The following is a 144,179-nucleotide window of genomic DNA, read 5'->3' as shown; positions in this document are numbered from 1 at the left end:
AAAGTGATCTGTACATTCAATAATAACTGAAAGAAGACTCTTTGTTTTGAATGCGGCCATCGCGAACTGACGGGGCTGAACGATCACTGGAGCGAGCTGTCGAGGAAGGCGCTGCGGAGCGGGGCTCAGCCAGACACCAGCGGTACCACCTGACAGATCTGGTGGTCACTTTAATTACTCGTTTACACTTAGCAGGTGCACCCACAGTGACTCGTAACCACGGACGTATAGGCCAGAAAAGTTAACGAAGAACTTAAATTTTGCACTGAAGTACAGCGATGGTGATATGTCATATGTAAAAATGGGTGGTCAATAATTGACTTGCCGGTTTTTTAAATCTAAATGACCAATATACTAAAAAAAACATGGATGTAGCTGTGTCGGGACACACGGCCGTTGGTTTAACGTGAAACGTTTATGTCATTGAGTCGCTTTTAAATTGATTGAAATGAAAACAAGACCTTGACTGTGTAACTAAAACTTTTAATACATAACTGACAATTAACAGTACATAATTTTATTTCGATTAATATTGGACGACTTTTATTTAAGTATTGGACTGTGATGTGAAAAATAAGATACATAAGGAACAAGTAGGGAATGCAATCTCAAGACGATATCGCTAAGTTGAGATCTCAAGGGATCAGAAATTTGATCTCAGTGAGATCTTGGCATTTTCGAGATCTCGAATAGATTTCGAAAAGTATTGTATTAATTAGATAACTGAAATATGATTGAAACTGCTTAGTAGTTGTGGTTATGATGCGAGTAAGATACAACATGTGTTATTGAAAAAAAAGTCTTTATTTTTATAATTTTTTACTTATGTTATGTTAATGAACACAAAAAATAAGACCCGTAAAATCTCTTATAAAGAAAGTACTTACTTATTTTAACAAAGATAATGATAGTGAAAACAAAAATTTACAAAAATTTCTATTTCCAAAATTACTCCTAAACTAGGAGTGATTACGAGTGATAACTCCTAACTAAATTAAGAGTGATTTTGGAAATAGCTTCTAAAAAACAAATAGTGCTTAGAGTGCTGTTGGATAAACGGCATCTTATGTCAGTCGCTATGTAGCCAGTGGCTGAAAAGGCCCTCTCAGATTCAACGCTAGTTGGTATCAGCATGAGCAAGCTGTTGTATGCAAATTGCAAAAACGTACCCCTCGATCCTCCACACTCATAGAGATCCATCTATTTTTTAATCACGGACTCTAGCCTGTCTGTAATAGTAGCAACCCGCGGGAAAGGACATTTACAGGCTTTCAAAGTATCTTCTAGTTCCTCTTGAAGACTTCTATTTGATCTTACAGCAGCATGTAAATTCATATCCTCTGCAATAATTGAAAGAAGCAAGTCATCCTTGTTAGCCAAGTTTGCTGCAGTACCGGTGTTTATTTCATTACCTCAAAGTATCCTTAAAATATTTTCGTGAACAGACACCACTCGGCTACTTTGAGAAGTCTTCAAATGGCGTGATTTATTTTTCTGAAGCCCTGCACACCGCATGTGTGCCTGGTGGGTGGGGCCTTAAACACAGCACATAGTATATAACACTGTTTCATATTTCATTCGACAGCCTCTGTTCTGGAAGGAAACTCCGAAGGAACTTTTGTTGGAAGCAGGACGTCAAAGACGCAAGAAGTGGATCCGAAAGTTTCTTTGAAACCCGTAGGGTTGAGAAAGAGTATCTGTTTGTGTAGTGCTGCGATGTAATCGTCTGATTATATTCTTATTTTCCTTTCTTATAATATACTTGCTAGGTAATTGAAAAGTTTCGTCGCCCTTCAATAGTTATAAATAATCTTGATAACTAGTTGGATTTTTTAAATACAACAGCAGATGCATTTATACGACGCTCGGAGATCCGCTTTTTCATCGATTCGGCTAGTTTTTCTGACAGTGGAGTCTTCTGTTCCTCTATCTTGCGAAGCATGAACCGCAAAGTATGTTCTGCACTTACTAAATCTGTATCGTGGCGGCACAATACCTCGACGGCCAGTTTTATCGGCTGGAATGTATTTTCGAAGTCGCTAAGGACTGCATGTTTTTCATCCGTGAAAGAGTAATCGGAATTATAACTGAGAGAGAGATCGATTAAAGCCTTGGTCACACACTGCTGTATGTTATTGTATGTGCTTATCATATTGCAAAGGCTAGACCAACGAGTTTTACAATCAAGAACCAGTTGAATTGTCTTGCCACCAAACTCCTGCTGAATGTAATTCTGAAGGATATTATTCTTGGTGGAGAGTTCTTAAAAGCTTGACATATTTTCTTAGTTTTGCTACTATCGAATGGTATTCCGAAGTCAGATCAGCTTGTCTTACAGACAAAGAAAATTATAAACCATCGTAACTATCTGGGTTATCTTACAATTCTTCCTCCTCTTCTGTGCTGTGATTCGTGAATGTTCAGGATTAGGTTCTAGATTTTTTTTTATAAATGATGTCTGTTATACCCAACTGTATCCCGTGCGCGTAGCAAAGCTGTTGAAGCGGTTCAATCAGACGTCTGATTTTCTTCATGGCACTGGCTCCGTCTGTGGTTATACTAACTATGTCATTGTCTAGGGATAGATCATAATCTTATTGTTTTTTCTTTTAAAAGCTGAACACAAGACTCTGAGGACATACTTCCAAATATGCGCGCCAGTCCAATTTTCCAGAAAGTAGGCTTGTTGTTGATAGTTGTATGAACAGCAATATTCAGAAAGCGCCTACTCATTCCAGACCTCCATTCATCAAAAGAGAGTGCAAATCTATAGTCTTCGCTCTTTAGCTTTTAAAGATCTTATTCCACTTTCATTTTGAGTGTCATACCATAATTCATCACAATTAATTTAATAGTGTTTGGCGAAGAAGGTAATTTATAATTGTTACCTTTTGAAACAAAAAGATTCTTTATGTCCTCGGATGTGCAGAAAACTCGAAAAGGCAGTCCATCTTTCGCTACTATTCCAGAAATTATTTTTTCTTTAGTCACGTCACAGTCGGATTGAAAGTGATCACTGATTTTCTTCTTTTTAGGGGGCGTTTGGCATTCGCTATTTTCTTGAGCCTCTTTGTCTATAGGTGATGGTGGCACTGACGACATTGTAGTAGACGCTGACGACGGCGACGGCAGAGACGACGACGACGACGCAGCATCAAGTTGCAGAGTGGTTGATGTCCTTCGAATTCCCGCATTCAATGTTTTTGTGTCAATTTTGTGGATTGACTTCATATGGACATGTAATCCTTTTGTGGAACTGGCTGTAGTTTTCAGAATAGCTTTACATATTTTGCATTGGGCTGTCCAATTATTCACCGCTTTCTTAAAATATCTCCATACCAGCAATGAACTATTAAACTATATGTAATTTTCATTTTGAATGTTTGTCGACATTTTAAAAGTATTAACTTAACAGTCTAGCACTTGTGTAACAAAATAATACAAATTTTCATTCAATTAACTCACAACAACATGTAATTTAAGCACACCATGGCAGTAACTGCACAACCAAAACAATTGTAAACAAACAAGTGCCTGCACGCACTCGAATATCATTCGCTCACTTACTCAGGTCAGAACTATATCACTTGTTCTTTTCTATTCCGCTCGCCCAACATCGTGAATACTCGGGAATAGTCGGGATAGTTTGCTTATGCAGTCCGACACCTTCCTTCTCCAGTCAGCGACTCGCTCGTGCACAGATAACACGCGTCATGCGTAGCTGACTACTGCCGCTCGATCTCGTCAATCTCGGCTGAGATCTCGTCATTTTATGCTTCGGGATTTTCTCGCAAAAATGAGGGGAGATCTCGGATGATCGGGATCTTGCGAGATCGAGATTGCATCCCCTAGGAAAAATGCATTAATGTTCATATCTCTCAGTTCGGAGACGTGTTCGACATGTGTGTGGGGCTGCCATCTTCACTCGATATGTCCACTGGTGCAGGTTCAACAGAGTTGTAGGTGTTCGCAAAGTCGGCGTCGTTCAGTGAGCGCGCCGTGGCAGCTTTGCGACGCTCCCGATCAGTCCCTCTCGCTCGGCTGCGGACACTGGGTACCTGTGCGTGGCCCATAGCGATAGGCGTGATTTATATTTTCAGCTGGCTCTGGCATTGACTGAGGCTGACACATTGTATTTCAATACCTTTTATATATGCTTGCTTTACATTTGTACATTTCAATATTGTACAAATTACACTATTTTAAGCCGAAATCGATCGAATTAAATAATCTCTTTATACGAACACATAAATCATCGCGCTATCACGTCTGAGTCGTGAGCTGCACTGAGTAGAAAGGAGCGAAAGCGCCGGTTTTGACCAATCGGCACGGTTCCCCTTCCCCGCCAACACGCCCGCCTACGACGCAAACTCAGGATCGAATCAACGAGCTGACCATAAACTTTAAATAATAACACTGCACTTACGTCTTTAAGACTAATAGTTATGGAATTATAAAGGCAATTCGGTATAGACCTTTTCGTGGCGATAACAATTTCTGTTCTGGTATTCGTATGTTTCGGTGTGATTTGGAGGGTTAAGTTTTTTTTGTGATATTTTCATTTATCAATGGAAATCAATTTTTATTTCTGCTCATTTCAATCACAACAAAGTTTTCAAAGAGAACCGATAGTAATCTAAATATTCTATATTGGTTTCAATTGCTATAATGCGGAAACAATTTTTATCTTTTAATATTGAAAATTTTTCTTCGAAGAAGTAGAGATTTTACATTAAGAGATTAGGATCAATTGAATCATCACTATAATAACATAATTTCGTAAAATTGAATGATATACTAAAGACCAATGGCTTAAAGGGTAAACATTTTGTGGCAACGAGTCACTATTTAAATCAGGTATTTTAGTAAGATATATATCATGCGTTTTTCAAAGACAAATTCGGAAAATTAAACCACAGAATATAATTATGGCAACCAACCTGTTGAAAACAAGATGAAATATATCAGTTTCTATCTCTGGGTTGCTGAAGAAGTCACTGGCATATATATTAAGGAGATAGTTTTTAAACGATATGCGACAGTTCAATATTATAGTCACTAATCCACAATCGTTTTGTTTTCGTTGGGCAAGAGTCGCGTCACGTTCTCTTACGCCCTTTGTGTACTGAACACGGCATCTCCCTAGTCTCGCCGGAAGCACGTACCGGCAATTTTTCCCCATCAGGCGGGGCTAGACAGAAGCCTTAGATAGAATTCTCCCAAAGTTCTCTTTGATCCTTTTAAACACGTTCTGCTAAAAGGGTTGGAGATTAGGTGCGAGAATCCCAGAGCGCTGTTGCGCCTCCCTCCCCACCTCCCCCCATGACCCCACCAACAGCTCGGGAGCCACAGCCATCACAGCGGCGCAGGGATGCCCAAGCCACGCCCGAGCTCTCCATCGTGGCCCGGCCATCTAACCACACTTACATAAACTAACTAGCATTTACATTTCCTGTTACTACAGTCAAAGTTTTAGGTCAATGATTACAGGTCTGTTTGGAATCTTATGTTAAAACTTCAATGCAAATAAAGATCAGACCGTATACTACTACGAATGAACTGCGTTTAGTCATTAATAAGCTTACATAATCATACTAAAATAAAATTCAGGTTTTTTTTTAGCAATTCGTAAAACGGTAAAGGACAATAAGGTTCATTAAAAAAATTCCTATATTATTTTAGCTGTACTAAATATTTTAATAATTATGTACTGGATTATTAAAATGTATTTAACTTCTTATGTTTTTATTACCAAGCAAAGTTTTCTTTGGTAATACGCTAATGTAAGAAAGAAAAAAAAAGTTTAAAAAGTGGTTTAGGAAGGAAAAGAGGAGAATAGGTAAAATGTGGAAGGGTGTTTGCCCTGATAGCTTACCAAAATGTATTGAGTATAGAAGAGAAAGCTAGGAAATCGTACTGTGTATCTACTGTTTCTTGTAGCAACAACATGGCACTGTTTTTTACGGGTTTAGTACTTAGAAGTACTCCGTGGTGATAAAAAATGACACTAGTTTGGCCGCGTTTCATTTTATATTGAGAGTTTACTGACAAGTTACAAACAATTTGTGAGTGCCTATTCTCAATAACATAGACGGAACTCTTTTCTCCGGTCCAAAGCCACATATTCTGCCTCCTTCTGAGATATTCTGACTCCTCGTACTCTAAAGGGCATTCAATATTTAGGTTTCTGTGTGAACGTAAAGGTCATTACTTTTTCTGCCAATAGCGCTGTCCTTGGTTTGTTTTGCACTGTGGCCAGATATACACCTTGGAATAGAAATGTTTTGGACATAACTTTGTAATGTAACTAATGTTTTTAAAAGGAATTTAAAACATTGTATTTTGAAAAATAAAATTTGGAATAGGAGTTTGGAAATATATTTTCCTTTTGTATTTCAAGAATATTATCATCTGATAATGTCAATTTATATGTTTATTTTTAAGAAGTTGTAATTTATAGACACCATCTTGGTTTCAATAGTTTTTGTCAATAATTTTTTACTCTTTTTAACATAGAACCTAATTTTTGGAATGCCTTCTTGTTCGTACTTGGTACCAAACAGCTATTAAATAGTTTCTCAAAGGAATTAATAATTTGTGTGTAGCAATAAAAATTATTGACATAACTGTGTCAATAATTTGAATAGACTCTAATTTGTGGTCTCAGAAAAAAATAATGAGCGCTTGTAACTCAGTACATGTGATACAAGTGAATCTTATTTGGCAATCGTACCTTGACTCATGAGTTTATCTTAAGGGGTAAAACGACAAAGAGAGAGAGAAAGAGAGAAATAAGACAATTTTTTTTTTTTTTTTAAATAAACGTGGATTATCCTACTTATTACTCATTAAAAATAACTGCTCAGGATATCAATAATGATTGATTTAACAATAATGATTAATTAACAAAAAAAATTGTTCACTTTTGAAATAATCACACCATAAAGTGTTATATTAAGATTTAGAGGACCCCAACTATAGCATGGAAACAATTTTAACTGAAATTTATACACTTTTTGAAATATCTTAGTCTTAGTCTTCACAGACACAATAACCTTACTAATAACTAATATGGCTTTATACCGACTTCATACCACATGTAATTTACTTATATAAAATTTACTTTAAGATTTGCATGTCGATTTTAATGCATTTTCTTTCAAAATTATCTATAAAATGTTCTTAAAAGCCTTCAGTGGAACAACTTACTATTGTTAGGGAATTACTCTACTTGCAGGAAACTTGAACTGAAAGAAATATACCCTGAAAGATAGTTAAGTTTATTTGTTTTCTGAAATCATTATTAATTCAACATTAAAAAAAACAACTAAACTGACCTTTATTCCTTGGATTAATTTTAAATTATTTACGCTGAAAATAACATTATGCATTTCATTTCCAGAGGTTCAAATAAACTTGTATTATTTTAAAAAGAGGTGTCCTTTAACAATAATTGTTAAACTCGCCAAACAAATAAATTTGAGATTTTGTGTACCTTTAAAGCTAATAAAGCAATGGAGATTTATCTGTTTTTTAAGAACGTTTATCACAATAAAAAGGTTTCTCTCCTTATATGTATTTGGAAAATCTGCAGGCCAGTTTGAAGCACGATCTGACGGCTGATGTCAAAACTGAAAGATAGAAGTGGTACAGATGGGTCCTAAAGTCAGTTTGGGGAAGCTGACACCTACTGCACAATAACCCAAGAAGAGTTGAAGTCACACAAAAAAAAAGTTACGCAGGCAAATTGTTAGGCAAATAGAAAAATTGTCGGGGATGACCAATACTGTGGGTAGGTCACTCGTAACACCACGATGGCGGAGATGCCAATTTTGGTGAAAAAGTAATCCAGGGAATGAAAGAAAGATGCACTACCCTACATGTATGGAAAATAGCAAAGTCTGGGAGTACTCTCCCATTCGTCTGAGAACTACATCCCAAAGTTATTGATTGTTTATGAAAAACTTATATCAACTCGTACACAGACAAAGTAGAGCGGAGACCAGCCTGACAAAAAATGTGCCTGCCTTGTTCGGGAACATACCGTTGATAAACTTACCCGGAAGGGTACAAGAGGGAGGCCTTATGTCCTAGCCCTAGCCACTAGAGGGCATACGGGGCTCCACCAACGGGAGCCTAGAGGCTCAAGACCTGAGATTTGGTTTAAAAAAAAAGGTGGTTGGCTGACGAAAAATGAGGGTGACATTATGGCTCAGGTAGAGGAGAGGAAAATCATGCCGACGTCGTGGCGAGAAAAGATAAGTTTTGTGAGGAGGGGGTGAAAATGCAAGAGTGGCCGCTTGCACAGGTCGGATGCACGGGGCCTTGCGTGTCTGGCGCGACGGGAACGGGAGTTCGGATGATTCGGACGATGCAGCGCTTGCGCCGGACGCTGGAGGTCGTTCGTAATGGCAGGCGATGAAAATCTGACCTGCTGCCATCATGGCGTGGGATGGCATGACGCGTCCGACCTACGGTCTGACCGACTGGTTCAAGTTTGAATTGTTAAGAGAGATCCTTTAAGTACTCAATTAAAGATAATTAAAGATGAGCCCCTTGACGCTCATCAAAAACATTAATAAATTAAAGCAGTAAAACTGTGCCACAAAAGTCCTATTTTTTGGCACACTTTTAAATAGTGAATCAAATTCGATAATAGTAGTATGTAATAGGACATACTGGCACAGGATTCAGGATGTGGATTGTGATTGTCGGTCCACCATCTAGGATTCTGACGTTACGGCGGCCATCTTGGACTCAAAAATTCCTCCAATTGATACGCTGACTATGAGGCTAGCCAGGATAAGTTTCTAGGCTCCAGGATCGGAATGGCACATCGAAGGTCTTGCCATTTTCTATGTTCTTCAACATCTTTACTCGTTCAACGGTGCTCACTTGGATGTGGGGCAGCATCCACATGATAGACTGTAGTGTTCGCGAGACATCTTGAGGGTTTTCTGCGGCGGCGACAATTGAATTAATGTGCGCGTTGGCTAGAAGCAGTAACGAGCTCTTGTTTCGAATTAATGATTATATGCTTGTAGTCCTCGGCGAATCCAAGAAGCATGGACAGAGGAACACAAACTTCGAACTTTCCTTCGGCATAAACCGGAAGCTTATATTCATCCTCGAGAGCACAACCAGCCATATTTGCAGCAGACAATTCATTTGGTGTGAGCGAAAGGTAATTTTTCATAGCAGATGTAATGCCTACATCTCTCGTCTGGTCTACCTCGACACCATTGAGTACATATGTAATGCGCCAGATTAGGTGAAGAATACCATTGCAGGATATTGATGTCGTCGGGTGCGTACCATCCGCTTTTGTCAGCGTGCCTCTTATACGTAGAAATGACTGCGAAGGTAAAGTACAAATATCTTGGTGCTGTACTGCAATGCGTACTTCCGATGGTAGTGCGTATGGTCCGAGCAGGAAAGGTTGGTACTCGTGCAATTCCATTTTCGTAATGCTGTCATTAAAAATTACCGGATCTTCCACGTTGAGGATTTCGTCTTCCATATTTATTCGGCTCTTATCCAATACTGAGAAGATACTTTATGCTGTCAGGTGTTAATGCACTAATGTCTGGTAGAGAACTGTTTTTATTCACGCCAATACGATTTTTTTATAACTGTTCGGTGTTACGAACTTTATGCCCATCGCTTCAAGTGCATACGTATTGTAATTTCTTCGTCTTGAAAATTCACCAATCGTTCTCGCTGGTCAACGATTCTGACGACGACTTCGTGTGCGCACTTCACGACGACTGGAACGTAAATGATAGTTTGCGGTACTTCGACGAGTTTATATCCTGGCGGGACCATCAGCGAAAACTCGTGCAGCATGTTGCTTAGTCTTCCGTTGAGATACGTTCCACTTGCCAAATTACAGTTTATTCTTATGACATTCACAGGAAAAATGTTTACTGCGCGCGTAGATTCGTTCGTTCTTCCTGTATCATACACCTTTGATTCGAATCCGAGCATCGTACCTATGGTTCCAGGTTTCATAAAGTCGAAATTTTCACTGCATGTTAGAATGCTTTTTTGAGTGTTTGGATTTCCACGCAGATGAAAGTCTACATCCTGTGGTAACATATCCCTGATGTACTTTGCAATGTCGTCAATTTCGTTAGAGCCAACAGGTAACAGTATTTCATGAGCGGTCCCATTGCTTTCCAGGAAACGGATCTTGCAGTTTTCTTCGTCGATATTAGGTATGGCATTATACGTTTGAAAATCTACGAGTCCAATACACGATTCTCCGTCTAAATCCAGAGGCGGTAAAATGAACCGCCCGCAGCTCAGATGCGTGACCTGTCAAGGTAAGTGTTGTCAACATGACTAATAAATTATCATCACTGCACAACCTTTAAGTAGCAATTTTTATTTGTCAGCTAATTTTTGTTTGTTAAAAAGCGAAGACACAAGTGTCCGCAGTTTGTTTGATTAGGCTTCTGTTCGGTTTCGTAATTGTAGAAAAATGTATTGGTTCGACCCAGGAACTGTCGCAGTTCTGGCGGAGGCCGTAAATTTACAAAACTATCGTAGTACTCGGCCATTTTTCCAGACCTAACATAGGCCACCCAGTGCGTGCCGCAACCCGCCGACGTGTCTAAATTAATGACGGCACGTTCGTGCATTTTTGGTTTGCTGGGCAAATTGTCTCGCATAAACAATCCTCAGAAATTAGGTATTTTCAGTTTTCGAGCGTACCTGATCAAATCTATATTGGTGAGCGGACATTTCGGCAAAGAACTTAGGATTTTTTCATTCGTTTCTTCCTCAGGGCTCGACCTGATTTGTGAGGTTGCAAGTACAGTCCTGCGCCGTTTTTTTTACCCATGGCAATGGCTTCCATGCTGGCATTGTGTCACTGTGCTTCTTTTAAATGCTTGCGCTCATTCTTCGAAGTGTTGACTGCCCGCACTATACCGCTCGTTGTACCGATGAGGCCGCCGAGAGCACCCAATGTAGGCAAAAGCAAAGTAAGAAATCCTCCTATAATCTTCTTGTCGAGAGTCTGTAATTTTTGCTTGGCTTTTTGCACGCCTGCACCAGTCTTGCATTTGGTCTTGTGTGAGTTAGTCTTTGACTTTATGGAGCTGGCTCGACGAGCACCAATTTCGGAAACGCCCCAGATTGCGATTTTCTCTCCTAGTCCCGCGTTCGACGATTTACTTATTTCTAGGGCTTTCTGTGCCAATATCTCGTCGGCCCGGTGTCTGGATTCCAGATCCTTGCTTAATGAATATGCGATATAGTGCTGCTTGCACCTTTCGTTGAGAGAATTAATGCCCACGTCACCGCGAGCTAACCTTTTCGCTAGTTTAGTGCCGGGGCCGCAGAATCTGTAGCCGGGAATGTGTATCTGGAATGGCAGATTGTTTATCAGCTTGTTCACGAGTCCTGCACCGATGTGTTTTTTGTTCTTACCTCTTCAAGTCATTACGCACAACTGACCAGAAAGTATAAATGTGTTTGATTTTATACAATATCGTTAGTAGAATGCAAGTCGTCAAGCAAGAAGTGTGTTTGCCCGTGCACATTACGCAAGACGATGTATTTAGTGCGCGAGAATCACGACATGGCTTACTGTTGCCTTCTGCCGTACGTTGCATAATGGCGGGTCCGTCCAACTGCGGCATTACGTACATTCTGCTGAGTTTACTGGAGGAACCAAACGGACTTAGGTTCGAAAACGTTTACTTGTATTCCAAGTCGTTGCAACAGCCAAAGTACCAGCGCCTAGCTACGGTTCTACAATCGGTGGATGGTCTGGAGTATTTTCCATTTAATGATAATGCGGAAGTGGTACCTCCAAATAAAACAAAAGGCAATTCCGTGTTTGTTTTCGACGATGTAATGTGCGAGAAGCAAGGCATAATACAAGCGTAATTTTCCATGGGCAGATACGCCAAGATAGACTGCGTTTACCTGTGTCAGACGTACAGTCGTATTCCAAAACATCTCCTACGAGACAACGCGAATGTCATAGTGCTTTTTCACATGGACGCGCTTTATTTATGTCACGCTTATGACGATCACGTAAACACCGACATGACATTCTAGGAATTCAAAGACATGTGCCTTTTGTGTTGGAAAGACGAACACGGATTCCTAGTTATAGTCAAAGACTGGCCTCTATATAAGGGTAGGTACAGACGAGGTTTCGATCAGTTTATTGTCAAACATGAGTCATAGCATTTCAAAATTCGGTCGTGCAAGCAGACAAACTGTATGTCACGACTCCGATATCCGCAAATACATTATACTACTGGCTCAAAAAGTAGAAAGTGTGAAAAAGGAATTACTAGAGTATCACGTTGCCATCGACCAGCGTGTAGAAGCCTCGGATTCTCGAATTCGCGACATGATCGAAGTATCAAATCCACATAGACGTGACGATTTGAGAACTTTTCAAAGTAGTCTGAAAGCATCACTATCTCACTTGTCAACAAATTCGGATTTGGCCAAACACAAGAAAGAAGTTTCTGTGAACGAATAAAAAAATATAAAAGGAGGTCTTGCAATAAGTTTTCAGCCAGTACAATGTCGGACCTGGCCAGACCTTCATCGAGCTATACAGTCTGTTAGTGAAAAAATATTTACTTGCTAGACGAACCAGACTTGCACGACAGATGGCAAATGAGGAGATATTTAAACCAATCACTAGTCGCCTCGACGAACTTAAAAACAAGGAAGAACCAGCCATCATTGTGAAGACAAGATGAAGATGAAATGCCAACTGTAAAGAAGAGAAAGTATGAACCAGATCAAGAAGAAGAGGACTTAACGAGTACAGTGTCCATGCACAAGAAAAAATTACCGAAAAAGGGACATCAAGTTAATACAATGGTCCGACCATACCTGATATCGTTTACGAGCCGGAATAATGACACGACCTACGTAGTGTACAGAAAACATAATAAGTGGTTCCTCGGTGCTAAAGAAATAGACTTTCTACCAGGAAATATCGTGCGCATAGAAGAGATCAAAATCACGGGACTCCAGGTCTGTACGAATTGCTGTTTCGCAGGGAGCCTAAAGGATATTCTCACAAAGACTTACAAGAGTACAAAAAACTACTAGAGCTAACCAATGCACATTTTCGCGATAACGATCCAGATAGTGGTGTATATAAAGACGAAGATTATGAAAAAACCGACATTCTCGCTTATCTCTTCAGTGAACAAACGATACATGGTGAAGGTTTAAAAAAGCTAGACAGTGATCAGATATTTGAATATGTTTGATCGTCTTAGAATTCTACATGCTTCACTTAGTGTAGGAAACTATTCGCTTATCAACGAAATAGTCTCCATACTTGAAGAACTGAGGGAAGCCGGTTACATACAATGAGTCGAACCGGAATAGCTCGCGAACTTCATGCTCCTGCTAGACGGAAATACCTTCGTCGCAAAGTCATAGTTCGTGCAATTGATGATTTATTCCAGGCGGACCTTGTTGAGATGATACTGTATTCCAGATTAAATTAAGGTTTCAAGTACATGTTGACAGTCATCGATGTTTATAGCAAGTTCGCTTGGGCTAGACCCGTAAAATCAAAGACTGCAACTGACGTAGCCGAGGCCATGAACAATATTTTGCGGGATGGACGTGTACCGTCGCACCTGCAAACGGACCTCGGGAAAGAATTCTTTAATGCAACCTTCAAGGCCTTGATGAAGAAGTATGGCATCAAACACTAATCTACATTTAGTAACGTCATAGCCTCCATTGTCGAAAGGTTTAACAGAACTTTGCGTTCCAAGATGTGGCGGCAGTTCACGGCTAACGGAAATTACAAGTGGCTTGACATCTTGCCGAAACTAATAAGCGAGTATAATTCCATGGTGCATTATACCACGAAAATTAAGCAAAAGGACATAAAGGACAATCGCCTTCTTCAAACGGTGTTATCCAACACGAAGGAGAAAGATCCACGAAAGCTTAAAGCTACCGTCGGTGACATTGTGCGAATCTCCAAGCAGAAGGGAATCTTCGAGAAAGGATTCACTTCGAACTGGAGTCCTGAACTTTTCCGTGTGACACATGTTCGTGAATCAGAGCCTAGGACCTACTACCTCAAAGATTTGGACCACAAACCTATCCATGGCGGTTTCTATGCAGAAGAGATTCAGCCTACGTTGTATCTCGATACGTACTTGGTGGAGAAGATTATAAAACGAAGAAACGGACGGTCCTATATCAAGTGGTGGGGCTTTTCACCTCGCTTTAATTCATGGGTGGCTGATGCAGAAATCGAGAGATCCACAAGACTTTAGTAATTTGTCTGTGTATTTTTCTGTACTTGTAGTAGTGTAGTATTAGTGCAATAAAAGTTTTTTTAAAAGAACTTGTGGTGTTTTTATTTTCTCAAACCTGCCACTTTAGTGGTACTTTTTAAAAATATTAAAGTTGTTTTTATCGGTCAGGGATCGAACCAAGGACAGGAATCAATAATTTACTCAATGCGCGAAATTTTTTATGAATTTTGAACTTTTTCCCGAACTCTGGCATTAAATTTACGGATTTCAAGATGGCGTCGAAATGACAAGATGGCGGGTGTCACAGCAATAATAATAAATGATTACTGCACTCTGGCGGATAAGAATTAAACTAACATGGCGTCAGCGCACTCTAGCCGTCGATACAATGATGATGGCTTCTAGCAACGAAGACAAGATGGCGGATGTGACGTCATGTTACCTGACGATATATATGCTATTAACAAAGTGGTGGGGGCCAGTCTGCTAGCACCCACCATGGGGGAAGGATCAGTCGCCATTTTTATTTTTTTGCACTCGTCGGGTTCGAACCGAAGACTCCGAGCTCCGTGTCATATAAGTAATTTCTTTTAATAATTATATCAAAAATTTTATTAATTGTTTTTTTATAAATTTTAATTTTTTTTCTTTACAATCGGATAATAAATAAAAATTTTAAAGATGGCGGCCGTAACGGAAATTGCAACGGTGACGACATAATTTAAGATGGCGGTCATGGTATCCTTATTCCTATAAATGGCTTACCGGAGGCTTTAGACATGGATGCTTAAGCCGTTTTTAGGAATTTGTGTTCTTTCTAGGGCAAAACGACTTTTGAGGATTTTCGAAATCCTAATTTTTGAATTGTGGAGTTTTTTGAGATTTTTTGGCGGAAATTATTTCATAGAAATGGAAATTTTGGCGAATTTTGAGGAATTTTGGGCAATTTTTGCCCAATTTTGGCAAATTTTGGCAAATTTTGAGGGTCGAAGGTCAAGGTCAAAGGTCAAGGTCACAACCATCCAATATGGCCGCCGTGACGTCACAATCCAAGATGGCTTTGACAATCTTCAATCCACCCCCTGGACACTGTTTCCGGATTCCCATTTGTATACTACTAAGAGTCTATTTTGTAAAGCTTTTTAAACCAGCAACAAAAATTATTTTTTAATTATTTTAAGCTATTAGTAGTCACAAAATAAATTCGCGTTGTTTTATGATTCGTAGACGAGAACATGACTGAGGGTGCCTTTAATGCACATTAACAATAACTGTAAAAACATGTATTATATATTTTGATTGCATGGTTTTTTATTTACATTGTAATATTAAGGCTTCTACTTTATTAATACCCAACACACAAGGCTTATTACTATCGTACTCAAAAACGTAAAAAAATATATAGATATATATTATTTCATGGCATGAATAAATTGTTAGATGATTGCAGACATTCATGAAAAGAGATTAAGAAATAGTGTTTAGAGAAACAAACCTCTAAGTGCTTCTCAGCCGTTGAAGCAAAAGGTATGAACTTCTAGCGAGTGGCCACAACCCTACTTGTCAGGCAAGAAGTTAATAATAAATCTCAGCTTGACTGCCAACATAAAGCAGTTAACGTAAGAAAATATTTTGTGACAAAATTTACGGCAGGACACAAAGGTCAACAGTGAAAAATTACAACAAAATTTTCTCAGAGTTAAAAATATCGTATAAAAATGCATTAACCGAGCCTTAGCCATATAAGCTGTTTTATTATCCTATTTCTGTTAAATAAGGGATTTGCCTTTAAATTAACACACAATGTCTCAGACATATTAATTTTAGTCTCAAATATTCTCAAGTAATATATATTTTTTTAAGATTATGTACAACCGATAAAAATCCATTCATGTTAATAATTATTATCAAATGCATGAATTTTCACATTTAGAATATAAAGTTCAGTAAATAATCGTTGACTAAAATATGTGACCAACGAGCATTTGCAAGAGAGAAATTGGAATAAGTTCCCATTAAAATGGCTTAATTAATAGCAAGGAAAAGAAAACAAAATATGCAACCGAGCCTTAGTTGTTTTGATCATCGTAGGTTTATTGTCGATACTTGGCAAGTGGCGAGTGAGTGCGACAGAAGGATTGTGCACCCCTGGCGCTACTGAGTGGTGTGGAAGGGGTGTGGGGTGTGAAGCCGCAAGACTCCGCGGAGAGCAGTTCGCACCACCTCAGCCGGGAGCATTGATTACCAATTAAGCGGTCCCGAGGCCTCGTGGCCGCCGGCCTCAGAGCAGGACCACGGCTGCCTGCTGATTGCAGTCTGTTAGCTTCCACTGCCCTGCCTCCCGCCCCGGGCCTCCTGCAAGGCAGGCGCTGATTTCACTCGCCCAGTAGTTCCCAGACTTGAACAGCTGAAGCGCCCTCTTTGCAATGTGACAAGTCACCACGCCCCCCATAACACATCGACCACACCAAGGGGGCGAAGGAAACCTTACTAATTTAATTTAACAAAAAAACATGTCTTTTACATGAAAATGTAAAATTTACAAGTTAAGTCCCATATTTCATTTATTACCTTCATTTTAAATAAAAATATTTAAATAAAAGGCAAATAATTTTAAAGCCAAAAAAATAAAACAAACAAATTAGCAACTAAATAACACTCCTTTCAGATATGAGTAACATTGTGCAACAACAAGTCTAAATGTCAAGAAAGGTAACAAAGGATTAGAAAGTCCAATAAATTTTTCGATATGCACACCTAATATCACAGATTCTTGAAATCTTTCACGACACTTACACCTGAAAGCACAACACATTCCTGTGCGCCTCGCGTGACCGACTGCTGATAGTTTTCGGGTCGCACTGTGTTTCAAGCAGCGTGTGCTGCGCCCACCTGTCGCTGGCGAGATGGTGCCCACACAGATAGCCCGAGGCCTGGATTCGAAATTTGGGCAAGGCGGGGGTGAAACATTCTGGAAAGTTTGGCGGAGGGTTGATCGTAACAGTGGTCGGATACCCGTGAGCCGCGCTGGGGCACGGTGAGTAGAGGGAGCAGGGTGGTTCTGGGCCAGCGCCGAGCTGCGGTCGCGGACCTCCCCCTCCAGACCCCTCACCGTCGCGCGACGTTTTCCAATCTCCTGTCGCGACGGCACGCGCCACTGACCCGAGCAGCGGACGCCGGCCCTCGCCGCGAAAACCCATCGCCCCTCCCCCTCCCTCCCGCCAAGCCCTGCCGTTCCGGCGCGCGGCCGGTGCCGCCGCCCGCGGATTTACGACTTCCACGCCACGCGCAGCGCTTTTAAAACTTTTTAACTTTCAACTTTCAGATAGTGTCGATGCAAATCTGAAATGTGATTCGCTTTGCGCATTCGGTGAAATGAAGAGTTCGCAACATCCAACAGATACATTCGTGTGAGGGATTTTCAGAGACCCACAGGGCTGCAATTTTTCCTATTTGAATGTTTATTTGAAATTCACAGAGAAAACATTAAAATATCATTTAATGTATGAACCTGTCAAAAACACACAAAAAAAATTCCCACTTAATATATAGCTACATTCTTCAAACTATTTTAACATATAGAAATAACTTTGGGTTTTTGGGCGAAGCCTTCAGCGAGCGCAAGCGAAACTCTCTTATCACACTGACTGTTTTAACAGGAAAAATGACGATAGTTATATATGCGTACTTCAATATTATAAACAATAGTTTTTATAGCTAAATGACTTTCGTTTAATTCCGAATATTATTTTTATGTGATACTATAAATTAAAATATTGGCTTATATGGATGCATTTGAGTTCCATATATTACAAATTCAGGTAAATATTTACACCTACCATTTCTAAAGCAAGTAAAACAATTGTTGAAAATTTTAATCTTATAAATTTCCGTATTTACAACTGCATTCAAGTGTTTTCGCCAGGTCAAACGTGGATAAAATTTGTGAAAGTAGTTAGTTACTTGACGTAAATTTATAGTCCTTGTAATCTATTAGTAATTATAATAGAAAAAGAAATATAATAGTATGAAAATTAAAATGAGTTATAACGTGTAAAATGTTTCCTTGATATAGTCAAGTTAGTAGTTATTTTATCATTGACAATATGTTATGCGGTATGAAACCAAAGAGTGAGCCTACACCGTGAGAGAAACTGTGCAATATTTAAAACAATTTTTAATCAGTCGCATTGAGCAGCAGTCACTTGGTATTTAATTTAGCTTTAGATAACCAGGTCTTCGTCTAACATCTCTCGTGTATTATTTTTCAATCAAATGGTATTTTTTATTCAGCAATGACTTTTTAATAAAAAATGGTTTGTGCGATGAGATGACAATAATGCTGTGGGCGTAAAAATGTGGTAGAAATTATTAATTTTTTATCATGAAGGTAAGCACAATTTAAATAATTTTAAATGGTAAAGAGAAAAAAAATATTATAAACTATATAAGACATTCCTGAGAGAGGTCTCGCCGAGTGTTTGGTTGTTGAAGCACACGCCGGCCGCCTGCCGGAAAGCGCTGACGGCCGGCGCTTGTGTACGCCGGGATCACCAGCAGGTCGCTGCACAGCCTCGCGGTAAAAGTTTGATCGCGACGACAATTATTAATCACGCGGCGTATGACAGACGAGCCGCACTTAGGTCCGCCGGCCATTAGGCGGCGTAATAACTCTGCGTGTAAACTAATGCTGCGGCCATGAATAATGGCTTGGTTGCGCGCGATTCAAGCCTCGTGCGATAATTACGTGCTCCGCTCGGTGGGGAAACTGGGTGTCGCGCAGGGTGTGTTCCAGAGGGAGGGTGTTTGGAGGCGCGATCGCGCAACCAGCAAGCACTAGATTCCACCCCTCACTCCACTCAACCTTTGCCCTGCTCGCAATTACTTTTAAAAATTCAAAGTGATTGCAGTGCAGGACAGCGGAGCCGTGATTGCGCGCAGGTATTTGGGTTGCGCCCGGAGAGCTTGTGGTCCCGCCTGTTCTCATCGCGACTGAATATTTCCAGCTTTTTATCTGACAAGCCTGCTACCCTATCTACCAACTCGTTAACTCAGTCTGGTGACGTACGGGGGTTTATCACTTTCAGTCACGACAATTGATTGCAATTTTTTAAGTTAGACTCTTTCAAAATTCAGGCGAGGTACGACTCGTACCAGGAAAAGAGAGTTTTTCTCTTAATTGTTACTGCTTTATCTATAAATTGATCAGCTAAAGTAAAATCATCTATATGACACTGTATGCAACGCCTATTTACCTGTTCCATCCATATAATACTCCTAATTATATTTACACAATCATACACAAAATAATTAACAGCTGCAAAAAAACTGAAAGTCAGTAACACGTAGGTTGGAATGTTCTTTTTAATGCGTTACTTGGTACATTTTATAGCTAATATAAAGAGAATACTTTTAAGTTTTAACGTTGGGGCATTAGAGTCCACCAGATTTTTCACTCGAGCTTCTTATAGCCTAGGAGTGTTAAAAAAAATTTATTCTGTAGTTAAGTTGCAGAACCAACAAAATTTAATGTTGCTTATAAATATATATGTACATTTTACATGTTTTTTAAACAGACTGAAGTTATTTTAATATTACTCAGTATACACTATCTGCAGAGGTGCTTTTCGACTTGATGTACGCATTACTTGAAAATATTATGTATTTTTTGTGGCCTTGACTGCTCAACATACATAAAATGTTGGCCCTATTTAATTTAATTTTATAGTTCCGTGCTTTAAAATATAAATTTCTAATAAAATAATTCATATCAATTATATTTTTAAAGGAGAAAAATGTAGTAATATGTCCAAATAATAAAATAATTAAATAATATACCTAAACATTAATTTCTTCACTTAAAGTTTAAATGTTTAGATAGCATGTTAACTTTAAAGAAAAACATGCAATTGGAGTTTTTATAGTTTTTCGCTTACACGTAACAAAAATTGAAGGCACAAAAAAATAAACAAAATTTTCCTTTCGGCACAGCCTACAGGCGTAGGTTGATTTCGAAGTACATATATATCCTGGAAATATTTTGGACTCTTCTATAAAAATCTGGAATATTTAATGAACTTTATGTACATAACATTTATGTTCTCCAATATTACAACAAGATTAAATATTTGCTAATTTTCTATTAATCAAAAATATCAAAAATATTTTTAACTCAATTCATTAAGCATTGAATAGATTAGAACGAATAACTTATGATGCCAACTAAGGTAATTATTCCATTTTTGACCTGCAAAAATATTTTTTTATCTCTTTCACTATTAACGTGGTCGTATAAAAATTTACTATGCACGAAGGTTTAATATGATAATAAGATGGTTTAAAATAAATTCGAACATATTTGATACTTGATTTTTTTAAATTCAACCCCCTTTTTTACAGTAATATTTCTTTTCATCAATAATTGCTTAAACAAAAGTTTTTTTAAGGTTTAGGATCCATAAAAAAATTAATAACGGATTTGATTTTTTAAATTCAACCCCCTTTTTTACAGTAATATTTCTTTTTATCAATAATTGCTAAAAACTAAAGTTTTTTTTAAGATTTAGGATCCATAAAATATATAATAACGGATTTGATAGTACACTTTCAAACCCTGTTATTTATAACACCTGCAATAATGGTTGGTTATATAAATAATTTTTTTGACAAAAATTTAAGACAATATTTATGATGTTAAACCAAAATAAGAACGGATCCGATAGCGTACAAGAAAATGAAGTTTATTTATTTTCTATTTTTAAAACCCCAGGTTTTTCAAACCCCTTGCAATAATTAATTTTTATTATCAAAAATGGTTTTAGACAAACGTTTTAGATATAAATATAAGATTTAATAACAATTTAAACAAATTTGATGGTGTGCATAGTTTGGAAGTTATGAATTCATTTTCGTATTTTAACCCCTCTTTGTCCACCCTTTTCAGTTGTTGTTGTATTAGAAATTAATCCCGATAAATGTTTTAGGCAATACTTCTAAGGTTTGCAAACATTTTGAACGGATTTAATAGTGTGCTTACTAACGGAGCTATAATTCTTATTTTTTATTCAACCCCTGTTTATTCCACTCCTTGCAGGAACAGTAGATCGTATAATAACTATTTTAGACCAAAAATGTAGATAATTATTTATGGTTTTGCAATAAATTAGAACTAATTTTAGATGGTACAGAAATGATAATTGATTTTCAATTCAACCCTTGTTATTTTCAACACAATGCAGCAATGGCATATCTTATCCAAAAATTTTTCAAAAAAAGTTTTAGGTATAAATAAGATGATTTACAAACAATTTGAACGGATTTTATAGTGTACCTACCAATGGAGATATGATTTTTTTAAATTCTACCCCTCATTTAATCAATTACTTGTAGCAATGGTTTGTCTAATAAGAAATTATTTGAGAAAAAAATTTAAGATAAATATTATAATATTTACAAAATATTCGAACGAATTCAAAGTTGTGCCTAAGAAGGTCGGTATGATTTTTTTTTGTCCTCCAACCCTTGTTTCGTCTACCCCTTGCAGTAATGGTAGGTCGTATAAAAAATTGTTTCAGTCGACGTTGTAAATAATAATTAACGTTTCCACAAGAAAACAAAACGGATTGAACAGTGTGCAAGATACGTAAATAATGAGTTTTTTTATATTCAACCACTTAATTTTATCAACCCCCTGCAACAATTGTTCGTCTTCGATACACATCTGGATAAATTTAAGAACTTAATGTATAACATATTTATGTTTTCTAATATTGCAAAGGATTTATTTAATATTTGCTCATTTTCCAAGCAGCAAATTTATTTAGAATATTTTTACTCAATGTATTCTCCATTGAATAGTTTAGAACGTAGCAAGGATTAGCTAAGAGCAAATTTCATATTTAATGCCAACAAAGGTAATTATTTAATTTTTTAACCTTGAAACATTATTTTACATCCCTTGCACTTATAACATGATCGTATAAAAATTGCATTGCACCAAGTTTTAAGAACATATAAGATGGTTTTAAATAATTGCAAATGAATTTTATATTAAGAAAATTTTAAATTATGTTAAATTTCAACTCTTGTGTTTTCGGTGAAAAATTTGTTTCATAATAAATTGTTTCAAAAAAGTTCTAAAAGATGTTTAAGATTCATACAATAAATTATAATGGATATGATAGAATGTATCTAAAAAAAATTAAAGATCATTTTTTTAATTTTTAAACATTATTATTACCAACCCTTACAGTAATGGTTGGTTAAACAAAAATTGATTTAAAAATAGTTTTTATCAATATTTAGGCAGTTAAACAAAAATATGAATGATTTCAATAGTTTACTAGGTAGGGAAGTTATATTTATTTTCTCATTCCAAACCCAGGATTTTTCAACATCTTATCAAAAATTGTTTTAGATAAAATTTGTATAGAATTTATAAAATTAATACACAGTCTGTAAGAATTCGATGTTTTTCCTATGAAGGCACAACAACTTATTTGTATCGAATACCTATTCCGACAATATATTTTGGTGTTACTCCTACGTGTTATATAATACGTTGAAACGGAAGTGATACTTTGGCGACAGTTTACGGCTAACGGAAATTACAAGTGGCTTGATATCTTGCCGAAACCAATACGCGAATACAATTCTACGGTGCATTCTACCACGAAAATGAGCCTAAAGACGTGAAGGGTGATCACTTGATTCAAAAATTTTGTTCCAACACAAAGAAGAAAGAATCAAAAAAGCGTAAAGCTAACTTCGGTGACATTGTTCGAATCTCCAAGCAGAAAGGCATCTTCGAGAAAGGTTACACTGCGAATTGGTATCCCAAACGGTTCCATGTGACACATGTTCGTGAATCGGAGCCTAGTACATACTTCCTCGAAGATTTGGACAACAAGCCTATTCGTGGTAGCTTCTATGCCGAAGAGATGAAGCCTACGTTGTATCCTGATACGGACTTGGTTGAGAAGATTCTTAAACGAAGAAATGGTTGATCCTACATTTAGTGGTGGGACTTTCCATCTTGCTTTAATTCGTGGGTAGCAGATGTAGAATCGAGAAACGCCAGTGATTTGTTTGTACTTGCTCTTGTAGTAGTGTAGAATATTTATGTAAATAATTTTTTATTTGTAATTTTGTTATTATATTTCTTGAACTTGTCTTTTTTGTGGTTTTAAATTAATTACCTCTTTTGTTTTGATCGAACCAAGCACTTTATGTGATCAAATCAATCTGCAAATTAACAGGTAATTTTTTGGATGTATTTTGAAATTATTTCCGAGTTTCTAGCTTAAAATTTACAAGATTTCAATTTCAAGATGACGGCCAAGACGGCTGACATGATGGTGGACGTCACAGTAATAAATGATTCCTGCACTCTAGCGAACATAAATCAAACTAATGTGGCGGCAATGCACTCTGGCATATGTGTTCGCTAGTGCTCCTGCTATAGATGACTGAAAACAAGATAGCGGCAACGCCTTCTAGCTGGCGATTTGTGTTAACTAACGATCCTGGTAGCATGTATTGAAAAACAATAAATGGTGGCTCGGTTTCGAACAGGTAATGCAAGTCTCGATGACCGTGCAGTCAAATGCGTATGTTTTCTAACCCTGATGTTATAGTTCGTTTCGCAGCGCTTGCAATGTATTTTGTAAAAAAAAAAAAAAAATTTATTGTGCCGATAAGGTCAACAACAATATTAGCTGGTAATGGAACATCCAACTTATGTACATGATACAAAGTTATGCTAGCGCTCTCTAGGAACAAACAGCAGAAACAAAGATGACGGAATCCAAGATGGCGGCTTCCAGTGGAACAGAAAAAAACCAAGATGGCGGTGTAGTCGTCATCAAATATGGCGGCTTCCAGCAGACAAAAACTATATGGTGGACATGACAGTATTCAAAATGGTGACCGTAACGAAAATTGCAACATTCAGGGGTTAGGGCGCTCCATGTCAAGATGCTGAATTGCAAGGTCAATGATCAGGGTCAAGGTCAAAGTTAATGTTCAAAGGTCAAGGTTATCCAAGTAGTCCACCGTGACGTCAGAGGTCGGTTGGTCATTGAACCAACCACCACCACCACTCTCCGACACAATGTGCCAAGACATACATTCCTATACTACTCAAATGTAAGTTAAACGTTTATATGTTTATTTAATTTTTATGTTAGAGAGATTTATGTTTTATTTTGTTAAATATATACAGTATTTTAATACAAAATAAACATATAATTTTCCTTTAAAGCTTAATATCAAGACATTTTAAAGATTATTTAATTTAGTTCATAATAGTTAGATTATTGTAATGATTCGTGTTAAGTACATTTTTATATGTCTTTAATTTCATTTTAAACGCATGTTTTATATTGGATATTTATTCCCACATTAAATTTATTTGTTTTACTACTTTCTGATAACATTATTCCACGGTAATAACACATCAAATACACACACACATAATGCAAACATAATTGTGTAATCTTACATTCTACTTATTTCATATTCTTTATACATATTCTTAACTTTACACAATGTGATCCCATAATCATTTTAAAAATGTGAGGTAGCTTGAAAATTTAAAGTATAACTTTTATTGTTCCTAAGAGTGTTCCTAATGTGCTATTTTAATGTTCGTGTCTAAAGGGATTTTACTGACCTTGTAAACATTTCTTAGAATTTTCAACACATTTTGAAAATCTTTACGAATAATTTAATTAATTAATCACTCGTTTCTTGTCTGAAATATTCCGAACATTTCTTTACGCGTGTTTTTCACACATTTCTACAAAAGACTTTTAAAACAGTTCTAGTGCTGTTAAAATATTCTTGGCGTTCACTGCAGTAAGGCATATAGCTTCACTTACAACATAATATTTGCGCTTCATTCGATTGATTTGAATGTTAAGTCAGGCGGTACACCACGCCATAAGGGAAGATAGCTGTTGTTGTCCCAATGAAGCATGTACCTGCTGAAAGGAAAGGTCCTGGCAGGCGTGATGGCTCACGTCACAAGCAAGCTGCGCTGTGACTGCGGACGATCAGAGCCTTCGGGCGTGACTCCGCTTGCAAGCATCGAGTACAAGCTCAGTGGGTTCTGATGCACGTTAACTCTCGGATATCATGGCTTTGTAATGTTACACCTTCACTTTAATTTCCAAGAAGGATTTTAGACAATATTAAATAAAACACTTTTCAATTAAGAGAGATTAAAAAAAACACCATTTGGTTACCTAAGTAATAATATTCCCAAATGTGTATAATATATTTTGCTGTTAGCGATTTTGTACCCAGTACATTTGAAAACAAACTGCTGTATTTTATTCGTTATTAAACGGTATAAATTATTACATACCTTTCTATGAAGCTTTTTATTATAACTGAATTCTGATATCCACTTGTAATCCACTTCATATATCTTAAATATATAAATAACAAATATGCCAGGAAGATGTAACAATAGAATATATTGATTTGAGACTGTTACTCTCGATTAGTGGAGGAAAATATTCACACATCAACGAAGTAGCCTTCATACTAAAAAAACTAAGGGAATCTGGCTACGTAAAAATATGAATTGTTTTACCTACATATGTATGAAAATAAAAAATAAATTTGTTATTTTTTCGAAATAAGATTTTTATAACATCTCATAATACAGCTTTCTTTTTTGAATGTTCATACAAAAATGCTTCATTTTTGTCGATTGTAATCCCATTTTGTTTAATGTGGTTACTTATTTAAATGTGCTTTCAAAAGTAATTCCTTTTTGTCGAAAGGTCTTCTAAATATGCTTCAGTTATGTGAATGTGCTTCCAAATGTTCTTCGTTTTTGTCGAAAGTGCTTATAAATATGCTTTCATTTTGTGAATGTGCTTCCAAAAGTACTTTATGTTTTTCACTATGCTTTATTTTTGATAGATGTGCTTACAAAAGAGCTTTATTTTTTTAATGTGCTCCCGCAATTGTTTTCTTTTCATCGAATGTGCTACCAAATGTGATTTCTGTTTTATCATTTGTGCTTCTTTTTTGTCGAATTTGCTTCCAAAATTGATTTATTTTGACGTGACAACGTCTAATAAATCGATGAACGCCGGCTGCATGCACGAAAAAATGTCCTGTCACGCACATTGTTCCACTAAGATGTTTCCCGTTACGCTCATTCTACGCTTGCGCCGCATCTATCTCTTTTCCACTCGATTGGAACAACCATCAATTAGACTTTTCAATCATGTTTTATCGTTTGAATTATTAATATTATATAATTTAACGATCGTCCACCGATTTTCAGCACAATCGGTACGGTTATTTAAAAGTAATGTTGAATTTTTAAATACGTTTTGTGCGAACAATGGTGTTTTACAGTTACACATAATAATTCAAATTACACCCGATATAATTTTCACAATGTTTTAAAATATATTGTAACACATTATAAATATGTTTGGTGTATTTGGGAGGCGTATTTGTTATAAAATCGTATTATAAAAACGAAAAAATATTATTCCCCTATGGTGCTGCCATCTACGGTGACGGACGCGAACCGAACGAATCGCACTATCCATCCGCTTTCCGCGGCAACCAGGCACTCGTTAATACATATTTTCCTTTGTTTATCGCGAGGGGCGTTATTATTAATTAATTATAAATAAAATTTCGTGCCCAGGGCCTCAATTGCATATCATTTTGAGCACTGGAAGACATAAAAACGTAAAATATTCTCGACGAATTAATTTTAGTCTCGGCCCCAATGCACCACACGTGTCTGGGTTGGAGATTATAGCCGAAATTCTTTCTTAAACTTACTAATACTTATTTTATTAAAGGCAAGGTCATTTTTTTTTATAAATTCTACGTTTAATTTCACGACGAACAAACTTCGTCGTTAAATGTGTAATTGCGGAAAAGCGTAAAACATTATCGACGATCTTGAAGTTAAATAGTAAACATGTATAAAAGTTATAGTTAAAATAATCTCTTCGTTAAAGAAATAAACATATTTGTATTATTGTGTGCAAATAAAAGCAAATTTATCAATTTAATTGTAGATTTAATTTCACTCCTTCCTTGTATCCATACATAATAGTGATAATCAATAAAAATGATTCAATTTTATTCATAAAAGTATGCAATCATTTAATCAATGTTTTGTTATGACGTTGTCACGTTAAACTATAGTCCGTAAACCGACTTTACAGACAATCAATTTTTTAATGTGCTTCCTAATGTGCTTTCTTATTGTAAAATATGCTTTTAAATATTCTTCCTTTTTGTAAATCTGCTTCTAAATGTGCTTCCTTAGTAGTATAGGAATGTATTTCCTGCGCCATGCGTCCGGGGCGAGGAGCGAGGAGCTGACCGAGCTGTGAGGTCACGTCCATCTCTGACGTCACGGCGGACAACTTGGATGAGTGTAACGGGACACAGCGTAACGGGACAAGTAGGACATTGACCTTTGACCCTCAAAACTTGCCAAAAATGGGCAAAAATTGCCCAAAATTCCTCAAAATTCGCCAAATTTCCATTTATGTGGAAAAAAATTCCGCAATTCAAAAATTAGGATTTCGAAAATCCTCAAAAGTCGTTTTGCCCTAGAAAGTACCCAAATTCCTAAAAACGGCTTAAGCATCCATGTCTACAGCCTCCGGTAAGCCATTTCTAGGAATAAGGATACCATGACCGCCATATTGGATTATGACGTCACCGCTGCAATTTCCGTTACGGTCGCCATCTTTAAAATCTTTATTTATTATCCGATTTTAACGAAAAAAATTTAAAAATTTATAAAAAAATTCAAATAATAAAATTTAATAAAGTTTTTATAAAAAAAATGTACTTTTACGACACGGAGCTCGGAGTCCGCGGTTCGAACCCGACGAGTGCAAAAAAATAAAAATGGCGACCGATCCTTCCCCCGCGGTGGCTGCTGGCATACTGACTCCCACCACTTTTTTTCAAAGCACATATATATCGCCAGTGAGCATGACGTCATGTCCGCCATCTTGCCTTAGATACTGGAAGCCATCATCATTGTATCGTCGGTTAGAGTGCACTGATGACATGTTAGTTTAATTCTTATCCGCTAGAGTGCAGTAATCAATTATTATTACTGTGACACACGCCATATTGAAATTTGACAGCCATCTTGAAAATCCGTAATTATTTAGCTAGAAATTCGGGAAAAGTTCCAAAATTCATTAAAAAAATCACTCATTAATTTACATATTGATTCAATCCGCTCCTGTCCTCGGTTCGATACCCGATCGATGCAATAATGTTTAATTTTATGTAAAAAATAATGATTTCAATAAACCATGTTCAACATTCTTAAAGAGACTCTAAATCCTCTACTACCGTCATCCTATCAGACGTCAAGACCACCATATTGGAAATTCATAATATTAATGCTAGAGATTCGGGAAAAAGTTCAAAATTCATTAAATAAATTTGTAATCCATATAATGAATGATTGGATCGACTAAGGTCCTTGGTTCGATCCCTGGCCGATACAAAACAAATTTAATTAAAATATACTAAAAAAGTGTTAGGTTTGAGAAAATGAAAACACCACAAGTTCTATTAAAAAAAAATTATACATAAATTCAATACACTACTACAAGTACATAAAAAAAAACAATGACAAATTACTAAAGCCTTTTGGATTCCTCGATTCAAACAGTCTTCTTATTGTACGGACTAAGCCTTTTACATGACTTTAAATGTCTATCCGATCCGGTCATCACCGCAGCCAGAGACAGGCTGAAGTTCATATCACTTATATAGTCTCATTAGCCGGTTCAACACATGAGTCAAATCAATAGTCATGTTCATTATACGTCTCGGAGCATTTTTTATAATGACGATGTAAGCTATCGAGACGTGAAATTAGTTTATAGCACTTATTGCACTGAAAGTGTATTCTTTGAACATTATTAGAACAACTGCTTCTTTCATGTCTGCGAGCATTTGAGGTGATAGTGTCGCGGGTTGAAATTTTGCAGGGTTGTTGAAATCAAATTTAGGGACTTTACTGACGGGACTCTGGGCTGGCTGCTCTGTTCACTCGTCAGCGCAAGTGGCGTGACCATGTAATTGGGGCACGGGGCCGGCGCGGCGCGCTGCGGGCTTGCAGAATTTTGTTTGTTTGTTTGGCCGCGCGCTGGCGCAGCCACGGGCCGCAGTTACTGGGGCGCGCTGTCGTAACAAGCCGCGCGGTGTGGCCGGCACATCGGGGTAGAGGGGGGGTAGTCTTCCCAGATGTTCTAGTTAGTTGTTTAGTAAATTTGACTTCAATAACGAGCTTTTGTTATGCTAGGCGCGGCAGGGCGCGCGAATTTAAGCGCAAGTGATTGGTGACTCGGGGCTCACTCAGGCGGAGGCTATGCGTCTCACCTGTGGTCACGAGTTGTTAGTTCGTTCGTGATGTAGGAATTCAAGCTTTCGGGCAGAAGCTATGGCCGACGCCAGAGGCCACGAGTCGTTTAATTTAAGTTAGGTCATAATGTAGTCATCTTCAAGCTTTCGGGCGGAGGCAATGGCCTTCGTCACTAGTCGTTTAGTTATAATTTTTAAAATGTAATGTTCGTTCGGATTTTAAGGGCAGGAGAGGCCCCTACGTTAGTTTTAAGTAATCGATCAAGAAAGGCTTTTCGGAAAATGTGAGTATGGACTTATCTTTGTTTTAATTTTAAGTATTAATTATGATTTGAGGTATTCGGAAGGACTAGGGAAGTGTTTAGTGAAGTTCTCTCATTCTCTCTCTTGTAAGGTCGTTCAATCGTTAAGGAAGTAAAGAGATTATTGTTTTAAATTGTAATCCCGCTATTTAAATGTTCTTTAAAATGATGTTGAGTATTTTACTTTAAGAATAAAATAATTTTAATTAAGTATTATGTTATTTTGCAAAATCTCCTTAGTTCAGCTCTCACCAGACATCCTGTACGGGATGACGAACCTATGATCCTAGGTACAGTAAAGTATTTTATGAAGTTAAGACTAGTTGATGCCAAGCGAGTTGTTTCTATGTAAAGAGCTACGATTCTCACCCCCCCTCTGAAAGTGAGACGTGACAGAAATGGTAGAGTTCGCCGGATAGGTTCTATTTCTGGAGAGAGAGAGGTAGATTTTTATGTTTATTATTAAGTTAGTTTCAGCTTCTGATAGCAGGTTATTAAGAGTTTACTTGAGGAGAGGATTACGGAATTTTAGTCTATAGTGGAGGAAGTCTTTGAGATTTTTTTTTGACGTAACAGATGTTTATTTGAGGATACTTGTAAGGATAAAGTTTATAGTGATAAGTTGTTTTAAGTCGTTGAATTTATTGTAGATTTATATCGGGGATTATTACGTGAGGAGAATACGTTATAAGTTAAATGCTTATTAGAGATAATGCAAGTGGTTTAGTTTTATTAAAGTTAATTTAAGATTGTAGGTTAAGAGAATTATAATTTAAAATAAAAATTTTTTGTCGTAAATAGGAATTATTTTCAAGTGAAGTTTGTTTTGTTGTCGTGCGCGTAGGAGACGAGACGTACGAATTAAATCAGTCGAGGGAAGGATAAACGTTAGAAAGGAATTAAAAAGAAAACGAGAGTTTATGTAAAAGAGAGTTATAGAATTTATAGTGATGTTTTGTTTTAATTAGAAAAATGTTGAGAGTTGTTTCAGAACGACACGTCAGTGGACGTGGCAGAGTGAACACGTGACGGGGAGGTGCTGAGACCTAGCGGAGAACGGAGGAACCGCAAGCGAGGGTTGGCGCACCTGATGGAATTCGGTGACGTCACGAGCACGTACAGAGACGTGGACGGCCGTGACCTTGTTTTGATCAGCTGTACGGTAACTTAGCGATAAGAAAATAGACTATTGGTTAAATAAATTTAAATTTAAGTGTGTTTTAGAAGAAGAGGAACTTTCAGTATGTAAGTAATTTAATTTAAGAAGTGTATGATGTATAGGCTAGAAGTGTTTCGTTGTAAGTTGTTTATGTTTTTGTTAGTTAAATTCTACCTCGGTTTTAAAAATATTTTTTTGGGATTTGTAAACATTATTAAGGAGGTACACTATAAAATCGATAAGCATTGAGAAAACTGGGAAGGCTAGATTTTGTGTGTAGAGGGAATTTACTCCAAAAGAACAGAGAGACAAAATTAATGTTTTCATTAGGGCGAGGGACCCTAAGGTGAGGCGTTGTGTCCCTGGGAAGAAAGGGAATTGTAGCGCAGACCATAGGAGATGGGCTGGCTACGTGAATTAAGGGTTAGGAGAATCCTGAGAGTTGTGAGTAGTTTGGGGCAGGAGTTCCCCATGGTAGTACCGAAGTGGCTATCCCGTATGGGATAGGGTACCATTTCAATGAATTTTGTTGGTGGGGTTAGAGTCCCCTGTTGTGTAGTGGGCCTATAGCAGATAGGCACTACAGTGAAATTTTTGGTTATTTTGTGAGGTAAATTCCCTGGAGGTTAAGTAAGATTGGATTCAGTTAGGAAGGAGGGAAATGAGAAACATTGCTGTAGAGAGTTAGTGTACTTGCCTAATGTGAAATTGAATTTTAATAAATTAATTAATGAGAAAGTTTTTTCTGGTCAAATAATAATGGAAGGGAATTAATAAATTTTTTTGAGTAAGGTGTTTTAAGTAATGAAATAAAATAATGTGAAGAAGTTTGAATAATTGGGGAGGAATTTCTTTAAGAGTTTAGATAATTGTTTTTGAATTTATTGAGATATTCAGCCAGTGGAGTTTGAGTATGAGAGATACAGTGAGATTTCAAGGAAATTGGTTGTTTATTAATTAGGACGAATGAGATTTTATGATTTAGAGTCAGTAAGCATAGTTAAATTTACGACATAATATTTGTTGACAGTTTACAGTTATTAAGGAGAAAACAGAGTAATCTATTTATTTTTATTTTAATGGTTTGAAGATAAGATTTTGAAGTGTTGGAATAATTTTTTTTTGATTTTAAGAATTTACAGAGAAAATTTAATTGATTTACATTAGTTTGGAGGTTTAATGTTCGATTAGCCCTAACTTGATGGTCGGATCTCAAAAGAATGCCGTAAAACCGATAGCCAATTGAGAGGAATGCGGTAGGCGCTTGTGTAGAGAGGGGTTGTGGGAAAACTCCTTGGGACTGATGGCAGATCAGGGGCCCTAAATAGTGTGTGATGCTGTAAAACCAGTGCAGGGAAAGCCTGGTATGCTTAAATTTTTGGGCACAGGTTAGGTAAACCTGGGGTTCCATGGGATTTAGTCATGTTAGCTGCTGTGAGACATTAAGATTTCCAGGCTCCATAGTAAATTCAATGTAAATTTTTGTTTTCTTAAAATAATAAATTTGTTTTTAATTTATTTGAGATATTTGATTTGGAACAGTGAATACAGACCCCGAGGAATAAGAGTTATGCTGTGAGAGGAGAAGGTGGTAGGCCTAAAGGGTACAGGCACCACAGAGGTTATTTGTATTGCATAATTTAAATATAAAGAAACTTGAGAATTTGAAATTTTGTTGTTGGGTTGGACACCCATAAGAAGAGTATAGGCAGAATTTTTATTGTTATGAGATGTCTAATTTAATTGAAAAGAAGAAAGTTTAAAGATGCAAGGTAACATTATTATTGTAATAATTGAAAGAGATTAAGAGGTAGAGAGAAATAGGCAGTTTTTGTTTGTAAGTACTAAAGTTTACAAATAGAAATTTAGTAACTAAGAATGAATAATAAGTTAAGTCTAGTGTAAAAGTTTTTTTTAAGTTTGTTAAGTTAAGAGTCACAAGTAAATTTTTTTTAGAGAGAATGTCTTTGATAGGAAGTATTAGAAACTTATGGGAATTTTAGGGTAACATAAATAATGTAGGTAATGAATAATAAATAGATGGTAGGTCTTAAGTTAGGATTAACATTTGAAGCAGAATTTAATTAAGAAGAAGGAAAATAAATAGGCCTAATGAAAAGAACAAAAAAGGATTTTATGGTAAAGCATTTTTTTTAAGTAATAAACAATGAATAATAATGTTGTTTCAGGGTAATGTGTACTAATAATACAATTTTTTTTAGGACCAAAGAACAGGAATTATGTAATTTAAATTAACATGTATTTGAAACTGTTACAGATACCATAAGATGAGCTGAGCAGCAATACAGTATACAAGATGACAAGAGTTCGAGAGACAAGATACAAGATCACTGAAACAAGAGCCAAGACTGAAGATTCAAGAGAAGAGAAAGCTGGCAGCCATGGACTTACAAGTGGAGATTAATAAGGTCATGTAAAGTTTTATTTTTTTATGGAAGACAGTAACTGGAGTTTTTTTGTTATAAACATTATTTACAGAACTTTTTAGGTTATAGTAATGTAATGGAACTAGTGAGTTGTGGTAGCTGTCAAAAAGAACTAATACCTTAAGTTTAATTTTTAAAGTTAATTTTCTTAATTTACAGAGGGATTAGTAGTTTTTTTTTAAATCTTATTTAGGTTGGAATTTAAAGATAATAGTTTATTATAAATGTGTACGAACAGTTCAAGTTCACAGTACTGATAGGTAGGTCAGATGATCTTATTGATTTTGATGATTTGTTGTTTTGAGTTGATTTTTAAGTGTTGTGAATTAGACAATGAAATAGTTCTGAAAACTTAAATTATTTCAAGCTAAGAAATAGTAAATTTAATTGTAACTCGAAGGACACCAGAATTTACTTTTTTATGAATTAGTAATGTTTGAAAATTTTATACTTTACAAGAAAGGTTATAAACAAACAGATCGGATGGAACAAGGATGCAGTAAATCACAATTTCATTTAGAATTATTGATTAGCTTTTGAGGTTATGAAGTAAAAGTAATTATAGTTTAAAAGTTTGAATAAAAAAATGGTTTTTTTTTAATTTGTTTGAAATAGAAAGTTTAAAAGTTAATTAGTCATGATCTAGGTGGGTGATGGGGTGGGAATTGGCCACTCTTTTTCCCTATAACCTCCCTAACATGGCCTTCTATTACATCTAACAGAAAAAAAAAGAAGAAAAAGAAGACTTATTAAGTATTAGTTAGAATGTTTTTTCATGAAGATACCTGATGAACTTTTTTTTTTATTGTTGGGAAGAATAGTAGCAAGATTAATCAGATGTTTTACTCAGAAGAAGAAGAAGAAGAAGATAAAGCAGTTTTATGACTCGACAAGCCAGAGATTGGTGTTTCCCCTCTGCGCTCCTATTGACTACGTTGTTTACTCTCATGGGATAGCTGGTTCGGCACCATGGAGAGAGATTGGTGGGCATTGTGGTTGCCCCCAGAAGAAAAGAAGAGTAGAAAGGTTATGGGTGGGTCATGTGAAGTGACCTTCAACCCAGTTACTTCGTGGGGACTATTTGCTGTATAGAGAAGATCAAGACTCAAGAGGTAGGGAAAATCATTGGAGGTCATGTTTCCCTTCCTTAAGTTTTTCCTATCAAATTATTTGCCTGATTAGATTATGCTAAGGGTGGGATACTTTATGTTAGCAGTTGAATTAATTAATTTTATTTTTTTGTGTGTTTGCATCCTTGCCCATCGATTGCAGTTTAGTAGTTAGTTTTGTATTTGTCAGGCGTGATGGTAATGCCTGTTGATGATGTTTCAGAATTGTAATCTGTTCGTGATGAGGATGGCACAACTCCGAAGCAGATGTGGGGAGAAGTTGTGAGCTGCCCTGGAAGCCAGTCCAGTAGCTGTTGGAGTTGAGTGGTGTTTGCTGATGGCCAGCCCAGGGAGCTACTCTTCTCGACAACACTGACTTCGAGGAGTTGCACCAACCTTCACGAGATAAGAGTTTAATTAATTGAAACACTGTAAGGACACTTAATTTTTTTTGAAGAACGAAAGAAGTATGGTAATAAACGGAAACTGAAAAAAAAAAATAATAATTATCAAGAACTTGCACATTGTTTAACGAATACTGAGAAACTAAGAACAGTAATTTAATTTGTAAAGAGAGCTTCACTAACAGAACAATTTTTTTTGAATTGAGAACTCGAGCCTCTGAAGGTTCCTGTGAGAACAAACCAGATAAAAGTTTTACATTTAATTTTATGAATACTTGTTGTTTTAAAATAAATCTTATGCAGAATCTAGATGTATGTTCAGACAGCAAGGAACTAAGAAAATTATTATTTTTGTGAAATGAGGAATTTATAGTTATGGTTTAATGGAAAAAGACAATTTGTAATTTTGAGGTAGCTCGATGGGGCTCGAGCTCTGTGAGGGGAGGGTTATGTCGCGGGTTGAAATTTTGCAGGGTTGTTGAAATCAAATTTAGGGACTTTACTGACGGGACTCTGGGCTGGCTGCTCTGTTCACTCGTCAGCGCAAGTGGCGTGACCATGTAATTGGGGCACGGGGCCGGCGCGGCGCGCTGCGGGCTTGCAGAATTTTGTTTGTTTGTTTGGCCGCGCGCTGGCGCAGCCACGGGCCGCAGTTACTGGGGCGCGCTGTCGTAACAAGCCGCGCGGTGTGGCCGGCACATCGGGGTAGAGGGGGGGTAGTCTTCCCAGATGTTCTAGTTAGTTGTTTAGTAAATTTGACTTCAATAACGAGCTTTTGTTATGCTAGGCGCGGCAGGGCGCGCGAATTTAAGCGCAAGTGATTGGTGACTCGGGGCTCACTCAGGCGGAGGCTATGCGTCTCACCTGTGGTCACGAGTTGTTAGTTCGTTCGTGATGTAGGAATTCAAGCTTTCGGGCAGAAGCTATGGCCGACGCCAGAGGCCACGAGTCGTTTAATTTAAGTTAGGTCATAATGTAGTCATCTTCAAGCTTTCGGGCGGAGGCAATGGCCTTCGTCACTAGTCGTTTAGTTATAATTTTTAAAATGTAATGTTCGTTCGGATTTTAAGGGCAGGAGAGGCCCCTACGTTAGTTTTAAGTAATCGATCAAGAAAGGCTTTTCGGAAAATGTGAGTATGGACTTATCTTTGTTTTAATTTTAAGTATTAATTATGATTTGAGGTATTCGGAAGGACTAGGGAAGTGTTTAGTGAAGTTCTCTCATTCTCTCTCTTGTAAGGTCGTTCAATCGTTAAGGAAGTAAAGAGATTATTGTTTTAAATTGTAATCCCGCTATTTAAATGTTCTTTAAAATGATGTTGAGTATTTGACTTTAAGAATAAAATAATTTTAATTAAGTATTATGTTATTTTGCAAAATCTCCTTAGTTCAGCTCTCACCAGACATCCTGTACGGGATGACGAACCTATGATCCTAGGTACAGTAAAGTATTTTATGAAGTTAAGACTAGTTGATGCCAAGCGAGTTGTTTCTATGTAAAGAGCTACGATTCTCACCCCCCCTCTGAAAGTGAGACGTGACAATAGTAAATGATGCGCCACAGTATTTGCACTGATGCGAAGTACGCTCTTCATTAATTGAAGTATTCAATGCTGATAAAACTTCAGCTGATGGTGGAACAGCACATATCGAAGTCTCCTCCAGTGTTGTCAGAGGCGTTGCCAACGGGATCTGCTCTAACATCGTCGGCGCTGACGTCATGGTTCCCGTAGTCGATGGTACATCCTCCTTCGAGTTCGACGTTAAAGTCGGTAAAGACGCCATCGAAGTCTCAAGAACAGGCAATTACACGACTTATGCACCAGAAGAAACAAACTAGGTAATCCGTACACCGTCGACGACAGTAACAAACTGAGCGTCCTGCTGTCTAGGACTCGTTTATAAACATTGACCGGTTTGAATAATACACTAGTCAAATCAAGAACAATTTACTAAAATACTAGAGTCAAAACAACATTAAAAATATAGAAGCACCATCAACAAAAAAGGAAGCACATTTGGATGCACCATCAAAAAAGGAAAAACAATAGGAAGCACAGTCAACGAAATGGCAGCACATTTGGAAGCACCGACTACGAAAAGGCAGCACATTTGGAAGCACCGACTACGAAAAGGCAGCACATTTGGAAGAACCGACAACGAAAAGGCAGCACATTTGGAAGCACCATCATCGAAAAGGCAGCACATTTGGAAGCACCGACAACGAAAAGACAGCACATTTGGAAGCACCGACAACGAAAAGGCAGCAGCACCATCGAATAAGGAAGCACATTTTGGAAGCACCATCGAATAAAGAAGCACAATTGGAAGCTCCATCAACAAAAAAGGCAAAAAGGAAGCACAAGTTGCGAGATCTAAGTCTTAATTAGAAATCAGAATACAAGAAATAAAAACATTAAATTTTTATAATTTAAATTATTTATTTTATTTCTTTACATTATACAAAAGCAAGTAAAACAAGCCATTATTGTATATAGCCAGCTTTCCTCAGTTCCTTGAGTATGAAGGATATTTCTTTGATGCACGAATAGTTTCCTGCACAAAGCGAACCATGTAGAAGTCTTAGCCGGTCAACCAATATGTTTGGATCTTTTCATGATGTGTAATCAATCACTTCTACCACCATCTTCCTTGCACGTTTATAATAAATATTATGATCTCTGGTGTCTTCCGTTTTACCACCAACCTCAGGGTAACTTTCATTTTTGAGACGGTGATCATCACAAGCTTGATCAGATTTATTTAATATATCACGTCGTTTCCATCGTTTCGGTCTCAGGACACCACCACATTCTTCGATCTTGTCAGCTTTAGGTGCTTCATCATAGTCTATGTCTTTGTCAACAGCCTCAGAGTCACTGTAACAATCACCGTAGAAGGAATCGTCTTCACCCAATTTACCGTAATAATTCGATGTTGATGATGTTGAAGTGTCTTCATCGTCTTCATGCTTCCTTTTTAGGAGTTCATCATTTCTACAAAGTAGGAAAGATCTACTTGAATTCGGCTGGAATATATTCTCACTTTTCACGTTAAGGATTCTTCCACTGTCTTCATTCTTCCATAAATCATCAACCTCCTTCAATTTAAGTTCTTTGTCGAGATCGGAAGAGCCAGGAAAATTATTGTCGTAATGTAGATCACTCTTCCTTAGTCTAGTAGATTCATCGTTGTCCTCTAGCTTGTACGCAGGCTTGGCGTTACAAGTTCTGCCATGTCTTTTTAAGCTCTCTCCCCGCGTAAACGACTTGCTACATCGAACACATCTTATCATATTGCATAGTGGATTTTTAACACAGTCATTCTTCTCGTGTTGTCTTTTATTCTTTCTCAAGATTAACTCTTTGCTGCAAAACTCACACCTATGTTCTTTCGATACAGCGTCAGATCCTAAATCGGAATTCATATTAGTTACCGAGACTAATGCCAGATGCAAACTAAGAGTTTTAATTTAATAACCATTACTTAAATACAATTTTTTAAATATTTCGTCAGCGAGAGTTAATTTATCTTATGGAAAGGTACTTGCTGCAACTAGTTCCGCTTTTTAACATCAGATGACATCATGTATTGCTTGCAGGTAAATAATATTAATTTTTTTAATGCAGGATGCGGGATGCTCACTATCGATCGCAAAAGAAGGATAGCTACGATAGTCTCCAAGGAGAAGGAAGTTCGTCCTTCCTGCTAGTGCTTCTTAGATTTCTCACGGTCCGCCATCTTGGATTGCGACGTCACGGTGGCCATAATGGTTGAGTGTGACCTTGTACTTTGACCGAAACAGCAGGAATGATCGCAAGCACACGAATTAACCATCAAAATATTAACAAGAATAATCGGGAGCACACGGAGAAAACCACCATAATATTGACAAAAATAATCAGAAGCACACGGAAAAAAACGGCACAAGTTTTCTTACATATCATAAAATATCAGGGAAAAAAATATTTAAAAATAAAAATAAATTAATAAAAAATAAAATAAAAAAATACATAAATATATTCTGCTACCTTGTGAACTTCTCATTGTTGAACAAAGATAGAGTCATAGTCAGCGTATCAATTGGATAGCAAAGCCCAGCTTCGCTACGGAAAAACCAAAATACATCATCGTCGGGCTTTAGACCGGAAGACAGCTCAATGCAGGAGTAAGTCGCTCCGTATTCGATAACTGTCAAATACGCGGAAGCCTCGGATTCTCGCATTCGCGACATGATCGAAGTAACGAATGCACAAAGACGTGACGATCTGAGGACTTTTCAAAGTAGTCTGAAAGCATCACTATCTCACTTGTCAACAAATTCAGATTTGACCAAACACAAGAAAGAAGTTTCTGCGAACGAATAAAAAAATATAAAAGAAGGTCTTGCAATAAGTTTTCAGCCAGTACAATGTCGGACCTGGCCAGTGACCTTCATCGAGCTATACAGTCTATTCGTGAAAAATATTTACTTGCTAGACGAACCAGACTTGCACGTGAGATGGAAAATGAGGAGATATTTAAACCAATCACTAGTCGCCTCGACGAACTTAAAAGCAAGGAAGAACCAGCCATCATTGTGAAGACAGATGTTGAAGAGGGAATGCCGACTGTAAAGAAGAGAAAGTATGAACCAGATCGAGAAGAAGAGGACTTAACAAGTACAGAGTCCATGCACAAGAAGAAAATACCGAAAAAGGGACATCAAGTTAATGCAATGGTCCGACCATACCTGATATCGTTTACAAGCCGGAATAATGACACGACCTACGGAGTGTACAGAAAACATAATAAGTGGTTCCTCGGTGCTAAAGAAATAGACTTTCTACCAGGAAATATCGTGCGCGTAGCAGAGTTCAAAACGCGCGGGACTCCCGGTCTGTACGAATTGCTGTTTTGCAGGGAGCCTAAAGGATATTCTCATAAAGACTTTCAAGAGTACAAAAAACTGCTAGAGCTAACCAGTGCACATTTTAGCGATAACGATCCAGATAGTGGTGTATATAAAGATGTAGATCATGAAAAAATCGACATTCTCGCTATTCTCTTCAGTGAACTAACATTACATGGCGAAGGTTTAAAAAAGCAAAAAAGTGGTCAGATATTTGACTATGTATATTGGGACGACCTCAATGAACTAGTTGTTCGTCTTAGAATTCTACATGCTTTCTCAGTGTAGGAATCTATTCGCACATCGACGAAATAGTCTCCATACTTGAAGAACTGAGGGAAGCCGGCTACATACAATGAGTCGAACCGGAATCGCTCACGAACTTCATGCTCCTGCTAGACGGAAATACCTTCGTCGCAAAGTCGTAGTTCGTGGAATTGACGATTTATTCCAGGCGGACCTTGTTGAGATGATACCGTATTCCCGATTGAATAAAGGTTTCAAGTACATGTTGACAGTCATCGATGTTTATAGCAAGTTCGCTTGGGCGAGACCTGTCAAATCAAAGACTGCAACTGACGTAGCCAAGGCCATGAACAATATTTTGCGTAATAGACGTGTACCGTCGCACCTGCAAACGGACCTCGGGAAAGAATTCTACAATGCAACCTTCAAGGCTTTGATGAAGAGGTATGGCATCAAACACTACTCTACATTTAGTAACGTCAAAGCCTCCGTTGTCGAAAGGTTTAACAGAACTTTGCGTTACAAGATGTGGCGGCAGTTCACGGCTAACGGAAATTACAAGTGGCTTGACATCTTACCGAAACTAATAAGCGAGTATAATTCCACGGTGCATAATACCACGAAAATGAAGCAAAAGAACATAAAGGACAATCGCCTGCTTCAAACAGTGTTATCCAACACGAAGAAGAAAGATCCACGAAAGCTTATAGCTACCGTCGGTGACATTGTGCGAATCTGCAAGCAGAAAGGTATCTTCGAGAAAGGTTTCACTGCAAACTGGAGTTTCGAACATTTCCGTGTGACACATGTTCATGAATCAGAGCCTAGGACCTACTACCTCGAAGATTGGGACCACAAACCTATCCATGACGGCATCTATGCCGAAGAGATTCAGCCTACGTTGTATCCCGATACGTACTTGGTGGAGATGATTATAAAACGAAGAAATGGACTGTCCTACGTCATGTGGTGGGGCTTTCCACCTCGCTTTAATTCGTGGGTGGCAGATACAGACGTCGAGAAATCCACAAAAATTTAGTAATTTGTCTGTGTATTTTTTTTGTACTTGTAGTTGTAGTAGTGTAGTACTTATGTAATAAAAGTTTATTTTGTGAAAGAACTTGCGGTGGTTTAATTTTCTCAAACCTGTCACTTTAGTGGTACTTTAGTGGTACTTTTTTAAAATATTAAAGTTGTTTTTTATCGGCCAGGGATCGAACCAAGGACCTTAGTCGATCTAATCAATCATTATATTTATTGTCAATTTATTTAATGAATTTTGAACTTTTTCCCGAATCTCTAGCATTAAAATTACGAATTTCCAATATGGTGGTCTTGATGTCTGGTAGGGTGATGGTAGTAGAGGATTTAAAGTCTCTTTAAGAATGTTGAACATGGTTTATTGGAATTATTTTTTTTAACATAAAATTAAACATTATTGAATCGATTGGGTATCGAACCGAGGACAGGAGCGGATTGAATCAATATGTAAATTAATGAGTGATTTATTTAATGAATTTTGGAACTTTTCCCGAATTTCTAGCATAAAAATTACGGATTTTCAAGATGGCGCCCACATTTCAAGATGGCAGGTGTCACAGTAATAATAAATTATTACTGCACTCTAGTGGGTAAGAATTAAACTAACATGGCGTCGGCGCTCTCTAGCCGTCGATACAATGATGATGGCTTCCAGCAATGAAGACAAGATGGTGGATATGACGTCATACTAGATGATGTTATATATGCTTTGAAAAAAAAAGTGGTGGGGGTCAGTCTGCCTGCGTCCACTGTGAGGGAAGGATCTGTCGCCATTTTTATTTTTTTGTCCTCGTTTGGTTCGGACCGAGGACTCCGAACTCCGTGTCGTAAATGTATGTTTTTATAAATATTTTATTAAAATTTTATTAAGTGAATTATTTTATAATTTAAAAAAAAAATTCATAAAAATTGGATAATAAATAAAAAAGTGAAAAATGGCGACCGTAACGAAAATTGCAACGGTGACGTCATCATTCAATATGGCGGAAAACACATCGCCGGAATGTTCGAGAACACAATGACGTCATCCAAAATCGCGGATCCGAGATGGCTGCCATGATCTACTTGTCCCGTTACGCTGTGTCCCGTTACGCTCGTCCAAGATGGCCGCCGTGACGCCAGAGATGGACGTGACGTCAGAGATGTGGCTCGGCACCCGGCACCACCGCCTGGCGCCTGATATCGGAGGAACATTCATATACTACTATCACACCCAGAACTCAGGCGCAGGAATTCCATTATATATATATATATATATATATATATATATATATATATACTGTTTCAATTAAATCGTAAAAAACATAAACTCCAAATATAACTTTTAAGGAAATTACTAATGTTAAACAAAATGTACATTATTGTAAAATTTGTCAAATATTCTAGTGATAAATTCTGCTACTACCAATCCATTTATGAGATTCCTAAATTGTTGCATAGAAAACAAAACGCTAACCAAAGAAGTAAAAATAGTAATCATATAAATTAAAAAGATTGGTTGGCCTAAGAATAGCATGTAAAATGAAATTGCACAATAAAGTTAAGTTACTTATATTTTCCTTACAATAAATTCATTAATACATATTTAGGTGTCTGCGCCTGACAAAACAGTCTAAAAGAAAATACATCCCATGTCCTCAAAATATTACGCCACGCAAAAAGGGCAAACGTCTGTGTTTAAAATATAATTTAAAGCAGACAAACTTCTTAACTTTGGAGTTGATACTTCCACGCTTTACAGCTGACCATTAAAATGAAAACGCACGAAAGTTAAACATCACCAATATCAGCCAGATGGTAGGGCCTCCCTTAAAATAAGGTTACTAGAATTGCAAAATTAAGGCCAACCAACTCTTTGCATAACTAAAACTGGGTTAGGTTAAATTTATGCGGTATTCAATAGTCTGCAACTTAAAAGCATCTACGTAAAATTGTTAAACAAAACCAAAAACAGTATAACAAGCCTACAAGAAATATTTTATTCAATTTGGAGATTTATGCGGTCAGAATACAAATAAGTCAGATATTTATGAAAATCTTCTGGGATGTTTTACTTCATCAGCAGATCTAAAAGTCTGCAAAAAGCCAATAACTATATAAGGATACCATAAACTTAATAGTGTCAGCCAAGCTGGCTCTACCACAATTATCGGCTTCTTGCACACTATGGTCGGGAAAAAAATGCTACTCGTTCAGTTCTCGTCGAAACGACACTTGCAGCGCCTTGTTTTTTTCACGGCCTACACTGTAGCTGTACCACAACGAGGCACGGCCCTCGACCTATCAATTCCCAGAGCTGCTCGTGGTGCTGCAAGAGTCCAGCACAGCATTTTCGATTAATGGCTCCAAAATAAAAGTTATAAATTTATACTTATTCCACTCAAATAGCACCACTCAATGCTCACTCAAGAGCAAATTAAAGCTCAAATCACGCAAATCGGTCTATTACTGATGGAGTAAGAGCTCTGAATGACTTATATTCGACGCTCCCCACCTACGCTCTTTACGTCATCACTGCAACTGTTAACCGGGTGAGTCATACATAACGACGACGAGTGATGGATGCTCTACTAAGATGTGTTTACTTAAACTCTGTAGCTTTCATAGTTTATGACTTTTAAGCGATGTTGAATCCATAGCCGAAGTGACACTCAACCCGAGATTAAATACATTCATAATCCTGTCCGAAATTCATATAAAAAATATGTGAGCGAGTCTCCTAATACTCGCCAGGGATGTGTATGATCCAACGTTTGTAACGAGCAAATTCATGATGATGTTACACATTTAATTGTTTAAAATAAAATGGACTTTACCAAATATTTAATAGTTACATACTTCCAGTACCGATTTTTTTTTACATATAAGCTGTTACTTCAGAACACACATACATTCCGAACCGTCACTAAAACAGCGTGTGTTAATAGCGTAAAACAAGTTTGCAATTTGTTACACTGGAAAATTGAGCAGATAAATGAACAATAAAATTTGTAAAATAGGTTCACGAGTTAGCATTTGCCAAAACTCAGTGCCATCACGGATTCATTTGTATAATGTAAGACGCATTACTATGTGTAAGGAAATCTGTTGTAAGATACCGATAACGTTTCAAATATATGTCCGTATACGTTAGTTTATAGTTCCACCATGCGTAAGTTGGGATATTGAAGTATGAAAAAAAAATTAGTTGTCTGTAAAGTCGGTTTACGGACGATAGTTTAACGTGACAACATTAATCCAAAACATTTATGATATGATTGCATACTTTTATGAATAAAATTGAATCATTTTTATTGAATTATCACAATTTTTATGGATTCAAAGATGGAGTGAAATGAAATCTATAATTTAATTGATAAATTTACTTTTATTTGCACTCATTAATTCAAATATGTTTATTACTTTAACGAAGAGATTATTATTTTAACTATAACTTTTATACATGTTTTCTTATTTAACTTCTTTCAATCTGTGTTATTCTGTTAAGGATAGGAGGATGATAGGAAATGTAGGAAACGAATGGGAGTGTTTCAAGTAGTGCCTCGAAAAAGTCAAATCGATGGTTGTTCCAATTGAGTGGAAGAGAGATAGATGCGGCGCAAGAGTACAATGAGCGTAACGGGACAAAACGTAACGGGACAAAACGTAACGGGACAAAGTACGTTACGGGACACTTTTTCGTGCGTGCAGCCGGCGTTCATCGATTTATTAGACGTTGTCACGTCAAAAAAATTCACTTCTTCCACCAACCCCATTACCCGTGCACCAGAGTGTTTCACACAAAAGTAGCCCCTACCGCGAGAGACACGTGCACCATTTTCGCGCCCCACGACTGTTGCGGTCCATTTTCCAGAGGAAGCGAGTTCCCTCCCGCGCCGTGACGCCGCGGGTTTGAATAAATAAATGAATCTCATCATCATGCAATCGTGATGGTGAATTTCGTTCAACACTTCCATCTCCATTACGAAGTGGGGGAGGGGTCGGAGGGGTGTGGCGTGGCGTGTCGACCGGAACCGCGCGAAACTGGCGCAAGTACATACATCCCCAGCTGCCGCGCATCAGGTTCCCCCAGCTGTAGCTGCATTTACAACCCCGACTCTATGCTCCACGGGCTTGCTTACGCAGCGCTTTTTAAGTGAACATGTTTAGATAGCCGTTTATGTGGTTGTCAGGTTAATATTGTGTACAGCTCGAATGATCGCAACGTTTTTCTTAAACAAGGATATTATTTTTGTCACAAAAACAAAATAATGTTCTAAAATTACAATTTTTTGTAGAATTAAAAGAATAATTTGGAAATTTTACAGTATAATAATTGTGGGGGGGGGGGGGGGGAATTCAAAGAAAATGCGGCATTGATAAAAAAGGTGTTTTTATTATTTCAGTAACCTGATATTCTCAGGAACTGCAACAGTGGTACGTTAAATATTAAACCCGGCTTTGGTTTGAAAGATGTGCGGACAGTGTTTTGCAATGTCACACGAATGGGTTCACGTCACAAGATGGTCGCTACTAGGAGGTAGGCTACACTCTCTCTCACGGTAGCAACCCGCTTGCAATTTTAACTATGTATTTGCCATCTATATGCATTGGGCGAAACTTCTTGAGTCGATTAACCATGGTATGAGCACTTACAGAATATTTGTATAAATCCACATACTGTTTTTGTAATACAATTGTTTCTTTTTTTACTGTAAATATGACTCAGATTTACAAAAACAAATATTTTTGTAATTTTACAAACATTTGTATTATAACAAAATATAATTATTCAATTTTAATATATTTTTCTGTTTACCACGCCATTTCTTATAGAATATTTCCTTTCACTTACACAAAACAAATCATTTTAGACTCTTCATGATATTTCTCTGATGAACGAATCGCTTTCGGATATTTTTTTAGCAATGGTTCGTTGACGAAAAATTACAAGCAAGTTAAAGATATGTCGTTATGAAGAACGATCAAAACTTGTTTAGTTTCATTGAGAAATAACTCCTGTCAACATGTAACAAGTTTCTGAGTTAAAGATTATTTCAATGCGAGGTTATGGTTCCCGTGTGACAAATATATGATTTACTAAAATTTTTTTGCAGTGTCTTTTTTATAACTTCATTTCAAACATTTAAAATATACTTACAAATAAATATAAATATTAATAATTAAATGAAATTCTGACTAAATATTTTTTATGGTTTTTTATATTCAATTTAAGATTTTAAAAATAACTTAAATTACTTTCATTTGCACAAGTTTACAAAATTTAAAAATTACCTCTTTGTCTCTGAATCACTCAGCTAAAAAATAATTAAGAGCTTTTAATTTGTTGTGTTGTAAGCATAGTCTTTCTTTCTAAAAATTCAAACTATTAGAATCAATGTTAATATTTAGAATTTACTGTTTCATAATATAGATATCTATTATTTTATTTATTTTTATTACCAATGGTGAAATGTGTAGTTAGTCATAATTTTGCCAATTTGCCTTCTTTAATTTATATGACATTGCTCTATGTTAAAACTTAAATTACGCCTCAGTTAATATTTAAAACTCAACTGAAAATGTGAAACAAATAAGTTTAATAGAATAAAATTACTTGCTGCATTTCCCCATATAGCATGGATTAACATCTATGATAAATTGTAATCAATAGAATAACCTGATTTCTTCGTCATTAATAAACATTAGGTTGTAAAAGACTGAATAAATATACAAAATTTCTTTAGTTATAAACGAATACGGCAATAAATATAGTCATATCTTAGGAGGCGAACTTAAAAACTGTAGGTCATAAGCTAAGCGTATGTTGTTAACCAAACTTGTTATCACGAATTTACTCTGTGTTAGTTCGTGAAAATACGTGAGGTTATGTTAATAGGAAAGCCGATTACAAGAAATGTGGGATGATATTTCTTAGAAGAAGTATTATTTAATAAAAGTGTGTGTGTGTTAGGGGGGGGGGGGAGTTGGTGCAAGTGGTTAATATAATTTATTTACAAAAGTGATATTTGATACCTTAAGTTTTTCTTTTTTATTAATATGAAATTTGACCGCGAGGACGAACATACATTTAACATATTATAAATCTTATTTGATGAAGAATACATTTAATTATATGCATATTAAAACATTTCTTTACTACATAAATTTATATATGACACTGAATATTTGCCTAGTGTTTCATAAAACATTGTCTAATTTTAGAAGCATAAGAGTTTGGTTTATATATTTTAGGATGATCTGAGTAGGAGAGTTAGTTCTTTCTCGCTCTACAGGGACTGTTAACTGTGGTCGAATCAATAATGATTCACTCCAAATTGCGGCATTTTTAGTAATTTAGTGATCCCGAATCGAAGGTGCTGATGAGAAAGAGGTTCTTAGAGGTTCAAGGTTTTAAGTGTAAAGCTGAATCCGGTTTTACCACTTCATGCCATCTCCCAACAAACTCCATCGCGCCGCTAACGTAGGGCCTTTATGTCAATAATATTAAGGACGATAAATTGCTTTGCTTTAATTTCGATAAAAAAAATGCATGGCATCACATTTCGTTAACCATAATTTAAGTTTAATCACAATTTACGTAAGTTTAAATAACGCATGTTTTACATTATGGTATTCTTACATTTAATATAATATTGCTATAAAACATTTTGTTCTGTTATATAATTTTTACCAATAATTGAAAACAAGGCGTATTATTGTCTCTTAAGAGATTGTAAACGATTAAAAAATCAGCGAAGCAGAGTTAACGAAAATAAGATTACAAATTATTGAAGTTCAATCAGAAATAGTCTTTGAAATATTTTGGAGTGTTATTGAAAAAGTGGTTTGTATAGAAATTTACTGCGCCCACCAATTGAGATACCAAAGATGAGTAATGCGGTATTTGTTGTGAGCCATTAGAAAGTGTTAATGCTCAGTTATCTGTTGAGAAAATTTGACCACAGAATATACAATAATTTTCGAGAATTTAAAAATGAAATAAATTTGTAATTTATTAATATTTTAACTATTTATGTCTTACCTAGCCAGCCGTATTTTAAATCTTTCGAGTATAATATTTTTTTTAACTCTTTATGAAATTTCTTCAAAAATATCTAAAATACAGTTTTTATATATTATCTAAAGAATATTTGATTTCAGAATATTGCTGAGTAAAAAACCCATATGTATTTTTACAATTAACCTGAAAATAGTATCCATATATTTAATTATTTGAGGTAGCATCGCAAGTTACTGGATATAAGTCAATTTTATTACCAAAAAAAAGGAAAAATTAGACACAATCCTGTCAATATCATACATAAAAATTAATACATTGTGAACGAATATTGTCAGGGGCGGGATGTTAGCCATCACTGTGGGTTCCCAAACTTACCTTTTTACGATATTGGGAGGTGGAAAGCTTAGTTCTTAGGCATTTTTCTGGGTGACTCAACAAGAAATACCAAATGTAAATTTCGTAGGAATTAAACCAATTCACTTTTTGTAAAAAAAATTAATTTGAATAAATCAGTGACATATTTAAATAATAAGAAAGGTCTAATTTACGCCCTTCCCAGCGACAGGAAAATGCAGTGCACGACCACTCAGCTCAGATGTCCCCAGGGAGCAAGGGGGAATTTATCATGTTATCATTAAATACATAGGTTCCAACAGGTATTTTAACTATCAGAGATTTGATACTCATTTTCCCACTGCTTTAAAAATTTAACAAAAACATTAATTCCTTATATTTTTTCGTTTTTTTTAATAAAAGCCAAAACTGCATTACTTATATATTAATAATTTGGTTTTTGTCAATTTCAGATGCCTGTGTCAACCATAGGATTTTTTTAAATTGAAAATTCACTTTATATTATTTAATGACTTGATGTAAGTTTTTGGACATACGCCATTGCTAAGAACTTTTTCTGTTGAAGAAAACTAATAAATAAAATAAATAAAAATACACAAGAAAGACAAAAAATACACAAAATTAAGCAAACAATTGCTGTTGTCAACAAGAATATAAACACCACAAAATATTCCGAAACAGAAATATGGTCAACAAACAAAGAAAAAACAAAGAAAAAAGTACTAAGTGAACAAAAAAACACACAAATGATGACAACACAAAAATATTGAAACCAAAATAATTCAGCACAACAGTTGAAACGAGACAAAAACACGACAAAACGAAAAGACAAAAAAAATACAATAGTTTTACCAAAACAGAAACAAGCGAAGTTTCGGGAACTGCTATCTATTATTTAATATTATTTTTTCATCAGGCAAAAAACTTTTTCTTTCATAAAGATGTTACATGCTGAAGCTTCACTTAAAATATATCTACGTGTTGCAATGCTGATTAATTAAAATAAATATTTTAAAATACCATTGCAAAAACTATAAATACGTACGATAATCCAGTAAAAAAAAGCTAGTATAGCATGATCTTGGCCCGAAAGTGCTGGAAGAAAGTCCTTTAACTGTATTGTATTACCGGTTATTCTAAGCGTTTCAATAATTTACATGAGTTCGCAATGCAACCAACATAAATATTTTTTGTTGTGTTTGCAGAGTTGGAGTAGAACCAGTTCTGCGTGTGTCCGAACTGACAGGGCGGCAGGGCGGTAGAGGTAGGCAGTTAGATCGTTGTTCCGCGATGCTGGCGGCGGAGGTGAACACGTAATAAACAGCACCAGTCCTCGTTATTTTGCACGATCAAGCGTGGCGAGAATGCTAATTAGCGCTGGGACAGGCGGGAACCGCTAACCCCTCCCTTCCTCCCCTCCCCCCTGGCACAGTGGGCTGTCTGTCCGCCTCTGCAGTCTCTAAATCTGCACTGTACACTCCCGTCAACGCGCGCCAGGGTGTAAACCGGCCTACTGACGCAGCTGTCACCGGGTCTCCTGTCCGCCACTACTCACGTTCCGAGCTGGTCCTGTGGGAGGGGCAATAGGAACAATTTATCCCTTCCCCCTAACTCTTCCTAAATAAAAAAAAAAAACTTTTCTACTCCAGGCTGCATCTGACATTTGAAGCTAGTTTATTTTTCTTTCATTAACATATTTTATTTCGCATGTTTTCGTGTGACTTACTGTAAGAAATTTAATTAATAATTTAATAGTATTAAATTCAGATAAAACATTGGTGTTTATAATTATATGCCATCATAAATTAGTTAAAAATCTTCACAGAAAGCTATTATAATTATTTGTAAAAACATTTGGTCACTCCATTTAACTGGGACGTATCCACTTTCCATACCACTCAAATCTCTCCAGTCATCTTCCCTCCTTGAACCTCAAAGTGGTGTTCTCTTCTTCTTAGGTTTTAATAAATGCACATATAATTTTTGTGGATTTATTTATCTAGAATTCAGTATATATCTAATTATACAGCATACCAGTGCAAATGATTGCATTGGTAAGCTCCATACCTATACGTAGGTTAACTTATATAATATATATATATTTTAATTATTCTAGACATTCAATAGCTTTCATTTATATGAATAGCACTCCCGGGTTTTTATTATCAATGTATTACTTGATAACTAATATTAATTCGTTTTATAAATATATATGTGTGTGTTTGTGAATGTGTATGTATGTGTTTTTATCACAAAAAAAAATCCAAAGCGAATGTTCCTTTATGCAAACAAATACCTGTGGTCATAAATTTACTAGAAATACCAACATGTGGCCATACGTTTTATTATTTTAAAGCTTAAAGGATGCAAATATTAAAGTATTATTCTAAAAAAGTTTCGGTAGTTATAGGAAAGAAACAGGAAACCGGAAATTTTTGTAGTATGAAATGTTATGTGTAAGAAATAAATTTTGTTATTGTAGTGTGAAATGACAAAGTGGAACAATAATATTTGTCTTAATGGAGCCCTAGTGTAATTACCAACAAACATTTGTGTGATTTAACTAGGTAAAGGTACTAGATGAAATAACAAATAGCGTTTTCCCAATGATATTAAGAAACTTTTTCTTTTGACTTAAAAAAAAACATACTCCACCGCTGATTGAAAAATTATTTATTTTCAATAAATTTCCATACTTTTTCAAACAATAAACTGTAGCTACCTCAGCATTGATTAAGTCTTGTAATAAAATATATATTTTTACCTAAATTTCAATATTCTAGCCATTACCATGGTGTGATATCAGGAAATTTTTTATATGGTTTTTCGTTTCATGGTCCATAACCCCAAAACCATGGTCAACTCAAAAATTTTATGTATATAACCATTCTTTGGACAGGAAAACTGCCGCAATTTTTCCAAAATCACTTCCAAACTGATACATAAAATCACATTGTGGAAAATCTCGGTCCAATACGTTAATGGGCAATATACGACCAAAGGGGTAGAAACGGGAAAGTTTTTTTTTGACAAACAGAAAAATCGCTATAACTCCCATAATATGGAAAATACCACATTCGTTTCAAAGTATTTTAACTCGTAGGAGTAATACCAAAATCTTTTGTCTGAATAAGTTTTTGATACGACCAGCCACGACTACAAGTGGTTGAAAAAAACCGGATTGAAGTACTAAAACATCATAACTCCCTTCGTAGACACAACATCTAATTCTTACAAATTGTGCATTAATCATATACATTTTATCTAAAACTTTCGTGTTAAAAATATTTTTTATATGACGAACCATTGGTGCAAGGTGTTGAAAAAAATGAAGGGTAGAATTAAATAAAGAATTAATAACTATCTAAGTAGTAACACTATCAAATCCGTTAAAATTGTGTTAAATCATATAGTTTTAACCTAAAACTTTCGTCTAAAATATTTTTTTAATACATAAAATTACTGCGAGGGGTTGAAAAATCCTGGGTATGAAAAATTAAAATAAATAAATATTCTCTACCATGCAGTCTATCAAATTATTTTTTTTTGTTTTTCTTTAACTTTTTAAATATTATTAAAAACTTTTACCTAAAGTAAATTTTATATCAAAAACAATACTTTAAGGGGTTGAAATAAAAAGGGTAAAAAGAAAAATATCATTACTTTTTAATACATATAATCAAATAATTTATACATTTTTGTATAACTCCTAAACTTTATTAAAACCCTTTGGCTAAACAAGTTTTTATGAAACTAACTATTACTGTAAAACAGGGGTTAATATTAAAAAAATAATATAATAAAAATTTCTTACTATAAAATTCAATGGAACTTATTTATACACATCTTAATATTACCATAAACATTTGTTAAAATATTATACTACCACGTATTATTGCAAGAATGAAAATATAGTTTTAAGAAGTCAAACATAATTGCATAACTATCATTGTAGGTTTAAAATTAAATTTGTTCAGACATTCAATGCTTGATGCATTCAGTTAAAATCATTCTACCTATTTTTACTGCATGGAATATGAGAAGATGTAAAATCGACTTTCTATAAATATTTGCGAATATAGGATGTTACGTGGCCTACATTAAATTCCGGAAATGTTCCAGGTATTCAAAAAAGTTTCAAAAATTTTCCAGCAGAAATAAGTAATTCGAAACCTACCTACGCCTCTAAGCTGTGCCGAAAGGGAATTTTTTAATAGTTGTGTTGAAAGTCTAACTATTACAACCAGTTAGGTACTGAGCAAGTTTGCAACATGAAATCTCTTAAAATACACTTTTTACACAAGTATTATCACTGATATTTAAATAAAACTGACATTTACATATAACTGATATTTTCATATAACTGATATATTACTAGCATCCGTTTAATTGCTACTATGATTAATGAATAATTATGTAGCGTAAGAAAAATGTGCACGTTTCAAAGGAAGGTCCACATGAAAATTTCTTCAGTTAATTTAGTTTTTCCTCGTGATATTAAATCAAAATTGGCTTTTTATGAGATTTGTAAGAGAAAATAACAATTAAAGACCTTTAAACCACTGTTTTACCTGTTTCCAATATAAGTTTTTAAAAACATATAAATGTTTAGAAATTTTTAATGTAGATTAAAAACATAGTTTCTGTTAAGAAAAGTTATAATTTCAAACCTTAATTTCCACATGGTTATATTTTTCTATACATCCTTAAAAAACTGTTTTTAAACTCACTTCTTATATTTGTGTTCTATAGCAAGTAAATAAGTTAAAATAGGTCTAAGAGTGTTTGCATCACTTTCCAGTAGACTCAATAGAAAATTAACATTCGGAAATCGCTCTTCTTCGATCTTATCCAAGTTTGAAACTGCTACTTATTAAATACAAATAAAATTTTATGCAATTAGTCAAACATTCCTGAATTATTATGAATGCACTTGTTTGATAACTAAATGTTTTAATTGGATTGATTAAAAAATTAATATTAATGCTAATTTAATACACTATATTTTAGTAGTTGCAGCATCAAATCAGACACATAAAAATAAATAAGTCTGAGCCATTAACCATAAAGTATTGCATAAGCCTGACATCTCAGGCTTAGCCCAGACAACAAATTTTGTGATATTGTTTACAAAGCAAAAAAGAAAAGCTTTTTTGGGTAAAAATTTAAGTTTCCTGGGATAATCCACCAAAAAATGTTGTATACCATGTATCTTACACTGCATAAAAAACAAACAGGTTTGACACCTGAAGTAGGCGAAGTAAGTGAAGCAAGTGATTCGACCTCTGCATATCCTTAGCTTAGTTAAAAAAAAACGATATTATTATTCAGTCTAGAAGCTAAACTATTAAAATGTCCATACATCATTAGGAAGTTAGTATGTACTGTAATTGGTACAAATAGAATTGTCTATTGTCAAAAAATTGGTTGTCTGTAAAGTCGATTTACGGACGATAGTTTAACGTGACAACGTCATAACAAAACATTGATGAAATGATTGCATACATTTATTAATAAAATTGAATCATTTTTATTTTAATAATAAAAGAATAAAAACTTGAAATTATACTAGTAATCAGATATTTAAAATGCAAGAATAATTAACCTTTATTGCCGAAATTGTTGTTGTAATAAGCAATGAAAACCACATTAACTTTTCACTTCACTTTATAAAGAGTTTACGAAACAGTTCACGTCTAGATGACTTGTAATTAATTATAAAAACTAATGTTTAGCTATAAAGTTTAAATATAATTATGAACAAGTTTTCATATAAATGAACTGTAATCAAATATCTATCATAAATTATATGAATCACCATTATTCTTTAGTCAATTGTAACATAACCTATTATTACTGCACTCACCGTGCCTGGTTCCCGCGATAGCGGATAGATATTGCGTTTCATTCAGTTCGCGTCCGTCACCGTAGATAGCAGCACGGTAGAGGAATAATATTAATAATTTTTTATAACACGATTTAATATCATATACGCATGCCAAATACACCAAACTAATTTATAATGTGTTACAATATTTTTTAAATATTGTGCAAAAGATCCCGGGTGTAATTTGAATTGAAAAGTCAAATCGATGGTTGTTCCAATTGAGTGGATGAAAGATGCCACGCATGCGTACTATGAGCATGAAGAGAGATGTCATGCATGCGTACTATGAGCATGAAGAGAGATGTCATGCATGCGTACAATGAGCAAACAGGACACATCCGCAGTGCGTTACGGGACACTTTTTCGTGCGTGCAGCCGGCGTTCATCGATTTATTAGACGTTGTCACGTCAAAAACGATTCCACGTGTGAGTTTAAATGTGGGAAAGGGGAGAGATACACCACTATAAATTTAAAAACTTTTATAGTATAAAGATACATTTTGCCTTAAATATTTGTTCATGAAAATAAAAGGTTTTGACAAAAATTATTTTTTCAAGGAAAGTGTAAATAATGATTTGTCTCCTTACAGCATTCAAGTGTTTATCTTGAATGTATTCAAAATTATATTCGTCTTAACATAGTAATTTTAAAATTAAGTAAAACAATTTTTTTACATGCTTTCGACTCCTATTTAAATTTAAATTTATTAATTAAATGAAAATTAAATATTACTTATGTTTAGGTTTTTAATTTCAATAATATTTGTCCTTTTTTAGAAAAAAATGTCTATTTGGTCAGCATTGATAAAATTTTCATTAAGGTATTTTTATGGGTTTTAAATGAGTATTTTTACCTCTAATTGTTTATATATACAGGTAAAATATTAATCATACCAGCAAAAACATTACACAATAATTACATGGAACGATTTCGGGTACTGCAAGAGTCGGTGTCAAATCCGGGCCACTGTGACACTGCAGCGCGACACAGCGATGGTAATTAGCAGTTATCAATCAAGGCGAGGACAGCATTGGTAAAGTAGGGTAGAGGGTTTGTATGGGCCCCGGGTGGGGAGGGGGGAGGTGAAGATCTGTCACCCCGTCGACACGAGGCCTACGCGATTTGCTGGGGAGCATGATATAGGAAGGGCAGAAAAGGAGAGGGGGGTTTGTTGGCTGGCAGATCGTGAATCAGGGAGAGTGATTAGGACAGGCAACACGCATGTTCGGCCCTGCATGGCCTGCCCGACCCCCGCGGCGGTGTATTGATTATGTTTTCATAGCGGCCCAGCAGCGCGCTGCTCCCCCTGCTAACAACCAGAGCTCGCCCACCGCGGCGCAGCTTGCGGGCGCCACGGGGGACACACGAGGGGGTGACTGAGTGGCGTCCGACCGCGGGTTCATTAACTGCCCGCTGCAATCCGTCACTGTCCGTCCGCGCGGCGGTCATTGCAATATCCATCGCCTTCTCGGCCAACACCCCGGCCAGGAGGCAGCTTCTAGACAAGAGGGTGGGAATATATGGATATATCATCTAAAATGAGTAATTTTTATTTAACTTCAACATCCAATAATACAATTTTCCACCATTTATTCAAAGCTACTAGTTCTCTTTGAAACCTCAAAAATAAAAAATAAAGTGAGACACATCTCTCTTGGCGTAGTCACATTAAAGGATGGAATAGAGGACTATGTGTTCAAAAAACAGCGATAACATTCAACTGCGTTTGCGCTCATTAATCTCTGCGCAAATACTATTAAAAATATAAAAATTCCGAGCTTGTCTGATTTTCGGAGAGCAAGCTTACATATCTGCTTAATTTTCTTACCAGTTTAAATAGTTCAGAGATGGTATTGGCTGGATTACAATCTGCCATCGCTCTGCTAGAGCTCAAGATGGCAGTCGCGTCTATTAAAGTATTATAACCAGCCCTTATATTAAATTACGATAATACTTTTATAATCTCTTACCGAAAATATTCTTACAAGTGGGGAACACAGGTCCGGACTTAAGAGCGCAAATGAATAATTATTTTTTTAATTATTAGCACGTCCCCCTTATGCCAGAACCACGAATGTGCAATAATCACTTTTTTTGATATGTTCATAGGTAGAAAGTATTTTTAAATATCTATGTTTTGTCATAAACACGAATGTTGTATCTCTATTCCTGTAGCAATAATGGCAAGTTCTTTTTACACGAAAGTGGAATATTTGCATTTTTTGTTATGCCAAAGTAGTGAATGTGTTACATTCGTGAAATTATCTTGAAATATAAAATTATCCTTTAGCTAAATCACGAATGTGGCACATTCGCGATTTTGGCATTTCGAAGGAAATGCAATATGTAAACATACCCCTCATAATAAGTTTTCGGAAGAAGACGAGAACCGTATCCGAAAGCATATTTTGTGTTATCCTTGTGTTGAATCCCATTACTGCAGACAGAAGAGCACAAAAAAGCATTTAGATTCCAGTTTGAATATTTCCATAATGCACCCTGAATTCCAGGCAGAATGCAGAGATAATAAGTTACCTTCTATGTCCCTTGCTAAGTATAGAGCAATTTTTAATGAGTATAATTTGTTTTTTTTTTTCCCCAAAGAAAGACCAATGCCAAAATGCCTGGCTTATGATTCACTTACAGAAGGAGATAAGCAAAAGGAAACAGAAGAGCATGATAGACATAAAAGCAAAGCAGAAATGGCCCGCCAAGAACGCAACACAGACAAATTAGCTGCAAAAGATTATCAACATATTTAGGCCTTTAACTTTGATTAGGAGGCTGTTTTAAATGCCTCCAAAGGACTGTGTGGGCAAATATTTTACTTACGAAAGTTAGCAGTGTATAACCTTAAATTTTACAACTTGGAAAATCAAGACGGAACATGTTATTTTTTGAATGAACTTGAAGGCAAGCGAGGAGTTATTGAAATAACAAGTTACGTTTATGATTTGATTATATAATGAGTCAACAGAACATCAAAGAAGTTCAAATGATGTCGGATAGTTGTGGTGGACAGCAAAAGAATGTAATTTTTATATCAATGTGCATGACACTTTGTCAGACTCATCCAGGGCTCAAAACCATTGATCATAAATTCTTCGAAACAGGACATACTGAAATGGAGTGTGATTCAATACATTCGAAGATAGAAAAGAATTCCAAGAATTTTCCTGTTTTTGTTCCTGAAGGGTGGGCGCAGATAATTCGAACAAACAGGAATAATCCTCGCCCACTTGTAGTAAGAACAATGTTGCACGACGATTTTCTTGACTTTAAAACAGACTCAAAAAGAGTTCCGAAAATTCCCACCAGATCCATATGTTGGCTACATTACTAGAAAGAGTAACCTCAATCACTCTTCTTTAAAACTGATTTCAACGAACCTTTTCAGGCAATACAAATATAGAGGACAGCAGGACGGCCCTCAAAAACAAAAGGAGTCACAAAGGCACACAACGAGACATTCTCAATCTCTGCGCCCAAGTACAAAGATCTATGTACAATGTGTGACAAGTTGATAATTCCAAGAGAACATTATGCATATTACCGAGCATAGAAAACTAGTGAAGGTGTACGTGATGCACTTCCAGAACCAGACAATGATGAGCCTGATGAAGAGTTGATGTGATTTACTACCGGCACTAAATGTTGTGTTTTTTTCATTTTCAGTTTGTAATGTTAAGTAGTATTGAAATTTATATTTCATAATTTTCTAGAACTCTATGGTTTTTCTTTTTTAGATTGTATTGTTAAGTTTTACTGAAATGATTTTTTTAGAGTGCTTTGAAGAATATCGACAGAATTTATACCTGAACCCATTGTTTTCCATTCTAAATTTATTTTATTTCAAGTGTTTTCATACTGTGTGCTGAATAAACACTTTTAAACAGCTGATTATGATAACCAACCAATAAAGTTAATGAATATGTATATTTATGTTTAAAATTAAAATTGTGTCTTTTAATTGGATTTTATATGCCAAAAGCACGAATGTGTCATACTTAATTTTTAAAAATTTTAAATGTCAGGGTAGAGGACATTATTAACATTCAACGAAATACTTATTCAATTTGTTTAGTTTTTCACTGTATCACGTGAATAAACACATTACATCAGATTTATATTTCCTCATTTTAAAGTGGGTTTAAAGTTTCAAATCTAAATATCTCAAAACTTGTAAAAAGCATATTCGTGGTTCTGGCATATGGGGGACGTTAATATAATCACAAATAATTAAATTACAATTTAAATGTCATTACACAAATTAATCACAAATTCTAATGTCCACTTTATACTCTCCCCATAGAGCAGTGTTGGACAATGGCTTTATAAACTGTTAGTCTCTTACCATACACCTCGGTACCAACACATAGATTCACACTGCTCACTCATTCCCCATGCTGCAACACCATCTCATGATTCTCTCAACCTCAGTGATCCGATCTTCGCACACGAGGACTGTCGATGACGAAGGATATCGCTCGCCAAGTGGTCACAAACCGTCTTCACTTCACTGCACTTGCAGTTCATCCTCCTTATTTATAAACCTTTTAACACCAATCTGGAAAGGTCCCGTTGCCCTTTGAAGTGCTGCATGAACAGAATCCCAGACTTAATGCTCGAGACTGCATGAACAGTGGGTTATAGTTAAGCAACTTCACAAAGACTGAGCTATGGTAACGGGCCGAAACCTCAAGGTAGGTAGAGAGGCAATTCTGCTAATCTGATATCCGGGTAGAGATAGTAGAGATATAAGCGCTACCTGCCACGCGCCCCTCTCGCAGGTTCGTTTTCCGGCTGGCTGGTCAACCTTGTTGCCAGAATCTTCGTAAGACTGTCCCCTCCTTAAACATGTTCGTCCTGAAGAAGGTAACAACTCTTCTGACATATTATCTCAATCGGTTTAAATTTAAAACTGACATAGGTCCCCTATTTTGTATCTGAATTCGTTTAACCATATAATTTAGTTGTTTCAACACTTCATACAGGCCTTCCTAGACCACTTGAAGTTTATGGAACCTGCCTTTCTTTCGTTGTAGCTGAATAGACACACCAAATCATCTTTCTGAAATCCGATCGAGTTAGCTGTTATATTGCACCATGCCTTGATCTAGTTCGTCTCTAATTGAAGGCTTGTACAGGCCTCATAATGTATGGGTGTCATTAGCTTTTCTCGATAATTGGCATAGTCTGTGTGCTAGTTGGCTCTTGGTGAGGATGGTAGAACTTGATGTCACAGGATAGCCTCAACTTCTGTCCAAACACAATACATGCAAGAGTGCCATCAGAAATAATTGGATGTGTTAATCCCAATCTTGTTGGTGGTCAGTCACAAACTTGGAAACATGCATGTCTATGGTTATGTTGAATGTTTCCACCATGCCATCAGACAGAGGATGTAATACTACTTTAATTCTTGATTTGTTTATTCCCAGAAACCTAAACACCTGGAATATAGTCGATACAAAAATTCTTCCTTGGTTGGCGCGCAGCTCCATTAGTACCCTGAAACTGCAGATGAGTTTGTTGACCAGTGCATCAGATAAAGTGGCGGATACCTGGTTAGGAAAAGCCTTAGCCTCTAGTCACTCACTGATATAACACTCACCAGAATATAACAGTTAACAACTTTAGTATTTCGAAATGGCTAACCTCTCAAATGAGACTCCAACATTGTAGGAAATCTATTTCCACGACTACATTAAAATAGCTCTTTTGTACCTGAACATGAGTCATTTTGTTTACACTAAAATTTTACATCCCGATGGCACTTCAACCAGTAGTAGTGTTAATAAATCTTGCCTAGATTTTTATTTACACAGAAATGGCCACATGAGGTCTCATCATGCATTTATTTTAGCATTTCTAGTACTATTTCTGCAGGAGGAGTAGCTGCATAGTAATCACTTTCCTATTTGGATTCTCCCATTCCCTCTTCAATAACTCCTCAACCACTCTTAAAGGAATCCCATTGTCACACAATAAGCTTTCACAACCCTTTAGTCACTGGATATCTCATGCCATGATGGGAAACCTGTACCTCTATATAATCATTAAATTAATGGGCCCTAGGTTCGAATATTTTCGCTGTGCCACGTTTCTGCTGGTATGGTCCCATGTATCCTTGCTGTTAATGATAGTTATACATTGTATGCCATCAGTACCTTTAATATTTTCTCCCCTTTTACAATATTGGCAGTCTAAATTACATGGCCAATGAAAGAGGAAGTCAATATTGCTGTGAGTTCAGGCTTCCCTGAGTTTGCATTGGCCATCATACTTCTATATCTGCTCAATCCATATAGCGAGTTACCTCACTGGGTTTCTGATTTGCAACAGAAACTTAAGTGCAGAAGTGGAAAGTGCATACAAGCAAGTTCTTTTCTTGTGATTCAATAGTAGCGTTCAGACTCAGATAAAGCTTTAGTACTTGATGACTCACTTGTTTCCATCCTTAACCTGGGAAATTTAGCACCCAGCCCATCTCATCTTGCATATGTGTAAAGGATATAGTCGCTATACTGTTGGGGTAAGCGATTATGGGGCTAGGACAAAGTGCCTCTTTAAGGTACTGAAGGGCAGAATCATACCTGAAGCCTGCAATAACTATTTTGTTTCCTCAGTCAGCTGATGCAGTGGTCTGGCAATAGCAGCGATCCAGGCACAAAGCACTTATAGTTGGTACAATTTCCTAAGAAACTCCTTACTTCATGTTTATTTTTTAGGGAGGCACCAATTTTTCCCCTAAACACTGGCTTTATAATTTAATAGAAATCTGGAATTTTTTATTTTATTTACACAGTTTGCAATTAAAATTTATTTGGTTTCTGTACTTTAAGTAGTGTGAAATCTGTTGCGACTATACCGGTATGTATCATAACTAGAGCAAGCGGATTCATTTGTTTCCTGTCTGCCATGCGGCACTGTCGTTGCTGAGAACCTTCAGCTTTTGTGAGCAAGTAAGCGATCGCAAGGAGATACAAACTACGAGGCCTGCCGAGAGGATGACCTTCCGATCATCAGGGCAGAACTTAACTGCCATCTGAAAAACTTCAACAGTGCGAGGGAATATTTCCCAGGAAATATTTTTTTTTTGCAAGTAAGGCCGTTGATACGAGATATGGTTGCCAGTAATCGGGCAAGCTAAAGTTTACGAAATTTACATTGTGTTATGCGAATGCTTCAGTTTGGTTGTTGGGGCATTTATGCAAAAGATGCTTAAAGTTTAAATTTACGCTTAAATTGAATTTAATCTAATCTGCATTAAAACTATATTTTCTCGTACAAACTTTTGGTGATCATTTAGTGCTCGCTCTTTTAGGCCCCGACTGAATCTGTTCAGTGTAAAAGCTGCAAAGGCAATTTGACGGCTAACTTCTTTGTTTTCTGACCTGCCCACAGGTGTTTGGCAGTTTAGTGTTGTTTAGGACTTTGATTTTTTATACACTTCACCACTACTTAGCTCATTCTACGAACATTTAATTGACAATGTCATGCATATTAGTGCTTTCTTGTTATACCGAGACCCCAGACTTAAGTAGTAATGTAATTTCGACATTAAATCAAAATAAGGTGGGTTTTAGTGGGAATATTTTGTTTAGTGTACTTTTTTTTATGTCACAACTGTCCTAAGGAGGACCACACTGTACATGTTGCGATATAAGGTGCTCTGGTAAATTGTTCACTGAGGCGTATGATAGTTTGCTGCGAACTGTGCCATATATTTTTCTTTCTTCCAAAGTCTGATTTACCTGCTATACAATTACTGATTTTCGTCTTGGCAACTAAGTAATGCTACAAGAATAATTTGGACATTTGTGAGACAGTAGAAGTCGACAGCCCACATTTCTGATATATACATTTTCTCTCTTTCAGTTTGTAAACTATTTTCGCAAAACACATAATGTTTTGTAGTTTATATGACACCGGAAAATAGCATATTTTTTAATATTTATATCCATGAACATTCAACTATATTCATATTTATATAAATTTCGCCATATGGATTACACAAATAATTTATTTTTTAATACCATTTATAGGATTTGTAATTTAACTAATGGCAATAATATTTCTTATTTTACTTAGAATTTTTTTAGTAGCTTACACAGAGTAATCTTGTTATGTGAATATTATGCTATTTATTTTACCATGTCAATATTTTTATCACTTTTTAATGATTTGTGATGAATCACATATAATAGTTTTGATGTTCTTAAAGCAGTGTCTATCCTAAACAAAGTCACAATAAATGTTCTGTTAAAAGATATAGTAAACAACATAGACAATTGAAATTTGTGTTTTTTTTTTTTGCTTACGGTATTTCAGTTTCAGCTATGCTTAATTTGATGTTGATCCACAGGCATCACCTGAACCTTTTTAATCCAACATGAGGTGAAGCCTCATTAGATAAAGCCACTCCTTGACAGAATGTATCTTCTCAGGGTATGTTCATAATCTATCCTGTGATACAATATGACCTGGAAGTGTTACGTTATATTGGAATAAGAATCACACTTAGGTCCAAACTTGAATTGTGCATGGCGAAGCCTATTAAAACAAGCTTTGAAATATTGTAGATGCTTCCTTACATTATTTACATTACAATAATGTAATTAAGGTTTACTGAGCATGTTTTATATGTCAAGCCATGCAACTCAAGTTCCACCAGTCTTTCAGATGTCGCAGTAGCATTATATGATCTAAATGGTAGCCCAGTGAACTGGAAGAATCCAATTCCTGTTGAGAAAGCATTCTTCTTACTTGTCCTTTGGATGATGCTACACTTGCCAGTAACCACTCTTTAATTCCATTGTCGAGATCCACCTGATGTCAGTGTGTCCCAAGTGTCATATATATATATATAAAAGGAAGTAGCTGTCCTTTTTATTGATGCTATTCAGCTTTTGCTAATCTACACAAAACCTTAGTTTGCCAAACTTCTTTGCTACCAGAATAGCTAGCGATGCTCAGGGACTCGCTGATGGCTCTATTACTTCATCATTTTTCATATATGTAATAATTTTTTATGCCTCCTCTTGACTTGCTAAAGGCAGCCTTTTAGTGCCTTTCATGTTGATTTTTGATTGACTATGTTTATGCGATGGCCGACTAATTTATTTCTCCCATAGTTGGTATTCCCCTAGTTGTTTTGTAGAATAACAGTAACTTATTCTACTTATTGTAGGGAAATGTTCTTCTGAGATTAATTTAAAGTGCTCTAGTACAGGGCTCATTAATGGTAGAGTGAGTTAATGAAGTGGAGAAACTTCATACTGGTCTACCTAAAGTATTAGGACACACCTATATTTTCCTTCATCCTTTTTAAAAACCAATTTTTTTGAGTCGAGGTTGGCAACCCCTACTGGAACGACTTCACCAACCTTAGCAATGCTTCAAGAAACATAGTTTTGCACACATTGTAGTAATTAATAACTGGTTTACTTATGCAGCTCATGTAGCTACTAGAATTTTCCTTTGTCCTGGCTCTTATTATCTGTATCGTTTCGCTCAAATTGAAGCTTTCAGTAACTACAACTTGCATTTAAGTTACTTACAATTGATTGGGAGTAAACACCTTTTCCCTTTAATTCGTAATATTTTTCCTTTCGTGTCGGAATAAAAACATATTGATTCATGATACTTATTCTTAAAATTATCTTATCAGTAATGTTGGCAACAGAAAAGTCAGTGATAATGCCCGTATTCAGATTCTTAACTCTATGTCTGGTTGTTCATGGATGGTTGATGTATCTCCAGTGGCTGTATTGTCTGTATGGTAGTGGTATCGTTCTTAGTGGTTTGCTACTATCATATTATCTAAGCGAACTATGGATTCCCCTGTTTCAATGGTAAGTAGACCCGAACTTGAGAGATCACATCTCTTAACTAGGTTGCGGCTGCTGAATATGTAAAAGGCGCTGACGATGAAGCTCCGGTGGAGATGCTATCGTGGTGACCGCCGACGGAAGAATCTCTCGCTCTTCCAGGTGACATGTGGTTAAGTACGAGCGAGAGGCCCGGAGTCTTAGGGAGTGGGAGAAATGGCATCTGATTGGCTAGAATAAGCCCGGTGGAGTACTTGCTCCGCACTCAAAAAAAAAAAAAATATGAAGAGGGCTAATTGCCTAACTTAAAGGAGCCTCAGAGGTGCAAAGCAGAGTGCTCTGTTGGGGAACACAGGAACTGACTCTGTGTTGGTACGCAAGAGTCCTGTGGAGGCGGGGAGGGGGGAAACTAGCGAAAGCTTGTACCCTATGGAGCCCACTGGTGCGAGTTCTGTCGGGGAGGAAAGGAACTTAGATTCAGTAGGGTCGCGGCCGCCAGAGCGCTCACTCCGACGCCTAAAAGAAAGTAATTTAGTTCGCAGTGCCACCCGGAGATGGCGCAAGCTGTCCGTTCGCCGGCCTGGGGTCGGTTATAGAGACCGGGTGGTAGTTTATCCAGATAGAAGTATCTGGAATGGATAGAGGGGAAAAAGGAAGGGGGGGGGGGTGAAATTCTGTGTAGTGGGAAAGGCTGCCTACAGGACTCCCGAGGAGTTTCGGGACCGACCATAACCTGTGCCGGCGAACCTGACCAAAGTTGCTTCGGCCAACTGTAGCTTGAGCTACGGGTGTGCCTAAGAGAGCTGATGGAAGCTAAGGTAGTGTGTGGCAGGACGTGCACGGGGCACTGAAGGGGCGCGAAATTTCACTCGTGTATGTGCAGAGGAGCGAGGAGACATCAGGCGCCTGCTTAATCAGGACCTGAGTAATGTGGGAGCCTATGGATGAAACGGCTAGAGACAAAATTAAGTAGGAGAGTACAATCCTGGGATAAAATTTTTATAGGCTGTAACAGGCTAAATAAAAAAATACTTAAAATATTTATTTAAATTATGCAAAGTCTTGTGCCGTCTCAGTGCTACATTCAGGCACAAATGTACGATTTACTGAATTTTACGAAATTTTTTAATTTTTTAATTTTATCTTCCATATGATGTCCCACTGCTATTTTCCTCGTCGAGATTTGTTCAGTCGAGTGTACCGACATGTTAGTTTGTTTAGCAGTCTAGTGCTCCCAATGCTGTTCCCAGCGATAAAGGCTGAGGTTTTCTGGAGACATGCTGGGACAGCGATCGTCTCGTCTGGACCCCGCTAGGCGTCATGCGTCGAGATGTTCTCCCTAGATGGTAGCATGACTAGATAAGCTGTTCTCTGCTTCCAAAAATGCTAACTCCTATTCTTGGAGTTGTGCTGAAGTTAGCTGTCCCTCTCACGAAATGGTGTTCCGATCATCAGCCCAACAACACGTATCGTCGTGTCGGACTAGCCTGTTCCCAGGCCGGGTCAGTCACCGGTCGTAACACCCCCCCCCCTTTTTCTTCTGGTCCCCGGAGGTCATAACCCATCAGCCGCGCCAACGTCCGGGATGAAGGCCACAGCCCCTCGCGTCCCAGAAGGCCACCGTCCTGCATCCTCACGACATCTCGCGGGAATTTCACCAACTACCGGGCATGCTCCCTCGCCTCTCCGCCAGAGGATAGCATAGTCCCCTCCTATCCAAGGCAGGCCTTAAGGATCCACTTGCATCCAAGTCAAGAGGTCGTTAAGGGCTTGTATTTCTGTGCGCACTCGCCAGGACGCGCTAGAGTGCGGCTACTCCAATCGGAACCTTTCGGGATCCCTTCAGGTTTTCCGAAGCCCCTCCCCTGGACAGGCGACCAAAGGCAGTTTTAATTAGGCGAGCCAGCAACTTTTTTGACGATTCGGCGGGCAGCATGCGAGAAGGGCGCATCTCTCCTCGCAACACGAGACGACGCGCTTCTGAAAAGTCGTGAACGGCTTTCTCTAAAGCATGTAGTCGGTTATCGACAAGGCCATGTGTTTAGCACTACATTTTTTTTTTGCCCAAAATAGTTTAGTATTTGAAATGTTTTTTTTTTGTTTTAACATATAATTCTTCTTGGCTACCGCGAACTTCCGCGTCGCATGTCACCTGGCCATCACCAGGGACCGACCTGATCTACTTCACCCCGCAGCTTAGACAGGGCTCAAGAATTAGGGCGAAAATTTCCGCTCCAAATTCAACTCCCAAATGCGCAGTTAATGGGTTAGTTCACTGAAATTCTTCGCATCCTGCAATCGGAGAATTTCTCAAGAGTTCCAGCTTTCAATGTCTTTTCCCCTGAGTGGAAAAACCACGAAATAATTTATAATTCTAAACATCCAGTTTCAGGATTCTTTTTAATTTTTTTTAATGAGTAAATGCGATTGTTTATAATTTGTTTTATGAGGAGCCTGCGCGCTTAATATTCAATGGCCTGTAAAGTTAAGGGACCAAATGACCTAAGATTCAGTCAAGTATAACCATTGTTACTTATGTATAATAACTCACCCCGGGGCCTCCCCATTTAGTTTTTTGTTTAACAATATTTAATGTATTAAGTATAGCAAATAAGGTCAACAATTTCTTGGTATTTTGTTTCGGCTGTAATGCCATGGGTCATCTTCAGTTGGATAATGTTTGTAAAGACAAAAACAACAGCAACAAAATCATTAATTAAGATTTAGTAAATGCCTATACAAACCAAACCAGATATTATTATTTTCTTACCCTGTGATAACGATCCACATAACATCCCCAAGTTTTAAGGAGGTTAATCATAAATTTTGTTGTGCGTGTGCTGTGCGCCTATGGGTAATGTTTTTAGTACTGTTTTCTGCCTGGAGCTTCCACGGCCAATCTATATTTGTTCTTTAGACGAAATGTCACTTTTAGCACATACGTACGTTACAAGTTGGTAGCAGAGCATGGTTTCTTACAAGTTGGTAGCATAGAGCATGGTTCTGCAAAAAGTTGGAAGTTAATAGTAGTTAACGTGGCTTGGTTTATATGCATACCCAAATTTTATAAGCATAAATAAATACACAAAAATTTTAATTTTCAATTTAAAATTAAAATTAAAAAACTATTTAAACATTTAATTAAAGGTTATTAGGATTTATTTAGATTCTCATTGTATGAATCATTGTAAGTCCTAAAACTGCCACCCCCTTCTTTATTCTTTAATTCATTTAAGTTAAAATTCTGTTTTCCCTTTGACCAACATCCGCATATTTTTCTCCACGTGGCCCAAGGCGGGCACCCGGCCTCTACACCCAACTGATGGTCTTATCTCTAGGACGTGCCTACCCGGTGCAACCATTACCCTCCCCCCTCCGCACCTTATCACTCATGGCGCGCGTAGTCGCGTCGGGTGTAGTTCAGCGCTTTGGGCGACCTTCACAGGACGACTGTACTCCCTTAGCGGCCTGCTGGGCACGCAACTAGACGAACGTCGTTCGTTCCCCAAGCCAAGCAGTAATAATTAGTTTGAATGTAGTGATTAGCTGTGAACGAGCGTTCTTGCAAAATAGACCAAATCTGATAGTTTTGGCCACATAATCAACGCAGTAAAATATACAATTTGTATATCGTATATGTGTAGTGCACCAAATTAATATTTATTATAATTACCTTCGGTTGCACTCGGTTACGTACGGGTTTCTAACTGAAATGTACCAAAAATAGTAATATTTATTCTCTTGCGCTTTGTTGAGGATCGAGTAGTCTTGGGTGGGTGTGTGGAAAAGGGACAGAGAGGCAAAGGGATTGAAAATCTTATACTCGACGAGGAAGAGTAGGAGGCGCGGAAAAGTACCATAATGGAAAACTACCATAATGGTCGTTTTCCCCTTGGCATTTTCGAAACAAGGGGGAAAAGTACCATATTGGAAAACTACCATAAGTTAAAAGGACGAGGGGGAAAACTGTCATATTTTCGTATACACTCCATGGAATGAGTACCACGGCTTTGCTATCAGAGTAGTGTATAGAATACGTCACGAGGTAGCGCTGGCAACACCAGCAGTTTATTTGGTTCACTTAAAAGTCTACAAATAGCACTTCTGACGGCGAGTTTAAGTAACCCGACGTGTAAAATAAATATGGTAGTTTTCCATTATGGCATTTTTTCCCCCCTGTTCCGCGGAGGCCGAGGGGAATTCTGCCATTATGGTAGTTTTCCATCATGACATTTTTCCCCTTGCTTCAAAGGTGGCCAGGGGGAAAACTCCCATTATGGTAGTTTTCCATTATGGTACTTTTCCCCTGCTCCCGTGGATGGCAAGGGGAAAACTACGATAAGGGAAAAGTACCATAAAGGATAACTAAAAAATTTCTTATTAACTACAGTATTCATCTGTTAATTCAATATATATAATTTTTAATACAGTTATATGTACAATTCTATACATAATTATTTATAATTATGTATATTTAAAATTATATAGTCAAATTTCTAATTCTCTAGCTAACTCGATTTTTTATTATAGTAAAACCAGAAATATTATTTTATTAGTAAGTGTTTTGTGTGAAATTTATAAAAAAGCTAAATGCTTAAACCAGAAGTCTACCTATGTAATTGGCTTCCATTTTCTTTCCTTTTTTAATCTAAGTGTTGGTATTTAATTGTAATAAAATTAAAAATATCGCTGTTGGCAATCAAAGTTTCGTAGTAAACTGGGCTTACAACCCACCAATTGTAACTATATCCGTAGGTAGGCTGGCTTTTACAAGAAAATATTTGCAGGCAGAGTAAGCTATAAAATTTAAGATTTTTATAGAAATGTTTCTGAGGGGAATTGTGGTCACACACGAAATTTTTTTTTTTTTTTTTTCACAAATATTGGGTCAAAACCATTTTTTACGTCTATCCGTGGACAGTTATTATTATGTTATTTTACGTGTTTTAGGTTAAAATTGCCATGTATGAAAGTTAACCCTTTCTCTAACACGGTTTATAATTGTCTTAATATGTGTTTAAAAAAGTGGCTACTCTATAATAATGCATATTATGTGGTCGTTTTTATTTATATTATTAATAAGGTTAATATTTATTTAATAATAAACAATGAAATAATTTATTTCTGTTAAAATATTTAAAATAGATAGGAAACTATAGATGTACGAAAATTCTGGGGTATGGGGAATGACCCTTCTCCCTTCGACTAAACCCTACATTTCCTGTATGGCACTTATTAATAAAAACTGCCTTGATATTTTAGTTCTCGTCATTCATATGGCGAGCTTCATGATTTCTGTACGAGCCCCCCGCATTACTAAAATATAGAGCACAGAGTCGGTACCAAATAGTTTGGGACCCACTATCATTATGTCTTAAAAATCGGCGCACAATGGTGTGGCCTAAAAGTTTATCTTTACTTTTGCTTCCGAAAACCACGGGAAGGTTAAAATTCAAGAGAATAGTTTACGTTAATTTTGCCCATTATCTTTCGGTTGGCTTTAAAAATCAAACTCAATACTTTAATAAAATTGTAATTCTACTGACTTGGTTTCACTTTTGTGGTAAATGGAACGAATTTTAAATGGAGATGTCATGACACAAAGTTGAAGCACAATTTTGATTATAGAATTCGGCATTTTGTGTTTTCAGTGATAAGTGTTGGAAGTAATGTATTTCTGAGCACTAAAATTATTATTTTTGTTAATACATATTAAATAAAATAAAAAATACCTATTGCAATACTTTCATTATACTCCAATTTCCAAAATAATCCAGTTTATTCACCTTTAGAATAAATGTGGTTGTAAATGTTTTCCATAAATTTTTGTTACAAAAGGAACATTTTTTTAAGCAGAAATGTTTTATTTATTTTTATTTTTTCAAAGTTATAAGTACACAAGCCGCTAAAACAACATTATAACATGTAGCCTGCATTTCTTAGTTCTTTGAGTATAGTAGCTACTTCGTTGATGTGCAAGTAGTTTCCTTCACTAACTTTAGGCAATAACAGTCTCAATCGGTCGACCAATATGTTAGGATCTCCTCATGATGTATAATCAATCTCTTAGACTGCTGTCAACTTCCTCATTTGATTATTAGACATAGTTTTAAGAGCTCCGCAATCTTAGTTTCAACATCAGTCTCAAAGTCACCATTATCCTATCGATCTTCGTAAGCTGGATAAGAATGATTTCTTTTATCGTACTGATTCTGACGTTTCGGTCTCAAGACTGCATCACCGTCTTCAATCTTGCATGCTTCAGGTAGGGAACCACACATAACTTAGAAACACACAACTTAGAACAGTCATAATTTAGGAAAAAGCACATAACTTAAAACTGTCATAAGTTAGAACTATCATAACTTAGAAACACGTAACTAAGAAACACGCCAAGTATAACTACTTAACTTAGAAACATCATAACTTAGAAAGTCGCAACTTAGAACTGGCATAACTTAGAAAATTCTATCTTGTGTGTTTCTAAGTTATGTGTTTCTAAGTTATGACAGCAACCCTATCAGGTAAACCATAGCAGTTTTTGATCATGCCACTAGCTTTAGAGCCACTGAGATCATTATCGTAGACGTAATCATCTTCAGCAGTATTACTGTAAGAATTCGAAGTTTTTTCACTGTCTTCAAGCTTTTTTTTAAAGTGTCCATCATGTGAACAAAGTACGGACGGACAATCTACCTGAATTCGGCTTAAGTGAATTCTCAATTCTCATGCTACATCCAGTAGTATATAATAGCCGGTCCTAAAACAGGCGCAGGCGCGTGGTGTGTTGTGTCGGTGTCCGCCATCTTGGATTGTGACGTCACGGCGGCCATCTTGAACGAGTGTAACGTGACAATGTGCATAACGTGACACTTTTTCGTGCGTGCAGCAGGCGTAACGGGACACAGCGTATCGGGACACACCGTAACGGGACATAACGTAACGGGACAAGTAGATCACGGCGGCCATTTCGGATCCGCCATCTTGGATCCGCCATTTTGGATGACGTCATTGTGTTCTAGAAAATTCCGGTGATGTGTTTTCCGCCATTTTGAATGATGGCGTCACCGTTGCAATTTTCGTTACGGTCGCCATCTTTAACTTTTTTATTTATTATCCGATTTTAACGAATTTTTTTTCTGTTCCACTGGAGGCCGCCATCTTGGATACCGTCGACTTTGTTTCTGTTGTTTGTTCCTAGATAGCACCAGCGTCGCTCTTGACTTTTTTCTGTTCCACTGAGGGCCGCCATCTTGGATACCGTCGACTTTGTTTCTGTTGTTTGTTCCTAGATAGCGCCAGCGTCGCTCTGTCTCATCACATAAGGTCGATGTTCCATTACCTACCATAGCTATTATGAACCTTATCGACATTTTAAATTTTATTTTTAATGAAAAATATATTGGAAACGCTGTGATTCGAACCATCGCAGCTCTGATCTCTAGGTTGGAAAACATACGCCTTTAACCGCTCGGCCATCGAGACATTTACCAGACCGAAGATTAAATAAGTTATATATAAAAATAACATGCATATTTGGACTTGTAATTTTTTCTAATTTAAAGTAATAATAGCACCACCTGTTCGAGACAGACCTACCATCATGTCATTTGGCCGCCATCTTGAAAATCCATAATTTTTATGCTAGAGATGCGGGAAAAAGTTCAAAATTCATTAAATAAATTGACAATAAATATAATGATTGATTATATCGATTCCCGTTCTTGGTTCGAAGACGATGAGAGTAAAAAATAAAAAAAACATCATATCCTTCCTCCACAGAAGCCACCTACAGACCGATCTACCGTCACCAATACCAAGGTTCATACATCGTCAGCTGATATAACGTCATGTCCGCCATCTTGTCTTCATATGCTGGAGACCACCATCTTGTTTTCGTCGGCTAGAGTGTGCCGATACCATGTTAGTATAATTATCTGGTCACCACACCATTGACCTTGACCTTTGACCTTGACTTGATATTTGACCTAGACCTTGAAATTTGACCTTGAACTTGAAATTTTACCCTGACCTTGAAATTTGACCTTGACCTTGAAATTTGACCTTGACCTTGACCTTGAACTTTGACCTTAACCTTGAAATTTGCCCTTGACCTTGAAATTGGTCATTGACCTTGAAATTTGACCTTGACCTTGAAATTTGACCTTGACCTTGAAATTTGACCTTGACCTTGAAATTTGACCTTGACCTTGAAATTTGACCTTGACTTTGAAATTTGACCTTGACTTTGAAATTTGACCTTCACCTTGAAATTTGACCTTGACTTTGAAATTTGACCTTGACTTTGAAATTTAACCTTCACCTTGAAATTTGACCTTGACTTTGAAGTTTGACTTTGTCCTTGTCGACCATCATGGACCCGACATTAAATGTTCTGTAGATGCTACCAGGAGCTACCACCTGCTGGAGTACATCATCTTGTGTGTGTACTCATATTATAGAGTACATTTCCATCTGGATAATTTCATTCTAACCTGCTACAGTGCAGTAAACATTTATTACCGAGGTGCCCCCCGACATCTTGAAATTCGGACGCCATCTTGAAATCATGTAATAATGCAGCTATAAAAGCGGGGAAAAAAATCCAAAATTCATCAAAAAAAACCACTCATTAATTTACATATCAATTCGATCCGCTCCAGTCCTTGGTTCGATCCTCGATCGTTGCAATAATGTTTAATTTTATGAAAAAATAATAACTTCAATAAGCCACGTTCAACATTCTTAAAGAGACTTTAAAACCTCTACTACCATCATCCTATAAGCCATCAAGACCACCATATTGAAAATTCGTAATAATTAAACTAAAAATTCAGGAAAAAGTTAAAAATTCATTAAATAATTTTGCAAACAATATACTGATTAATTAGGTCGTCTAAGGTCCTTGGCACGATCCTGGACGAAGCTAAAATAAATTTAATTTAAATACCAGAAAAGCGTAAGGTTCGAGAAATAAAACACCACAAAGTCGTTTACAAACATAATATTTATTACACAATTTCTATCCTACTACAGAATCACTTGCGAAAGCCAGCAAACTTATAAACATTTAGCTTTGCATAGACGTTCAACGACTACTTCTTAGCTCCAAATCCTCCAGCAGCTCCAAATGCTCCAACAGCCTCCAAATGCTCCAACAGCCTCCAAATGGCTCGAACAGCTCCAAATGCCCCAACTACCTTTTCTTTCAACAGCTCCAATGATATTGGGCCACAATGCTACGAGTCTAAGAGACTACGAGGCTACAAGGCTACGAGTCTAAAAGGATCTAGCTGGTTCCGAGTTAAACATGGCTGAGAGACTGCATGACTAAAAGACCGCATGGCTACGAAACTAAATGTCTATGAAGCTACATGGATACAAGTCTACTCGGCTCCAACACGCAATGTACACACAGTACACACAGGAAAACGTAATGTACACACAGGAAAACGTAATGTACACACAGGAAAACGAAAAGTACACTCAGGAAAACGAAAAGTACAAACAGGAAAACGAAATGTACAAACAGGAAAACGAAATGTACAAACAGGAAAACGAAATGTACACACAGGAAAACGAAATTTACACACAGGTAAACGAAATGTACAAACAGGAAAACGAAATGTACAAACAGGAAAACGAAATGTACACACAGTACACACAGGAAACGGAATGATCACACATACAGTAGCGGAAACACAGGCTTATTTGGAAATCAGGATACAAGAAATAAATCATACTTTTTTTAAATATAAATAATTCATTTTATTTTTCATTAGTACACACATGACAGTTAATCAAATGATTATTGTATGTAGCCAGCGTTCCGAAGTTCTTACAGTATGGGCGATACTTCCACAATATGCAAGTAGTTTCCTCTACGAACAGATGCCACCATCAGTCTTAGCCGGTCAACCAATATTTTTGGATCTTTCCATTATGTGGAATCAATCTCTTCTTCCACCTTCTTCATTGCTTGTTTATTATAAATATTATGATCTCTGGTGTCTTCCGTTTTAACACCATCCTCAGTGTTACTTTCATCATCTAGCCAGCGATCATCACAAGCTTGATCAGATTTATTTATTATAACACGACGTTTCCATCGCTTCGGTCTCAGGACACCACCACATTCTTCGATCTTGTCAGCTTTAGGTTCTGCATCACAGTCTATGCCTTTGTAAACAGCCTCAGAGTCACTGTAGCAATCACCGTAGAAGACAACGTCTTCACCCAGATTACTGCAAGAACTCAATATCGTTGATGTCGAAGTGTCTTCATCGCCTGTATGCTTCCATTTCAGGAGTCCACCATTTATACAAAGTATGGAGGATCTGCCAAATATAGGCTTGAATGTATTCTCACTTTTCACAGTGTTGATACCTTCATTAGTTTCAGTCTTCCCGATACCATCAACATCCTTCAATATTTGTTTCTCGTCACGATCGGCGTGCTAAGGCTTCCATCTTTTCTATATTCATAATATTATTTGTCTTTAATTCTCCGCGTCCGTGTCACTATCACAGATGTAAATCATCATCATAGCTGTCATCAATATTGTCATGAGCTGCATCAATATAACTCATTTTATGATATCGTTTCCACATTTCAGTTGTCAGTGATTTACCACAATCTATGATCTTGTGAGCTCCATTCTCATTTTCTGTAAAAGCCTATGAGTCCAGTTTTATTATTTAATCCTTCAATCCATCATCACAAACTCAATTAAATAATTGTAGTATATAGAAAAAAAATCATCAAAGTTCCTTTCATTTAATCTTGGGAACCGCATCATCCTTTTCCACCTATAGTGTAGTTTCTTGAGCCCAAGAGTCTTTCATTATATATACCATGCAGTGTTCTTCAAGAGATGTAGTATACCACCATTTCTACATACAAATTCATCCTATCATTAATTTGTTTACACATTAGAAAAACCTTCACGCTATTTTTACGTGTTTTATTAAATTACCACTTCGATAAAATAATTACCACACATAGTAATTTCTACAAAGGACACTTTGTCCAAGACATTTTAACCATAATCTGTCTGAAAACAGCCATGTCCCATCTATATCACAAAGTAAACGAGGGTTAGTGGAGATAGGTCAAACAAGTGCTAGTCACTCATAGGGTAAGAACCATGTGTTCGATACCTATCTCAGTCAATGTAGCATCTATGTATTTTTATTACCTCATGTAGAAAAATATGTTCCAATGCATACGAATTTAAACTTATTCACGTACGACTAGTCAAAAGTACATAAATTCAAGCACGCCAACCGCAAAAAAAATTCTCAATGATAGAGGCAGAGACTTCTCGATCGAGACACGCCTACCAACACCTGCAAATGAACATTGACCACTCGCGCGGGAATTGCAAGCTTGCAGAATGCTGCGACACTCATATGTTTTGCTCAAGACATGCATACATCTCATCACTAGCCTTCCAACTCAGTACACGTAAAACTCCAGTGAAATCGTAATCCAGCATACGTAAAGTACTTGCTGGAACCACTTTAAAGTACACATCACCGAACCAGAGCAGAAAATCAGCCTACGAATGTATATCTTGCTACCTACAAAAATAAATGTGTAGCACATATACGAGAGGAGTCGAACTTTACATACCATACTCAATACTCTGATAATTATAAGCGGCAAAATATTTTAAATCATGACCCCGGCTAGTATACATTTTTTTCGTGAACCCTAAATTCATGTTAGTAATCAGTACAAATGTGTGAGTAATTCGGACGAATAATCGCTTACCAAGTATCCAGAATCTTACTGTTACAGCCCAGCCAGTGCACCAGATTACTTCGAAGTGTACGCAATTGATTAACATTATTCAATTTTTTAATATCACCTCCGTAGTGTACACAAATATATGACAGGTTACGATTTAAGACCATAGATTTCCCACAAGTATGTTATGTTTATTTCGGGAGAGTAATAAATTATTATTTTAGAAATAATAAATCAAGTACCTATCAGATTTGCTCTAATGTTGTGGTATTACCTGTACCAGCACTTTACCAAAACATCTCCCATAAAAATCTTAAGAATGCAGATGGCATACTCAGACTGAAATAATTTTAGCAAAAAAAAAACTGTCTTCAGCATTATTGGTAAACAAAATAATACTCACAAACAAGACAAAACGGACATTACAAATCCGACCTAAATTACGTGCCACATGTAGTTTATTACATTAAGATAAACGATGTAGGTTAAGAAAAATTAATAAAAAAATTCTTTAATTCAATAATTTATTTTAAATTGTACATGCATACACAATAAAATCTGACACTGTATGTATATATATCGTATACATTTTCTCAGTCCTTGCAACATTCATTTCTATTAAAATAAATTATTATATTTCGTTTTAAGAGTGACAAAATACAACTAATTCATACAGATCACGATACATCAGATCAGGAGTGTAACACCTTAGAGGACCAGAGATGATGCTAGAAACCTATCTTTACAAAATTTATAATGTTTTTTCAAGTAAAATTTTCGTGTAACCTGTACACCGCACTTCTCACACAGAAATTTTACACGGTCAAGATTTCTTCTGCATCCATGCTTTTCATGTATGCGTGTACTTCGTAGTCGCTCAAATCGTTTACCACAGTAGCAGCACTGATACAGATATTCATCGCAATTATCATCGCTTCCTCGATGTTCAACTTGCAAATGAACTTTGCTTTTACAATGCCTAATAAAATTACTTTTGTTTGTGAAATGTACACCACATGGGTCACACGGAAATGTCACACGATTAGCGTTTCTTCTACAGACATGATTTTCATGTCTTCTTGCATGTTGACGGTATTTAAAACTTTTGTCACAGTAACAGCACCGATGTTCGTTAGTCGTTCTTGAATCACCAGTCATTGAAGTTTCCATCGAGGACGAAACGAAGTTCGTAGAGTTTTCCTGTGTAGCCAGCACCACCGGCATTAAAGTCTCTCCTGCTGACGGTATCACGACTGTTGAAGTCTCCTCTTGTGATGACGTCGTCGTCGTTGCCGACGGGATCTGCACCTTCTCCGCCATAGCTGACGTCAGGGTTCCCGTAGTCGATGGTACAACATCCATCAAGTTCATCGTTTTAGATGGTAAAGATGCCATCGAGTTCACAAGAACAGGTAATTACGCGTCTTATGCACCAGAAGAATCAAACTAGGTGATCCTTACACCGTCGTCGTCGCCAGTAACAAACTGAGCGACCTGCTGTCTAGGACTCGCTTATATACATGCACCGGTTGGAATAATACGCTAGTCAAATCAAGAACCATTTACTATAATACTCGAGTCAATACATCATCCAATGTTATTACTAAAAAAAATTAGGAATTTCAAGAAATAAAAGTTTAAATTATATATTGAAACAACTAATCTCTCATCCTACATACACGGTTCATTTAGACTTCAAAGAAGGATTAAGAGTCTCTGAACAATGGAACTTTCAGAAACCAAACATAGTTTCAACTACTCAAATTTAAATTTTATTATGTACAGCTACACATAACCTCCAACTGACTCCAAATGTCTACAACACATTTCTAAAATAATTTATACGATACCGGGCTAGGTCCAAAGTCAATTATTTTTGTACCTCTCATCTACAGTTCAAGAGTCCTTCAGTGTTGATATAGCTACAGACAAGACATGTCCAGTACCATACATCTTCAAAGCCTTCAGAGTCGATCCTTGTTAAGCCTTATGACAAAAGTCTCCGAAACAAGAGTCCTACTCTATAAGTTTACTATACACTTTTATGCTTTTCATAGCACACATCGATAAATATCTTCGTAAATAACCCAACATATTATCAGACCACTAGCATTCGATTTATGCACAAACAGTAGGACACCAACATATCCATCAACACAAGTCCATTATACATTAAGCTCCTCACTTATTTTCATCAGTCTACACTCAGCACACAAAAACTAAATGAAGTCAATTAACAACCTAGTATTTATATACATCCAGTCATTTAACAGCATACCGATGGCTGGTTAAATAATATTGACAGTGACCATGTTAGCTAAGTTTAAATTTATATAGGACCAGGGATCCATTGAACCTTCAGAACCGAGCTACACATACTCAGTGCTGGACGCAAGTTAATACTACACTCATTTGCCATCACCCATTTTCCATAATCGACTCTCTATTCGACACCCATTTTACATAATCGAAACACATTTTCCATCACCAACACACAATTCAACACTCATTTTCCATCATCGAAACTCAATTCGCCACTCATTTTCCGTCTTCGACACTCAATTCAACACTCATTTTCCATCACCAACACACAATTCAACACTCATTTTCCATCATCGAAACTCAATTCGCCACTTATTTTCCGTCTTCGACACTCAATTCAACACTCATTTTCCGTCATCTACACTCAATTCAACACTCATTTTCCGTCATCGACACTCAATACTACATACTCTTTCCTTCTTCAACAGTCATTTTCCTTCATCTACATAAAATAAAATGTAAACTTTCCAACACCCACACACACACACATAGATATTAAAATAGTCATCCGCAACTCAATTCTTTAATGTAGAAAACACATGAACTTTATTAGGACATGAATAACGACACATTTTAATATCAATTTTTAAAATTATATTTATATCAAAAATACAAAAGTATAAAATTTCATCAGTCAATACACATTACTAACTTATTATATATACCCTAAAATTCTAAGTTCATCAAGAATAGTCCACGTTTCTTTGATAACTGATACAATTTCGTCATCTTGCGAAACAAGTAAAAGTCGCAACCTGTTCGTTAACACGTTCGGGTCTTTCCACGATATATAATCAATTTCACTTGATGCCACCATCTTCTTCGAATGTTTGCTGAACGTATTCTGAAAATCGTTGTAATAATGATTATGATAATTTGTATCATCATCATCATCGGTGCTGTTCACATCTTTATCAAACACACTGACATCTTCATCTTGCATATCCCAGTATTTCGAATTTTTTGACATTGGAGTACCATCCTTGGTATCAAGCTTACTTGCTAATTTTCCAAAAAAATATTCCAAAGTCCGTAGAAGTCTACTATAAGACGACTTGTCACTTTTTCTGGAGATGTTACTTTCATTATCTTCTACCTTACTTATATCTTCAACACCAGTTAAGCTATTTCCTTCCTCAAGACCTGGAGATATTTTAACACAATCGCTTTTAAGACTATGTAGATCAATTTCATTGTAAGACATACTGTCCCCGAGCATAGTGTCTCCATCTACGTACTTTATCTCCTGCGCGAGCTTGGCTTTACTAGTTTTATCGTGTCTTTTTAAATTCTCTCTTCGTGTCAACCGTCTTCCACACTTGCCACAAATTAGTATTTGACGGTATGGGCTTTTAACACATTCGTTCTTTTCATGTCTACGAGCATTATAGATGTTATCAAAGTATTTGCTACAGTATGTACAATGTCCTCCAGATCGAGATCGATATTTGTGTATCGTACCTTCACTAGTCTGTACGTACTCCATAATGGTTGAATAGCAACTAAAGGTATTTTTTAGGTACTTCGTATTTTCATGTATGAACATTCATCAATTATTTACGAAAAAAGATTTTTTTTCTTCTCATTTTGAAGAAAAAATCATGTTCCACGTAGTTTTACTACCCACCTTCATATTTCCTCATATGTTATGTTGTAAAAGCAACCAAAGTTGGTTGTAGGTTATGGAATGCTCACTCACGATCTCTTGAAAAAGGTGTACCTCCCTAGATCTCAAGAGGAAGAACATTGACCTTATTTAAAAATTAGTGAATAATATCATGGTCTAGCAAGAATCACAAGATAATCTATTCTCATATTAGCAACCATCATGTATCAGTTGTCTGTATAAGCAGTCAATGTTTTGTGTGGGAAACAGGATGCTCCCTTACGATCGCAACAGAAGGAGGGCTTCGCTAGAACACAAGGGGAAGGGAAATCTTCGTGTGTGATAGCGTTTCTCAGTTTTTTCATGACATAGTAATCGTCTGATTAATGAACTTTTGTTTTTGTCTGATTTCCACCTGTTAAAATTCTTTTTTAAGTGTTGATTTGATAATATGACTTCGGAAATTTATACGAAACTCTGAATAAAATTACCTGTCTTAGACACCAAGAACAATACAGTTTGTCCTTCATGTTAATGCTTATCAGCTGTCTCAAAGCATATTATTTGTCTGAGTAAGGTTATTATTTTTTAAATCCACCTCATAAAAATATTGTAAGTGGTGATTTATTGACAGAATTTCACTAATTAAATGTAACTCTGAATAGAAATGACATGACTCATTAAGAAAAAATTCTTCATGCAGAGATAGATTTCTCACAAATAATCAGGAGCACTCGGAGAAAACCATCAGATGTCTAGCCAGGAATAATCAGAAACACTTGGAGAAAGCCATCAATATATTAACAAGAATAATCAGAAGCACTCGGAGAAAACCATAAGATGTCTAGTCAGGTATAATCTGGAGCACACGGAGAAAACCACCATAATATTGTCAAGAATAATCGGAAGCACACGGAGAAAAACACCATAATATTGACAAGAATAATCGGAAGCACACGGAGAAAACCGCCACAAGTTTTCTTTCATATCATAAAATTTCAGGAAAAAATAATAAATAAAAATTAATTAATAAAAATTTAAAAATAAAATACAAAAAAAACATAAACAGATTCTGCTAGCTTGTGAACTTTTCATTGTTGAGAAATGATATAGTTCTAGTACAAGCCAGAATTTTATGTATTATTGTATTTTTTACTTAATGAGTCATGTCATTTCTATTCAGAGTTACATTTAATTAGTGAAATTCTGTCAATAAATCACCACTTACAATATTTTTATGAGGTGGATTTAAAAAATAATAACCTTACTCAGACAAATAATATGCTTTGAGACAGCTGATAAGCATTAACATGAAGGACAAACTGTATTGTTCTTGGTGTCTAAGACAGGTAATTTTATTCAGAGTTTCGTATAAATTTCCGAAGTCATATTATCAAATCAACACTTAAAAAAGAATTTTAACAGGTGGAAATCAGACAAAAACAAAAGTTCATTAATCAGACGATTACTATGTCATGAAAAAACTGAGAAACGCTATCACACACGAAGATTTCCCTTCCCCTTGTGTTCTAGCGAAGCCCTCCTTCTGTTGCGATCGTAAGGGAGCATCCTGCATCTTACACAAAACATTGACTGCTTATACAGACAACTGATACATGATGGTTGCTAATATGAGAATAGATTATCTTGTGATTCTTGCTAGACCATGATATTATTCACTAATTTTTAAATAAGGTCAACGTTCTTCCTCTTGAGATCTAGGGAGGTACACCTTTTTCAAGAGATCGTGAGTGAGCATTCCATAACCTACAACCAACTTTGGTTGCTTTTACAACATAACATATGAGTAAATATGAAGGTGGGTAGTAAAACTACGTGGAACATGATTTTTTCTTCAAAATGAGAAGAAGAAAAAATCTTTTTTCGTAAATAATTGATGAATGTTCATACATGAAAATACGAAGTACCTAAAAAATACCTTTAGTTGCTATTCAACCATTATGGAGTACGTACAGACTAGTGAAGGTACGATACACAAATATCGATCTCGATCTGGAGGACATTGTACATACTGTAGCAAATACTTTGATAACATCTATAATGCTCGTAGACATGAAAAGAACGAATGTGTTAAAAGCCCATACCGTCAAATACTAATTTGTGGCAAGTGTGGAAGACGGTTGACACGAAGAGAGAATTTAAAAAGACACGATAAAACTAGTAAAGCCAAGCTCGCGCAGGAGATAAAGTACGTAGATGGAGACGCTATGCTCGGGGACAGTATGTCTTACAATGAAATTGATCTACATAGTCTTAAAAGCGATTGTGTTAAAATATCTCCAGGTCTTGAGGAAGGAAATAGCTTAACTGGTGTTGAAGATATAAGTAAGGTAGAAGATAATGAAAGTAACATCTCCAGAAAAAGTGACAAGTCGTCTTATAGTAGACTTCTACGGACTTTGGAATATTTTTTTGGAAAATTAGCAAGTAAACTTGATACCAAGGATGGTACTCCAATGTCAAAAAATTCGAAATAAAGGGATATGCAAGATGAAGATGTCAGTGTGTTTGATAAAGATGTGAACAGCACCGATGATGATGATGATGATACAAATTATCATAATCATTATTACAACGATTTTCAGAATACGTTCAGCAAACATTCGAAGAAGATGGTGGCATCAAGTGAAATTGATTATATATCGTGGAAAGACCCGAACGTGTTAACGAACAGGTTGCGACTTTTACTTGTTTCGCAAGATGACGAAATTGTATCAGTTATCAAAGAAACGTGGACTATTCTTGATGAACTTAGAATTTTAGGGTATATATAATAAGTTAGTAATGTGTATTGACTGATGAAATTTTATACTTTTGTATTTTTGATATAAATATAATTTTAAAAATTGATATTAAAATGTGTCGTTATTCATGTCCTAATAAAGTTCATGTGCTTTCTACATTAAAGAATTGAGTTGCGGATGACTATTTTAATATCTATGTGTGTGTGTGTGGGTGTTGGAAAGTTTACATTTTATTTTATGTAGATGAAGGAAAATGAGTGTTGAAGAAGGAAAGAGTATGTAGAATTGAGTGTCGATGACGGAAAATGAGTGTTGAATTGAGTGTCGATGACGGAAAATGAGTGTTGAATTGAGTGTCGAAGACGGAAAATGAGTGGCGAATTGAGTTTCGATGATGGAAAATGAGTGTTGAATTGTGTGTTGGTGATGGAAAATGTGTTTCGATTATGTAAAATGGGTGTCGAATAGAGAGTCGATTATGGAAAATGGGTGATGGCAAATGAGTGTAGTATTAACTTGCGTCCAGCACTGAGTATGTGTAGCTCGGTTCTGAAGGTTCAATGGATCCCTGGTCCTATATAAATTTAAACTTAGCTAACATGGTCACTGTCAATATTATTTAACCAGCCATCGGTATGCTGTTAAATGACTGGATGTATATAAATACTAGGTTGTTAATTGACTTCATTTAGTTTTTGTGTGCTGAGTGTAGACTGATGAAAATAAGTGAGGAGCTTAATGTATAATGGACTTGTGTTGATGGATATGTTGGTGTCCTACTGTATGTGCATAAATCGAATGCTAGTGGTCTGATAATATGTTGGGTTATTTACGAAGATATTTATCGATGTGTGCTATGAAAAGCATAAAAGTGTATAGTAAACTTATAGAGTAGGACTCTTGTTTCGGAGACTTTTGTCATAAGGCTTAACAAGGATCGACTCTGAAGGCTTTGAAGATGTATGGTACTGGACATGTCTTGTCTGTAGCTATATCAACACTGATGGGACTCTTGAACTGTAGATGAGAGGTACAAAAATAATTGACTTTGGACCTAGCCCGGTATCGTATAAATTATTTTAGAAATGTGTTGTAGACATTTGGAGTCAGTTGGAGGTTATGTGTAGCTGTACATAATAAAATTTAAATTTGAGTAGTTGAAACTATGTTTGGTTTCTGAAAGTTCCATTGTTCAGAGACTGTTAATCCTTCTTTGAAGTCTAAATGAACCGTGTATGTAGGATGAGAGATTAGTTGTTTCAATATATAATTTAAACTTTTATTTCTTGAAATTCCTAATTTTTTTTAGTAATAACATTGGATGATGTATTGACTCTAGTATTATAGTAAATGGTTCTTGATTTGACTAGCGTATTATTCCAACCGGTGCATGTATATAAGCGAGTCCTAGACAGCAGGTCGCTCAGTTTGTTACTGGCGACGACGACGGTGTAAGGATCACCTAGTTTGATTCTTCTGGTGCATAAGACGCGTAATTACCTGTTCTTGTGAACTCGATGGCATCTTTACCATCTAAAACGATGAACTTGATGGATGTTGTACCATCGACTACGGGAACCCTGACGTCAGCTATGGCGGAGAAGGTGCAGATCCCGTCGGCAACGACGACGACGTCATCACAAGAGGAGACTTCAACAGTCGTGATACCGTCAGCAGGAGAGACTTTAATGCCGGTGGTGCTGGCTACACAGGAAAACTCTACGAACTTAGTTTCGTCCTCGATGGAAACTTCAATGACTGGTGATTCAAGAACGACTAACGAACATCGGTGCTGTTACTGTGACAAAAGTTTTAAATACCGTCAACATGCAAGAAGACATGAAAATCATGTCTGTAGAAGAAACGCTAATCGTGTGACATTTCCGTGTGACCCATGTGGTGTACATTTCACAAACAAAAGTAATTTTATTAGGCATTGTAAAAGCAAAGTTCATTTGCAAGTTGAACATCGAGGAAGCGATGATAATTGCGATGAATATCTGTATCAGTGCTGCTACTGTGGTAAACGATTTGAGCGACTACGAAGTACACGCATACATAAAAAGCATGGATGCAGAAGAAATCTTGACCGTGTAAAATTTCTGTGTGAGAAGTGCGGTGTACAGGTTACACGAAAATTTTACTTGAAAAAACATTATAAATTTTGTAAAGATAGGTTTCTAGCATCATCTCTGGTCCTCTAAGGTGTTACACTCCTGATCTGATGTATCGTGATCTGTATGAATTAGTTGTATTTTGTCACTCTTGAAACGAAATATAATAATTTATTTTAATAGAAATGAATGTTGCAAGGACTGAGAAAATGTATACGATATATATACATACAGTGTCAGATTTTATTGTGTATGCATGTACAATTTAAAATAAATTATTGAATTAAAGAATTTTTTTATTAATTTTTCTTAACCTACATCGTTTATCTTAATGAAATAAACTACATGTGGCACGTAATTTAGGTCGGATTTGTAATGTCCGTTTTGTCTTGTTTGTGAGTATTATTTTGATTACCAATAATGCTGAAGACAGTTTTTTTTTTGCTAAAATTATTTCAGTCTGAGTATGCCATCTGCATTCTTAAGATTTTTATGGGAGATGTTTTGGTAAAGTGCTGGTACAGGTTTTACCACAACATTAGAGCAAATCTGATAGGTACTTGATTTATTATTTCTAAAATAATAATTTATTACTCTCCCGAAATAAACATAACATACTTGTGGGAAATCTATGGTCTTAAATCGTAACCTGTCATATATTTGTGTACACTACGGAGGTGATATTAAAAAATTGAATAATGTTAATCAATTGCGTACACTTCGAAGTAATCTGGTGCGCTGGCTGGGCTGTAACAGTAAGATTCTGGATACTTGGTAAGCGATTATTCGTCCGAATTACTCACACATTTGTACTGATTACTAACATGAATTTAGGGTTCACGAAAAAAATGTATACTAGCCGGGGTCATGATTTAAAATATTTTGCCGCTTATAATTATCAGAGTATTGAGTATGGTATGTAAAGTTCGACTCCTCTCGTATATGTGCTACACATTTATTTTTGTAGGTAGCAAGATATACATTCGTAGGCTGATTTTCTGCTCTGGTTCGGTGATGTGTACTTTAAAGTGGTTCCAGCAAGTACTTTACGTATGCTGGATTACGATTTCACTGGAGTTTTACGTGTACTGAGTTGGAAGGCTAGTGATGAGATGTATGCATGTCTTGAGTAAAACATATGAGTGTCGCAGCATTCTGCAAGCTTGCAATTCCCGCGCGAGTGGTCAATGTTCATTTGCAGGTGTTGGTAGGCGTGTCTCGATCGAGAAGTCTCTGCCTCTATCATTGAGAATATTTTTTGCGGTTGGCGTGCTTGAATTTATGTACTTTTGACTAGTCGTACGTGAATAAGTTTAAATTCGTATGCATTGGAACATATTTTTCTACGTGAGGTAATAAAAATACATAGATGCTACATTGACTGAGATAGGTATCGAACACATGGTTCTTACCCTATGAGTGACTAGCACTTGTTTGACCTATCTCCACTAACCCTCGTTTACTTTGTGATATAGATGGGACATGGCTGTTTTCAGACAGATTATGGTTAAAATGTCTTGGACAAAGTGTCCTTTGTAGAAATTACTATGTGTGGTAATTATTTTATCGAAGTGGTAATTTAATAAAACACGTAAAAATAGCGTGAAGGTTTTTCTAATGTGTAAACAAATTAATGATAGGATGAATTTGTATGTAGAAATGGTGGTATACTACATCTCTTGAAGAACACTGCATGGTATATATAATGAAAGACTCTTGGGCTCAAGAAACTACACTATAGGTGGAAAAGGATGATGCGGTTCCCAAGATTAAATGAAAGGAACTTTGATGATTTTTTTTCTATATACTACAATTATTTAATTGAGTTTGTGATGATGGATTGAAGGATTAAATAATAAAACTGGACTCATAGGCTTTTACAGAAAATGAGAATGGAGCTCACAAGATCATAGATTGTGGTAAATCACTGACAACTGAAATGTGGAAACGATATCATAAAATGAGTTATATTGATGCAGCTCATGACAATATTGATGACAGCTATGATGATGATTTACATCTGTGATAGTGACACGGACGCGGAGAATTAAAGACAAATAATATTATGAATATAGAAAAGATGGAAGCCTTAGCACGCCGATCGTGACGAGAAACAAATATTGAAGGATGTTGATGGTATCGGGAAGACTGAAACTAATGAAGGTATCAACACTGTGAAAAGTGAGAATACATTCAAGCCTATATTTGGCAGATCCTCCATACTTTGTATAAATGGTGGACTCCTGAAATGGAAGCATACAGGCGATGAAGACACTTCGACATCAACGATATTGAGTTCTTGCAGTAATCTGGGTGAAGACGTTGTCTTCTACGGTGATTGCTACAGTGACTCTGAGGCTGTTTACAAAGGCATAGACTGTGATGCAGAACCTAAAGCTGACAAGATCGAAGAATGTGGTGGTGTCCTGAGACCGAAGCGATGGAAACGTCGTGTTATAATAAATAAATCTGATCAAGCTTGTGATGATCGCTGGCTAGATGATGAAAGTAACACTGAGGATGGTGTTAAAACGGAAGACACCAGAGATCATAATATTTATAATAAACAAGCAATGAAGATGGTGGAAGAAGAGATTGATTCCACATAATGGAAAGATCCAAAAATATTGGTTGACCGGCTAAGACTGATGGTGGCATCTGTTCGTAGAGGAAACTACTTGCATATTGTGGAAGTATCGCCCATACTGTAAGAACTTCGGAACGCTGGCTACATACAATAATCATTTGATTAACTGTCATGTGTGTACTAATGAAAAATAAAATGAATTATTTATATTTAAAAAAAGTATGATTTATTTCTTGTATCCTGATTTCCAAATAAGCCTGTGTTTCCGCTACTGTATGTGTGATCATTCCGTTTCCTGTGTGTACTGTGTGTACATTTCGTTTTCCTGTTTGTACATTTCGTTTTCCTGTTTGTACATTTCGTTTTCCTGTGTGTAAATTTCGTTTTCCTGTGTGTACATTTCGTTTTCCTGTTTGTACATTTCGTTTTCCTGTTTGTACATTTCGTTTTCCTGTTTGTACTTTTCGTTTTCCTGTGTGTACTTTTCGTTTTCCTGTGTGTACATTACGTTTTCCTGTGTGTACATTACGTTTTTCTGTGTGTACTGTGTGTACATTGCGTGTTGGAGCCGAGTAGACTTGTATCCATGTAGCTTCATAGACATTTAGTTTCGTAGCCATGCGGTCTTTTAGTCATGCAGTCTCTCAGCCATGTTTAACTCGGAACCAGCTAGATCCTTTTAGACTCGTAGCCTTGTAGCCTCGTAGTCTCTTAGACTCGTAGCATTGTGGCCCAATATCATTGGAGCTGTTGAAAGAAAAGGTAGTTGGGGCATTTTGAGCTGTTGGAGCCATTTGGAGGCTGTTGGAGCATTTGGAGGCTGTTGGAGCATTTGGAGCTGCTGGAGGATTTGGAGCTAAGAAGTAGTCGTTGCACGTCTATGCAAAGCTAAATGTTTATAAGTTTGCTGGCTTTCGCAAGTGATTCTGTAGTAGGATAGAAATTGTGTAATAAATATTATGTTTGTAAACGACTTTGTGGTGTTTTATTTCTCGAACCTTACGCTTTTCTGGTATTTAAATTAAATTTATTTTAGCTTCGTCCAGGATCGTGCCAAGGACCTTAGACGACCTAATTAATCAGTATATTGTTTGCAAATTTATTTAATGAATTTTTAACTTTTTCCTGAATTTTTAGTTTAATTATTACGAATTTTCAATATGGTGGTCTTGATGGCTTATAGGATGATGGTAGTAGAGGTTTTAAAGTCTCTTTAAGAATGTTGAACGTGGCTTATTGAAGTTATTATTTTTTCATAAAATTAAACATTATTGCAACGATCGAGGATCGAACCAAGGACTGGAGCGGATCGAATTGATATGTAAATTAATGAGTGGTTTTTTTTGATGAATTTTGGATTTTTTTCCCGCTTTTATAGCTGCATTATTACATGATTTCAAGATGGCGTCCGAATTTCAAGATGTCGGGGGGCACCTCGGTAATAAATGTTTACTGCACTGTAGCGGGTTAGAATGAAATTATCCAGATGGAAATGTACTCTATAATATGAGTACACACACAAGATGATGTACTCCAGCAGGTGGTAGCTCCTGGTAGCATCTACAGAACATTTAATGTCGGGTCCATGATGGTCGACAAGGACAAAGTCAAACTTCAAAGTCAAGGTCAAATTTCAAGGTGAAGGTTAAATTTCAAAGTCAAGGTCAAATTTCAAAGTCAAGGTCAAATTTCAAGGTGAAGGTCAAATTTCAAAGTCAAGGTCAAATTTCAAGGTCAAGGTCAAATTTCAAGGTCAAGGTCAAATTTCAAGTTCAAGGTCAAATTTCAAGGTCAAGGTCAAATTTCAAGGTTAATGTGCAATTTCAAGGTCAAGGTCAAAGTTCAAGGTCAAGGTCAAATTTCAAGGTCAGGGTAAAATTTCAAGGTCAATTTCAAATTTCAAGGTCAAGGTCAAATATCAAGGTCAAGGTCAAAGGTCAAGGTCAATGGTGTGGTGACCAGATAATTATACTAACATGGTATCGGCACACTCTAGCCGACGAAAACAAGATGGTGGTCTCCAGCATATGAAGACAAGATGGCGGACATGACGTTATATCAGCTGACGATGTATGAACCTTGGTATTGGTGACGGTAGATCGGTCTGTAGGTGGCTTCTGTGGAGGAAGGATCTGATGTTTTTTTATTTTTTACCCTCATCGGTTTCGAACCAAGAACGGGAATCAATATAATCAATCATTCTATTTATTGTAAATTTATTTAATGAATTTTGAACTTTTTCCCGCATCTCTAGCATAAAAATTATGGATTTTCAAGATGGCGGCCAAATGACATGATGGTAGGTCTGTCTCGAACAGGTGGTGCTATTATTACTTTAAATTAGAAAAAATTACAAGTCCAAATATGCATGTTATTTTTATATATACCTTATTTAATCTTCGGTCTGGTAAATGTCTCGATGGCCGAGCGGTTAAAGGCGTATGTTTTCCAACCTAGAGATCAGAGCTGCGATGGTTCGAATCACAGCGTTTCCAATATCTTTTTCATAAAAAATTAAATTTAAAATGTCGATAAGGTTCATAAAAGCTATGGTAGGTAATGGAACATCGACCTTATGTGATGAGACAGAGCGACGCTGGCGCTATCTAGGAACAAACAACAGAAACAAAGTCGACGGTATCCAAGATGGCGGCCCTCAGTGGAACAGAAAAAAGTCAAGAGCGACGCTGGTGCTATCTAGGAACAAACAACAGAAACAAAGTCGATGGTATCGAAGATGGCGGCACCCAGTGGAACAGAAAAAAATCAAGAGCGACGCTGGCGCTATATAGGAACAAACAACAGAAACAGAGTCGTCGGTATCCAAGATGGCAGCCTCCAGTGGAACAGAAAAAAAATTCGTTAAAATCGGATAATAAATAAAAAAGTTAAAGATGGCGACTGTAACGAAAATTGCAACGGTGACGCCATCATTCAACATGGCGGAAAACACATCACTGGAATTTTCTAGAACACAATGACGTCATCCAAAATGGCGGATCCAAGATGGCGGATCCAAAATGGCCGCTGTGATCTACTTGTCCCATTACGTTATGTCCCATTACGCTGTGTCCCGTTACGCTGTGTCCCATTACGCCTGCTGCACGCACGAAAAAGTGTCACGTTATGCACATTGTCACGTTACACTCGTTCAAGATGGACGCCGTGACGTCACAATCCAAGATGGCGGACACCGACACCACACACCACGCGCCTGCGCCTGGTTTAGGACCGGCTATTATATACTACTACTTCCATAGTCTTCAATCTTCCTTAAACAATCAGCATCCTTCAATTTAAGTTCTTTGACAAGGTCCGGAGAGCTATGAACATAATTACGTTCAAGACTAGGATAATTATTCACACTATGCTGCAAACTATTCTTTAGTGTAGTTGCTCCAGCACTGTCCTGTACCTCGTAAGGAAGTTTGGCTTTACAAGTTCTTATGTGCCTTTTTAAGCCTTCTTTACGTGTAAACGACTTGCTACACCGAGCATAACTTATCATTATACATAGTGGATTTTTAACACAGTCATTCTTCTCATGTCATCTAGCATTCTTTCTCAGGACAAATTCCTTGCTGCAGTATCTGCATCGATGTTCTTCCGATTTAACGCCAGACATAGAAACAGGATCCATGTAAGCTTCTCAAACGAGTACCAGACGCAAACTATTTATGATTGTAACATTTATTTAAATAGAATTTTCAATATTTTATCAGTGGGAAATTAAATTATCGCATGCAAGATAAAATGTTGCAAGCAGTTCTCATTCTTATCAACAGATGTCCTAACTTGTTGAGCAGTATTTTTTTTATGTGGGATGCGGGATGCTCACTCACGATCGCAAGAGAAGGTAGGCTTCGCTAGACATCAAGGAAAAGGACGGAAGTTCATCTCGTATGTAAGTGTTCTCAGTTGTTTTTAAGATAAATTAATCATATATGTACGGATTGCTTTATTCTATATTCCACATGTGAACAGGAGTTCATCAGTTAAACATCACTCTAGATAAAATTCAAATTCTCATCTAGAAATATAATAATGTGTGGATTGTATACTCAGAAGTAACCTGAAGCACTTGGAAAAAATCGATAAAAAATTAACAAGAATAATCAGGAGCACACTGAGAAAACCAATGTTCGTATTGTTCAGACAACACCAAAAAAAAAAAAAAAATCAGAAAAAATTAAAAACACAAAATCAAAAATTACAAACAAACAATTAACCATAAAAGGACCAGCATAGTCAACTCCTACCTTGGCAAATGGTTTAACCTGTTGCACTCTCATAGCGGGAAGATCGCCCATGAGATGCGTGCTTGCTACTGGTCTTTGTTTGAAACATGGAACACAGTGACGCAAGCAGCGAGAGATGGCATCCTTATCTGCAAGAATACAGAATTGTTCTCTAAGAATTCCTCTAAGAGTTTGAACTCCAGGATGATGATTCTTTTCATGATAGTGGTTAATAATGAGATCAGTCAAATGGTGAGATTTTTGAAGCAGCATCGGGAGCTTCTGCTTAAAAGGAACACTGGAGTGAGCTAAACAACCACCTACCCTTATTCAGGCCACTGTCATCAAGAAAGGGTACTAGTTTGCGAATCTGAGGGGAAATGCACTGTCCCTTCTTCAGAGCACTTATATCCTCTTTGAAATAATGTGATTTTACCCAGAAGAGCCAAAAATGTAAAGCTCATCAGGTGACATATTGTCAGTCGTGCGCTCTTCCAGTGACATGCAACAATTGTGGGCAAAGCGCAATAAACAGAACGTGACACTCAGAAGCCTGGTTAGTCGACTGAATCGCATTGCCAACTGGCCAAGATCATCAGAGGACATTACAGTGGTCAAGGTGACCATCACGGCGGGATCCACTTCCACTGCATCTGGTGACTGGGAAGGCCACTGTCCGGGTGACTCTATTAACCACGGTGGACCAGTCCACCACAGGTGATGATCCAATAGTTGAAGAGGGAAGAGACCACGAGAGGCACAGTCAGCAGGATTGAACTCTGATGGTACGTGTTTCTACCAACTGGGGCGGGTAATCTCTTGGAGTTCGCTTATCTGGTTAGCTACAAAAGTCTTCAACTGATGAGGAGATGAGTTAATCCATGCTAAAACCACTTGTGAGTCTGTCCAGGCTGTGATGGAAGATACAGGCAACACTTCTTGGTAAGTCGCAATCACATGGTTGAGCACACGAGCCAACAGTAGTGCTCCACAAAGCTCCAGACGAGGTAAGGTTTGGCTTTTGACTGGTGTAACCTTGGATTTACTTATCAGCAGACGAATGATGGTTCAATTATCCGGGCACACTATGCGCAGGTACACCACGGCCGCATAAACAATCTCAGAACTATCGCAGAAACCATGAAGTTGATAGGTAGAGCCTTCTGGACCCTTAATGAATCGAGTGACAGCAATGGAGGACAAACGAGGGAGCTCGTGGCTAAAATTATCCCACTGAGAAACAATATCAGGGGGGACGTGATCATCCCAGTCAATTGACCGCACCCACAACAGCTGCAATAGATGCTTTGCAAACATTAACAGTGTAGTAAGCCATCCTAGAGGATCAAATATTCTGGCTACGTTGGCAAGGATGCTCCTCTTCGTAACAAGACTCGAGTGGCCTCGGATAACATAGGAGAAGGTGTCCGAGACTGGGTTCCATTGAAGTACTAAGACCTTGACCACAACTTGACTCTCAGGATCCAAATCAAATGATTGGGGCATATCAACATCTTCAGGTGGAAGCCAGTCTATGAGCGGTGAATGGTTGCTCATGAACTTCCTCAATTTGAAGCCCCCTTTGGCAAGAAGAGCAAGAAGGTCCTTTTTGATGGCCAGAGCAGATTTAAGAGAGTGAGAACTGGTGACCACATCATCGACATACACATCGAATTGCAAAACTCTTGAGGCAGCTGGAATGTGGTCTTTCTCATTGACCCCCAGTTGTTGAAGAGTTCGAAGGGCAAAGAACGTAGCTGAGGAGACGCCATATGTCACCGTCTTCAATCTATAATCCTGCACAGGTTCCGAATCACAGAAGCGCCAAACAATGCATTGGTAGTCCTGGTGCTGGGGCAGAACAGATATTTGACAGTACATTTGTTTAACATCTGCTATGAACACAAAGGGATGTAGCCGAAAGTTCAACAGTAGGTCAAAAATGTCGCTTTGCAGCTTGGGACCGGTTAGCAGTGTGTCATTCAATGAGACACTGGATGAGCTCTTAGCAGACCCATCAAACACTACCCGCAGCTTTGTGGTTGAGCTTTCCGGCTTCACGACACATTGGTGGGGGATATATGCTGGAGTCACATTAATCTGATCATCTGGAACTTTCTCCATGTGACCCTTGACAAGATAGTCTTCCATGAACTCTGAGTACATCAGTTTGAGCTTTGAGTCACCTTTCAAGCATCTCTCTAGGCGCATAAACCTATTTACAGTTTGAGGTCTAGAGGTGCCCAACTCAGGTCTCGAGTGGCGAAATGGCAGGGACACACTATATCGGCCTTCTTCATTTCGGATATGAGTTTCGGCAAACATGGTTTCGCAACAAACATCCTCAGGAGACTTGTGTTCTACATGTGGGAATTCTTTAATTTCCCAGAACTTTCGTACAACATCATCTAATGGAGGGTAAGAAGTAAACAATGTGACACAATGCGATTCCAGGCGGGATGGTGGAAGTTTGGTGTCCACCTTTCCCATGAGAATCCATCCCAAAACAGAGTCGAGAGCCACTGGAGACCCTTCAATCTTGCCTCCAGTTACGAGAAGAGGAAATAGGTCAGCACCAATAAGCAGGTCAGCAGGACCAGGGGTGTCGAAAGAAGGATCAGCAAGCTTCAGATGAGCCACTTATCGACGCAAATACGATGAAAGTTTGGCACTCGGCAAGTTATTGGTAATGTGTGGTAACACAAATACATCCAGAGCAAACTGATTATCTGGATTGCCCACTAGGGAGATGACAACTGATGTGGAGGATTTAGCAACATTCACAGGTGTACTGGACAAACCATGTATCGGAAGATGGGCCTGTCTGCGAACCAGCCGGAGCTTTTGTAGGCACTGTTCGGTGATAAAGCTGGCTTGACTGGCAGTGTCTAGCAAAGCACGTAAAACACAAGGCACACCAGAACGATAAAAAATCTGCACTTGAGCAGTTGAAAACAATATTGTTGTTGTTGAGGTAGGTTTAGCAGCAGTTACTGCAACAGTGGCAGGATTAGAGTCAGATGAATGTGGTTCCTTGTCTGAGTTGGATGGGATGGAGTTTTCATCTGATCACTGACCCCCAAAATGCAGCATGGAATGGTGATATGCCTTACAATGATGACATGATGTCTTAGATGGACACCAATTTGATCGATGTGATGGGGAAAGATAATTCAGACACAACTTATGCTCCTTTACTATTGCATATCGTTCCTTGGGCTACCCTGCGAGAAGATAGGGCATGACCTAACCACATGAATGTCACTACACAAGAGACAACTTTGTGACTGTGGAGAACTTACTAATGTGTGTACAGACTTATCTCGAGACTGCCTCCAGCTGTTTTGGTACCCTTGAGCCATCTGTTTGGGAACCTGATTTCCTGAACTCCTAGAATGGGAAGCTATCACAGCCTCATGAGCACGACAATGTTTTCTCAAGAAACGAAGTGAAACTACTAAGAGTGGGAAACTCGTCTGTTAATGTCATTTCCCATTGTGTTTCTAAGGCAGTATCCAACCGTTTGCATAGAATGGGCAGCAGCATCAGATCCCACTGGTCTACAGGGACAGACAAGGCCTTAAGTGCAGACACATTCTCTGTAACAGTGTTCAACAGTTGGCGCAATGCCTTGGGAGAGTCAGCTGATGCAGAGGGTGCTTGAAGTAAAGCCTCCACATGAACCGACACAAAGAGCCTCTTGTTCTCGTACCTACCAACAAGTAGTTTCCAAGCCACATCAAAGTTTACTTCAGGCATGGGAAAGGCCTGAATCATGCTGAGGGGTTCACCACTGAGAGCAGTCTTAAGATAAGCCAGTTTCTCAACAGATGAAAGGTCACTATTGTTAGCAACGAGAGTGCAAAATAGGTTGGAGAAGTCAGGCCAATTTTTAATGCTACCCTCAAAACTAGGAAGCGTTTTTTTTGGTAAAGCCACCCTAGAATTGCTCACCTTGGGCCTTGACGATGTTGAGTTCTCCATCGAACACCCCTCCAGGGCACTTACCGTCGCCATGACTTCAAAATATTTATCTTCGAAATCGTCCATACGTGCCATAACTTCTGAGAGATTGATGTCAGAATTTTGTGTTGCCCCAACAACCACAAAATCCGCCTCGAACTTATCACGGACTTGGGGTAGATAACGAACTGTGGCCCGAAACAAACTTTGCTTAGAAACATCGTCAACAACACTTTGAGACAGGTCGACAGCAAGTTTGAGCCGAGCCTTTGCTAGTCGGATACGCACGAGTGCCGAGCCTATATCTGCCATGGTCACACACAGAAGCAAAGGACGAAATAACTAAAAAGGCACAACAAAGAAATAAACACAACGAAGAACAATATAACCAAAGTTATACACAGCAAATAAAAATTTATATCCAGCAAAAACACCTAACGCAACGAAAAACATGAGCAGATGCCGATAAATAATACAACATAACCCCAACACGAAATATATTCCACGAAAACAAAGAAAATATAACAGCTTCTTAGATCGCCAAATCTCTGCGAATTTCTTCTAAAACACGTTGCCGAAGAGACATTGACCATGAAAATACTCTAAATAACGAAAGATAGCGCACGAAATAACATGAACTAATTGTGATTGTTTACCACGTGCACACGAATCACGTTTCAAACACCATAAAAAACCGGAACGATCCGGCCCGGAGGACCAAATGTTTTGTCTAGAGACGTACAAGACTGTAAAATCCATTTTAAAGAAACAATTAATAACGATTCACTCGCGAACAACTCGATTGGCAGCAAGTGTGCACGATAGCACAACTTACCGCTATGATGGTTCAACAACAACTGTTACTTCGTTGCCGGAAGCTGCAGGGCTACCCACCTTGGCAGGCAGCCAACTTGAAAAACTTGGCGCTGCTAGCAAGCAGCGCGGGAATTTCAACATTCAAATGTTTCCAAACACTATACACTAAATTAGACACAATATTTACAAGTCCAAACACCCGAAGAAACATGTAACTATCCACAAATTAAAGACTTGTAGGTACGGTATCCTAGCAGCCACGGTTACTAGCCAGGTTATACTAACCTCAAAAACACTAGCTGAATGACAGACATTCGTTGCAGTGTCTGAGAACGATATAAAGTAACATTTCACTCATACCTCGTTTAGTTTGAAATTGCAATTCGTAACAAAAATTTATGGAAAACATTTACAACCACATTTATTCGAGAGGTAAATAAACTGGATTATTTTGGAAATTGGAGTATAATGAAAGTATTGCAATAGGTATTTTTTATTTTATTTAATATGTACTAACAAAAATAATAATTTTAGTGCTCAGAAATACATTACTTCCAACACTTATCACTGAAAACACAAAGGCCGAATTCTATAGTCAAAATTGTGCTTCAACTTTGTGTCATGACATCTCCATTTAAAATTCGTTGCATTTACCACATAAGCGAAACCAAGTCGGTAGCATTACAATTTTATTAAACAATTGAGTTTGATTTTTAAAGCCTACCGAAAGATAATGGGCAAAATTAACGTAAACTATTCTATTGAATTTTAACCTTCCCGCGGTTTTCGGAAGCGAAAGTAAAGTTAAAATTTTAGGCCACACTATTTTGCGCCGATTTTTATGACATAATGATAGTGAGTCCCAAACTATTTGGTACCGACTCTGTGTTCATATATTTTAGTCATGCCGGGGGCTCATACAGAAATCATGAACCTCGCCATATGAATGAAGAGCACTAATATATCAAGGTAGTTTTTATTAATAAGTGCACATACAAGAAATGTAGGGTTTAGTCGAAGGGAGAAGGGTCATTCCCCATACCCCTGAATTATCTTACATCTATTGTTTCCTATCTATTTTAAATATTTTAACAGAAATAAATTTTTCTTTGTTTATTTTTTAATAAATATTAACCTTATTAGTTAGATAAATAAAAACGGCCACATAATATGCGTAATTATAGAGTAATTACTTTTTTAAACACATGTTAAAGACCATTATAAGCAGTGTTAAAGAATGCGTTAACTTTCATACATGGCAATTTTAATCTAAGAACACGTAAAATAACATAATAATAACTGTCCACGGATAGACGTAAAAAAAATGGTTTTGACCCAATATTTGTGAAAAAAAAATTAATTCCGTGTGCGACCACACTTCCCCTCAGAAACATTTCTATAAAAATCTTAAATTTTATATCTTACTCTGCCTGCAAATATTTTCCCTTAAAAGCCAGCCTACCTATGGTTATAGTTACAAGTTGGTGGGTTGTAAGCCACGAAACTTTGATTGCCAACAGCGATATGTTTAATTTTATTATAATTAATTACCAACACTTAGATTAAAAAAGGAAAGAAAATGGAAGCCAATTACATAGGTAGACTTCTGGTTTAAGCATTTAGCTTGATTTATAAATTTCACACTAAACACTTACTAATAAAATAATATTTCTGGTTTTACTATAATAAAAAATCGAGTTAGCTAGAGAATTAGAAATTTGACTATATAATTTTAAATATACATAATTATAAATAATTATGTATAGAATTGTACACATAACTGTATTAAAAATTATATATATTGAATTAACAGATGAATACTGTAGTTAATAAGAAATTTTTTAGTTAACCTTTATGGTACTTTTCCCTTATGGTAGTTTTCCCCTTGCCATCCACGGGAGCGGGGGAAAAGTACCATAATGGAAAATTCCACCTGGTCCCCTGGAAATAGGGGGAAAAATGCCATAATGGAAAACTACCATAATGGCAGTTTTACCCCTGGCTCCCTTCGATGCAAGGGGAAAAATGCCATAATGGAAAACTACCATAATGGAATTTTTCCCACTGGTCACCTTGGAAGCAAGAGGAAAAATGCCATAATGGAAAACTACCATAATGGTAGAATTCCCCATGGCCTCCGCGGAACAGGGGGGAAAAATGCCATGATGGAAAACTACCATAATGGCAGAATTCCCCTCGGCCTCCGCGGAACAGGGGGTAAAAATGCCATAATGGAAAACTACAATATTTATTTACACGACGGGTTTCTTAAACTCGCCATCAGAAGTGCTATCTGTAGACTTTTAAGTGAACCAAATAAACTGCTGGTGTTGCCAGCGCTTCCTAGCGAAGTATTCTATACACTACTCTGAGAGCAAAGCTGTGGTACTTTTTCCATGGAGTGTATACGAAAATATGGCAGTTTTCCCCCTCGTCCTTTTAACCTATGGTAGTTTTCCAATATGGTAATTTTCCCCCCTGTTTCGAAAAGGCCAAGGGGAAAACGACCCTTATGGTAGTTTTCCATTATGGTACTTTTCCCTCGCCCCGTCAAATCGATGGTTGTTCCAATCGAGTGGAAGAGAGATAAAGGCGGCGCAAGCATACAATGAGCGTAACGGGACACAGCGTAATGGGACAATGTGCGTTACGGGACACTTTTTCGTCCGAGCAACAGGCGTTCATCGACTGATTAGACGTTGTCACGTCAAAATGCTGTTGCTAATATATATATAATATTGTTGACCCCGGGGGGTTATACCTTCTGCATGCCCATCAGCATGGTGGCCAGTTGAGTACCGACAGTGGAGCGAGTGGAGAAGTCACTCCATGGCGGAAGGCTCTGGGCTGTCTCGGTAGGGGGGGGGGGAACTTCTTGGAGAAAATAATTGTAACTATTGCAAATATCGGATATTTATATAACATTAAAGTTGGCTCTTCTTCAATCAGGATTCTCTTTAATAAACTAAATATTATAAATTAAATAATTGTGATAAAGTATAATATTTGTAGCTGAATCCTCACCAAAAGTATTGTCAAGGTTTGGATGTAGACTGAGCCACGTCGCCGCGATGCCGTCTGGCGACTTATCGGCGCATGCGTACTAGGCTATTGCTACTGCGCATCTCATCTGTAGGGTTTTCACTCGTTCAACGAACTACACGTTAGTTCTCAGTCTTGTGAAGTGAGTGGCTAGTGAGTCATCAGTGACGGCAATTTTGTGATCTTAGCGATTGCTTTGCTGTTCCTTTATTTGGTCTTGTATACAGTAAGTGCAATTTAGTTTTAAACCGCGGTTACATGAGTAAGTTACCTATATATTGTAATAGTGGGTAATAATTCGTTATATTTCAATGTTACAATGTCAAAGATGTGTAGTGGTGCAGAATTCCGCAAACGAAGGAAAGTGAAACAAAATGCTGTACTAATAAAACTAAAGAAGACAAAAAAAAAATTATCGTGTTACTTTTCGAAAACAAGTGAGGCGTTAAATAAACAACAGTTTTCTGGAGATAATGAAGGAGTAACACAGACTAAGATATCGGCTACTTCACACGTTCCCCCTGTTTCCATCACCAGCTTAGAGTGCGAGTCTGTGGTTGTTCAAGGGCCCAATGGCACAGTTGAGATTGCAAATGAAAAGGTAGAGTGTGAACAGATTGGTGAAAAACGGGATGTTATGAGATTATTTCATGTGATAAAGGAAACTTTGAAGAAACACTCACTTCTCAACAAAACAGGTTAATAATAAAGTCAGGTCCTCATCACCCTAAAGGTCCATTCCCGAAAGACCAAGATGGAAGATATAAAAATATGGGGTTTTATGAGAAATGGTATTTTCAGAAATATAAAAAAAAACAACCAATTAAAAGTAAAAAGTAGTTGGTTAAGCTATTCAAATGTCCTAAATGTTTGCTACCGTCAACCTTGCTGGCTTTTTGATATGTCTTGTAGTTAAGTAGGGTTTACCAAAGGTACATCTGATTGGGCACATTTAGGACGAAACATAACAAACCAGAACAATCACACAGTCACGCAATTTCAAGTGAAATATACTTTCGCTGGCAAATGGGTCCAACAGTTGACTGTGAAAATCTAGAAGAGATTAAAAAAGTTGCTGATTATTAGAGAAAAGTGCTAAACACCTTGTAGACGTAATTATAACTTTAGCTACTAATGACTTGCCACTGAGAGAGCATAGGGTGTCAGTTGACGATACTGCATCCAATGGAAATTTCCTTGAAATAATTCACTTGTTGGCTAGATATGACCAAGTCCTAGCAGACTTATTTAAACAACTCAAACGAAGTGTCAACTACCTCAGTCCTCAAATTCGAAATTAATTGATCAGTCTCATTGCCAACGAAAAAAGAAAACAAATTAAGGATAAATTTCAGGAAAGCCCCTTTGTAACTTTGTTTTTGACACAACTCAAGACATTGCAAAAATGGATCAGTTAAGCATAGTGTTTCGCTATGTGACAATAAAAAAAACTGATTATGAAGAAAAGCCAGTAAAGTTGTGTACAGAAGAAGCTTTTTGTGGATTTACTGAGGTAGAAAGCCAAAAATCAGAATATTTAGAAAAAAAACTGTACTAAGTATAATTGGAGGAGTCTCGGATGTTTCTAAAGTTCGAGTTTAAGGATACGACGGGGCCGCAAATATGATCGGTGTTTATTCAGACCTTCAAGCGATAATCAAAGAAAAAATCCGCCAGCAAAATATGTGTACTCTTGTGCTCATGCACTTAACCTGGTAATTAATGATTGTGTAACAAGTATTTCTGAGATCAGAAACTTTTTCGACAATGTTCTAAATCTCTATGTATTTTTCAAAGCCATATCAAGATGGACATTGTTCAGAAAATCAGCGATGTAAGAAAAAAATCTGAAAAAGGTGTGCCCAACTAGATGGTTTTCGAGAAATCTAGCCATTTTCGTAGTGGTTATTTTGATATTATGAAAATACTAACCGTATTGAGCTTGGATGGTAAAGGCCAAGAAGAAATGGACCAAGCGAAGTAAATTTTAAAATATTTTGAACAATTTCCTACAATAATTTTGATTTAGATAGAAGGTGTTGTACTAGAATCAATTGACATTTTCTACAAAAAACTACAAAGTGTTGAAGAAGATATAGAATATGCAAGCAAGATGCTATCAAATCTAAAAAAAAAAAAAAAAAAAAAAAATCAGTCATCTTGGAAAAGGGTGGCAAAAAGTAAAAAATGATGCAACTGAGCTTTCCTTAAAATGGAATGTTCCGCCCTACTTTCCCGTTGCAAGAATAAGAAGGAAGAATGGAATGTTTAATGAAGTTCAGGTTAATGACACAATTATATATGAAGACAAATTTTATAAAGTTGTAGTATTCAACCGAAGCTTGGACATAATAAATAACCAGGTTACAGAGAGTTTTATCGCTGTCAGTGAAAGTAGTTGGAAAAGGGGGGTTTAAGAGCTGCCGTAGGATTGAGGTTTCAGCCGCCATCTTGGATTCCGACATTTTGGATTTTGACTTGATGTAAGTTTTTGGACATACGCTATTGCTTAAAACTTTTTCTGATGAAGAAAAACTAAAAACTAAAAAATAAAGAAATAAATAAATAAAACCAAAAAAAAAGACAATAAAAAAATGCAAAATTGAGCTTAAAATTGTTTAATTTTACGTTTTTTTTGTCTTTCTTGGGTTTTATTTATTTATTTTTTTAGTTTTATTTTTTTAGTTTTTCTTCAACGGAAAAAGTTCTTAGCAATGGCGTATGTCCAAAAACTTACATCAAGTCATGCACTCCCATTAACACAAATCTTTAAAAGATAATATTTTGGATTTTGGCCATCTTGAATGATGTCACCGTGACCTTGACCTTGCTAATCTATACTAATCTATGCCAATCTATGCTAATCCATGCCAATCTACACCAATCTGTATGCCAATCCATGCGAATCCATGCCAATCTATGCCAATCTATGCTAATCCATGCCAATCAATACTAGTCCATCCATAATTTTGCTATTTCTAGAAATTTACACCAACTTCGAATCATGACATCACCGTTGCACTTTTCGCTATGGCCACCATCTTGGATTTGAATTTTTTTATTTTTGAACTTTAACTTTCTGAAATTCAATGTAAACATCAGTCGCCATCTTGTTTTCATATTCTGGAGGCCGCCATCTTGTGACATCATATAGTTCTGTTGGTCGCCACCAGGTAGCAGCAATGGTTTTTATTTTTTTTGTTTCAAAAACATTTTTCCGCTTTGGTGTGGGATCGACCTCGAGTCCGCTGAGTGATAGGCAGACGCTCTGCCCACAGGACCACGAGACCAGTTAGAATATAGGGGGAATAAATAATCTATATTTGCGACGTACTGATGGCAAGTTTATGAGAGAGGGGAGGGGATTTTTGCCTTCCTAAATGCAGACCTAATCGCGCCACATTTGATATTCAAATAATTATACCGCTGCCATCTTTATTTTCAGCATAGACTAACAGATATTACCACCATATGGCGCCAAATTCAAATATTAGTTAGGGATTCGGCAGACAGGTGACGCACACCGCCATTTGGTTTTCAAGTTGGCTGGTAGATGTCGCTAGTATCGCGTGACATATTCCAAAATTAGTTGTCAGAGGCACCGTCATCTTGGTTCTCAAGTTGGCTGGTAGATGGCACCACTGTCGCCATCTTATAGTTCAAATAATCGATACCAGATGGCGCCACCATCGGCATCTTTAGTTCCTAGTGTTGCTACCAGAACGGGCCACCGTCGTCATCTTTAATTCTTAAAGTTACCACTGGAGCGCACCAAATTCAAATTCAAAAACCTAGTTGGTAGATAGCGATACTAGCAACCATCTTGGACGGAGAGGTGTGGCATGATGCGTCAAAGTATACGTACCCTTATGCGCATCAGACTCCCACACGAGAATTTTAATTGTCATAAGTAGTATATAATAGGGCATCCGAGATCAGGCCTCACGCGGTGAAGCCGGTGCCGGTGTCCGCCATCTTGGATTTGTGACGTCACGGCGGCAAAAATTCCTCAAAATTCCTCAAAATTGACTCAAAATGACTCAAAATTTCCCGTTTTAAGAAAAAATTTCCCGTTTTCGAGGGAAAAATTCCCGTTTCGAGGGAAAGTTTCCCGTTTTATTCCTTAAAAATCCCAATGGCTAGAAATGTCCTGATAGAGGCTTAAGCATCCTTAACTCAAGCCTCAGTTAAGCCTCTATCAGGATGTGACCTTGACCTTTGACCTTGACCCCGACGGCCATCTTTGATCCACCATCTTGGATGACGTCATTTCGTTTTCTCGAACATTCCGGCATTGTGTTATCCTCCATTTTGAATTAAGACGTCTTCGTTGCAATTTCCGGTACGGCCGCCATCTTTAAATTTATTATCCGATTTTAATGAAAAAAATTTAAAAATTATAAAAAAATTAAATAAAAAAATTTTTAATAACATATTTTAAAAAACAAACATTTACGACACGGAGCTCGAAGTCCTCGGTTCAAACCCGACGAGTGCAAAAAAATAAAAATGGCGACCGATCCTTCCCCCCCGCGGTGGCTGCAGGCATACTGACTCCCTCCACTTTTTTTTTCAAAGCATATATATATATCGTCAGGTAGTATGACGTCATGTCCGCCATCTTGTCCTCGTCTGCTGGAAGCCATCATCAGTGTATCGTCGGCGAGAGTGCGCTGACACCATGTTAGTTTAATTCTTATCCGCTAGAGTGCAGTAATCATTTATTATTGCTGTGACACCCGACATATTGTCATTTGGCCGCCATCTTGAAAATCCGTAATTATTTAGCTAGAAATTCGGGAAAAATTCCAAAATTCATTAAATAAATTTGTAATCTATATACTGATTGATTAGGTCGACTAAGGTCCTTGGTACGATCTAGGACGATGCAAAAAAAAGGAAATATAACATCAATTTAACATAATAGTAACAGGTTCGAGGAATTAAACACCACAAGTTCTTTTACAAACATAATATTTATTACATAATTTCTATTCTACTACAGGATCATTTGCGAAAGCCAGCAATCTTATAATCATTTAGTTCCGCAGCGGTGTGAAATGACTAATTCTTAGCTCCAATCGGTTTATACTAGACAGAGTCCAGCCAGAACCTTTACAGACATAGTCCACCTCTTCTTGACAGAGTTTCTGGATACCGTTTTTAACAGTTTGCTTCACATCGTTAGAACTGTAAATTACTGCAGCCGATGTCTTGAATGCGCACTTCTTCACTTTGTCATCGAACGGATATGGCTTTCCATATATACAGTCCAACCACAAGTTATATTTCAAAGGTCCGTTTGTTGCTACATCATCAGTAAGCTGATTGATTATCTTCTGTCTGATATCGTCAAGAAAATTACAAATGTCTTTCGACTCACCTAACGTATTTAAATAATAGTAGTCCTTCAATGTTTCACGAAATGCAGACTGCGCCAAGTAGAAACCATTATCGTTCACTTGTAATGCGCCGAACACAGTCTTAGGTTTATTTTCCTATTCAGACGTCATACCAATCGGTTGCTGCACATCGGTTTTCTTGCTTGTACGCTCACGAGCCTTCAAGCTAAACCGAGGAGTCGAAATTTCTGCAGGTAGTTCAGCAGTAGGCACACGGACTTCACCTTTACAGTTTTTCGCATGTCGTCGCAAATTATCAATTCTAGTAAACCATTCATGACACTCATCACATCGAAACTTCATGCGAGATGGATTCTTCGTGCATTTGCTCCGCTCATGTCTTCGTGCATCATGAGCAAATGCGAACGACGTATCACAGTAGCTGCAAGGATACCGTGGTGATGAAGAAGAACCTTTCAGACCCGATCCAGATACTGACGTTGCCGCAGTAGTACTATTTCCAGGCATTCTCTTATGCACATCGATGCATCGTTGTTGCGACGAAACCTTTACTTTCTGCCGCACAGCAGGACCTTTGCATGCCTTCATGTGCGTTTTCATATTATGTTTTCTGGCAAACTGCTTATGACATTTCTTACAAACAAACATTTTACGATATAGGTTCTTGACACATTCGCTCCTCTCGTGTCGCCGAGCATTGCTATTGTTTGAGAAAATCTTGTCGCACTAACAGCACCGATGTTCGTTAGTTGTTGTCGATTCGGCATCCATTGAAGTCTCCATTGATGGCGAACCAGCGTTCGCCGAGTTTCCCTGTGCAGCCAGCACTAGCGGCATTAAAGTCTCTTCTGCTGGCGGTACCACGTCTGTTGAAGTCTCCTCCAGTGTTGACATCGACGTTGCCAACGGGATCTGCTCCACCATCGTCGACGCTGACGTCAAGGTTCCCGCAGTCGATGGTACAACCTCCATCGAGTTCGTCGTTAAAGTCGGTAAAGATGCCATCGAGTTCGCAAGAACAGGTAATTACGTGATTAATGCACCAGAAGAAACAAACTAGGTGATCCTTACACCGACGACATCAGTACCAAACAGAGCGACCTGCTGTCTAGGACTCACTTATATACATGCACCGTATGGAATAATACGCTAGTCAAATCGAGAACCATTTACAATAATACTTGAGTAAAAACAACATTAAAAATAGAAGGACCATCAACGAAAAGGCAGCACATTTGGAAGCACCGACAACGAAAAGGCAGCACATTTGGAAGCACCGACAACGAAAAGGCAGCACATTTGGAAGCACCGACAACGAAAAGGCAGCACATTTGGAAGCACCGCCAACGAAAAGGCAGCACATTTTGGATGCACCATCGAATAAGGAAGCACCGACAACGTAAAGGCAGCACATTTGGAAGCACCGACAACGAAAAGGCAGCACATTTGGAAGCACCGACAACGAAAAGGCAGCACATTTAAAAGCACCAATAACGTAAAGGCAGCACATTTGGAAGCACCGACTACGAAAAGGCAGCACATTTGGAAGCACCGACAACGAAAAGGCAGCATATTTGGAAGCACCGACAACGAAAAGGCAGCACATTTGGAAGCACAGACAACGAAAAGGCAGCACATTTGGAAGCACCGACAACGTAAAGGCAACACATTTGGAAGCACCGACAACGAAAAGGCAGCACATTTTGGACGCACCGACAACGAAAAGGCAGCACATTTGGAAGCACCGACAACGATAAGGCAGCACATTTGGAAGCACCGACTACGAAAAGGCAGCACATTTGGAAGCACCGACAACGAAAAGGCAGCACATTTGGAAGCACCGACAACGAAAAGGCAGCACATTTGGCAGCACCGACTACGAAAAGGCAGCACATTTGGCAGCACCGACAACGAAAAGGCAGCACATTTGGAAGCACCGACTACGAAAAGGCAGCACATTTGGAAGCACCGACAACGAAAAGGCAGCACATTTGGAAGCACCGACAACGAAAAGGCAGCACATTTGGCAGCACCGACTACGAAAAGGCAGCACATTTGGCAGCACCGACAACGAAAAGGCAGCACATTTGGAAGCACCGACAACGAAAAGGCAACACATTTGGAAGCACCGACAACGAAAAGGCAGCACATTTGGAAGCACCGACAACGAAAAGGCAGCACATTTGGAAGCACCATCATCGAAAAGGCAGCACATTTGAAGCTCCATCAACAAAAAAAAGGCTAAAAGGAAGCACAAGTTACGAGATCTAAGTCTTAGTTAGAAATCAGAATACAAAAATAAAAACATTAAATTCTTATAATTTAAATTATTTATTTTATTGCTTTACATTATACAAATGCAAGTAAAAAAAGCCATTATTGTATGTAGCCAGCATTCCTCAGTTCCTTGAGTATGAAGGATATTTCTTTGATGCACGAATAGTTTCCTGCACAAAGCGAACCATGTAGAAGTCTTAGCCGGTCAACCAATATGTTTGGATCTTTCCATGAAGTATAATCATTCTCTTCTACCACCATCTTCCTTGCACCTTTTTTATAAATATTATGATCTCTGATGTCTTCCGTTTTACCACCAACCTCAGGGTAACTTTCATATTTGAGATGGTGATCATCACAAGCTTGATCAGATTTATTTAATATATCACGTCGTTTCCATCGTTTCGGTCTCAGGACACCGCCACATTCTTCGATCTTGGCAGCTTTAGGTGCTTCATTATAGTCTATGTCTTTGTCAACAGCCTCAGAGTCACTGTAACAATCACCGTAGAAGGAATCGTCTTCACCCAATTTACCGTAATAATTCGATGTTGATGATGTTGAAGTGTCTTCATCGTCTTCATGCTTCCTTTTTAGAAGTCCATCATTTTTACAAAGTAGGAAAGATCTACTTGAATTCGGCTGGAATATATTCTCACTTTTCACGTTAAGGATTCTTCCATTGTCTTCATTCTTCCATAAATCATCAACCTTCTTCAATTTAAGTTCTTTGTCGAGATCGGAAGAGCCAAGAAAATTATTGTCGTAATGCAGATCACTCTTTCTTAGGCTAGTAGATTCATCGTTGTCCTCTAGCTTGTACGCAGGCTTGGCGCTACAAGTTCTGCCATGTCTTTTTAGGCTCTCTCTCCGCGTAAACGACTTGCTACATCGAACACAACTTATCATATTGCGCAGTGGATTTTTAACACAGTCATTCTTCTCGTGTTGTCTTTTATTCTTTCTCAAGATAAACTCTTTACTGCAAAACTTACACCTATGTTCTTTCGATACAGCGTCAGATCCCAAATCGGAATTCATATTAGTTACTGAGACTAATGCCAGATACCAATTGAGTGTTTTAAATTAGATTCAATACTTAAATAGAAATTTTTTCATATTTCATCAGCGAGAATTAATATATCTCATGCAAAAGTACTTTATGCATGTAGTTCTGCTTTTCAACAACATATGTCGCCACATGTTGCTTGCAGGTAAATAATATTTAGTTCTTTTATGCGGGATGCGGGATGCTCACTAACGATCGCAAAAGAAGGATGGCTTCGCTAGACTCCAAGGAAAAGGAAGTTCGTCTTGCATGTTGGTGCTCCACAGATGTCTCATGGCGTAATATTAATTTGACTGAGTAATGATATTTGTTAATTCCACCTGATAAAAATATTGCAAGTTTTGATTTAGTAGCAGAAATTATCGAATTAAATGTAACTCCAAATAAAATTACATGTCTCATTAGACCAAAAAAAATTCATGCAGAGAGCGGTTTCTCAGAATAGTCAGAAACACTTGAAGAAACCACAGGAATGATTGCAAGAACACGGGAAAAACCATGAAAATATTGTCAAGAATAATCAGGAGCACACTGAGAAAACCACCATAATATTAACAATAATAATCGGAAGCACACGGAGAAAACCATCATAATATTGACCATATTAATCGGAAGCACACAGAGAAAACCACCACATGTTTTCTTTGATATCATAAAATTACAAGAAAAAATATTTTAAAATAAAAATAAATTAATAAAAAAATAAAAAAATATAAATAAATGCATAAATTTCTGGCTTGTACAAGAACTCTATCTTTGCTCAACAATGATAAGTTTACAAGCTAGCAGAAACTGTTTATGCATTTTTTTATTTTTTTATTAATTTATTTTTATTTTAAAATATTTTTTCTTGTAATTTTATGATATCAAAGAAAACATGTGGTGGTTTTCTCTGTGTGCTTCCGATTAATCTGGTCAATATTATGATGGTTTTCTCCGTGTGCTTCCGATTATTATTGTTAATATTATGGTGGTTTTCTCAGTGTGCTCCTGATTATTCTTGACAATATTTTCATGGTTTTTCCCGTGTTTCTTGCAATCATTCCTGTGGTTTCTTCAAGTGTTTCTGACTATTCTGAGAAACCGCTCTCTGCATGGATTTTTTTTGGTCTAATGAGACATGTAATTTTATTTGGAGTTACATTTAATTCGATAATTTCTGCTACTAAATCAAAACTTGCAATATTTTTATCAGGTGGAATTAACAAATATCATTACTTAGTCAAATTAATATTACGCCATGAGACATCTGTGGAGCACCAACATGCAAGACGAACTTCCTTTTCCTTGGAGTCTAGCGAAGCCATCCTTCTTTTGCGATCGTTAGTGAGCATCCCGCATCCCGCATAAAAGAACTAAATATTATTTACCTGCAAGCAACATATGGCGACATATGTTGTTGAAAAGCAGAACTACATGCATAAAGTACTTTTGCATGAGATATATTAATTCTCGCTGATGAAATATGAAAAAATTTCTATTTAAGTATTGAATCTAATTTAAAACACTCAATTGGTATCTGGCATTAGTCTCAGTAACTAATATGAATTCCGATTTGGGATCTGACGCTGTATCGAAAGAACATAGGTGTAAGTTTTGCAGTAAAGAGTTTATCTTGAGAAAGAATAAAAGACAACACGAGAAGAATGACTGTGTTAAAAATCCACTGCGCAATATGATAAGTTGTGTTCGATGTAGCAAGTCGTTTACGCGGAGAGAGAGCCTAAAAAGACATGGCAGAACTTGTAGCACCAAGCCTGCCTACAAGCTAGAGGAAAACGATGAATCTACTAGCCCAGGGGTCGGCAACCTGCGGCTCGCGAGCCACATGCGGCTCTTTGGATGTGAAGCCGCGGCTCTTTAGTTCCGTACCAGAAATACTGCATCACCAGGTCATTTATACAGAAAATACTTTTTTTATTACAAACCAGTAATAAGCCTGGTTTTTTTTTCCCACGACTGTTATATTTTACTAAACAATATGTCATCAAGCAGTTAAATTATCAATTCAAAGCTATCCACCCACCCGAGGTTTTCGGTTTACTAGTACTTACGGGCCCACCCAACAGATAGGCTTATATATGAATAAATTTTTCTTATGAATAAATATATTATTTTTTTTTATCAAAAAATCTTTATTTATGCAAGTACTATTTATTGTTGGCAAGAAAATTTTTTGTGGCTCTTTAAAAACTCTGAAATTTTTTAAATTGTAATTTTTGGCTCTTTCGACTCAAAAGGTTGCCGACCCCTGTACTAGCCTAAGGAAGAGTGATCTGCATTACGACAATAATTTTCTTGGCTCTTCCGATCTCGACAAAGAACTTAAATTGAAGAAGGTTGATGATTTACGGAAGAATGAAGACAATGGAAGAATCCTTAACGTGAAAAGTGAGAATATATTCCAGCCGAATTCAAGTAGATCTTTCCTACTTTGTAAAAATGATGGACTCCTAAAAAGGAAGCATGAAGACGATGAAGACACTTCAACATCATCAACATCGAATTATTACGGTAAATTGGGTGAAGACGATTCCTTCTACGGTGATTGTTACAGTGACTCTGAGGCTGTTGACAAAGACATAGACTATAATGAAGCACCTAAAGCTGCCAAGATCGAAGAATGTGGCGGTGTCCTGAGACCGAAACGATGGAAACGACGTGATATATTAAATAAATCTGATCAAGCTTGTGATGATCACCATCTCAAACATGAAAGTTACCCTGAGGTTGGTGGTAAAACGGAAGACATCAGAGATCATAATATTTATTATAAAGGTGCAAGGAAGATGGTGGTAGAACAGAATGATTATACTACATGGAAAGATCCAAACATATTGGTTGACCGGCTAAGACTTCTACATGGTTCGCTTTGTGCAGGAAACTATTCGTGCTTTAAAGAAATATCCTTCATACTCAAGGAACTGAGGAATGCTGGCTACATACAATAATGGCTTTTTTTACTTGCATTTGTATAGTGTAAAGCAATAAAATAAATAATTTAAATTATAAGAATTTAATGTTTTTATTTTTGTATTCTGATTTCTAACTAAGACTTAGATCTCGTAACTTGTGCTTCCTTTTAGCCTTTTTTTTGTTGATGGAGCTTCCAAATGTGCTGCCTTTTCGATGATGGTGCTTCCAAATGTGCTGCCTTTTCGTTGTCGGTGCTTCCAAATGTGCTGCCTTTTCGTTGTCGGTGCTTCCAAATGTGTTGCCTTTTCGTTGTCGGTGCTTCCAAATGTGCTGCCTTTTCGTTGTCGGTGCTGCCAAATGTGCTGCCTTTTCGTAGTCGGTGCTGCCAAATGTGCTGCCTTTTCGTTGTCGGTACTTCCAAATGTGCTGCCTTTTCGTTGTCGGTGCTTCCAAATGTGCTGCCTTTTCATAGTCAGTGCTTCCAAATGTGCTGCCTTTTCGTTGTCGGTGCTGCCAAATGTGCTGCCTTTTCGTAGTCGGTGCTGCCAAATGTGCTGCCTTTTCGTTGTCGGTGCTTCCAAATGTGCTGCCTTTTCGTTGTCGGTGCTTCCAAATGTGCTGCCTTTTCGTAGTCGGTGCTTCCAAATGTGCTGCCTTATCGTTGTCGGTGCTTCCAAATGTGCTGCCTTTTCGTTGTCGGTGCGTCCAAAATGTGCTGCCTTTTCGTTGTCGGTGCTTCCAAATGTGTTGCCTTTTCGTTGTCGGTGCGTCCAAAATGTGCTGCCTTTTCGTTGTCGGTGCTTCCAAATGTGCTGCCTTTTCGTTGTCGGTGCTTCCAAATGTGCTGCCTTTTCGTTGTCGGTGCTTCCAAATGTGCTGCCTTTTCGTTGTCGGTGCTTCCAAATGTGCTGCCGTTTCGTTGTCGGTGCTTCCAAATGTGCTGCCTTTTCGTAGTCGGTGCTGTCAAATGTGCTGCCTTTTCGTTGTCGGTGCTTCCAAATGTGCTGCCTTTTTGTTGTCGGTGCTTCCAAATGTGCTGCCTTTTCATTGTCGGTGCGTCCAAAATGTGCTGCCTTTTCGTTGTCGGTGCTTCCAAATGTGCTGCCTTATCATTGTCGGTGCGTCCAAAACGTGCTGCCTTTTCGTTGTCGGTGCTTCCAAATGTGCTGCCTAATCGTTGTCGGTGCTTCCAAATGTGCTGCCGTTTCGTTGTCGGTGCTTCCAAATGTGCTGCCTTTTCGTTGCCGGTGCTTCCAAATGTGCTGTATTTTCGTTGATGGTTCTTCTATTTTTAATGTTGTTTTGACTCTAGTATTATTGTAAATGGTTCTTGATTTGACTAGCGTATTATTCCATACGGTGCATGTATATAAGCGAGTCCTAGACAACAGGACGCTCAGTTTGTTACTGACGTCGTCGGTGTAAGGATCACCTAGTTTGTTTCATCTGGTGCATTAATCACGTAATTACCTGTTCTTGCGAACTCGATGGCATCTTTACCGACTTTAACGACGAACTCGATGGAGGTTGTACCATCGACTGCGGGAACCATGACGTCAGCGTCGACGATGGTGGAGCAGATTCCGTTGGCAACGTCGATGTCAACACTGGAGGAGACTTCAACAGACGTGGTACCGCCAGCAGAAGAGACTTTAATGCTACTAGTGCTGGCTGCACAGGGAAACTCGACGAACGCTGGTTCGTCATCAATGGAGACTTCAATGGATGCCGAATCGACAACAACTAACGAACATCGGTGCTGTTACTGCGACAAGATTTTCTCAAACAACAGCAATGCTCGACGACATGAGAATAGAGAATGTGCCAAGAACCTATATCGTAAAATGTTTGATTGTGAGAAATGTCATAAGCAGTTTGCCAGAAAAGATAATATGAAAACGCACATGAAGGCATGCAAAGGTCCTTCTGTTCGGTAGAAAGTAAAGGTTTCAGCGCAACAAAGATGCATTTATGTTCTTAAGAGTATGCCTGGAGATGGTGCAACTGCGGCAACGTCAGTATCTGGATCGGGTCTGAAAGGTTCGTCTTCATCACCACGGTATCCTTGCAGCTACTGTGATACGTCGTTCGCATTTGCTCATGATGCACGAAGACATGAGCGGAGCAAATGCACGAAGAATCCATCTCGCATGAAGTTTCGATGTGATGAGTGTCATGAATGGTTTACTCGAATTGATAATTTGCGATGGCATGCGAAAAACTGTAAAGGTGAAGTCCGTGTGCCTACTGCTGAACTACCTGCAGAAATTTCGACTCCTCGGTTTAGCTTGAAGGCTCGTGAGCGTACAAGCAAGAAAACCGATGTGCAGCAACCGATTGGTATGACGTCTGAACAGGAAAATAAACCTAAGACTGTGTTCGGCGCATTACAAGTGAACGATAATGGCTTCTACTTAGCGCAGTCTGCATTTCGTGGAACATTGAAGGACTACTATTATTTAAATACGTTAGGTGAGTCGAAAGTCATTCGTAATTTTCTTGATGATATTAGGGAGGACATAATCAATCAGCTTACTGATGATGTAGCAACAAACGGACCTTTGAAATATAACTTGTGGTTGGACTGTATATATGGAAAGCCATATCCGTTCGATGACAAAGTGAAGAAGTGTGCATTCAAGACATCGGCTGCAGTAATTTACAGTTCTAACGATGTGAAGCAAACTGTTAAAAACGGTATCCAGAAACTCTGTCAAGAAGAGGTGGACTATGTCTGTAAAGGTTCTGGCTGGACTCTGTCTAGTATAAACCGATTGGAGCTAAGAATTAGTCATTTCACACCGCTGCGGAACTAAATGATTATAAGATTGCTGGCTTTCGCAAATGATCCTGTAGTAGAATAGAAATTATGTAATAAATATTATGTTTGTAAAAGAACTTTTGGTGTTTAATTCCTCGAACCTGTTACTATTATGTTAAATTGATGTTATATTTAATTTTTTTTGCATCGTCCTAGATCGTACCAAGGACCTTAGTCGACCTAATCAATCAGTATATAGATTACAAATTTATTTAATGAATTTTGGAATTTTTCCCGAATTTCTAGCTAAATAATTACGGATTTTCAAGATGGCGGCCAAATGACAAGATGGCGGGTGTCACAGCAATAATAAATTATTACTGCACTCTAGCGGATAAGAATTAAACTAACATGGCGTCAGCGCACTCTCGCCGACGATACACTGATAATGGCTTCCAGCAGACGAGGGCAAGATGGCGGACATGACGTCATACTACCTGACGATATATATGCTTTGAAAAAAAGTGGAGGGAGTCAGTATGCCTGCGTCCACCACGAGGGAAGGATCGGTCACCATTTTTATTTTTTTGCACTCGTCGGGTTCGAACCGAGGACTCCGAGCTCCGTGTTGTAAATGTTTGTTTTTTTAAATATGTTATTAAAAATTTTTTTATTTAATTTTTTATTATTTTAAAATATTTTTTCATTTAAATCGGATAATAAATTTAAAGATGGCGGCCGTAACGGAAATTGCAACGATGACGTCATAATTCAAAATGGCGGATAACACAATGCCGGAATGTTCGAGAAAACGAAATGACGTCATCCAAGATGGTGGATCAAAGATGGCCGTCGGGGTCAAGGTCAAAGGTCAAGGTCACATCCTGATAGAGGCTTAACTGAGGCTTGAGTTAAGGATGCTTAAGCCTCTATCAGGACATTTCTAGCCGTTGGAATTTTTAAGGAATAAAACGGGAAATTTTCCCTCGAAACGGGAATTTTTCCCTCGAAAACGGGAAATTTTTTCTTAAAACGGGAAATTTTGAGTCATTTTGAGTCATTTTTGAGGAATTTTGAGGAATTTTTGCCGCCGTGACGTCACAAATCCAAGATGGCGGACACCGGCACTGGCACCACCGCCTGAGGCCTGATCTCGGATGCTCTATTATATACTACTGTCATAGTCCCTGAATGTATGCTTATAGTGGATTACTCGTTTAACTGTATATACATATTAAGTAAATAACCTACAAGTGTTATGAAGTTAGTCGAGACAAGTCGGGAACGAGTCGAGACGATTCTAGACAGTCGAGACAAATCGGGGTACAAGACGAGACAAGTCGGTAGCCATCTTGGAACAAGACGGGTCAAGTCTAGACAGTCGGAGTCACCCCAAATCGACTAGAAAAAAATATTCCCTGTACCTGTATTTACCAAGATCTCCGTTGCCTTCACTACCACCCAGGTATCTGATGAGTCTTAATTAATATGCTCGTACACATCCTACCTCTATGACTTCTACAAACAGACTGACTGTACCTACTCCAAAAGGACATATATATAAATATTACACCCACATGAAAACAGTTTATGTTTAATGTCAGGTGTATAGGCCAATTGTCTCCGAGCCATGATGCCATTAAAGACTAACTACACACACATGAAACGAAACAACACACACACCTACACGCGTGACACTAGAAGATTAATGTAAGGGAATGGCTTTTCATTTGTATTTGCGACAAACAAATTATCCATCCGATTACGCAACCCCAAGTGCCATAATCAGCTTTGCTTCCCCTCCACGATTGTACCCCGGGCTTGTTGCCGGGCACGTATGGTACTAGAAAAGTAATGTAAGGGAATTACATTTAATTTGATTTGTAACAAACAAACGTCCATCCGATTACGCAAACTCAAGCGCCATATAGGCTGTGTTACCCCACGAAGCTGAAAATTAAAACAATTCTCTTAGGAACACAAGGGGAGGGTAAAAATGCGCAAACATTGAGGTAAAACTAACCATCGCTGAAAAATACTTCCCAGCATTAATTGCAAAGAAAAACAACAAAAAATTACAGCAGAGAGGTCGGGGAAATTAATATTTACTCCTCTACTTCTAAATCTCTCCCCATCCGTTCATCATCTATCTCTTCAAACAAATTTTGTAAATAAGCATCCCACTCATCCTCCATATAATTATCCATGTCAACATAATTACCATCGTCATCTTCATCATCATCACCATCATCATCACCATCATCAATACCACTGCTGAGTAGCAGAATGGCAGTTTGAGCTGCATCATTTTCAGCGTCTCTGTCCTGGGAAGAAATTAGACTCGGTCCTGAAGAAGGAAGTGTCTTTCGATGCAGAGGGCTGCAGGATCGTTCCCTACTATCGTCCATTTCGCTGTCGCTGGATGAAGTCATGTTGACTGGAGCTTGGTCAAAAGCAGAATGAATTCTACACCTACCACGTTAGCATGGAGAAGTACTCAGAACCCCCCACCACTGGGTAGCAGTTACAGTGACCCCAGAACTCGCTTGAAATATCCTGCACAACACATTCCAAAACCTGATGCAGCCTGTGGTTGACGTCACAAACACCCTGAGTTGCTTGGCGAGACTTCACCCCACCGCCCACCTCTCCCCCTCAGAGGTGTTTCCTACCTGCCCGAACAAGCGCTGAAGTGAAAGCCTCTTCCCAAGCATAGAATGTATTCTACAAAGAATATCGCTGTAAGAAAAAATATATGAATTCATAAAGTACGATTCCTGCTTGAATAATATTAAATTCACTACATTAAACACCTCGAAAAACAAGAACTTATGCTAACAGTATTGGTGCAGTCAGGAGACAACTAATGTATCTGTTGCATTAACATCAGACTCTAGCTTCTAAATCATATAGATATGCAAATAACACACAGGTTTAAAGTGCACACACTGGATTCATAGTACGTGCAAATGATAATTAAGTATACAAAATATATATCTTTATTCCCGGATAAATGTTATCATATATGGAAATAAATACTCTCATCAAAAAAAATTTATTTATTGCATTTAATTTTAACAGTAAAGTAATTTTTTGAACATAATTTTTACAGTAAAGTAATTTTATGAAAATTAAATGTTGACAAATTAATAACATGTCCAGCAGCCATATTGAAATGTTGTACTGTGATATAAATTTTAGGACAACGACCCTGAAGAAGCTAGTTGAATCATAGATCTCACCCAGTACTCGTGTACTGTGGTCAAAATGCAGTTCGATCCAACTGCAAAGTACATGGAATTAATGCCGGGATACCGCCGTGTGCACTACGTCACCGACAGGGCTGCCACTCATGGGTTTTTCCACCCAGATCTGGGTTTTTCCGATGGTGTTTGGGTTTCTGGGTTTTTAAATAATTAATTCCAACAATTCTAGGTTTTTTTATAATTTTAATTATTTTTATACCTAAAACAATAACAAAGGTAGCTTCTGTATCTGTTGCAATATCTGTTTGAAAAATGCAAACAAGTCTATGTGTTTCACACACAAAAATACATATAAACACAAAACTAGTTTTCAAGAAGCTAAGTCGAATATTAAATTAGACACATTCTTCAAAGAGGCTTGAAGAACACAAAACCAATGCAACAATTAACCTTCAAACCGATCTTGTAGAATCAGACTCTGAATAAAGACTAACGTACATGATGCAGTTTTATAAAAACAATTACCGGTTTAAAGAATTAAGTGATGGTGTTTGTTTTGTCACGTATATATTTGTAGGTTTTTTTATGATATGTGCTGCTACAAGAATTATTTATATAGCCATTTTGCTGCAACGTAGTTTTCTTGTATTGGTTGTATTTAACGGTTTTAAGTCTTGTAAGGTAATTAATTGTTTTATATTAAAACCAGTTATGTTTATATTTTTGAATCTGTACGCAAACATTTTCAACGATAGCATTTTAAATGCATCTGGGTTTTTTACCCATGTGCCTGGGTTTTTTTGTAGGTAATCTAGGTTTTTTAATGAATATCAGAGTGGCAGCCCTGGTCACCGAGGATGGCTACTTCCAACTAGAGGTCTGCAACTTCAATTATCACTGGACCAGTGATTGTGACGAGGAGGCTCCGGTCATCATCGCGACATCCTGCAACAAGGTAGATTGTGTCGTCCATTATCTAAGACCTGACAGTACATTCCCTATGACATTAGAATCTCCTAAGGCTGCATCAGCGTTATGTATGCGTCCAGGACAAGCGTCAATGAAGTGTGAGTTGCGACATAGCACCGAGAACAGTGCAGACCTGCGTGCCTTCAAGACCCCCAACATCACTCTATACAATTTAGATGATGTTGCTGTAGCGGTTCGAAATAGCATTTTGAACATCTGTAAGGAGGAGGACGACTGCATGAGCAAATGCTCTGGCTGGTCACTGACGTCAGTGAAGTGCATACAACTCCGTGTCAGCAAGCTCGACACAGTGCGCGCATCTTCCTACCTGCATCTGCCACCATTGATTGCTATCAAACATGCTGTACTTAATCCCCAGAACGAAGACCACGATGTTTCAAGTGGGCCATTATCTCCAAGTTTGTTGGGGGAATTAAGTTGTGCCGAGTTGACCAACGGTACCTGGACCTGAAGACACAATTTTACTTTGACGGGCTTGATTTCCCTACACCTGTCAAACAGATCGATGTGTTTGAGCGATGCAATCCAACCGTGTCAGTTAATGTCTATACTCTCGGCGAAGAGAATAAGGTGACCCCAATTCGGGTTGCTGATGAAGAGAAGCAACAGCAATTCGATCTTCTGCTAATATCTGATGTCGATCACAAGCACTACTGCCTCATAACGAACTTTTCACGACTGATATGGTCTCAGGTAACCAATCACAATGAAAGAATATATATGTAAGAGATGCTACAAATCATTTTATGATCGATTCCGAGTGACTGACATGACAGGGCACCAGTTCCTGGAACAACATAGGAGGTACTGTGTTTCTCATGCACCTGTACGTGTGGAAATGCCACTTCCCGACAATCATGGAAACCCACCCAGGCTGGAATTTACCGACTTCTACCACATGGGTAAACTGCCTATAGTTGTGTATAAGACTTCGAGGCCATGCTAACCAAAGTTGACTCATGTCAGCCTGACCCCAATACAGCATATACGGAGAAGTACCAGAAGCATGAGCCATATAGCTATGGCATATACATCAAGGTGGACAATGCTCGTATACCCACACACCTTACAGAAAACCTGCCGCAGGAACCGATTATATACCGAGGTGTTGATGCTGCGGATAGGTTCATGGAGGATATTGTTGAAAGTGGGAACAAGGTGAAGAACATATATGCTACCTCCATCCCAATGACACCTCGGACCCGAACTCAGTACATAACTTTCAACCATGCAACACAATGCTGCCACAAACCCTTCACTGCATCAAACTACAGGGTGAAGGATCATGATCATTTTACAGGAAATTACATTGGACCTTCCTGCAATGGCTGTAACATGTTGCGTCGTAGAACAAAGAAGCTAGTAGTCTTCTTCCATAATCTGGGCTATGACCAGTACTTTATTGTTAAGCAGCTTGGGTATGACATTAAGGAGATCTTCATCATACCACACAGTGAAGAAAAAATGATAACATTCTCCAAGAAGCTTGGTGATAGGTTCTCAGTCCAGTTCATTGACACACTTAGATTCATGGCATGCTCCCTGTCTGCACTTGCACATAACCTACCATCAGCACAGTTTGTCACCACCATGAAGTTTTTCGATCCCACCTGTGTGCTGCTCATCATGCGGAAGGGTGTATTCCCATATAATTACATTGATTCCTGGGAATGTCTGGACGAACTGCAGCTACCACCCAAGGAGGCTTTCTTTAACATTCTAACCGACTCTACCATTAGCAATGAGGATTATGCTCATGCACACACCATCTGGGATGCCTTTTATAGCTCGACATTAGGGGAGTATAGCGATGTATACCTAAAGTCCGATGTTTTGATCTTATGTGATGTTTTCGAGAGCTTCCGCAGCCTTTTCCTTGGCATGTATGGTCTATATTGTGCGCATTATGTCAGTGCACCAGGATTTACTTTTGATGCCATACTCAAGACCACCCAAGTTTGGTTGGACCTGCTCACAGATTATGATATGTATTTATTTGTTGAGTCAGGCATCCGAGGTGGGGTGGCACAGTGCATGAAGAGGCACTGCATGGCAAACAATGCATATGCAACTGAGACACACAATCCCACCAAACCTTCATCGTCTCTTGCCTACCTAGATGCCAACTTTTTGTATGGTTGGGCCATGTCTTGCCATCTGCCAAACAGTGACTTTCAGTGGAGCAAAGACATGAAAATTGATTTTATCAGCATACCTGATGATAGTGATATTGGCTACATTGTGAAGTGTGACGTTGAGTATCCTGCAGAATTACACCCATCCCACAGAGATCTGCCCTTCCTTCCTAGGAATAAGTGTCCTCCCAATTCTACACATTATAAACTATAAACTACTCACCACTCTCTCCGACAAATCACACTACATTTGTAGCGGTCGGGTCCACTACCTCCAAACATCGCGCATCCGCGCGGGCGTCGGCGCACCTCCCCCCTCCTTCTTCCCCCTCCTAGTGGGTGTTTGATTTCTCCTCGCCTTCCCTCCTGGGGTTGGCGCATGCGTGCTGTGCTGCGCCGATTTAATAAAAGCAACTGTTAGGTTGTAATTCGTTCTTTTTAGCCTGATTCACTCGTCTCGACTGGTCTTGTCCAGTAGCTTGAGTGGCTACATTGTCTGTTTTGGCATGTAGTCTGTTAATCCTTATATTGTAACGACGTGCCAGAGCGACCTCGGGGGAAATAATGTAAGTGTCTTTCTTGTTTGCGAGTGAGGCGGTGGCCCTTGCCCTAATGTAACTTAAATTAAAAGGTTGTTTTGTTTAAATTCCCTTTCGGCCGCCACCTAGAAAATTATGTTTGGCTTAACTGATTTAACTTAATGAACTTAACTTGTTGTAATTGTTCTCCCCTGAGGCGTCGACGTACGTAAAACGTACGTAAATTACATAATGTTATTTAAGTAATTTTGCAATAGCATGTAACTTCCTAGCTCGCATTATGTTGTTGTTCGCATATTTTGTTTGCCTTTGAAGTCTGATGTAACTTTTCCGTATTTGAGGCGTTTGTCTTATGTGGATATAACGTCCCTTTTGATAGTCCGATTAGGGACTACACACTGTTAAGCAGGTGTCGCTTGCATTTTTCTTGGCCTTGAGATATGTCTTGTCCACATAAATATTGTTTGTCAATTATTAATGTCACTATTAAAATGGTCTAACCATTTATGTCATTATTGAAGTAAAACTTGTAAACGTAATTGCAATCATACTTTCTGTCTTTTACTCTTTAACACGTAACACATCAGTAGTGTTTTGGAAATATTAAATGCAATAATACCGTTAATCATATTTCCAGTAATTAACCATTCTCACAAACACCTTACTGCAGTCCCAGCCATGATATGGCCTTCCCTCCTCGCATCCAAGCATTAGGCTTTCAACTGCGCAACTCTGCTAGGGATTGAGAAGGTTAACGTGTATTTGTTCTTTTTTTGCATGAACCATGGGGACTCCGGCAACCGGGTGGATATACCGTTTGCGGAGAAACGACCTAATCCAGGTCCTAACTGAGGAAGCTGTTCCGTTCGAGGAGGACGCAACTGTAGCTACCCTTCGTGGTTTGCTCGTTCAGCACGTGCGAGGCACCTGGAAATCGTCAGAAGAGTTACTATCTCGGCAAGTCCCCACCCCCGCTAATCCTGTTTCGTCTAATTCCAGGTTTAATGAAAAGGTTTTCTTTTCTAATTTAAAACTTCGCCCTCGCCTTGACTGTTGTGAACCGTGTGTGGTTCTGGATTTTTTCATTGCAGCTGCACGCTTAGATGGGTTAAAACTAATCTGTGAGGCGGAGCTTCTGAAAGCTCTATTAAGCCTCTGTGGTGCGGGGTTTCTGCCACTGCTCAGTGACGTCATTAGCCGGAATTTAACTTTCGCGCAGTTCAAGACGTCTGTGTTACAGTTCGCCTGTCCGCCACGTGTCTTGGAAACATGTAAACATGAGCTAGTATTCAGGTTTCAGAAACCTAATGAACCTCTATTACAGTTCATTAATTCCGTTGCCGCCTATGCTGAGGTGCTGGAATTGAATCTCCTGGAAACTGAATTAACTCAAACTATAGTAGGCAATGTGTCACCGCTGGTGTTGCAGTATAGCGCTATGCTAAGCCCTTTTTCCAGTCTGAGTGATCTCCGCAAGTGGAGGTCAGACATGGATAATAGATTGTTGGCTGTTAAAAAGTATCAGGAGGATTTTCATTCCATACCTACGCCAGGTAGTTTTGCTTAGAATTCTAAAATCAAATCTCCTAATTTTCAGCCCGCTTCGCATGTCAGTTCTGAACCCGCTCGCGCTATGCGCGCAACACGACACGTTGAGTGCGCAGCTAGTGTTAGTGTTCCGTCTGTCGGGGCGAATCTTGCCGCCGGCAGACGCCCAGAGTCGGTAAATGCGCTCTGCCCATTCTCTAATCGTCCCAGGTGTGCCAACTGCTGTACCTTCGGCCATGCGGTGTCTGATTGCACGCAGCCTGCCGTGAGCCGCGAACAGTGAAAATGTTTCCGTTGTAAACGCACAGGGCATTACAGAAATCAATATCTGGGAAACGGACCTTGACCGGGCGTGCGAGTGGTAGCCACGGTCGTCGCTTGAGGAAAGCCGCTCATCATTTGTTCAATAATTTTGTACACGTTCGTCTGTTTGACGAAATTATTACAGCCTTAATATATTCTGGTGCTACCCTTTCATTAATCAGCTCTGAATTGTTCGATGAATGTTGCATCAAATCTCCGCATTTGCTAAGCCGTGTAAGTACCGGCTCTGACGTAAAAATTTGTGTCGGCAACGGCGTGATTGTTACGTCAAACGTTGAAGTTGAACTTCACTTAAAAATCACGGGTTTCTCATGGCATTGGCGAGTTAATGTTGTTCCAGGGTTATGTCACCCGCTCATTCTAGGATTATATTTTCTGGGGAAAACTCGATGTTTGTTAGACGTCGCTAATCAGGAACTAGTATTCGGCTTTCATCCTTCGAAGAAAATTAAACTCATTCATCACGACTACACTCCTATTGTCATATTGTGCGCCGACAATTCTGACGTCATCAATAGGGACGCTGTTATAGCTGACATCATGAATATGTATTCAGATGTAATTACCGGCCGGATAGGCAGGTGTGATGTCTTGCCCTATAAATTCTATCTTAAGGACACGACTCCCGTCAGGGCAAAGGGACATAAAATTTCACCTCCCAAATTGCAAAAATTTAAAAATATCATCGATTGTCTCTTAGATGAGGAGTCATTGCTCCCTCTGCTTCCGATTTTAGTTCACCATCTTTTTTAGTGCCTAAGAAGGAGGCTGATGAATTTCGGCTGATTCATAACTACAAAGAACTCAATGATAAGATTAAAGTGGATGGCTACGAGTTGCCAACCGTAGAGAGCGCCCTCCAACACCTTGGGAATGCTGCCATATTTTCTGTTATTAATTTAAATGCTAGCTTCCACCAATGTCTCTTGCATCCGGACTGTCGCAAATACACTGCATTTTCTACCCCTTGGGGGCAATTTCAATTCAATCGAGTGCCTATGGGTGTTTCTTTTAGTAGCCAGGCGATGAGCCGAGTGCTAGATCACATTCTCGGCGACTTGAAATATAAATCAGTCTTTAATTACATTGACGATATTATCGTCTACAGTGCTAATCTGGAGCAGCACAAACAACATTTGTGTCAGGTGTTTGACCGCCTCAGAGCCGATAATTTAACAGTAAATACCGATAAGATTCACTTGGGTAAAGATTGCGGGAATTTTTTAGGTTACATCATTTCTAAAGGTAAATTGATCATGGATCCCGATACAGTTTCCCCTATTATAAACTTTCCTCCTCCTAGGAACGTCAGAGGAGTTCAAAGATTTCTGGGCATTCCGGGATATTATCCTCGCTTCATTTCCGATTACGTTTCGGTCTGTAGTCTGCTTAATAAACTGCATAAAAAGAATGTTGTTTTCGAGTGGGGCGATGCTCAACAGAAGGCCTTTGACGGTCTTAAGGCCTTGGTGTCTTCTCCCCCTGTCTTGGTTCTTCCTGATTTTCAACGCAGGTTCGCCCTCCAGGCAGATGCATCAAGCATCGCGGTAGGTGCCGTCCTTGGGCACATTGAAAACGTTAGGTTACGCCCTATCACCTATGCCAGTAGAACACTCACTGACGGGAAAAGATGTCTGGGTACATACGAATAGGAAGCCTTAGCATGTTTGTTTGGCATCGAGAAGTTCGCGTCTTATCTTGATTGTCACGAATTTGATTTGTTCACAGACAAACAGGGGATCAGCAGGCTCTTTAACCATCCGAAACAGCTTGGTAAGCTCGGGCGCTGGGTATTGAGGTTGTCTTGTTTTAAATTTAAATTACATTACATTAAGGGTAGTGATAATGTGGTGGCTGATGCGCTTTCGCGAATATTCTCCCAGGATGAGTTTGATACATGTGTTTCGTCTGCGGCTGAAACAAAGCCGATTTGTGCCGCTGTTTGTAAAGTATTTCCCGAGTCATTTCTTAGCATTCATCAATGTCAGCAGGAGGATCCGTTGTGTATTCAAATCCGTAAGGAATTGAGTGCCGGTAAAGCCGTGCCATACATTGAGGAACAGGGTGTAGTGTATTATACCGGGAAATACGGTAGGCAAAAGAAGGCTGTTGTCCCCGCCTCCCTTCGCCCTATGGTGTTGAAATACTTTCACGACTCCTTGTTGGGTGCGCAGTTGGGCGTCGACAAAACTTTTCGTCGAATTAGCCCGCATTTAGCTTGGCCTGGATTGCGAGCTGATGTTCAGAAACATGTGCGATCTTGTCGAGATTGTCAAGTCTCGAAGCCCCCGCAGTGTGCCGAAGTCGGCTTGTATTGCGCTGATGCTCCTGTCGCCCCCTGGCATGTGTTTCACATTGACATTTTTGATACTTTAACACGTTCAAAAAAGGGTAATAAATGTATTTTGGTCATCTTGGACATTTTTTCTAAATTTGTGTTACTCATTCCCTTAAAAAAATATGAAAGCCGTTAGTATTGTTAAAGCCTTACGTGACCAGGTGTGGAAATTTTTTGGTGCGCCTGCCATGATAGCATGTGATAACGCACGCTATTTCCGTTCAGCACAGTTTAAAGACATGTGTTTTCAATGGACCATGAAGCCCATTTACAGCAGTCCTTACTGTCCCCAGGGAAATCAATCTGAGCGCTTAAACAAAGTGCTTAAAGGTACTCTTACAGCCTTCTACAGGGATGATCAGTCGCTATGGGATAGTGATCTGGATTTTATTAATGTAGGGCTTAATTCAGCTGTTCATTCCGCCACTCTATTCCCTCCTTCGATCCCATTCCTAGGTAGAGAGTTGGCCCACCCCTTCCTTAACCTGTGGGGACTGCCGCCACTGGAATCCACCTCTGATGATGAGTCACTGGAGGCCGTGCTTGATAGTAGTGAGTGTAATCTCACAAATGCTCGTCTAGCCGTGGCTAATGTGTATAACGCTTCGCGGAGACCTCATGATTATGTAGTTGGAGATCTTGTGCTAGTAAAGAATTTTTTGTTGCCTAGTTTGGCTGATAATATTAATTCTAAATTAATTCCTCAGTACGTTGGTCCGTACGTCATTAATAGATTTTTGGGAGACAATACTGTTTTGATGCATAGTGCTGCCTGTTCAAAAAAATTAAAAAAAGCCCATGCTGAACAGCTAAAGAAATTTAACGTGTAGCTTTAATGGTTTGCAATTGTTTGGGCGTTCGCGTCTGTCTTTGTGTTTTTTTTTCAGTTTGGATGATTCTGTTTCCCCCCTCCCTTCCCCGTCGCGGACGCCACGCCCACAAGATTATTCGCGCCGCTGTGGACCTGACGCTCCTTAGCATGCCCGCTCCACCGTGGTCACTGGTGCCCGTCCGTTTTCCGCTGTGTCTACGAGGCCGCCCGCCTCTTCTGCCGTCGTGACAACATCGATGCGAGTTCGTCACTCTGAACGCAGCATCAGCATGTCGCTGTGCCGCTCTTCCTTGGCTCTAAGGGTAAGGGCAGGGGCCCGCCCTGAGGAGCATTCTTCGACTCGCCACAGTACGCTCGATGATGTGCCTGGCAGAGCGAGTGGCCGGCTACTCTGCGGTGCTGGCGTGCTGGCGTGCCGGCGTGCTGGCTTCGGCAGTGGCGGTTCTCGTCCCGCTCGTCGTGAGCCGAGTCAGCTGGACGCACGCAGTTGTACCTGGAAGTCCTCACCCCTGTGAGCAAGCAACCCTCTCGACAGGGGTGCGAGGTGAAGAGCCGAGTCAGCCAGGTGCCTGGTTCTAAGCAGCTTTGGGGACGCCTGAGGCTGCCGTGCCTGGTGAAGCGTCTGCCTGTCGACTTCTATGGCTTTTGGTGCTCGAAATTACATATGAACTTGAACTTTCTTGGGACGTCCCGCAACTTCAAGACTAGTCTTCAGCGCTGAAGATGCCTCCTGGTCTATGTAACTTACCTATTTATTCATTCAAGAAAACTTGGCCTATGTATTTGGCGTATGTAATAACATGTATTTTTGGACGTTGGTTTACATGTTTGAAATTTATTGGTTTGGACTTGCAGTTAAACCATTTCGTGGACACTTCAAGTATTGTGCAAATTGTTTGAAATCGTTTGGAATTGGACATTTGAACCTCCTTATTGCGATGTCAGCGGGCACGGTTGTTCAAGGGCATGGGAGTTGAAGCGATCGGGTCCACTACCTCCATACATTGCGCGTCTGCACGGGCGTCGACGCACCTCCCCCCTACTCCTTCCCCCTCCTAGTAGGTGTTAGATTTTTCCTCGCCTCCCCTCCTGGGGTTGGAGAATGCGCGCTGTGCTGCGCCGATTTAATAAAAGCCACTGTTAGGTTGTAATTAGTTCTTGTTAGCCTGATTCACTCGTCTCGACTGGTCTTGTCCAGTAGCTTGAGTGGCTACATTGTCTGTTTTGGCATGTAGTCTGTTAATCCTTATATTGTAACGACGTGCCAGAGCGACCTCGGGGGAAATAATGTAAGTGTCTTTCTTGTTTGCGAGTGAGGCGGTGGCCCTTGCCCTAATGTAACTTAAATTAAAAGGTTGTCTTGTTTAAATTCCCTTTCGGCCACCACCTAGAAAATTATTTTTGGCTTAACTGATTTAACTTAATGAACTTAACTTGCTGTAATTATTCTCCCCTGAGACGTCGACGTACGTAAAACGTACGTAAAGTACATAATGTTATTAATTAAGTAATTTTGCAATGGCATGTAACTTCCTAGCTCGCATTATGTTGTTGTTCGCATATTTTGTTTGCCTTTGAAGTCTGATGTAACTTTTACGTATTCGAGGCGTTTGTCTTATGTGGATATAACGTCCCTTTTGATGGTCCGATTAAGGACCACACACTGTTAAGCAGGTGTCGCTTGCATTTTTCTTGGCCTTGAGATATGTCTTGTCCACATACATATTGTTTGTCAATTATTAATGTCACTATTAAAATGGTCTAACCATTTATGTCATTATTGAAGTGAAACTTGTAAACATAATTGCAATCATACTAACTGTCTTTTACTCTTTAACACGTAACTCATCAGTAGTGTTTTAGAAATATTAAATGCAATAATACCGTTAATCATATTTCCAGTAATTAACCATTCTTTCAAACACCTTACCTCAGTCCCAGCCATGCTATGGCCTTCTATCCTCGCATCCATGCCTATAGGTCTTCACACTATCACTTACATTAACCTCAACAAAGCAATTTCCGATGGTCTCTGCCTAACTTATGTCCACAGAGTCCTACAGTTTCTCCAGTCAGCATGGTTGCAGCCATACATAGCATTGAACACTGGGAAACGTCAAGTCGCACAGAACGACTTTTTCAAGAAAGACTTTTTCAAACTAGCTAATAATGCTACTTTTGGGAAATTGATGGAGGCGAAATGTAAGAGGCAAGCAATGGAACTGGTGTGTAGTGAAGAGTGCCTCTGCAAGCTGGTGACTCGTCCCACCTTCAAGGACTACACAGCCTATGATCGGAGTCTGGCACTGGTACACCTTCAGCACGAGAAAATAATTTTCGCCAAGCCAATATATGTTGGGTTTGCCGTTCTTGACCTCTCCAAGACTTAGATGTACCACTTCCATTGCTATGTGATGAAACCATGGTATAATGATAGGCTTGAGCTAGCCTTCATGGATACCAGCAGCTTTATTTATCAGATTGATACTCCTGATTTCTACACTGATTTGCAGTCGGACAATGCACTGCTAGACCACTTTGACATGAGTGGTTACCCTACAAACCATGTCCTGCACTCTGCGACCAATTATAAAGTTATTGGGAAATTCAAAGATGAGTGCTGTGGTCGACCCATGATTACATTTATTGGCTTGAGGGCTAAGCTGTACACCCTAAAGTGTAGTGACATTGTAACCAAGAAGGCTAAAGGTGTGCAAAGGTCTGTGATTAAAAAACGAATCACTTTTGAGGACTACCTGCATACACTACACCAGGAGTCTACATTGTGCGTAAAAGTGCGATCTATTCGCTCCTACCACTATTATATCTATTCCGAGTGCACCAACAAACTATTACTTAGTTGGACAGGTAACGAAAGAGTTATCCAGGATTATGGTATACATACACTACCCCATGGCTATGTCGGGTAATGGAGGCTTACCACATGTTTTTGTACACTTTTCGCCTTTTTTTAGGCCTTATCTTCCCTGGCCTCTTTTCTGTCACCTTTTTGTTGTTTTTCTTTGCAATTAATGCTGGGAAGTATGTTTCAGCGATGGTTAGTTTTACCTCAATGTTTGCGCATATTTACCCTCCCCTTGTGTTCCTAAGAGAATTGTTTTAATTTTCAGCTTCGTGGGGTAACACAGCCTATATAGCGCTTGAGTTTGCGTAATCGGATGGATGTTTGTTTGTTACAAATCAAATTAAATGTAATTCCCTTACATTACTTTTCTAGTACCATACGTGCCCGGCACCAAGCCCGGGGTACAATCGTGGAGGGGAAGCAAAGCTGATTATGGCACTTGGGGTTGCGTAATCGGATGGATAATTTGTTTGTCGCAAATACAAATGAAAAGCCATTCCCTTACATTACTCTTCTAGTGTCACGCGTGTAGGTGTGTGTGTTGTTTCGTTTCATGTGTGTGTAGTTAGTCTTTAATGACATCATGGCTCGGAGACGATTGGCCTATACACCTGACATTAAACATAAACTGTTTTCATGTGGGTGTAATATTTATATATATGTCCTTTTGGAGTAGGTACAGTCAGTCTGTTTGTAGAAGTCATAGAGGTAGGATGTGTACGAGCATATTAATTAAGACTCATCAGATACCTGGGTGGTAGTGAAGGCAACGGAGATCTTGGTAAATACAGGTACAGGGAATATTTTTTTCTAGTCGATTTGGGGTGACTCCGACTGTCTAGACTTGACCCGTTTTGTTCCAAGATGGCTACCGACTTGTCTCGTCTTGTACCCCGACTTGTCTCGACTGTCTAGACTCGTCTCGACTCGTTCCCGACTTGTCTCGACTAACTTCATAACACTTGTAGGTTATTTACTTAATATATATATACAGTTAAACGAGTAATCCACTATAAGCATACATTCAGGGACTATGACAATTCAAATTCTCGTGTGGGAGTCTGATGCGCATAAGGGTACGTATACTTTGACGCATCATGCCACACCTCTCCGTCCAAGATGGTTGCTAGTATCGCTATCTACCAACTAGGTTTTTGAATTTGAATTTGGTGCACTCCAGTGGTAACTTTAAGAATTAAAGATGACGACGGTGGTGTGCTCTGGTAACAACACTGGGAACTAAAGATGGCGACGGTGGCGCCATCAGGCATCGATGATATGAACAAAAATTTGGCGACAGTGGTGCCATCTACCAGCCAAATTGAGAACCAAGATGGAAGCTCCTCTGACACTTATTTTTGAATTATGCGCGCGATATCAGAGACATCTACCAGCCAACTTGAGAACCAAAATGGTGGCACCTCTGACAATTAATTTTGGAATTTGGCGTGCGATACTAGCAACATCTACAAGCCAACTTGAGAACCAAGATGGCGGTGTGCGACACCTGTCTGCCTACTACCCTAACTAGTATTTGAATTTGGCACCATCTGGTGGTAATGTCTGCATTAAGGAAGGCAAAACCCCCCTCCCCCTTTTCTCATAAACTTGCCATCAGTATGTAGCATATATAGATTATTTATTCCCCTATACACCAACTGGTCTCGTGGTCCTGTGGACAGAGCGTCTGCCTATCACCTAGTGGACTCAAGGTTGATCCCACACCATGGCGAACAAATATTTTTAAAACAAAAAAATAATAATCCCTGCTGCTACCTGGTGGAGACCAACAGAACTATAAGACGTCTCAAGATGGCGGCCTCCCGCAGAAGAAAACAAGATGGCGGCCACCAGCAGACGAAACAAGATAGCGACGGATGTTTACATCGAATTTCGAAAATTTATAGTTTGAAATTAAAAAAATTCGAATCCAAGATGGCGGCCATAAAGAAAAGTGCAATGGTGATATAACGATTAGAAGTTGGTGGAAATTTATAGAAATATCATAATTACGGATGGATTAGCATTGATTGGCATGGATTAGCATGGATTGGCATAGATTGGCATGGATTTGCATGGATTGGCATATGGATTGGCATAGATTGACAAGGATAAGCACAGATTGGCATTCGGATTAGCATAGATTGGCATAGATTAGCATAGATTAGTAAGGTCAAGTTCAAGGTCACGATGACATCATCAGAGATGGCCAAAATCCAAAATGGCAGAATCCAAGATGGCGGCCGAATCCTCAATCCTTGGGCAGTTTTAAAACCCCCTTTTCCAACTTCTTTCACTGACCGCGATAAAATGGTCTGTAACCTGTTTATTTATTATGTACAAGCTTCGGTTGAATACTTCAACTTTATAACGTTTCTCTTCATCTATAATTGGGTCATCAACCTGGACTTCATTAAACATTCTATTATTCCTTCTTATTTTTGCAACGGGAAAATGGGGCGGAACATTCCATTTTAAGGAAAGCTCAGTTGCATTATTTTTTACCGTTTGCAACCCTTTCCTGAGTTTAATGATTTTTTTTTATTTTTAGATTTGATAGCATCTTGCTTGCATATTCTATATCTTCTTCAACACTTTGTAGTTTTTTTTGGAAAAATGTCAATTAATTCTACTATAACACCTTCTATCAAAAATAAAATAACTGTAGGAAATTGTTAAAATATTTTAAAAGTTACTTCGCTTAGTCCATTTCTTCTTGGCCTTTACCATCTAAGCTCAATACGGTTAGTATTTTCATAATATCAAAATAACTACTACGAAGAGCATCAATGGCTTGATTTCTCGAAGACAACTTTTTCAGATTTTTTCTAACATCACTGTTTTTCTGAACAATGTCCATCTTGATATGGCTTTGAAAAATACATAGAGATTTTGAACATTGTCGAAAAAGTTTCTGATCTCAGGAATACTTGTTACACAATCATTAATTACCAGGTTAAGTGCATCAGCACAATAGTATAGGCCTACATAATTTGCTGACGGACTTTTTTCTTTGATTATCGCTTGAAGGCCTGAATAAACACCGATCATTTTTTCAGCTCCGTCGTATCCTTGACCTTGAACTTTAGAAACATCCGAGAATCCTCCAAGTATACTTAGTACAGTTTTTTTTTTCTAAATTTTTCTGATTTTTGGCTTTCTACCTCAGTAAATCCACACAAAGCATCTTCTATATTCAACTTTACTGGCTTTTCTTCATAATAAGTTTTTTTACTGTCACATAGCGAAACACTGTGCTTAACTGATCCATATTTGCAATGTCTTGAGTTGTGTCAAAAACGAAGTTACAAAGGGGCTTTCCTGAAATTTATCCTTAATTGGTTTTCTTTTTTTGGTTGGCAATGAGACTGATCAATTCATTTCAAATTTGAGTACTGAGGTAGTTGACAATTCGTTTGGGTTGTTTTAATAAGTCTGCTAGGACTTGGTTATATCTAGCCAACAAGTGAATTATTTCAAGGAAATTTCCATTGGATGCAGTATCGTCAACTGACACCCTATGCTCTCTCAGTGGCAAGTCATTAGTAGCTAAAGTTATAATTACGTCTACAAGGTGTTTAGCACTTTTCTCTAATAATCAGCAACTTTTTTAATCTCTTCTAGATTTTCACAGTCAACTGTTGGACCCATTTGCCAGCGAAAGTATATTTCACTTGAAATTGCGTGACTGTGTGATTGTTCTGGTTTGTTATGTTTCGTCCTAAATGTGCTCTATCAGATGTACCTTTTATAAACCCTACTTCACAACAAGACATATCAAAAAGCCAGCAAGGTTGACAAAAGAAAACATTTAGGTCGTTTGAATAGCATAACCAGCTACCTTTTACTTTTAATTGGTTGTTTTTATTTTTTACTGAAAATACCAGTTCTGATTAAAGCCTATATTTTTATTTATACCGTCTTGAACTTTCGGGAATGGACCTTTCGGCTGGTGAGGACCTGACTTTATTATTAACCTATTTTGTTCAGATGTAAGAGTTTCATTTATCACATGAAATAATTACTTTGGCATCCCGATTTTCACCAATCTGTTCACACTCTACCTTTTCATTTGCAATCTAAACTGTGCCACTGGGCCCTTGAACAACCACAGACTCGCACTCTAAGCTGGTGCTGGAAACAGGGGGAACGTGTGAAGTAGCCGATGTCTCAGTCTGTTTTACTCCTTCATTATCTCCAGAAAACTGTTGTTTATTTAACGCCTCACTTGTTTTCGAAAAATAACATGATGCTATTTTTTTTGTTTTCTTCAATTCAATTATTTCTGCACTTTCTTTCTCTTTCCTACGTTTGCGGCATTCTGCAACACTACACTTCTTTGACATTGTAACATTGAAACATAACGAATTATTACCCACTATTACAATATCTAGGTAACTTACTCATGTAACCGCGGTTTAAAACTAAATTGCACTTACTGTATATATTAGACCAAATAAAAGAACAACAAAGCAATCGCAAATACCACAAAATTGCGCGACACTGATAACTCACTAGCTACTCACTACACAAGACTGAGAACTAACATGTAGTTCGTTGAACAAGTGAAAACCCAACAGATGAGATGCGCAGTAGCAATAGCCTAGTGCGCATGCGCCGATAAGCCGCCAGACGGCAGCGCAGTGGCGTGGCTCAGTCTGCATACAAACCTTTAACAAACCTTTTGGTGGGGATTCAGCTACAAATATTATAATTTATCACAATTATTTAATTTATAATATTTAGTTTATAAAAAAGAAACCTGATTGAATAAGAGCCGACTTTAATTTTATATATATATATATATCCGATATTTGTAATAATTACAATTATTTTCTCAATACTTTCCACCCCCCAGAGCCTTCTGCCCTGGAGTGACGGCTCCACTCGCTCCACTGTCGCTACGCCACTGTCACAATGCTGATAGGCGTGCAGCAGGTATATCCGCTGCCACCATGCTGATGGGTGTTCACCAGGAATAAACTCAGCCACTATGCTGATGGGCGTGCAGCAGGTATAGCCTCGGCCACCATGCTGATGGGCGTGCAGCAGGTATACCCTCGGCCACCATGCTGATGGGCGTGCAGCAGGTATAGCCTCGGCCACCATGCTGATGGGCGTGCAGCAGGTATAGCCTCGGCCACCATGCTGATGGGCGTGCAGCAGGTATACCCTCGGCCACCATGCTGATGGGCGTGCAGCAGGTATAGCCTCGGCCACCATGCTGATGGGCGTGCAGCAGGTATAGCCTCGGCCAACATGCTGATGGGCGTGCAGCAGGTATAGCCTCGGCCAACATGCTGATGGTCGTGCAGCAGGTATAGCCTCGGCCACCATGCTGATGGGCGTGCAGAAGGTATAGCCTCTGCCACCATGCTGATGGGCGTGCAGCAGGTATAGCCTCGGCCACCATGCTGATGGGCGTGCAGCAGGTATACCCTCGGCCACCATGCTGATGCGCGTGCAGCAGGTATACCCTCGGCCACCATGCTGATGGGCGTGCAGCAGGTATATCCTCGGCCACCATGCTGATGGGCGTGCAGCAGGTATAGCCTCGGCCACCATGCTGATGGGCGTGCAGCAGGTATAGCCTCGGCCACCATGCTGATGGGCGTGCAGCAGGTATAGCCTCGGCCACCATGCTGATGGGCGTGCAGCAGGTATATCCTCGGCCACCATGCTGATGGGCGTGCAGCAGGTATAGCCTCGGCCACCATGCTGATGGTCGTGCAGCAGGTATAGCCTCGGCCACCATGCTGATGGTCGTGCAGCAGGTATAGCCTCGGCCATTATGCTGATGGGCGTGCAGCTGGTATAGCCTCGGCCACCATGCTGATGGGCGTGCAGCAGGTATAGCCTCGGCCACCATGCTGATGGCCGTGCAGCAGGTATAGCCTCGGCCACCATGCTGATGGGCGTGCAGCAGGTATAGCCTCAACCACCATGCTGATGGGCGTGCAGCAGGTATAGCCTCGGCCACCATGCTGATGGTCGTGCAGCAGGTATAGCCTCGGCCACCATGCTGATGGGCGTGCAGCAGGTATAGCCTCGGCCACCATGCTGATGGTCGTGCAGCAGGTATAGCCTCGGCCACCATGCTGATGGGCGTGAAGCAGGTATAGCCTAGGCCACCATGCTGATGGGCGTGCAGCAGGTATAGCCGCGGCCACCATGCTTATGGGCGTGCAGCAGGTATAGCCTCGGCCACCATGCTGATGGGCGTGCAGCAGGTATAGCCTCGGCCACCATGCTGATGGGCGTGCAGCAGGTATAGCCTCGGCCACCATGCTGATGGGCGTGCAGCAGGTATAGCCTCTGCCACCATGCTGATGGGCGTGCAGAATGTATAGCCTCGGCCACCATGCTGATGGGCGTGCAGCAGGTATAGCCTCGGCCACCATGCTGATGGGCGTGCAGCTGGTATAGCCTCGGCCACCATGCTGATGGACGTGCAGCAGGTATAGCCTCGGCCACCATGCTGATGGGCGTGCAGCAGGTATAGCCTCGGCCACCATGCTGATGGTCGTGCAGCAGGTATAGCCTCGGCCACCATGCTGATGGGCGTGAAGCAGGTATAGCCTAGGCCACCATGCTGATGGGCGTGCAGCAGGTATAGCCTCGGCCACCATGCTGATGGGCGTGCAGCAGGTATAGCCTCAGCCACCATGCTGATGGGCGTGCAGCAGGTATAGCCTCGGCCACCATGCTGATGGGCGTGCAGCAGGTATAGCCTCGGCCACCATGCTGATGGGCGTGCAGCAGGTATAGCCTCTGCCACCATGCTGATGGGCGTGCAGAATGTATAGCCTCGGCCACCATGCTGATGGGCGTGCAGCAGGTATAGCCTCGGCCACCATGCTGATGGGCGTGCAGCTGGTATAGCCTCGGCCACCATGCTGATGGACGTGCAGCAGGTATAGCCTCGGCCACCATGCTGATGGGCGTGCAGCAGGTATAGCCTCGGCCACCATGCTGATGGTCGTGCAGCAGGTATAGCCTCGGCCACCATGCTGATGGGCGTGCAGCAGGTATAGCCTCGGCCACCATGCTGATGGTCGTGCAGCAGGTATAGCCTCGGCCACCATGCTGATGGGCGTGCAGCAGGTATAGCCTCGGCCACCATGCTGATGTGCGTGCAGCAGGTATAGCCTCGGCCACCATGCTTATGGGCGTGCTGCAGGTATACCCTCGGCCACCATGCTGATGGGCGTGCAGCAGGTATAGCCTCTGCCACCATGCCGATGGGCGTGCAGCAGGTATAGCCTCGGCCACCATGCTGATGGGCGTGTATAGGTCTCAACAGTATGATATATTTACAACAGGATTTTTTTTTAATTTTTTTCACTAAAATGATTACCTACTTTCGATTATTAATCACTATCATCATTATTTTAAAGAATTCTACTTTAAATTTCGTGCCCGAGTTTGTCGAAATTTAAGTTTATTTGCAACATGAGAGTAGGTACATGATTTTTTTTTTTTTTTTTACAGAGTTTAAATCTTTACATATTATTGGCGAGCTATGTATTGAAAACCTCGTTTAAGAAAACTTGTCCTTTTCCCCTTCCCCTACAAAGAGTGCAAAAATATTCTGATTATAACTGAGCCTTATGTTACATTTTAATTTTTTTATCATAATTAAATAGTATCTATTGCTTTATTTGATAAATTGTTTTTAAAATATCTTAATATTGATACTACCATTACAAAAATTTGCAAGCATAAATATTTTGTATTTGAAATAAATAATCTGATAATGATTGTTTTTATGAAATCAAGGCGTTTTATAAAAATATTAAAACATGCAAAGAAACGATGGGGTTGTAAGAAAAATTGTTTGTTCCATGAGTAACTTTAAAAAATTCAATTTTGTTTGGTATTTTTTTATTCTGAAATATATGTCACTGAGAAAAAGGTTTGAACAGGATCAATTAAAACATATGAACATGACATAGTTAGAAAAAATAAATATTTTATTTAATCTTTATCGGCCAGATTATAATGTAATTTATTTTCATTGTACTTGTAGATCTTTAGCGACGTTTTATAAAACTTTACTGTAAGGCGTAATAAATCATGTCTGCCTTCGCGTGCTCTTTGTTGAAAGGAAAGTACGTGAGTAATATATTTCTCATGAAGAGCTATTTTCATGACAAATGTGGATTCAAACTGACTCCGCCCAATAGAGCAAACAAAACTTCTTCATGTAAGATGAGATATACGAACAAGTAAAGAGATGTACCTGCTGCTATCTAGCGAGTATACAGTGAACTGGGTTACTCTGCCATCTAGGTGGACGAATAGAACTAAACAAATAACCTTGGCGCTGGTGTCACTTTAGTTATAACGTAATTTCACAATAGCGCTGGTTACCGTAATTTTTTTTTTTTAACTAGTATGTGAAGACACGCCTACAAAATGAAATATTATATAAAATTGTTGAAAAAAACAACATTTTTTATATCAATCTATGCATAAGATACTTGGAATGATTAATGTTTTCAGTGTTTATTATCATAATTTAGTAAATCATTTTAGTTTAAAACTTTTATATATATACGCATCTGCTCATTATATATATATATATATATATATATATATAATATGCAGATGCATAACTAGCAATAAAGGATTTAAATAATTTTTAAATTTATCAAAAAAGTTTGAAAGTTTTATTGCTCTGTGAATTTGACAGGAAAGCCTGTGTATATATATATATATATATATATATATATATATATTAAAACACGTAAATATGTTACTTAGCACTGAAAAAAATAATTTTTGTTAACATTATTCTAGTATAAATATAATTAGATATAGTATAATTTGATATGACTCTTAAGTTTTGTAATATATTCGTATCAATAACCTTACTGAAAAACACTTATCTACAAGATAAAAAAAATTCAGCGCAACTCAAGCAGCTTAGGGTTAGGTTTTATGACCTTCGATTGAAAATATGAATAACATTTAATTGCAAGATAGCGCTAAATTTTTCCTACGACCTGCAGTTAACGTCTGACTCTTGAGATATAGGTTCCTTCGTTTAATGTTTACCATGGATTAACTGGTCACTAACTTTTTAACCAGATACTAATAAGCAACAGAAAAGAAATTGGCAAGATATCAGGAATGACAATTTGGGAAATTAAAGTGGAGTTCAATGCAGGATTCACTGAACTTTTTAATATAGCGATGAAAAAATACTTCGTAATTCCTGGTTGCCCACCCCTCATTTTTTTTCCTTTATCTTTAAAATTATAATATACAAAATTTCGTTTGAAAATTTTAACGTTAACCCGTGCCGCATTGCCATTGAATATGGCAATGTTGGGTTAAAATTAATACTCGCTTATAAATTTAAAATATTGGTTAATTTTTAACTATTTTTCAATTAATATTTTTTTAGTAAAAGAAATACAGATTTGTAATGTTTATAAAAATTGCTTAATTAATACTTAAACAAATTTACGTCTTAATGATTTTTTTTGCTTGCATTCCAGGAATTTCTTCCTATAATCTTTGATACATCCTTTGGGGGGAAATTAATAAATTCGTAATTTTAGGTTCCCCAAACCTTATTATTTTTTTTCCCGTTAGATGGCAATATACAAAAAATACTTTAGTAAATTTAAATTTAGCCCGTGCAACATCGGTCTTGAATATGGGGAAAAAAGTTAACAAATTTAAACATGCAAACAAATTAAAGATGCTAATTGATATAATTTTATTTTAAGAATACAATTTTTAAATTAACATTTAGGTGCTTAGTAAAAAAATAATTCCAACTTAAACAAATTTTCGTTTCAATGAAGTTTATTGCAATCAGGGAATTCCTTCCTGTAGTCTTCAACACTGTGAAAAAGAAATTGTGACATTTACTACTCTTAAATTACTAATTGTTTTTTGACTCTAAATAGTCATCGTCTGCGTCCCAAAAGTCTGTGCTATGATTCAAAAAGTTAGTATTGATTTCTAATTTTTTCAGGAAATTTAAACTTTTCTGAGAAAAGAAGTCTTCAATATTTTTATCTAAAAAAAAAAATCCCTTACCATTTTTTATCTTATATATAAAATTCTCGTGTCACAGTGTTAGTTACCATACTCCTCCGAAAAGGCTTGACCAATTTATATCAAATTTTTTATGCATATTCAGTACGTCTGAGAATCGGCTACTATCTATTTTTCATACCCCTAAGTGATAAGGGTTGTCCACCCTTAACATTTATTTTTTAAATTTTTGGACAAATTTTTATATATTTTTTTATATAATGTGACATTAAAAAATACATACAACTCTAAATTTTCATCCTTCTATCACCAACCCCTAATTTTTAATATTTTTATTTTTTTCAACCCCAGTCGATAGCTGATCAATTAACACTTGATCAACCTTCCCCGCCTACAGCTAGCTTATAACCTGTATTAACACATGGACCACACATATCAATACGAAATTCCATCCCTAAGGGAGTGAAAAAGTGATAATTTCATTTTATAACCGAAAAAATCATAGGTCATAGACATACAAATAGTGAGTGAGTGTAATTTCTCTATGTCTGCCACACGATCATACACATAGTGAGGTCTGGCAAATTCATATTTTTCTCCTTGGTGAGACCAGTCCGCTTAGTGGAGCTCGCAGCGGCTAGCAAAATAAATGCGCTCATAACAGTTTTGTTCTTAACTTTTTCAATAGATAGAGTTTGTTGCCTTGAATTTTAAACGCACCATCGTTTGATGCGTTTGTCATGTCTTTAAGTTTCGTTTGTTTGTGCCGTATGCGTTCCTATACCATTCATCCGATTGCGATGAAATTTTGATTATTTGTTATGCGCATGGCCGTGAATGTTTCTGAGATTGTATAACTATTTTGCAATAGTTGGAGCACAAACAGTTTCAAAGAATGTGTTTATTTCATATTATAAAGTGGCTCATTGACTGTTTTTGTTGTATAAGTGCGCACGCATGACACAATTTATTTAAATATAAAAGAGAGACATATATATATATATATATATATATATATATATATATATATATAGTGAGATAGAGAGAGACAGAGAGATAAGTTGAGATGGAGTGAGGTATGGAGAATGAAATAGGTTAGATAAAGAGATATATAGATGTATAGAGCTATATAGAGATTTGTATATAGAAGAGATTGAGATAGTGGGAGTTATATATGTATATATGTAGATATAAAGAGATTAATAAAGATAGAGAGATACATAGATATATATAGATGTAGATAGAGATAAATATATATTTAGAGAGATGGATAGATGATTTGTATATGTGTAACTACTTCAAAAATATTACAAAACAAAACTAAATGAGGCATTGCAATGCATGCCGAGCATTAGCTAATTAATGGAATCTTTTTAATATTAGTAATCTCTTATTTTTAAGCTTTTTTCTATAGTGCTTTATAGAGTCTAGACTACATACAGACCACCAATTGTTAGATATATACAGGTAAATAACTATACACTGGCAGAACAATGTCTGTCGGGATCTGAAAGTGTTATAAATTATTTTGCACACTTGCCATTCAAATTAAGAATACGATTACTAACTACATCTAATTTCGAAAAAAGTCCCCTTCACCCTGTGTTCAGCCCGGGCAACGCCGGGTACTGCAGCTAGTTATACTTTATAACCAGCTGCCCTACCCGGCTTCGCACGGCTATACTAATGTAAAAAAATTAAGCCACATCTCCCATTTACAGTAATGGTAAATAAAAAAAATTCAGTAAAAATTTATTACAATGCTGTATAATGTACCGGAGAGGAAATGAATAGCATTGATGGTTTCCCGACTCGTGCACACAACGTACAACTGATGTACCCGTACTTCGCTACGGCAGTCTACAGGCAGATCACTCTTGTGCCGCTCATTATACATGCCCCTCCTTGTGGGTACGCCACTGCCGCGCGATGCCCGTTGCCATGGAGACGCAGAAGGCATGAACAATGCAAAATCCTCTTCTCATGCAGACAAAGTACCCACTGTTGCCTGGTTTTAACCACCCATGGGATCTTATTTTCGGAAAATGTCATCCTGCATAACATAAGGAACATTACTGTGAAGTTTCACGTCTGTAAAATATATATACTTGAAAAAAGGGCAATAAAAAAATAAACACAGAGAGGGAAAAAAAACATTAGTTTAGGTTTGCGATTTAAAGTGATAACAAGTATTTAAATACTAATTGAACTCTTATGAGGGTACTGATTGCTTCGTTGTTAATATCACATGGGTGTTTTTTTACTTGTATGGTAATATTAAGAATGATAAGGCATACAGTGCGTGGCAACAATGTTAATAGGCAATAGTAAATAAACTTCTAGTGCCTGCGGCATTGTCAACACACACTTCGTACGTGTACTGCATGTTGTATCTAACCCCCTCCAACGCATTTGATTCTAAATTGGACTTTTAGTAAGGATCCCTAATGTTATTGATAATATAATAAAGCTTAAAGCCTTCCTCGATAAATGTACTATCCAACACTGAAAGAATGTTTCAAATCGGACCAGTGGTTCCTGAGATTAGCGGGTTCTAATAAACAAACAAATAAACTCTTCAGCTTTATAATATTAGTATAGATAATAATATTTTATGTATATGCAATATAAAAATGGTTTTTAAGCCAAGCATGGTTCATAATGACAGGTTTCCGTTATGTTTACAATATTTTCATAAATTTCATAGGCAGAAATAAATACAGATTACAGAAATGATCTTATCTGCAAGGTGAAAAGTATCGCTTGGAGAAACGGAATACTTTCTTTCCGTGTTGAGATTTTCCCGTTTTAAGTTCTCAACCATTTTTACTTTTGATGATACAGCAACATTTTTACCAAAAAGTGCTAAAATAGCCAAATCTTCTGATAAATACCATAAGTCACTGCAAAATATCTTCAGTGCAGCAGACAAAATACCTTTATTTAACGTTTCATATTTTATCAATTGTTTTATAAATAGTAAGTCTTTCAATGGCGCCTGTATAGCTAACGAACGCTCCAGCCAGGCTTTTACATAAAGTTTCACTAAGAACACACATATAGTTCTTAAACTGTTAACTTCAGACACATTCAAGCGTAACTTACGACTGAAAAAAAAATATTTAAAGGAATACAAAGCTTTCGCCATCCATCGGGCATGTTGGAGAGCTCCTGGAGGTTTAATTTTGTAGTTCTGTTCCGGATCCTTTCCATAAAAACTATGCACAATTAAGTCAGTTCACGGTAATCATTTTTAAATTTTGGTTTTGCAACGCATCATACAAATAATGTGTGACGTTCGCATGTTCTTGTTCATCCAATATTTATTTTAGGTAAGTTTTCCGCGTGATATAATTTTCGTAATCCAATGTATTCTATTGTTCTCTACATTTTTTGAAATAAACTATATCAGGACTGCACGAAGCCTTTGCAAACCCCTTTTAAAAAACACTCCGCAAAACTAGCTCGTACATGTGATGTCTCCAGGGGAAGTATATTAGCCCTCTTTCGTCATATTGCTCTAAATACGTTACAGCGCCACTGAAACGTCTTGTATTAGACGCAGTAGTGTCGGAGCACAACATTTGAACTTTTTCTTGCAATCCCCAGTCTCCCAGAACAGTCCAAACAGCTGAGGCCTACTCTCTTCCTGAACTATTTTCTGATTTTGGTAGCCCCAACAATTTTTCTTTGTTACCATCATAGGAAACTATAACGGACAGCCTTTATTGCTTTGGATCTCGCAAATACAATGCTGGAAGTAGCTTACCGTCCCAATGCACAGTTACAAACTGAGGCACATCCTCTTGAAATAGTTGTTTAATTTTCAGATACTAATTTTTCCTAAACCTTTCTCTATATCTTTGTATAGAAGTCCGATTGAGAGTTATGTCTGTTATGTTAAGGCCTAGTGCTTCAACTGCTGCTTTTAAATGAATGCTGCATTCCGTTGTGACTTATTTGGTAACGATCCAAGCCTACCATTAGCTTCGGTGTGAAAATACATTTCCGACCGCGCATTTCTTTATCCTGTTCATCGGAATTTTCTTCGGCGGGTCCTGTTATTTGGGTGGGACAAGGTAGGGACAAACTAGATGAAGGTGTGTCGGATGAATCAGACTCTTCAGAACTACTTTCTGCGTCAAAGTTAAATTTGAGATTACCCTCGTGGTGTGTCTGTTCTTTGGCCCTCCTTTTATCAAATTTAATAGCTCTTTCGATTGACCGTTCCTCCTGTTTTGTCGTCTTATTGTCAATCCCGGCAAGACACCCTTTCCGTCCAGGGTCTCTTTGGAGCTGCAAAAATAGTTTATCTTCTTCAATTTTAACTAACTCCAAAGCATTTGCATTTGCGATATCAAATAATTTATTTAAATCTAATATGAATTATTCTCACGCTCACGCTGCGTTTTCGATGACCGATGAGAACTCCTTTGTAGTTTATGCCAATGAGAATGTAATTTAATGAGTTTTTCCTGGCAATGTTGCAGTAATCTCGTAGGTATCCCTGCCTTCTCCCAAAAAATTAAACACTCCCTTATCACTAAATGAGCACTTTCGGTAAGAGACCACTTCACTTCCCGTAAATAATAAAATAAAACTGAAAGCACTTGCTTGTTTGAGGGTAGCTTGCAACCACGAATTTGGTGAGATACTGATCCCACTAAATAAACGTTTTTATCGGCACTTCTCAAATTGGAACACATGATTGTTTCATAGCGGGGAATTGTAACACGCGCAATAGCTCGAGACAAACTGAGAAATAGATCTGAGAAGTGCGGGAGGACCTAGGCTCGGATATTTCGGGGTTTGCACGGAAACGCCCGCGCGTGTCGCAGCTCTCGCCGGGAAGCGCTTCGTCCTCCCAACTTCAGGCTCGATGCGGCACTGGTTCCCGACCTATGACCTAATTTGTGATGGTTCATTTTTTATCTTTTAACAAACGGGGAAAAAATTGGGGAAGGCGAATTGAAATTATGACTTTGTAAAATAAGGACCACCCTAATATATATATATACATATATAAGCTATATATATATATATAAAGTTACAAGAGATGGCTTAACAACATGTTAATTTTACTTCTTTTAAATATTGCAAAACGATTGCCATTCCAACCAATAAAATTCGTGTGTTTGTGAAAGATAGCTTGTCAATTAACTACCAAAACTTGTGGTGTACTATATGCACATTTATCCTTCTAAATAAAAATGAAATGCTGTTTGTTGGTAAGCGCATAACTTGACAACATTTGAACCAATTTGGATATTTTTTAACTGTTTTTTTTCATAATTAGAATTATGTTTTAATTCAATAAATAAAAAATTCTCTGGAAAATTAGAAAATTAGTGGATAACTAAACTGTCTTTTTACTATGAGATAAACCCGCATATAGAGTACATATATTTATAATAGGGCATACTGGCCCAGGCTTCAGGCTAGGGAGTGTGATTGTCGGTCCGC

The 144,179-nt window shown here is 38.0% G+C and overlaps 1 protein-coding gene across 1 annotated transcript; it reads right to left on the bottom strand.

Moving 5' to 3' along the window:
* Nucleotides 1-92,785: 92,785 nt before the first annotated feature.
* On the bottom strand, nucleotides 92,786-95,734 carry LOC134534407 (uncharacterized). The gene is made up of 3 exons (XM_063372872.1): nucleotides 95,672-95,734; nucleotides 94,519-94,605; nucleotides 92,786-94,342 (listed from the first exon to the last, which is right to left on the bottom strand). The coding sequence occupies exons 1-3, from the start codon at nucleotides 95,732-95,734 to the stop codon at nucleotides 92,786-92,788; spliced, it is 1,707 nt and encodes a 568-aa protein (XP_063228942.1).
* Between the last annotated feature and the right edge of the window lie 48,445 nt (nucleotides 95,735-144,179).

This window comes from Bacillus rossius, chromosome 7 (assembly GCF_032445375.1).
Source record: "Bacillus rossius redtenbacheri isolate Brsri chromosome 7, Brsri_v3, whole genome shotgun sequence".
Classification (NCBI taxonomy): domain Eukaryota; kingdom Metazoa; phylum Arthropoda; class Insecta; order Phasmatodea; family Bacillidae; genus Bacillus; species Bacillus rossius.
This window is presented reverse-complemented; position numbering and strand designations above follow the sequence as displayed.

What these genes read in the sequence shown, in the direction of transcription:
- LOC134534407 (XM_063372872.1), bottom strand. Translation starts at nt 95,734, where the DNA reads ATGGCGACGGTAAGTGCCCTGGAGGGGTGTTCGATGGAGAACTCAACA. An exon ending in CAACATCGTCAAGGCCCAAG is followed by an intron (nt 94,606 to 95,671) that starts GTGAGCAATTCT and finishes GTGCTTTGCTAG; the next exon opens with ACACTGCCAGTCAAGCCAGC. An exon ending in GGCCCATCTTCCGATACATG is followed by an intron (nt 94,343 to 94,518) that starts GTTTGTCCAGTA and finishes GCTCATCTGAAG; the next exon opens with CTTGCTGATCCTTCTTTCGA.